The sequence below is a fragment of the Chelmon rostratus genome, chromosome 6, assembly GCF_017976325.1.
Source record: "Chelmon rostratus isolate fCheRos1 chromosome 6, fCheRos1.pri, whole genome shotgun sequence".
NCBI lineage: Eukaryota > Metazoa > Chordata > Actinopteri > Chaetodontiformes > Chaetodontidae > Chelmon > Chelmon rostratus.
In genome coordinates this window covers 23,610,454-23,736,916 of record NC_055663.1, presented here as the reverse complement: position 1 = coordinate 23,736,916, position 126,463 = coordinate 23,610,454, and the positions used below count along the sequence as shown (strand labels likewise).

General features: G+C 42.7%; 1 protein-coding gene across 1 annotated transcript; it reads right to left on the bottom strand.

Moving 5' to 3' along the window:
- Positions 1 to 8,772: 8,772 nt before the first annotated feature.
- cspg4 (chondroitin sulfate proteoglycan 4) lies at positions 8,773 to 76,514 on the bottom strand. The gene is made up of 11 exons (XM_041939860.1): positions 76,383 to 76,514; positions 41,021 to 41,184; positions 35,508 to 39,062; positions 33,882 to 34,070; positions 33,438 to 33,713; positions 29,364 to 29,540; positions 19,779 to 19,977; positions 19,211 to 19,342; positions 16,899 to 17,059; positions 13,619 to 13,802; positions 8,773 to 13,021 (listed from the first exon to the last, which is right to left on the bottom strand). The coding sequence occupies exons 1-11, from the start codon at positions 76,456 to 76,458 to the stop codon at positions 11,154 to 11,156; spliced, it is 6,981 nt and encodes a 2,326-aa protein (XP_041795794.1). The 5' UTR covers positions 76,459 to 76,514; the 3' UTR covers positions 8,773 to 11,153.
- Positions 76,515 to 126,463: the final 49,949 nt, after the last annotated feature.

Sequence of the window (126,463 nt, the reverse complement as noted above, 5' to 3'; positions counted from 1 at the left end):
TGCCAACAGTTTCGGCTCTGTGATTTCGTTCTTCCCCACATTCCCTCTGTCTGTGGGTTTGAGCGTTCCTGGATGGCTGGAGACTAAACTGTGAAGAGATATTGCCAGCAATTAGGCAGATCCCAGTGAGGGAGAGTGTGGCTCAGGAGGTAGACAGGGTCATCTGCTGATCACAGGGTTGGTGGTTCCATTTCCATCTACTCAAGGCACTGAACCCAAAGGTATGCACAAGCCTGATAAATGGGAAGGGTTACATCAGGAAGGGCATCCGGCATAAAAATCAGATATCATGCCCGGTTGAGCGGGGCCTGGTTTGCCAGCGAGATGGAAACAGATGATCTGCTGTGGCGACCCCTAATGGGGAAGAAGAAGAAGAAGAAGAAGAAGAAGAAGAAGAAGAAGAAGAAGAAGAGGCCAGATCCCAGTGAATCTGAAGTGCAGAGAGAGAAAACATCCACCCACTTTGTAAACAAGTCACATTCCTGGTGGTTGTCATGTGCTCTTACACTGATGTTAATAGACATTCTCATTAATATCTGAAGACCCAACGTTTCCTTGGAAACCCTAATGTGGCAAAACAGTTGATGACATCATGTTAGGCTTGAACATGGCAGTTAAAACATGCTGAAGTTACTGCATAGTCTGAAGAACATATGAAGAACATGTGACAACACTCTGCTAGAGGCCTTAATGCAATCTATCAACTAATGCAACACAATTCTCATTAATTTGCTAAAAACTCTGGTTACACTTCATTAATTTGTCATAAGCATCACATGTCGTCCACTCATTGTTTACATCCGTTTTCAATTAACATTCTCAGTAACATTTTTCTTTTTTCTTCTTCTCCTTCTGATTTTCTTTATTTATTTAACAGCTGTTTTCCAGTCAGATATGTTCTTGACCTTTTCCTAAATAACATCGTCCCCTTGCTATATCATTCAAAATGGATATTTTTTTTAATCTTTTCTCTTATACAGTGTTACAGAGCACATATAACACTGTGCACCTTTAAACACAATAGTGCCAGTGTTAATTAATTGGTCAAATCAGGACATATAATGCACAAATCTACAGGAATGATCACCTGACTCTGCAGTTCCCCTCACATCGACAGACATTTTTAGTGTTTTTCAGCATTTATTTGGTGTTATGGTCTGCAGATTGTATGTTTTGTTTCAGGTTTTCATTAAAAAAAGCTCTGATGAACCAAGTGGACACTACCTGCCCAGCAGCAAACGGCAGAAAAGCTAGGAGCTAGCTGCTGAACATAGTGCTAGCTGTGAAGCCAGCTCTATCCCATAAAAGTTGGTGGAGACCAAATCAGAGCTAAATTGAGCGTGAATAATAAACTTACATTTGTCGGTTTGCCAGACACACAACTCCCTGTCTGCTGCGTCTGTGTTGTTTTTTACAGCTTGTCTTGAAAAATCAGTTACGGCTACTTTAAAATACATCACGTTAAAGGAACGTACGAAATTATACTGATTATAGCCGCTTTGAAGTGCATTCTGTTGAGCAACTTGACATGCTGCACACATTGCAAAGTGCCTTTGAATATTATTGAAGCGCTCAGTTCTTTTCCATCCACTGCACGACTTCAAATTGTTATGCGGTGGCCTGTGTAACAACGTCGGTGATGAAAAGCAGCGGAGGCAGACAGCTCTGAGTGAATTTCCAGAAGGGCTCTTCCTTAAAATAACTTCCCAGTCAGGTCCTGCATACCAGGTCTCTGTGTGTGCCGAACCCCGGCCCACCCCGATCTGACCACCACCTCACCCTGCACGTACACCTTCAGGACCACCTCAGGACCACACTTCCTCTGGTCATATTACAGTTTGGTGCCTTCATTCTCCAGGATCAACAGGGAGAACTTGCACAACTTAATCACAAAGCCGCCTTCGAAAAAATAACAAGGACTGAAACTTTGGCAAATTGTAAAAACAACCGCCTGCCAACATGCAGAACATCATCACTGTGTGGAGTGCTTGTCAAATTCTCCAGTGAGGAAAAGAAACCAAAACCTGGTTTGCATTTTTCATGCATGTGTGCATTCAAAGTAATACAATTTGTTTCCCTGCTTCGTGTAGTGACACAATAAACCCTGGAGGGAGAGCTCCACCCTATCAGCTGGACGGAGCCACGACACAAACCAGATCTGAAGCCATGACCCCCCCAGCTTGCAGAGAGGGGTGACAGGGGGTCCACCCTAGCGATTTCCTGCCCAGCCCAGACTCTTTGCCTTTCCTCATGGTTTTGGAGGGCATGAGGACAGATGAGGGGATGGCAGGGATGGAGGGTGGATTGTGAAGGAGGCGAGAAAGATGAGGTGCAATGGAGGGAGGGATGAAAGGAGGGCGGGGGGTTATATTAAACCAGCGCTGTGTTGTTCTTGGCTCAGGCTGTAGTCTGTCCCACCCCACTGCAGGGTACTACACACACACACACACACACACACACAAGCAAAACATGAGAGATTTCCATGACAATGGGTGACCACAGTGCCTTTCTCACAGAGGAGGAGAGGTGAAAGTCTCACTCAGCGCCGGACCCAAGGAATCATCTGCTCCGCCGGTCAGGCCGCAAAGCCAAATAAACTGCGCCACGACTTCAGAGGCAAGCTGGCATCTAGGCTGCCCGCTGGGGAGGTGGCTGGCTGGTGGGGGTCTGTGGCGAGCTGGGGAATGAATTGTGCCGCGTTAATTAACTTTCAGTGAGTAGAAATCAGTTGCTGTGTTGTTGGGTCTTAATGGGAAAAGGCTGATAAACTGTTCTGTAGTTACATAATTTTGCTCTAAATCAACTCATCACCAAGAAGGCGACTGGAGCAAACAAGGGTAAAGAGGATTTAAAATAGGATTAACAGTCTGGGTGTATTTAATCTCATATTGGGAACCCTTAAAGAATAATTCCAGTTTATTACAACTCTTCTTTATGGTGATTCGTCTTAACCAGAGTAATTTACAATACTCACCAGGTTATTTGCTAAAATCTTTCTTGGTGGAGAAAATGAAAACAAGTGGTAAAATAATCACTGAAATGTCCATCGAAAACATCCGTCATAGTTTAGAGAAACCCTCAACTGAGGAGCTCATTAGCAACATGCTTCCCGCGAATCCTTGTCATCAGACTCCAGGAGGTCACTGCACCCAGCCAAGAAATAGTTCCCACACACCCTAAAACCACGACTTTTTTATTCCTGTTTGGACACCACTTAAACAAATGATAGGCCTTATGTGTGAACTTTTGAGTTTTAGAGGTGCTGTTATAGGCAGATCTTATTGGAACCACAATCACTGTTGGAACAAAACACTGATATATTGCCGCCTTTTAAATACGTAGGATGAACTCAAAAGCAAAAAGTCAGATATTTGATCTAATTCATTTACCTCTTTAGCTGCTAAATGCTACTCTATGGTCACCAGCTAGTTGCTTACTTTGTGTGCCATTTGGCGCTGAGCAGGTAATAGCAGGAGCAGCAGCAGGTCCAGTCTACACATTTTTTTTACTGGGACCAGATGCCTGGGGTGGCTGCAAATGACATCAAGGTGGTGAGAGCGGTCAGAGAGAAGCAAAACAGAGAAGTTGCAGGCTGATAAACCAAAACAAGGAACTAAAAGACACTGTAAAACTCTTGATCTGACCTGCAAAGATATGCAGGATTACAAACCAGTTCAATCAGTTTTTCCTCCACCAGGTCTTTACATTAAGTGGACAAATGTTCTCAGGCCAGGATTCTTTGTTTCCTCCTGTTTCCAGTCTGTGCTAAGCTAAGCTAATTGCATGCTCTTGCTTCATATTTAGTCTTGCTCTCAACTGACTGTCTAATCTAACCCTTCCCAAAACGTTTAACTTCCTTTTAAGAATCGAAAATGAATCATCTCTGAATCTGAGAGAAATTATCTGTTGTTTTGCCACGAAACATTTATGTTGTATGCCAGGTTTATGTGTAAGAGCCTTCCTTCAAAGAGTTAATGTAATTCTAATTACATGGCATAAGTCGCCTACTGCGAATGGAATGTAGCTCGGAGACACAGTTAATGAGGGGAGACATACAAGCTGCAGTGTGCAGGGTTTTCACACAACGCAACATAACCGAAATCCTGTAAGAACCCATTAACTTTCCCATATAGGCCGAACGTCATCATCCTCCCTCTCCTTCCTTCTTTCTCTTCTTTCTGTGTTACTTTGCAAAATTGACATTTCCTTAAAAGATAATAATTCTGCAGATAACAGAGAGCAGAGAAAATATCAGTGGGATTTTTTGAGAGGCTGTAAAATTAGGTGACAGATTCACCTGTAATGAATTCTGAAGGGTGGGACATCATCGACATTTGTTAATCAACATGCTAATATCCAGGCTTAGGCAACGATTCAGCAGAATTAGTCAGCCTTCAGGATAATTACCTAGATTACTAGTAATCCTGCTTCCTGAAATGTTCAACAGGCTGCAGCGGCATGATGTAGATCTTCAAATTTCACACCGAACACAAAAATATACGTTTTGAGTATGTTACTCCCTGCAGGTTTAACAGCTGAGACATTTGTAGTTTTGCAGCTGTGGCCTTTCAGCATTATGTCAGGCCTGTGGTGAAGTTTTCACAGTGCAAAAAAGAAACTCTCACATGACTCCTGCAGTGTATATTACTAATCTGCTGCCCTCTCCTACGATTAATATGTGAGGACAGGCTCATAGGCTGCAAATAACAGAGGACACAAAAATGCTTCAAATGTTTACATTAATTATATTTTTGCAAAACATTCACTCCAAAAGGAAAAAAAAAAGAGATGGGAAGTGGAGATCAGTCACACAGGTGTGGTGTAAGAGTGGTCACACCCAGCCCACAGGTGGTTGTAGCAGGCTGTAGACACATCACCAACACTGATGCCAAAGTGTGCTGACACACCCTGGAGGACGTTTTTCACATCATTGCAGGGAGTTGAGTTGAGTATTGTGACCTTTAATATTGCTAATTCTTCATTGTTTTTATGATTTTGCAAAATTGTGGTTAATGGAACTGTAATTATGATTTTTGGGACACACTTTGTGTAATTGCTCTCTTGGCCAGGACACTCTTGGAGAAATGATTCCTAATCTTAGTGATTCAAAACAAGGCGAAGGTGAGTCATTGTTTTCTTATGAACATGAACATTTATAAGGAAAAGCCCACACACACACACACACACACACACACACACACACACACACACTGTACAGCAGGCAACAGGCTGTTCACACGGCAACAAGAAACCCGCCATTTATCCCTGGTCCAGCTGTCTGTGTGTGTCCCTCTGACTGAAAGGCCTTTCTTTCTGCAGGACCGACCGCAGCAGCAGGGCTGTGTTTGACTCTCACCCTGGCCCCAGCCCAGCACATTACACTGCTCTCCTGACCCCAGCATATGGCCGCGGGGACCCACCTCCAGCCCTCTCTGACAGCTGCATGTGTGTGACTGTTACACGTGTTCAACACGAATCTCAGAGGATACTGTCACAGAACATGCACAAAAATATCATTTTTTTAAACCTTGTTACAGGACTAATCTGTTTTTAATTTGATGCGTTTTGCATAATCTTTGGGTTTATTGCAATCATCACAATAAATCCAAGAAAGAGCAGCCAGTAAAATGTCTCCGTCTGTTGTAACTGTTGCATGCAGTCGTTTCACTCCTCTGATTTAGTGGCATTTGCTCAAACTCAAAACTGTATTTAAGTGCAGAACTTGAGTACATCTACTTAGTTACCATCCGCCACTGGGTTAAAAGCTGTATAACCAGATCAGTCAGGCTGATTGAACCTTTACATTTGCAGCTCTGCTTGTGCTTTCCTGGAAAAACTCTTCAGCAGAAAACAGCGGTTTCATGGGATGAATAGATGGATGCAGCCCACAGAAATTCATCAACTGAAATTCTAAATAATAAGACATCAGTGCCGCCCACACTGTTTGATTGACGCTTGATCCCTGAGAACTGCAGTGCAGCAGCTCCACAGCTTAACGCCCGTTGCGTTGCCAAAATAAGAACAAACAGGAACTTGCGGTGAGCCACATCAATTAGAGAGAATTTGAGTCAGCGGAGGATTCAATGTGACAGCCGTGGCGCACCAATCAGGCGGAGAAGTCTCAGGTCGTGACTTCGTCTCTGATGTGGAAGGTGGGAGCAGCATCCAGGTTTGGAGGTGGTCCAGGATTGGTTGTCCCGTCGCAGGCCACTCACTGCATGTAGAGGGCTGATGGAGTCTGTAGATACCGTAGCAAAGTAAAGGCCAAAGCAAACAGGCATGTCTCTTCTACTGAGGCTGACTTTAAGAGCTCAAGCCAATGTCAACACAACCCAGCTCAGACTTATATTGAAGGTTAACAAGCAAACTGATGTCCTGAAACTCAGAGAGGCCGGACATAATGCTCACTTAATTGCTCGATGCTCTGCTTTGTGACGGACGAGGTCAAACATCTGTCGGAGCTGGGATGGTTTTAGCAGTTTGATTGGCAAACAGTGAAGATATTTTGTGATTCTGGCACATCTTTTATTACAAATACATAATCCTCGAACACAACTGGACAGCAATATTTTCTTCGTTTATGTTGAGCAACCTTTGAGCAACCTTTAAAAGCAGTTCAGTGCAAGCCAAAAGGAATCAGATGTGACACTTTGTCTAGTCCTCGATTTTCACAGTTAAACGCTTCAAGCATTTATCTTCACGGCATCTCAAAAATGCTTCCTCCTCCCCGTCTGGTGTGTTTTCATTCCTGTCGGTCTTTTGGGAGAAAGGAGGAGTCAATTTGCTCCAAACTAATGCTGGATTACATCCGCCAATCAGCTGCTCATTCTATCTGACCAGGCCGAGCGCATAAAAGAGGTGCCCTGCGTTAAGACAAAACACATTTCGCTCCAGCGAGAGGCCTGTGGCTGCAAAGAAACACCCAACTCTGATGCACGAGCACATCAGTGGGAGTGGGCTCTGGGTGGTGTCCAGTCAGTTTCAGCAGAAGGAACAAACACGTCTCTGCACGGTTTGCGTGTTTGGTAGCAGGGTTTAGATTTACACTTATTTAACATCAGAGCATGAAGTCCAGCTCTTAATACATGCTTATAAAGGCATGACAACAAAGCTGTTATTAAGAATTATTTCCAATATATCATGTTTGATCTTCAGATTAGGTATTCACATCACACAGTAACTCCCCTATAAGAACTGTGCTGCATAAACATCCTCCAGGGTTGCTATAGTTTTATCATTACTATCAGTTTCAGTTGCTTTAATTACTGGAACTTCACTTTTCAATGAATGTTTGCTAGTTGTAGTTTAGTTTTGACTTGATAAATGTTCAGCTTTAGTTTAAATTTGGCTTTAGGATGCAATATGCACAGTAGGCATCAGTGGCAAGTGAGGCAATCAGCACTGTTGTGAGTGAGAGTCTGTCTTGTCACATTTTTTTCATTAGGATTAGTGTTAGCAATCATTTTAAAGCACTGTGAAGTACACTGTCCTTATTGTATTCGTTTGAGAAAGCAGTCAGCTTGAGACTTGACAGCCACAGCGCAGTGACATAAGCGGACACATGTGGAGGAACAGCTGTGCCAGGCAGCTTACGAAACCTGCAGGATGAGCGGCGGCAGAGCAGCAGCAGGCCAGCGACACCGGCAGAGGACAGGAGAGCAGGAAAATGGAAGAAGCTGAGAGAAACGCTCAGAGTAAAGGCCATTCACTGGAAAGAATGACGGATGGAGAGAACCTTGTTAAATGTTGACGAATGGCTGCAGGAACAGTTCTGGTTCCTTCAAGGGCCTGTTTGCACCTTAACGCCACCTGGTGGTCAAACGCACTTATAGCAGCCATAAAAGGCAGACAACAAAAGGTTGACAAAAAGATGTTTCCCTGGGAAAGATGCAGCACCTTCTTTAGTATTAATAAGTAAAACACAGACAATGCTGTGTCTTTCTCTTGGAAATTGTGTTCTAGTACATATCTTTTAATAAATAAAACAGATTCTTGCCTCTAATTTCCTCTCTTCACCTCAGGCCACCACTGTAAATAACTGTTTTTGTAAGGCTTTTGCCAACCAAATTAAAGCTAATAAATCAATTTACAATCTTAATATTTATTTTTCAAATCCATGAGTCTGGTTTATGCATACATACAATTGCATTACATTTCAACACAACATGCACATATCATAGAGTCAAATAATATACAAATATATAATAACTCAGCAGCACATATAGTGTCGTTATGTTGTGCTGAAAGGTAACAGGGTTGTGTGTTGAAACCAACATGCTAACAGCTAGTGCTGGGCTAGAATACAGTAAGTGTCCTCGGACTAGTTTTGAAAGCAAGTGAAATATATAGCGCAAATCTAAACATGCTATAAAATCCATCACTGCATGGACAGAAAGCGCTGAAGCAAAAACAGCCTCAGATTAAAAGGAATAAAATGAAAAGGCCTGAGCTAATGTTAGCATTTCTGGGCTAAAATTATGTACAATAAGTTAGTAATATAGCACTTTTCAAAACAAAAGTGAGAAAGCATTAATCAAATCTGAAGCAGACAAGTGTGACAAAACAGAATTAAAACAAAAAGCCCAAAAAAAGCCAGTTAAGCCATGTTTAATTGTTGAATTTCCTCAGAGTGTGATAAATAAAGCCTTATCTTAAAGAATTTAAAGAACTTTGTAATGGTAGAATATATCATGTAAGTGGAAGTCAACTGCAGAAGAACAACAAAGTCACTGATAAAACATTTAACACGTTTTGTTGCATGAACATTTTTATTTCTATTAGTGCTGAGAACAAGCTCAGAGGCATACTGCAGCATTAGACATTTCTCTCGTTCCAGAATCTAAACATTGCTTTGTATTGCCATTACTTTTAAAGGCACCCGCGATTTACACATTACAGCTTCGCCTCCGACAAGGCACATAGCTTGTATGTATGAGTTGATGTATGGGGAGTGACAGACATAATAAATAATGAAAAATGAGGGGGCGGTGATGAAACTCTGCAATGAACTCAGTCTTCAGTAAGCATGAAACGGCCAAGTGACAGAGTGGAGTGATGGGCACCTGCACAAACACACATTCACACACAGAGAGACGCACACACACACACACACACACACACACACGCACACACATTCAGGCATACTTTGCAGCTGATCAGTCTAATTAAATGTGGTTACATGTACCTATATCTTTGATGCAAAACATGATATATATATATGTCGACATTAATCAAGCCAAAAAATCTTACTTAAAAACAGAACATTTACACATAAACTGGTAAGATGTGTGTGGATGTGACATCCCGAAGGAGGAAATAATATTTCTATTTCAGCTGTCTGTAAGAGATAACATGTCCTGAAACACATCACCACCTGAGCTCTGTGCTATCTGAAAAATCTCTGCCTACGTCTCCTGCTCTCGCAACACTACAAAAATAAAAGATGAATACTGTGAAGAAATTATGGTATATTCAGTATATGAACAACGAAGAATAAGGTGTCATCGGTATACAGTATGAGAAGAGAAATGTACAGCAAATAGTCAAACAGTTTTCAGGAAAAATAAGTCCTTCTTTTCTTTAGTGGATCAAAAAAGTTATCTGATTCTCGCATTGTACACTTTCTACTTCACCTTAAGCACTTACTCAACATTCATCAGCCAGCTAACCATCACAGGTCAGAGTCACAACAAAGAGGAACAAGAGGAGTCGGCTTTACAGTAACGCTCTTCTTAGTTTCAACATACAAAACAGGTCTAAAGAATCAGAAAAATGTCATGATTTCAATATATGAAATCTGTATATCTGTATATTCAGCTTACATACGGAATGCTTAAAATCAAAAATAGCTTTGACAACTTAAAAACAAACTCTGTCGATGTCTTCATTTGAAATCGTTGCAATATAACCAGTGGAGCATTTAATTCATTTTCCCCACCCCGGCACAACCAGCTTTTATGAATTCTTAATTGCAGACTTGGAAACTGGAAATATCCAAGTTTGAGATGACCTCACCTCTGCCTGTCAGCCAGTACGGATGTGTTCAGGACCAGTACTACCGAAATAACGTCCTGCCTGTGGTCTACAAACCGTGGGCTGCGTAGTTCTGCGGTCAGTGCTGTGCCAGTCCAGTGGATATTTACAAGCACTTTGGAAGCATGCAGAAATAATAACATATAACAGATGATGACATGACTCTGAGCTAAATTCAATCAAACCTGTGCAAGTTGCCGCAACAAGTTTTTCATTTGAAATTGTTTTTAGTCTTAAACTTTCTTCTGTCCACACAAAAGTCAAACTACTGAAATGTTATTGTGTGATGAAAAAGTAATAGTTCGACATTTTGAGAACTAGGCTTATTTGCTCTCTTACAGAGTTAGTTGAGAGATCAATACCACTCTCTTTCTGTTCAACATGCAGCCACAGCCAGGAGACTGTTAGCTTAGCATAGCATAAAGGCTATAGATTCATATTTAACGTACAGATATGAGAGTGGTATCAGTCTTCCTATCTAACTCTTGGAAAAAGAGTGAATTGGCTTATTTTCCAAAATGCTGTGCTATTCCTTTAAACTGAATTTAGCCCTGAGAAACATAATACAACGGTACCTTAAAAACATAATACAGAGAAAACACAAAGAGGCAGTTTTTCATCTTCTCAATGATACAGCATATATATATACCTCATCATCTATATACAAGGCGTATCAACTTTCCTGAAGAACCAAAAACTAGAGTTGATCTATCACAAAGACTTTAAATTACCTATCCACTCAAATGAATAATAATGGCCTATGATATCCTATGGAATACAATGACAGAGCACACCCAAAATACTTTTTGCAAACACATGGCATGTTTATGTCTTCATTTGTGCCCTTTGACAAAGAGGAATGATAAAACTAAAATAAATAGACATGGCATGAGCCTTCTTAGATAAGAAACTGCCTCTTTCTTTGCCAATAAGTATTCAGTGTTTCATTGCCTGAGAATTTATCCACAGTTATGTTGAGATAAGTAGATAACCAATGGTGTGAAAAAAATTATTTTCTTTTAAACTGGTGTGGCAAGGTCTTTAATACTGAGAGGAATGATTTGAGGAGGCTTCCAAACACTTGAGGATCCACCTCCCTCTGTGTCCTATCTCAAAGTGTCTCAGACCCAGTACTGGTTCTTTTTCAAGGCCGGGTTTGTTGTCCGACAGTGCTGCAACAACTCTGGATCTGCGTCTTTGGAGTCCATGTTGGACATGGGGATGTTGTTGGCTGGGTCAGTTTTGCGAAAGGTTTCCGTGCCTGCCACCTCTCCGTTTTTGGGCTTGGTTGCTGCCGTCTGGACGTCATGCTTGCCTGTCTTGTTTTTACGGATCAGGTAGAAGGCCAAGATGGCTGCCAGCAGCAAGAGGAGGAGGATTACCAGGATTGGGATGAGAATAGACCAGAAGTTGCTGCGCCGGGAAACATGTGGTTTCCCATGGCCAGAGCCAGAAGATGTTGTAGTGGGGGCATCTCCGTGAGGCCAGTTTGTGTCGCCCCTCCAGCGGGGGCTAGCTGGAGTGACATGATGGGGACCACCCAGACCAGGGAGGTCATTACTGTCCTTTGACGGGTCTTCTGAGGGACTGTTCAAGAGAGTGACAGGGTATACCCCAGAGGCATTGTAGGGGCCCGTCTGGAAGGAGAGCACACATTCTGCAGGGGGAACCCCGTGGGCTTTGAGAAGGAAGCGGGCCTCATCTTGAGTGACACTACCTCTTGATCCAGGAGAGCTATTTAGGATTTCCATAGCTACACGACCCTCATCCAGGTCCTTCTGGCTGAATATGTCCACTGGCTGGCCTGCATCAGGACTTCCAGACCTCACAAAACGAGCTCCCCTTGGTTGTTGGATGACAGTGAATGTGGGGGAGGTTCTGGTCTTATTTGCCAGGGGAGTTGCATCCAGAAGCTTTCTGTCCAGTTGGACAAGAGCACCTTGGGGTAAAAGAGGATCCTGAGCAATGTTGGCCAGAGGCTGGACTGTGATGTTGAGGACAGAGGAGACATTAGCAGCCCGACTGCGGGCTACAAATGCAACACTGTCTCGAGGTGAAGTGGACTTGACAAAGCGGACACTGACTCTGCCTTCTTTAATCTGTTTCTGGGTAAAGGCCGATGTAGGCTGACGGTCTACCATGACAGCTGCATATTTAGGAACACTTGTGATCTTGTAAAGGATGTCCTCCTCAAGAGGGCCTCCGGTAGTGGCCCTCAACATCTCCTCAGTCACCAGGGTCTCATCATCGCCTTGCTTCACCTTGATCTCAGGGGCTTTGTCAAGAAGCAGGGTGCGAGCTAGGACGCCAATATGGAGTGTGTGCGGCTCTGTTTGGTGTCCTCCATCTGACACAATGAATTCCACAAAGCCGTCTGCAAGGCTGCCATCGCTGTAGAAGCCCACCTGCCCACGATTGACCATCTCTTGTGTGAACTCAGAAATGGGGTCCATTGTGAGTGAGTCAACCAGTCGACCGTTGCTTGGGGCTTTGGTCACTTTGAAGTGCACCTCATCTGGCGGACTGTCCTCATCTTGAGTGTTAAGATGCCTCTGGGTCAAGATGGTCATGGAACCTTGAAGAACCTCCAAAAGCATGTCTGTAGTGACTAGTTCGGGGGGGTCAGAGCCACGCCGTTTGACTGAGATGTTAAAGACCTCTTCCAGGACCACAGATTCGGCAGGTGAAGCCACACCTTGACCCTCAGACTTTAGACGTGCTCTAAAAGAGAAGCTGTCAAAGGAGGCCCCTGAGTCATCATGGAGATACTCCACGTCTCCTTGATTTACATCTTCCTGCATGAAGGATGGGGCATTACGTGGCAGGTCCTGACCACCCAGAGTGATACGACCATGGACAGGGAAACGCTTAATCTCAAAAACCACATCCGCATCGCCTCGTTGAACTTCAGGTAGGCTAGCCAGAAGGTTGGAGGCATCCAGAATTGTATCGTCAATGACTTTCCTCTGGCCTTGCACAATTTCCAGACCTAAGCAGAAACAGTAAAAACAAACAGATTTTTAAATGACATCAAATTCAGTTCCCAAAGATACTTTCTATGCAGTTTTGGCCGTCTCCTGATGATGTTTAATTAAGCAGTGCAGAACATTTAGGCTGCTGGCACATTAGGAGGGACAGATGGAGCAGGGCACTTCTTGTTTTGGCAGCAAGAGTAGCCGGGGCAGTGAAAATGACAGTAAAAACAAAAGCTAAAATGAAGAATAAGATGCAATTTTGCACCATAACTGTGCAAAAATCAGAAATGCAAATTAAGGTGAATTTGACCAGAATGGAAATGTTTTATTCTGGCATGATTTTCAGATATTTTAAGATTCAATAGCTGTGACTGCTGGGTGAATTAAGGTGTTCTGTTCAATCCGCAAACAAGTTTCATCCAAAACTATCTTAAAAGGGTTCAACTCAAGCACTGACGGCAGACATCCTTGAACCCTTTTAAGACAATTCTCACGCATAATGTCACTCCAAAACATTGCAAAAATATCAGCACTTACATAAGAATGTGTGACATTCTTTGTTTTTTCAATTTACTCAAACGAAAATTACGAATACAAATTTGGTCTCCTACCTTTGTTCTTCCACAGCTGTGAGGAGATGTTGCTGTGAGCAGCGTAGTATGAGATGGTGATGGGCAGGATGTGACGGACGTCTGGGGCCGGCTGGGACGACAGAGTCAGCTCTATGGAGTCCCTCGCCACCCAAAAAGGCTCCTCAGGTACCTGGTGCTCATAGTAGACTGCTCCTGACTCCAGCTGTGCAAGAGGGGAAACAAAGTCAGGAGATGGTCAGTTGTTCAAAACTCTTAATATTTACAAGGTTTACATACTGGAGTGGATAAAACAGTGATTAAATAGGATGGGACTATTAAAGACAGCCAAGTTAACTTCATTAGGTCTTGGCACATGAGTTTGTTTGGGAAAAAAATCATTCAGTATGAGCATTTATGTTAAAACACCTAAAGGGACACATAATATAAGTATTCTTGACACACATTTATGGCACCCTTTACTATAGAACTTCATCTGTCAGCATCTTGTCAGTATGAGCTTACGACACCCTGTTTGCAGTCACTTGATACTAACTTAGTTTTTACTTGAATGATTTTGAAGACATTTTTGCTTGCTAAAACATTTTATTGCTCTCTTTCCCTCTGACGTTTGTAAGCACCACAGTAAAATGGGAGCTCAAATGGCTGCAGCAGTGGTTTGGCTCAGCTGGACTGGGATCCGGGTTTGAGAACTGGAATGTGACGGCCTGTGTTCGCTCTCTGAGGTTGCTGTGTCCTAAACTCAACTCTTCTCTCTCCCCATCTCTCTCATACGTACACACACACACACACACACACACACACACACACACACAAGCAAGCAAGCGAGTATATTCATGCATGCATGCAGAAACACACACTGCTGAATGACTCAAATAATCTTTTCAGCTCAATGTAGTGTTAGATTTACTGTCACACTCTAAACAGAGCAGTTTGCAGGGAATTTGTCCTCATGCACATCCAAGCACGGACGGATGTCAGGAATGGAGATCAAGAAACAGTCTTGAATTAGATGGAGACGAGAGTGTGAAGTGTGTTTCGATATAAATATTTTTTCGTTTGGTAATGTAATCTGAGTAAAGTGAGAAAAACTTCTTTGTTTTACAGGCAGTAAGTAAACACTCTGTATTACTCTGCACTCAACGAACAAAGGAGGTCTTTGAAAAGAAGGACCACACCCTGATGAAGAGTTTTGTTCAAACATTAGGTGTCAGCCATCTAAAACCAAAAGCATTTTATCATCCTCAGAATTTTCTCTCCTTTTTAAATATAATCTGAATATTTCCTGTTTTGTGAGCTTGCTGTAAGAAATGCTGTAATAAATTCCATGAAGTCTCTTTTTTCTTTTGGTATTATTCTTGTCTGCAGCCTTGGTGTACATTTAAATCCTCTTCAAGCCTGTCCGTTAAATACAGTGGCTTTGACAGGGAGATAGATCATCTTATTAGCATGAATTCTCATGCTAATGGTGAACCTATTCATAACAATGGCACAATGTCATGTTCAATGAGGCCCCCTGCTGGTGAAGAAGAGAGACACATTGATGCCTCATATGCTGTGAGGTTGAAAGACAACTGAAACTTTGCACCCATTTAGAAAACAGACTACAGTTATAAATGATCTGTGGATGTTTGGTACAGAACTGAATTTAGGAACATATTGTCTCAGGAAAAACAATTACAGTTTATGTGAAGCGGAGCTCTGTGTGCACATTTGTTTAATGTCTCTCAAAAGAGAAAACACTTTATGTGATTTAAATGAGACTGAAGTGAGAGTGTATGATAATTTAAGGTCGACATCTGGGATGATTAGAAAAACTTGAGTTGTGAAGTCCTTTGCTTGCATTGTAATGATGCATCTCAGAGTTGTTGTTCTTGTCTGACGAAGATTTCAGCAATGCTGCAGTATATTTGGTGCCTTAAATCTTGCATGAGAATGTCACAATAACATAACATAATGGCTATAGTACAGTAAGACCATAATACTTCATTTGAACTGTTAAGAATTACCGCAACAGGTCTGTTAGTAGTTTCAGGAGATTTTGAGTTATTGATAGTAATCGGCTCAGATTGGGTTTGTATAAGGTCATGGTTAGAGTTGAACTGTCTTTAGAGATGCAGTGAATGGGCAAGTGTATTTTTTGTCAACTGATAGTCAGAGCCCATTCACAAATTGTCTATAAAAATCAATATTTTAGCCCATGTTACAAATATGTCCCTCTGTGAATATTTTAAATATTAGCCATTTGAACCACTTTGAAGCTCATATCTAAATGACATGACACACATGAATGTTCCAAAGATGTTTAATATCAGTGTTTTTTTTTAACTCCCACCTCTATTTTTAAGGTGTTTTGTGAAGTTTAGGTATCTAAAGCTGTTTGGCTTAGGAAATATAAAAACCATGCTGACTGTTGCGTAGATGAGATGCCAGCTGAGATTTGCAGTGTCATTGTCAGACACTGAAGATCTCAGCAACCATAAGAGATCAGTTGTTAGGAGTGTAACACACAGTGCAGTGCTGTTGTTTTTCTGGTGAGGACATTCTTTATAGCTATCATTCTTTGTCTCCAAGTAATGGCTGTAGTCTAGATGGAGTGAGCTTTCCTACCGAGTTCATTGCACTGACTTCTGCAATATAAATAAACGTCAGTGCTGAGTAAAATATGTGCAATAACAATATCATTCTGAGCAGACCTTTAAAAGTATTCATATGAGTCAAGAGCTGCAACTGCAAGCATCTTAATGCCTTTTTCCAGCTCGCGAAGAGTGGTGAGCACTGCCGCAGCAGTCTGCGCTAAAAGAAGGATTAGCTGCGTTTATATGCATTAAAGTGTCATTATGTCCTCTTATATGTCTTTGTGATGGTCTATGCAGCAGATGACTGGAGTGCCTTTAACAGCTTTGACTGCTGAATAACACAAACCTGCTATTAATGGGAGTGTTAAACCTGAAAGTTGAGAGGATTTATTTGACAAGAAGGAAATGAATAATAGCTGAACTTCCAGTGCCCCCGGAATGCAACTGATTATTGAAGGAAGTTTTCATCAAAAGACACTTTTTCCTGTGTTTTTTCTGCCAATGTTTATCCACAGTGTTTGGCTTTAATCCAATTTACTGCTTTACTGTTTACTTTTTACTGTTACTAATAATTTATCATTACCATTAAAAGTTAATGTAGAGCATTAATTCTAAGAAGTGAGGACAGGAAATGAGTAAAACGCCTCCTAAAAGAAATACGTCCAAGAAACACACATTCAGCGTCTCACACACACACACACACACACAGGAAAAGTAATTACCTGTGTTTGTGAGAAGCGGCTTATTTCCTCAAACTGGTTCCTGTCATTGGCCAGGATGAGCCTTCCCAAACGAGGTGGGCGGATCAATGAGTAGCTTATCTCATTTCCATCCTCATTGGTTACAGCCCCCAGATTGGCACTTGTGATAGGCTGCCTTTTTCCTGTGAACACACACACACACACACACACACACAGACACACACACACACAGACGGTCCTCTGAGTGCTGTGATGATTCTGTGGAAAATGGCCTCTTGGAAGTGAAGCTGAGCTTGTGAAATTAAGCAGAGTCTGGAATTGCCCCAAACTTCAGCGGTTACAGTAATTCATGCACATTACTGCTCAGAAGAGTTTCCTGATGGCGAGAGCTTCATTCCAAAATTTTATCCAAGCTTTCAAACTCATCTCCTGTGTCATGCTTAAAAGTTCAGTTTTAATAGGGCTGAGCTTATTTCCTCTGCTGACGCTTGTGCGCGTGGATTACTTTCACTTCTCGAAATTTTGGGATGTTTTTGAACCACTAAAAACAAAATGACATTTTATTTCCAAAGTAAAGAAATGAGACAGCTTCCCTGTGGTGCACTTGGACATTTTAAGTCAAGAACCCACTGTAAAAGGAGGAGAAAGCTTTGAGCAAGACTACGTAATGTTTGCAACACATAAAAACACTGTCTTCTTCTTGTCAATAGAAAGCTGAATTTATAAGGAATACAATGCACCTTTATTGAGTTCAATGCACTCAGGCTTTTTGCAGCTTAGTCTGGCATTAGCAGTAGCTTGTAGTGGCTAATTTTAGCATTGATACCGCATAACTGACATTAATCAGAGAGTTTTCTGGCTTTTTGTTTTTCTCTTCTTGTGTTCCTGTTCCACAGCATTTTAGCATGTTTCAGATAAATATAATACATGTCTTTAAAACAGCTGACTTAAGAGAATTAAAGAAAATCCACTGTGCCATCATCTTGTAATTACCTCTTCTGACCATAGTGGCCGCTGTTCAGCAATAGTTACATTCCTTCAATTAAATTCCTACCCATCTTCCCATCTTCAGTATGACTAACAGCTAAAAATACCAAACTCTCTGCCACATTTAATCAAACAGAAAAACACTACATCCAAGTCTGCAGAATTTTATGTCATTTATAATATAATAGAGAAAAACAAAAATGGGTTGGTTCTGTTTGTTAACTTTGTTAATGTAGTGAATGAGATTGAGTTTGTAATGAGATTGAGTTTGTAAGTTTTACATAAGATCAGAGCAAACATCCCAGACCATCTGCATGAAATGTAAGAAGGAGAGGGGAAAATACATCAAATATTTCATTCTTCATGGAAGCTGTTATAAACGTTATTATGATTTGATTATGATCTTTCTTTATCTCCTAAATGTGTGAAGTTGGTGTATTTCCCACTGTAGATACCTTAAAGAGTGAGAGGAAAAGGCTGGTATATTTTTGTTATCTGCATGCAATAAACGCATTTCTCAGCCAGTGGTTGAAAGGATTTTCAAGTTTGCTATCATTTGAAAAGTTAACATATGCAAAAAAGGGAAAATCCAAGGACTTGCTCTTACACAGTAACGACTTAAGTAAGGTTTACACAAACTGCTTTGACCATGTCTGACAAAACAGAACGGTTAACTGTTTGTACCGCTACCATCAGGAAAGCGATACAGGAACATCCGCACCACCACTAACAGACTGAGGGACAGCTTCTTCCCCAGAGCTGTTAGAGCTATCACCCCCAGCAGCCCCTCACTGCAGTGAGAGACTGTGAGAACTGTGAACCACTGCACACCGCACTTTACACCTCCACCTCCACCTGCACCTTCTGTGTACTCAACTTTTAGGTCCACACGTATACTTAACTAATTATATACATTTTAGTATATTGGCACATTTCATTTTCATTGGCATATTTTATTGTCCACTGGTATATTTCATTATGTCGGTACATTTTACTGTGTATATTTTATTCTGCTTGTATATTTTATTCTGTTGCACATTTCACTTCCATATTTTATTGTTTATTGTTTAGTATATTTTATTGCCTTAGTATATTTTCATTCTGTTATATTTTTAATTGCTTTCCGAATATTTTTATTGCATGTTGGTTTATTTTATTTTATTGTAGTTATCTTAATTTTATTCTTTCTAGTCTTCTTATCTTTCTTACTATCTGTTCCTAACATGGGGGTTGCAATGAAAATTTCATTGACATGCTCAATGACAATAAAGACTCTTGAATCTTGAATGTTGAATCTATTTTTATGTTGCTGTAATGACTGGGTCTGAAGGACATTGGCATCTTACCTGGAAATACCATGAGCTCCTCCTGTGTTACCATGGTGATGGTGAGAGGCCTGGCCGTGACAACAAATCGGTAGAGAGGAGACGTGTGCTCGCCGTCTGTCACGGTGAAACTGAAACCACCAGACTCCTCACCTGGAGGAACGGAGGAGTTGAGACGTGACTTTCTGCTCATTCGATTCAATTCGTTCGGTCTTTCCTCTTCTACTTTAATTTAGATTACACGAATTTACATCCACCACTAAATATTTGTTATATCACTAATTATAAAAGCAGAATGTGATTTGAAGGTTGCCTTACCTGTGCTGCCCTGATGAAAATTACTCTCATACTTTGAAATAAAGGGATTACTCTCAAGTGCTATTTTTACTGTCTCATGAGACAAAATGGCCACAATATATCTGCAGGGGTTGCTGATCAATACCAGCAACTTACTGAGAACTACAAGCTCAGACACTTGTAGAAGGTGATACGTTTAAGCAAAATAGGTGTAATACCAGAAGTCTAAGAAGGTCATAGATTCATATATGATTTCAAATAGAGGCATTATATGGCTGAGCAGTGGCCTCACCCTCGTGAATGAAGATGACCTCCCCTCTGTTTATGTGAGACTGCGTGAAATTCAGGATGCCCTCATCGGGCGCCTCTTTCAGCGCCACCATCCCGTTGGTTGGCACCTCGACGTGGTAAACCAGCGCCTCTGCAGGGGTATCAGCGTCGTCAGTGTTCAGCATGCTGGAGGTGATATCGGCTTCCTCTCCGGCAAGAACCTGTGAAATATCAAAGACAGTGGGAGAGAGAGATGAAAAGAAAGCACAGATTACCGAGTCTGAGTTATGTTTAGAGGAGTGTAACTCAAGCCAGGGGTCTGAAGTTCATTATTAGAGGCTGCTTCGTGTATACGAGACAATGTGATGCTGTCTGAAGTTCGTCAGAGCAGATAGAAAGATAGAAACAAAAAGAAACCAATCAAGAGGAACGAAAAGAAATAAACTAATCCCACAAACATCCACCGCCAAAGTAACAATTTAAAAGGTTAATTATTTCTCAGTGGCAGTCGAGACGCTCCCGTTATCAGAAGACGGAGCATGGCAGCACAGGCTGAATGACTCTCCCTGGGTGGAGGGGCTTTAATGGACTGCTAATGGTTGGCTGGCTGAAAGGAGCATTAATTGAAAGAAATGGGGCAGATCCCCAGAAAGACATTCTTAAATAGCTGGAATCAGCTGGGAGAGTGAGCCGAGGGTGCCCTGCGGTAAGAGGTACATATTGATCTGGAAAGCCATTCGCCCTCTGATACCTCCCTCGCCCCCCACTCTCTCCAGACTCAGGCAGGAGGAGGAGGAGGAGGAGGAGGAGGAGGAGAAGGCTCAGTTGTGGGTATTAAACCTTCAGGTGTCAATCACTGAGAGGCAGTTATAATTGGAAGTTTATTCACGCCACGGCTGCACAAGCACATGTATAAGACATGTCAGGAGGTACGCTCTGATGAAACACTAGAAGTGCTGGAAATATACTTTCTTTGGCGAACACAGTTTTTCTCCGCCTGCCTAATCATCCACTGTTCCAGCCACTAATTCAATCAGCTAACTGTAATGACTTCAGTGACCTCAGGGCGTGAGCGTGAACTTGTTGCATTCATGTGTTAGTAACAAGAGAAATAAGTCAGACAAGAGTGAAAGGAGTTGAGAAACAGCAGGTCAAAACTCGTCTGATTGGACGCTGTCCACGGAGAAAAAAAAGAGATATCTCCGTCTTCCATGACGGATTTCTCCGCAGATTAAAAAGCTGATGCAAGAATTCAGCTGCTTTTAAAAAAACACTGGTGTTTATTGATGATATCTAAAGTGCAGATAATTGCTCTTATCTGTGCTTTGAAAACATTCGTGCGATGTCACATTGTGCGCGCGGCATACGTGCTCATGTTTTCATGGGAATTTGAAAATGCACCAAATAACGCAAGCAAGCCAGAAAGACACGGCACATTAACAACAGCTGCTTTCCACAGCGGCTGAGCGCTTTAGGCTGGACTTTTTTTCCCCAAGTTTACTGTAATAGCAGCTTAAATACCTAATTTATTTAAGTTTATACTGTAGGCTGTGCAATCCAAACACAGATGTAGACAGTGCAGTTTAGTTGAAAACAATACAGCAGCAAGGCAGAAAGTGCTGAGACGCTCAAATATAAACCATTAATTAAAACACGACTGCTGCGGCCATGCCAGTGGCTCTGCCAGGCTGCAGTTGTCACAGTGCTGCTTTTAGCTAAACGCTAATGTCGGGCTAACAATGAAAGCGCTAACACGCTGGTGTTTGGCCACCAGTTTAGTGTGGTTACATGCTACTGGTTGTATATTAGCACTAAAAAGGGAATGTTTGCATAAAATTTTGCAGCAAAGCAGCAAATATTTGCAGAGATATCTGCTAAATGTTCCAGTGGAGCTTGTGGAGAAGTCAGGGGGTCGTTGTTCAGGTGTTTCAGCCTTGATCAAAGTGGTGGACTGAAGGACCAGCTGTTAAATCCTCTTTATTCCTCATGTCGTGGAACATAAAGACAAGACAGCAACATCGCTGCCTCTTTCTGTCCTCTGTGGTACCTCTGGCATCTCAGACCTATTTAGACTGGCTCAATATAACATGTGTTGTGAAGTGTGTAATTTAGTTGCCTTACAGTCCACTACTCATAACATCCCATTCAGTTTGACACTCTGTCAGCGCTCTATCAACATGACTCACGGCATCAACAGTTCAAAGCCGTAATCTATCATTGCACTCTGTGATTGTGTCTTTTTCCCTCTCAAACGTTAACTTTCAGAGCTGGTGACGACTTCGCAGATGAGTCGAGTTTGAGCTGAAGTGAAATCAACAGTGCTGCTCGTGTTTATAGCACCGTTCCTGCTGCTACACAGTGCAGTTAACTGCGAGGACGTTTGTCTTTGACCTTTTATGAAGACTCAAAGACTCTGAACTGCATGTGTGTGCTGAGTTTACATGCAAAAGAAACACAAGAGAGACAAAAACCAGCAATACGCAAAGCAGTTAAAATGTTTGGAAAACATTTCACATGTCAGGCAATGTTACATCATTAAAAATAACTGAGAAGACTTTGTTTTGCACTTTGTGGCCGCAGTAAATCTGCTGTTTTGCTTTCCAGCAGAAATCAGATGAGGATCTTCTAATGAGACAATCATGGACTCCATTGTTGAGACAGGAAGAGCACTGATTCGATGATTTGCACATCAAAACGGTGTCTGGATGTCTAAAATAGGATAATATAAGATAAAATAAGCCTCTATTGATCCCCCCGAGGGGAAATTTGGTTGTTGTGACAACACGGACAGAAATGAGTGCAGACGAATGGAGAAAAGAAAATAAATACTTGGAAGTAGATGGAAAAACAGAAGTAAAAATAGGAATTACAAGAACAATTTAAGTCAAAATTATGGGACGAAGTGACAGTGGTATGATTAATAGCAGAGGAGTATGTAAGTCTAGGTTAAAACCAGACTAAATCTGGTTGAAAGGTTGGCATTTTTACAGTCAAAGTTGCAAACAACTATTGTTTTATCAGCATTTGAATGACTACATTCAAATGTGTATTTAGCTCTGCCTGCCCTGAAAACAGTCATTTCAGTGTTTAAAGGGCAGCCTCGGGTGCCAGGGTGCTGATGTTTGGATGTAAGCAGGTGGCTAAATTTGGAGCTTGGAGGCGATACCAGAAGCTGGAAGCTCATCCCGTCAGGGGTGTAGCACAAGATTCTGGACCCTAATTCTCTATAGGGCCCATCCCTAAACCCACAGCTATTCATTCTAGTATCTTTAGTGGGCCCTGCTCCCATGAGGCCCGTCTTCTTTATACCCGCCGAGTCCGACACTCCTGCACCCTGTGGTTCCACCACGACTGCTGCACGAGATCCCTGCAGAGACTGTTTACCAGACTGCGACTGGGTCTGGTGGCCATGAGGGACTATCAGAGAATCTTGTCCAACGGATCAAAACCCCTTCATGTGTCAGATACCTCTGTGACAGAATGGGGCTGATCCGCCTGGATGAGCTCGGTAGGTGGCGCGTCACCTTCAGAGGAAGAATGTCACGTCATCCTACTGGAAGCGATTGTTCTGCCTCACTTCAAGCCGCCGATAGGTTCCAAGCACATTTCAGCTTGAACTGACAACTGCATCACGTGAGCGTGCGTCAACAAACAGCATTTTATCCACCCTGCTGTTGAAGCCTGCAGAGGAGCTGTGATATCAGGCTTTGGAGAATGTCTACCTCCTCTGGGCATTTTTACATCTCAGGCCTGCAGAGAGCACAGCCGGGTAGTTTGTCCGGGGGCACGCCCCTGGTGTGGGAGTGGAGGCTGAACCCAAAAAAGTCTGAGCTGAATCTGGACTCCGTAGGAAAGGTGGAAGTGGATTTGTTTGCCTTAAGGCAGAACACCCACTATCCGCCATGCACCATGGATGAGACAGATGCTCTATGCTTTCCCTTCCCTCTGCTGTATCCCTCCCCCCCTATTGAGAGAGACATAAGAGGCTGATAGCACTTCTGGTAGCTCTGGACATGATATGCAGAGATGACTTAGCTGATAATAGCACCACCCACAACGCCAATTTCTCAGCATTAAGGAGCATTTTTGCAGGTAAAAACGAGTGTTACAATACCCCACCGTTATTCTTCCATAACTACTAACAGAGCTAATGCCCTCGCTGGTTTATTTTTAGAGGAGGGTGGGAACAATGTCCTGAAAATATAGAAATATGGCCTGAATTTTGTTTCCATCTCGACCATGGTGTCATCTGTTTATAGTAACCTCATCATAGGGCATCACCATTAAATGCAACTCAGATTCCTGAGACGAAGCCCAACTGCAATCAGGCTTTAAAGAGTAACTTCACATGGGGCTGAAAGGCAATTTTTTTGCTGTCGTCTCCAGTTGAAAGTTCCAAGCCTGTTTCACCTTTGACCACAATGCAGCATCCCTGATTGGTGTGGTCAGAAGTGTGCTTTGTAGCACCTGCTACCACTTCCACTGATATCATGCAGTCCTGGAGTACTTCTGTACATCACTGCAGGAAGATGAGAAGTTAAACCACAGGAGGTCGACAAAGGGATTTGCTGGAGGTGTCAAATCACTTTCTGAACTTCGGGGTATGCTGAAATTTGTTCTAGATGGAGAGCCGAAATCAAAAAGGAGTATTTTCCAGTTCAGTGTTCAACCTGAAGCACCAAAAAGTCTGAACACATATGCACAAGAGAAATGCTCTGTTGGAAAGGTGCAATAATTTGGATTATTTTAAGTACAAGTTAAAGGTTAAAAAATACACCAAATTACAACTTAACTGCCTCTTAGGTAGACAAACGGTTTGATCTGTGGGACAGACACATTGAAGTGACAATAAAAGACCTCTGACTGTTTTGTTTTTGTTTTGTCTTGTTTCCAGTGTTTCCAAACCAATCGTGCAGTTTTTAACAGGAAATGTGAACTGAGCCTTCGGCAATGAATCTCACTGAGCAGCTGAGGTGAGTCAGTGCTTCGCTTTTGACACAAAAGACTATACTGGCTTCTGACGTCCATGATGAAGACGATAATAATCACCATGCATGCAACACCGATGAGCTATTGTGCTGAAATGCAACTCTGCACAGCACTTTCACTGGAGGAAATATCAAATAGTCCCCAGACAGGAAGCAGAATTTAAATACTGAATATAAAAAAGTGGAAATATTTAAAATGAGATCACATCACTGGATTCAAAATATCATCAGTACTCGTTCTGATTTTTTTACAGTGTAAACCCCACTCCCTGACACTAGATGGCGACATCGACCCACTCCACATCCCAGCAATGCACCAGGCAATGTAGGGCAGGTAATCTGAAAATGGCCTTGCAAATGACTGGTTTATATAACAATCAATGCATTTAGCACCTAAGAGGACTGGCTGCAAATTTAATTTGATCAGACACAATGGCTGATACAGGCCACAGGCAAACAACTCAGTTTGCTGATGACTCAACAGGATACCACCCTCTCCTAAACGTTTGAGACTCTGAGGGGCGCCAGACATCTGAAGCTGAATCCCTCACTGCTTAGCCATCTGAAATCTTGGCTGGTTTAAGTATAGAGGACAACAGGGCGTGTTTATAAGTCTAGATTGGGGAGCGGGGAAGTAAAGGTGAAACAACAACAACAACAAAAAAGATGATTGCCAAAGCCAAAGCTGTAGTCTGTGGCCATGAAGAAAAGAGAGGTGGTGTTCCATTTTGATTTCAGTTCCCCGTCTGCAGCTATGGCATTTCTCCGCGAGGAACAGATTAACCACCCAAATACCTATCAGGTGTAACGCTTCTCCTGCTCTGGGTTTTGATGAGAGATAAAACGCAAATACCGTACTTCATCTGTCACTCACTCCTCATGTTTGCAAATAGCGAAGGGGATAAGGCTGGCATTCAATGCAAAAGTGTTCCACTGGTTATGCAGTCCTGCAAAAATGTGACAGAGAGAGGGCGATGGCAGAAATACAGATACGAAGAGAAGGATAGATCCCACAGATGGGACGCTGTTTAAAATGTAAATAAACTCAATGCAACAGAATCCAATCATTTGCAAATGAGCTGTGTTTACTGACTACGGTTTTGTGACGTGTTCCTGAGCCCATGCAGTAATCTCCTTTATACAATCATGTGTTCACAAAGTGGTGAAGCTCACTCCATCCTCGCTTGTGAGCGACTGAGCCTTTCCAGGATGCTCCTTTCATACCCAATCATGATACTATCACCTGTTACCAATCAACCTAATTACCTGTGGAATGTTCCAAACAGGTGTTTTTGGAGCGCTCCACAACGTTCCCAGTCTTTTGTTGCTCATGTCCCAACTTATTTTAAAGATATTGCTGCATCAAATTCAGAATAAGCAGATATTTACAAAAATCAATGACGCTGATGAGGTCAAACATTAAATATATTGTCTTTGTTCTGTTTTCAGTTGGGTAGATGTCACAAATTGCCCCAGTGTTCCAACTTTTTTGGAATCGGATTGGTAGAAAGATAGATAGAAGAATAAGAAGCTAGAAAGTTTAAGTCAGACTGACCCAGAGGGAAAACTATCCAGAGCAAAGTCGAGCAGAACCAGACAGTGACAGCGTAAACCCTAATCGAGACCAGCTGTATCCTATAGACCGGGCCAAATGGGATCAATGGTGAGCTTGAACAGACTAGGATCACGGCCATGTTAGCCATCGTGTCAGATCATCTGCTGCAGAGGTCACTGCACGCACACACACACGCACACACACACACACACACACACTTCCTGCTTCGAATCAATCCGAGTGCCGCTGGGTCAGCCCCGACTCTGCGTGGAGAGACGTCCACATATCATTGTGTTAGATTCTGCAGCCGCAGCAGAGGAGGCACAGGCATTGGATGCCGCCCTCACTCTGCCACAAAGCCGTGGTCTCGTCGACCATCTTGGTTTTCCAAAAATACGGGTTGCCAGGGAGACGCGTAGCCGCAGGCAGAGCAGGGAGGGCTGAATGACACACTTGGTTTCCAGTTCTGTGAGCTGATTATTGCTGGCTTTTTCCAACTGCCTGCCTACTCTTACAGTAGAATCCACTTCATTGATGCCTCCAAACTTTTCTTTCATGAGTTCTGTAAATCAGTTTGAAAGTGTGTCACAAACACACGCTGCTACTGCCTACCGGAGATTCAATTAAATAAAGATGCTGTGGAGTAAACATCTTTCTTTTTACAGGAAACAGTAATTATTGTGACTGGATGATTGCATCAGTAGTTAAAAAGAAATATAAGCGAGATTTATCTGCTATGTGGGAAATGTAATAGCACAGTCTAACACTAGAAGGAGTGTTAAGCACATGACATGGAGATATTTACTTCTTGATCAAAACATGGATGTATCTTAATGTGTGTTAGGAAATAGAGTTTTCTAGTAGTTTTACTAGTTTGGGATTGATAGCTTGAATATATTATTTTGATTCATTGTGCACTTACTAAATTGCCACCACACCTTTCACTGTAGAGCCTGCCGGTGCATGTATGAGCGTGTTATCCGACTGGGACTGAAACGCTGTCTATTTGACTTAATAACGTGGTTTGCAGTCTGTCATTTTTTACATTAAACCATTGAAAACTTCTAATTTTAATTTTCACTTGACCTTCATTGCGGAATGCAAACACATAAATAATTAAAAGCTGAGTTTAAATGAAATAACATGACTGTGTTAATCAGGGATGGCAAATAAGGAAAAGCCATTAACTATCTTTTAATATAGTTGCATTGTGATAAATTATACTGGTGGTTCTGCACATTTGCGCCTGCATTAAAATGCACACTTACACTGTACAGTCGAAATTCTGCTTGCTCTGCATTGAGTGCATACAGTAGTGAATCACTGCCCTTGTATACTTATGTGGCTTACATGATTCACTTGCCACATTTTGGAGCAGTCAAGCTGCGAATATGCTAATTCACTTCTATTTTATGGCTCTTTATAAAAACAAATATGCTGTGGAGGCCACTGCTGTACTGACGCAGCACGCCTCATCCTCTGCGAGGCCGGCATCCTTCTGCGTCGAAGTGAAAATTCTCTGCATTTATTAAACCTGCTGCATGAAGTGAATTTAATTCTCAGTTCATACAGGATTCATGACACCGGACTGCAACTGCTGGAGCAGTCCAGTATAGATGTGAGAAAGAGCAGGCATTACTACAGAGTTCACTCCGAGTTCAGAATCCATTAATTCTTAAAACTTTGATTTTATATCAACTTTAACCTCCGATGTGAAGTATCCCTCACAGCACAGGACCTTTTGTGTGTTTGCATCTCTTCGAACTTTAAATTAGTGAGTAAACACTATTACATGCTCATGCTGTGAAAATAAGTCCTGCATTCAAAGCCTGACTGAAGTAAAAGTATGCAAGTCTCATCAGCAAAATTTACTCAAAGAAGTAAACTTGCTCATTGTAGAGTAAAATGGTCCCTGTCAGTGTTTTATCATTATATATGAGGATTAATATTGCTGCTGCATTCACACGTATTTTGCATTTTACTGCTGTAGATGTTTAAGGTTGCGCTAAATTCATCATGTCAGTCAGCTTAATCTACAGCAATGCATCATATTCTATAAGATCATCAAATGTTTGTACTGTTGCTGTCCGGTGAGCACTCTCGAAAACCAGTGTTTGGTTTGTCCATTCAAGGCTCCTGTAGAAATGGAAGTAGACCCACACCCTCTATAGATATAACAAGCTCATTTAAACATTTAAAACACAGCAGTTCTTAATTCGAGGTAATTATACACTACTGAAAACATAATTATGAATATTATTTTCCATTTCTGCTAATAAATCTTCTTAACTCCTTGACACTGGACCTTTAAATACTTGATTTAGCTGAAAAAGTTGAATTTTCTCGGCACCCAATCCTCCAGTTTATCACAAACATCAAATTCAGAATCACCAAGTTGGGAAATACATAGTTTTCACTGGGGAGGATGATTATGAACATTATTAATCTGAGAAGTAACTAGTAACTAAAGCTGTTAGACAAATGTAGTGAAGTAAAAAGTACAATGTTCGCCATCATCCCACTACCGAGAAAAAGGAAGCAGTTTTTAGAAAATGACCCCTTTTCAAACATGTCAGAATCTCATCAACAACCATTATAAAGCCACTTATCTGTTGTGGCTGTGGGCAGCAGACTGATCATGCAAAGTGTGGAACAGCTGGGACTGCCCACAACCTGTCAATCACATTCACAAGCTGGACTAGTTCTTACTTCCATATTACAGGAAAGAAGGCAAAGCTATCCACAAAGGCAACATGAACTCAGCTGAACACTGGATCTGACATAAAGCTGCAGGGAAGCCACTTATTTTCTCCATAGTTTCATCTTCTTACTATAAAATGCTCATTCCCTTGTTTTGCAATAACAAGGCTGTTCTTTCCTGCCTCACACAAAGTGACGGTTAAAGTCAGCTTGAATTCTCATCAGCTGAAACACGCTAAAGGAAAAAAGTATCCAACGAGCTAAAAGTTTATATATATATATATTTCCATCCAGTTCACCGTCGAGTATGTTGGAGGAAAGCCCAAAGTGAGAGCAAATGCTCGTTCAAAGAGCAAAACGTTACCTCCAGTCCTGTGTTACGCGTCAGTCTCGGCGGCTCGTCGTTGACTGGGATGACAGTCACTGAGATGGTGACAGGGAGGCTCCGGCGGTCAATCTCATAAGCCGAGGCGGAGAGTGTGAAGCTGTCCTCTGTGCTCTCGGTGCTGTCATGCATGTAGTAGATGTGTCCAAGTTTCACCTGGAGAAGACAGAAAAGGATCCAGTTGTCACTCTGTTCTGAATCAGACCTGAATGGCAGGAAACATCATAAAATAGGAAGAGGCTCTGGGGGGGCCTAAAAGGTGGATTACATTTTTAGAATGTGGCTGTAACTCACATATCCAAAGGACACTGAGGCCGCATGAGGCCACGATATCATGTTAAACTGGATTAACTCAGATTAGAACGAAAGAAACACAGGTTTTCTCTCAGATAGCTGCCCTTCCTCCGATACCCTGATAACTTTTCTTCATTTTCTGATGCTTTAGAGCTCTACTCAGCCTGTGAAAACAGTTGCATGATGTCTTCTGTGGCTCTGGAGGACCTGATTATCTCAGCATTGGCTTGAAGACTACAAACAGAAAGCCTGAGTTAAGAAGCGGGGTCTGAAACATGTGGCCGTTTACTGGAGAGGGAGCACCTAACAAAAACATGCTGTCAGTTGCATCATGGGAAAGGTAGGATCCAGGGTTTGAACCTTGACTCACACTAGAGACTAACAGCCAGAAAATCTAGGCTTCATCTGCCTCTTGTGAGTCCCCCAACTTTATAGAAAGCAGTAAATCTCTTGAGTATCCATTTTCCATGTACCCCTTCCCATCCCATATATATATTTCTGGCTGTTTCAGCTTGTTTCCAGTCTTTATGCTAAGCTAACTGCCTCCTGACTGTAGCCTCATATTTAACAGACAGATACGAGAGTGATATTGATGATGATCTTGATCTTCCAAAATTATCAAACTTTTCCATTAGGGTCTCTGTTTAAGGGCTTATATCTCTGTCGAATACACACCATATCTTTTGTCGTCCAAAGCAGATCATATACAGCATGTTCTCAAAGTTGTGAGATAAAAGCTATAATCAGGTCTTAAAGTCTGGGAGCAGCACAGGAACAAGGAAAATGTCCCTTGTGGGATGAAACCTTGAGGGAAAACAGATGCACAAAGGAATCAGTCATCCAGTGTCAAGTGAGCCAGATAGAAAACAGCACCTGCGGCCGGGGCCAAGCCAGCTCTGTTGACTTTCTGTATACAGACGAGGACTCTCAGCGCCCAGCATCCTGTGTTTGTCACGCGATCAAACAAACTAATGTTTGATGCTTTTTGACAAATTTGCAGAGATCCAGGGTTCCCCCTCTGCAAAGAGGACAGTCGGAACTTTGACTCGACGAAAGCCAGCAAGCTGCCGCGATGCGAGGACCTGCTTCAGAGAGCAGGAAGTGCCAAATGGATCCCATATGACTGGCATCCCTCTGGAATAACAACCCCCATCATCATTACTGATCGGGGAAAGTCGGCGAGACAATCAGTCTGCTCTGGGACAATAAACAGTGGGTGGCTGTTGGACACGAGGCCTTCAGATTTGCTCTGAGGAAGACTGATGCGGGTGTCAATATTTCATACTCGCTGCATAATTTATTTTAGTTTCAGGTTTGATTGATGTAAAATCTCAGGCTCTGTGTGCCTACTGTTTTTTGGAAAATTAGTAATATAAACCGTAGAGGCTTGCTCACTTTGTTCAGAAAACACTGTGTACTTTGTTCAAAATAAAGATGCCTGTGTGGACCATAATAGCTTTCCACAGACCTAATTGGGACCCGATGGAGAGCTGAACCTGATTAAAGCAAAGGTGTATTAGGGCCTCAGATTTCCTTTATTTCCTATATTTCCCCAAGTTGGACTCTACTCAACATTGCATATGTTGTGTACTTCCTTAATTGTTCAAAGCCAGAGTAAATCATAGTCACTGCCGAGGTTAGCCGTACATCGTCTCACTCAGATGTGACACATCTGGGCCACATGGCACTTTGCATTCTTGCGGCTGGTTTTCCGATAGATCTTCCGCATTAGAGGCTTTCAGTTTTTCTCACTGTTCACCCCCCATGTTACTGTACGCTTACATAACCTCAGTGAACCACCACAATTGATGACTTACTACGCACACTAGTAAGTCCAGTGCCCATTCCCAGGGATGGGGGGGACTTGCCCAGTAGAGCGTGAAACAGCATTAAACTTAAAAAAAAGAAACTCAAGACAGAAAAAGCACAAAACACATCCGACTTTCATTTTGAAACAATTACAGTCTGGTTTAAATGATGAGCAGACTGAGGCTTGGATATTTATTCGTCAATGTGGTACTGATTTTGGAGAACTGACTTTGTTTCTTTCTCTGGGTATAGTACAGTAAAAGAAAGCAGAAAACGAGTACACACAGTGCACACATAAAAAAGTCTCCAAGAAGCAGTATAAAAAGACGTTTTTTTTTGGTCTCTTTGACATTTCCATAGTGGCAGACGATGATATCTATGTTCATTTTTGCCTCTCTGCTACCAAAGTAATCACTGCTTTGCACTAGACCTATTCAAGCTGCACACTGGGATCTTTGAGAGACAGTACGAGTGAGTCTGGCAGTAGCAAAGCGCGGGAGTTTTGTGTGCACTCACACATTATTATAGGAACATACCGGGCCAGTTTATTTTGGCTTCAGGCGGTCCAAAGGCATCGTCAGTTTTTCCACAATGGTTCAGCAAAATAGAGGGGAGCAGAGGCAGACCAGGGCGAGATGTAGGAGCTATAAGATATGGGTCTAACTAGCTCCACTAAACTATGTGGTCCTCAGAATGTATGAGGTTTTTCCACTGGTAACAAGTCATGCATTTTTAATATTTTCCTAAAGCTGGGGCCCTCTGAACCACATGGAGGGAGACCAGATAACTGTGCTGCAGCAGCTCCCAGATTCCCCCTCCTCTCTCTATCTGGTACAACACAACAAATCCAAAACAGCTCTGAGTAGTAACTGGGGAAAGTTCCATGGTGACGCTTTGCTGTGGTAATCCTCTTGAACAACCACCATGATCTAGTCTTATACTCCCTGGAGTTATTAAGACCGGATAAAATATGGATTATTGGGTTTTTCAGTCTTCTGGGAAGTTTTGGGTACCACACTGACAAAAATATAAGAATCTTTTGGCTGAATGAAATCTAGGTGCTTTGTATGGACACTCTTCCTTTAAAATTACCCTTAAAATGTTAGGGGATCACATGTCAGATAGTGGTACACATGTTAACAATTTGGGAAATAAAAGTCTTAAGTTTCATTTTATAAGGCCTCCTTCTGTCAATAAGCAGGACAAAAAAATCTTAGAATTTAGAGTGAAACTTTGGAAACAGTGAGGGAAACCAAAGGAAAAAACACAATTCTTAAGGATTTAGGATGATGATCATGTTTCTGCAGATACTCCTGCTAGTTTCTGATGGTGCTGGTGCAGCAAATATTTCCGAAATGCATGTGAAATGAATGGAATTACAGAAACTGGGACAGAAAATAATGCACTTCAAAATAAGGCATATAGAGGACAAGAGCTGGATCATTCGGCAAAGGCAAGAAGCCAATTGCCTCTCTTAGCAGCTAATAAGACACTCGCATAGAATGGTCCCAAATTAGCAAGCAATGAAACTCACTTGATTTTGATTCTTATTTGGCTGTTCATATTGTTTTTTTTAAATGTGGCCAATATCAGATTCCAGTGTGAACTGGTCACTGTCCTGAACTGACCCGCATGCACAAAGCAACAATAGCAAGGTCATACAACATCACATTCGCAGTGCATACTTACAGGTTACACAGTTTCAGTCACGAATTTGATGCATGAATTTGTGAGCAGATGATAACGAGGATGAAAAAAAGAGAGGCACATTTTTAATTATGTTGGGGCAATGGCTGCTACTTCTATGAAGGAAGAGATCATACTAAAGTTTGAAGTTTAAATGAAGTATTATTTGAGCGAGGAGGCAGGGAGGTATGATTTAGAGCTCTGTGTTTGTTGGAATATCTGACTTTCTAATTTCTAGACTTCTGTCGTCATACCACTACGTACCTCTTCCCATGTAAAGTAAGTAAGTTCGTCTCCATCCAGGTAGCGGATGTCCCCGTGCTGCGGTGACTCCTCCACAATAAAGTCGATGTTTGCTGAGCTGTAGAAGGGATGTGAGATGTTGACGATCTCTGCGTTGATTGCCCTGCTGATGCCTTCCTTCACTGTAAAGTTGAAGGTCTGGATGGGGATGAGCCGGGGCACGACGTTCACAGAAACGTGCAGGTCCTCCACTGTTGTAAAGCCATTACTGACATCGACTGTGAAGGCATCATTTCCCTGAAAGAAATGGATAAGTTATTGATATATTAAAGATAAGCCTTGCACCTTGGACACATCAGAGGCTGAGGCTGTCTTTCGTCTCGTTTTACTCTCAGTGTGAATATGAAAGGGAACGAGACGCCTCATATGATTTATTACGACAGAATAAATTAAACGACAGTAAACCTGGATGGATGCAGACACATAGAGAATGCGCCCCTGATCAATGTCCTCTTGGGTGAAGGAGTGAATGTAGTCGAGGACAGGTGAGGCGGTGCTGTCTGAGCTGTTCGTCATCTTGACCACATGGCCGAGACGAGGAGGCTCTTTAATGGTGAACACCATTTCTGTGGGCAGAATATCAGCTTGATCCACCTAAAAGGTAAAGGTACATGGTTAATATATCGTCACTTTTGTGTTTTGAAACAACTAAGCTTTCTCACTAATCACATACACGTTGAAATGCAGCAGACATACTCAAATTGCTTGACTTTTGGAGTATGGTGAAGGTAGAGACTGTTTTCTTCCAATGTAATACAACATGGAAACAGAGGAACTACTCCCAGCTGACAAAAATAGCAGACTGTTGCGTAACTGTTCCAGTGACATTTGGTAAAACAAATCAAATAAAACTGAAAAAGAGTTTTCACTTAAAATTGGCAGCAGCGTTTCAAAGTTTGGAGTCATATTGGACATCTGGATTTTGGACACCTTTTATCATTTCCTTTTAGTACAAGGACTATATTGTAAGTTAATGTGAATATGCTACATTATTTTGTTGTATACTAAATACCCAAACAGATCACAGTCAACTTCAGTGCAGTTTAAACCTAATGGTATGAGCATGGCATACATCATCTAATTGGGACACTGAGAATGTGTGTGAATGCTGACTTAAAAAACACATTTGTGATTTCTGGCAGGATTTAAAGTCATGCTGCAGATTTACACACAGGCAGATTTATGGTCATCCCACTTTGAAAAGATTTAATAAACTCTGGAGCCTAAGTGTTGAGCAATCATGCTTGCATTTGACAGTATTTCAGAAGATCATGCTACTTTCCATTTCATAGTAAGGACACGCATTGGAAAAGCTCCCAGAAGCAAAAAGTCAATATTTTACCTCTTGTAAAGGCCATTCTGTCAAAGCTTTGTTCAATACATATTTCAGTAGTATGTGTACTGGGTGTCTATGTTATTCTCTGGTTGATAGTGCTGATTTAAAATGTGTGCACTATGGTGAAATTAAAGGTTAAAAGAAAGAACATTTTACCTTCAGAAATCTCTCATCATTTTAAAAATCAAGCCGTACAGTATATACAGAGAATATGTTATGGATGGGCCGACAATTTAAACCTCATTAATTACACTGAAGATGAAGTGCAGGCAAGCTCATCTTATAAACTACAGTGGGCTTCAGGAAGCTCCTCAGGGGATACTTAGTGCTCTGTTTTCCACACTTAATAGACTGTAATTTAGTACATAAACTAGATTAAAAGCAGTAACTTTACAGTCGTATTTTGCCCTGCTTTCATGTGGTTATATTGTAGATTAGAGACAGAGTTACAAAACAGGGCAGTATGCTTGAATGAGTCATGTGAAAGATTGTCTTCACAAAGAGAAAATAAACTGGAAAAAGAGAAACACATAATCAGTGCCAAACTGTCTAAATATGCTGTCTCGTTGGATAAGCAAATGCGTGCTTTATGGATTAAATGTCAGCAAAAGAAATGCAAAGTCAAAGTCTTCCAGTTAGTCAAAAAACGCCACTTAAGCTCGACATGCTGTAATTACAGAGTCAGTAAAGCTTACCTTGAGATTACCCTGGTTGATTATGGTGTGCTCTCCCTCATAGGAAATGATGACCTCATTGGTTATCACCTCAGGCTCAGAGAGGTAACCTTGCTTGAATATTTTAATCCTGAATGTGCCCTCTTCAGAATGTCCTCTTGCTTGGACGGTGAAGCTGAAGGAGTCCTTGGACCTCAAACTCTCATAATTATGCTCATATGACACAACGCCTTTTTTCAGGTCCTCCTGGGTGAACACTGAAGCCTCAATCCCGCTCACGATAATCCTGCCGTCGCTGGCTGGTGATGTGACCTGGAACTTGATCTCGCTGTCGTCTCTGATGTCCATATTGGAGTCAGCGCTCAACAGGGTGGTGTTAAGGGTCTTGGTGCTTCCATGGTCGATGACAATGATTGTGTTGTTTACTACTCGCAGGTAGGGCTCACCTGCCTGGATCTGAAGCAGCGTGGTGGTCTTGTGGAAACCATCTGACACCTGCAGTGAGAAGCGTTCCCGGTCGGCCCCATGGTGAATGAAGAGGATCTTTTTATCTCGCAGGTCCGCTTGTGTGAAACGGAAAAGGGGCTGTGTGGGATTAGACGTGGAGACGATATTGCCTGAGAGGATTCCCTCACGGGCGTAGACGATTTGGGTGTCATTGAAACCTGAGTCGTCATCCTTAAACTGGATGACATCAGTTGTTAGCAGACGCTGACCGTGGCGGACTACGTTGAAGACTTTATCCACAACCCTCACAGGAGCATGCTCGTTCTTGGATTGGATCGAAATTCTGAAAACACCATTCACAACTTCATGATTGTCTGAACTATCTGCTGCTTGATCAAATGTAGAAAAAAGGAATTCATCACTGCTCGTCTTGGATCCATCATGCTTGTAAATAAGCCTGTCAAGCTGGAGGTCTTCATTGCTGAATACTCTTATTGCCCCATCAAATCTAGGCTGTCCAGGTGGGGAGTCCCTTATCAGTCTGCCATGCTTTGGCTCTCGCGTGACCTGGTACACAAAATCTGTCGAACCTGAAGAATGCATCCAAAGATAGTTTTTGTTGAGAGTATTTTCACCACCCTGCAAGACAACCAGCCGCTCATTGGTCAAAACAGGAGCATCTGCATTGGCAAGGATGTTAATGGGGAAGGTGTATAGAGGGGAGTACTGATTATCAGCAAGGACTTTGAACTGGAACTGGTCTCTGCTATCCACAGCTCTTTGCACACGCACCCTGTAGCTAACAGTACTGTCCAGAATGTCCTTCTGTGTGAAGATGTCTCCCTCAGTCAACTCTCTGTCTAACAGCTGGAGACTACCGAGTGTTGGAGGCTTGACAAGGATGTATTTTATAGTTTGTGGATCTGGGTTTTTCCCGTTCACTTCCACTTGAAGCTCCGTGAGTGAGATTGTTTGCTCTTCTCCGGCCTGCATCTCAAGTGCAACCAGGTTCGAAACTTTCACTTGTGCAGGGGTGATCTTGACTAAGAAGGTGTTGTTCCAGAGGGTGAACTGTCCCAAGTGGACATTGAACTGAATCCGGTCGACCACAACATCCTCCTGGTCACTAGAGTCTGTGCTGACATATCTAAGGTGGCCCTGATCCAGATCGGATTGATGGAAAGTTGTAACCTGCTTGTACATTCCATCACTTGTCATTATCTGTAGTTCACCAAATATCAGAGGCTGTGTGATGTTATACATCACATCCCCATTACGAGGATGAGCGAGGACAGCCAGATTTTGAACACCTATAGACGCATTGCTTCCTTGAGACAAGAGAAGTCCAGTGTTGGTGACAACAGTCATATGCGGCTGTGTCACAGAAAACTTAAAAGTACTTGAATGACTTACTGACTGTCCATCAGACACCTCCAAGGTGATTCCAGCAGCACTGCCCCCTCTGTGTACAAAATAGATATTTCCATCTTTCAACTCCTTGCAAGTGAACTCTGAGATGCGTCTTCCTGGCCGCAGACCATTTTCTAAGTAACCAACCTCCATGGAAGGCTCTGAGGTTACAGTTACTACTAATTCATCACAGCGGGTGTCAGAATCTGTGATTTTAATAAGGCTGGGACTCAAACGAGTCCTGCCATTTTCTGTAATGGTGATTTCTCCTCCACCGAGTTGTGGTATATCATTGACTGGAAGAATTTCAACCGGGACGACATACTCGTGAGGAGTTTTTAAACATTCTGGAAGGTAGCTGTTGCTATGAGCAACCACCTGTAGCTGGATTTGATCTGCATGCCTCTCATTTCCATCGTGCATATACTTGATTTTCTTATTGACAACATCGAGAAGAGTGAACTTTTGCGTGCGTCTTGTGTTAGTGTTCACATCAACCAAGCCATACCAGGGATCATTCTGGAGCGTAAAGATGATCTCTGACTGACGCATCCCCGCAGCACTGAGGTCAAATGTAGGGTTTAGGTTGCCGATCTCAAGTACAGCTTCTCCTCCTTCAGGCACAAGCAATGGGGAGACATCAAGAAGTTTTCTTACATTTTTGAATATCTCTGGGGTGTCCTCTGTTGGGTAACAGTGCTGTTCGTTGAAGTCCATATCCACAAATCGGATGCGGACAGGTGGAGAAGTTGTGGTTGAGTCTATGTCATAGTAACTTGAATAGTCATAGTCCTCTCCTTCACATTTAACGTGAACATCTTTGGTCACTAAAGCATCCTGCAGGCTTCTATCCTTCTGATTTACTTTGATTTCCCCCAAGCAACCAATGAAGGATTCTGCTGTTATTTCCTCCTCTGCACGATTTAAGGACCCGCTTTCACGAAAGACATCCTTCATTTTCCCCTGGATGCCTCCTAAATACAAGTTTCCAACCAAGTCCAATTTTTGTGACGAGTCAAGAGAGAGGGAGGAAGACTGGCTGTCTATATTAATGACGAAAGACTCCTGACTGATCTGAACCTTAACTCTATGCCACTGATCATCATCCAGCTGCACCTGGGTATTGTCCAGTACCATGATGCCACTACCGAGGTCCAGCAGACCTTTGAGATAGCCTTTCACAACACCAATAGCAACGAAGTCTGAATCTCGACCAGGGTGGAAAACAAGTAACGCATCCTCAATGGTGGTTTTCATCAGGAGCTCTAAGACCCTTGGAGCACCACTAGCCCCGCTCCAGGTGGGGAAGGACACAAAGGAATCAGGAGTGCTGAAACTAATTGCCTCCCCATCACCTGCCTCAAACTCACTGCTGCAGGATTCCTTCGTGTCGTGGCATTGTTTAAATGCCGTGCTGAGGATGTCAAACTGATGGGACTCAAACTTGACCTGAGTCATGCAGCCACGGAATGGGGGAATGGCATTGCTGAGGTAGGGAGCATCCAGGTCTCCTGTTCCTCCAAGCCAAATGCCCAGGTCAATATTGAGCTGTTCTCCGTCGTCATTCACAGGAACATATGTTGGGAAGAGCTCGTCAATTGTCATGGTGAATTTGCCATCTTGCAGTGTGAGTGAGATTTTGTGGTCCAGCAGGTTGTTCAGCTGTACTCCTTGGGAAGAGGACAGGGTCACCTCGCCAGCTCCCATATTCATCCGTGCCTGTGGGAGCATAGAAACATTTAATTTGAAATCTTAGAGAACATTTTGTAAATATATGAGGTTTATACATGCTTATTTGATAGGCTAGCACATGGATAGGGTTGAGGGCTTATGATTAAAGGGAACCCCAAATTTAGTGAGCAAGAACTGTACAGTAATGTCAATATTAATGAAGAAGAAACTCTCTTAAATGAACAAATACCAACCCAAACGCTCTTATCTATGCTCATGACCATTTCTGGATGCTCTTACTGACCATTTATGGGGGCTAATAATCATCAAACACTTGAGTTTAAGCTTCTTTTTATTCTAATATTAATATTTATGATCTAGGCAGTGTATCTGCAACCCCAGACAATTCCTCACACTGCTCACAGTGTTGACAAAGCTTTTTTTTCTAAATTAACTAGTTTCAGGAAGTTTCACTGATAACATCAGGGATCTGTGTTTTGCGTGTTCTGTGTTCTCACACCTGCATGACAGATAAGGCAATTGGATTTTTGTAAAGCCTTAAGTCTGTTTGCTCAGTGCATCTCATATCACTGGGAGGAACAGATTGAGGAAAACAGGTAAAGGAAACATATTCTTTTATTACACATAGCCTGAAAATTCCCCCTATTGAAAATGCAGAGATATTGTCCTTTCTGGGAAAAATCTGTATGAATCTCCGTGATAGCACACCTGATGCTAATTCTGCTGCTTTTCGAAGCTGTCAAGCAATTACTTATAGAGGTAAAATGCCATGGTTCTCCTTCCAGTCTGACGACTAGGGAAGACGCCAGAGAAATTTAATCAATGTAGGTTGTTTGCAGAGCGGCACCTATTAAATGTGTCATACGTACACTTCTCGAAGCTGAGTGGTTGTCAGAACAACATTTTAAGTAACACTCTGTGATGTCTTGGGGATTAAAGAAAAGAATGAAGCAACATGTTATTATCCAACTGAAATAATAAGAGTGATGTCATTGTTTTTGTATAAAGCATTCTCACTGCTTTTTATTATTTTTTACCAAAACAACAGAGAAGAACACCTCGTGCATTAACAAGTGAGCTCATAATAATGGAGACAGTTAGCCTTGACATTGAATTTACATACATATTTAGCACTCTAATTATTTTTTGAAGTGTTTTTCTCACACTTGCTTCTCCTGTGGGGGAAAATAAGCAGCAATATTGTCTCATTTTCTTTCAAAATTAGCACTGAATCTGCTTGTGTATGTCAGGCCATTCTCTCCGGCTGTCTTAGCACAAAAGACAGGCATTATTGTCTTATCGCGTCTAATGAGTGAATTTTGTGATCATATTGTAGTGTGCATTTTATTTTTATTAAAGTAATTTTTAATTCCTGTTCTGTCTTTAGTCACGTTTCCACCACAGGAACTTTCCCCAGGTAAGAAGAATCTCTGCAGGAACCAAACAAGGGCAAGAGTACTTTTTTCATTTCAACCACCATTTTTAAAAAGCTGCAGATGCAAACCAGTTTGTTTTTTGTTCACCGTGCTTCAACAGATCGGCATGGAGCTAAAGACGAATGAATTGAAAGATGGAACAAAGATGAAGTCCAGGTCATTGTTGTTGTATAGACATGTGCAAAAAGCAGCCACTGCTTTTACACGCTTCAGAAGACTAATTTGCCTCATCTTCATGGGTCTAAAGGCTTCCTTGAAAAATAGTTCCTGGGGCTAAATATTCCAGGTACTTTTGGTGGAAATGCGGCTTTTTGAGTTGACTTTCGGTATCATCACTAGTTTCTCTTAAAAACAGTGCTGAAGTGCTAAAATAGCTGTTTTCCGGCATAGCAAACCTCTGTTGTATGAAGTAGATCTGAAGATGATGCAACAATGCTCTAACAGTCTTAAATTTAAAGATTAATTTCTTTTTATATTAATGTTTGACCTACGTTATCTTACAGTGTCTAAGAATATTTCAGCCTCCTCCACAGTTTGTTGACCACTCACCTGTATTTTCCCGTTTTGGAGCTCGAGGAACAGGTAGTCTTCCATTCCTGCAGCCAATAACAGCAGCCCACTCCGCCGACTCGTCTTGATCTGTAGCGACAGGTGGAAGCTGGAGACATCTTGGAAGGCTTGTAAACTGCAGAAGCTGTCCCCAAAGTAGGATTCTGAGAGGAGTGAGATATGAAATATAAAGGTAAGAAAGAGGCATCATGTTAGCCTATAAATCAAAGACATGCTATGTAACTGCAGCAGTCAGTGATTTCACTCTACGTCATCAAACATTTCCTTTGACTGGGCATTTTTGAATAAAGACGAAAATGCCACTTTTGAGTTTTTGGTCATTTAGACAGAAATTCACCAAAGTCTGGCAGCAAAAAATGAAACAGCCTGATTTTGCAATTTGCATTTCACATTTTCTACATTGTGTCAAATAACATGGCTCACTACATTGGGAGAATGCAAAAAAAGACAGCCGCATACATTGCTATAAACTCATCCCACAACTGGCGACTCCGTGAATTCTAATGTGAAAGTTTGGAGAAACCAGTTAGACGAGTCTCACGTTACAGTGCAGCTTGCTCTGCACTGATTTCTATATTATCAGGTGTCCTCCAGCTGCTCCTGGCTGAAGAGGAGCTCCTCTGGCCTCAAAGGGGTTCTCTCACTGAGACATCACTCATTACCCCTGCGGAGGTTTTCTGGGCATATAGAGTCTTGGGGTGCAGGATTTCCCAGGCTTGAGCTGTCTCGTTTCCAATGATATGCAAATTCAGCCACCTGCCTCGGACTGTGCTCTGCGGGGCCATCGACAAAATGTAAACCATGGAGGAAGTCAATTATTTCCCTGTGCACATGCTCTGAAATTAAACTGGACCACCTCCAAGACCCTGTTTCCTCAGCATGGGTTTTCCATGGCCTTAGTCAAGAGATATAGAAAGGGGGCTTTCCGTTAGCTACCCACTTGCCCACACAGGGGTGATAGTTCAAGACACAGAAACTCATTGGAACTCAGTGTAGAAGGCAGTCCTCTGACAACACAATGCTAATGCTTTGCACTATTTGGAAACGTCAAGCAGAGAGAGACATTGCTGTGTCAAAGTTAGAACATTCCTACGAGATCATGAGACCAAAATAATCCCTCAAAATCAACAGTAGCATCCAGTAGCCTCACAGGACGGTGGGCCTGATGCCACAAAACAAAACTCTCATAAAATAACTTCTCAGACACGACGGAGTCAGAAAATTGAGGAGAAAAATACAATACTTAATGTTCACATTCATAGCTATACATGGGAAAAAGCACTGTTGTCTGTTTGAAGCTGTCCATGTGACAGAAAATGTGTGTGTGTGTCTGTGTGTTCCTGTAAAGGGCAGGTTGTGTCTGTGTTGCATCTACATTAATTCCATGCTGTCAGTTTCGAAGGTGAAGGGTACGTTTGTCCGCCATCCCAGATTCCAGATCTGTAACTAACGCTGGAAATGTGAACAAAGACAATCATTTTGATGTCAGCAAGGACCAAAGCAAAGCTCTTTTTCTTCCCATGCTTTTGTGATTTCACAGAGACATTTGCTTTTGGTTCCAAGGCTGCTCGGACGTCAACAAAGTCAGTGATGAACGGTCTCAGTGCACGACCAAGAGCACAGAGACGATCGATTATACGCGACTGCACGGACAAAGAAACGCCGTGGCGGCAGCTCTCAGAAATAAATATCACATGGAACTATTTTTGACATCAACACATGTTGAACTTTGTAATCCGTATTTTGTGAATAGGAACAAATGAACTGACGGAAATTAGAAAAAAACTAAAGCTGCAAGATCCCTTCCAGTAATTCAAAACAAGAATGGAGCTGAACATGCAAATGTCATTTGTATTCCTGAAGTGAATGGAATTATCACAGTTACACATCATTCATTTTCAAAATGTCACTTTTCAGAGGCTATTGTCGTTAGCTGTTACTGACTGCGCCGGAGGCTATTATGGTACAGTTCAGAGAGTTTCTGGTAAGGCTAAGGTATTCCAAATGAAAGAATAGTGCTAATTGCACAGGAGCCTTCAGGCTGAAACTGAAAAAAAAAATGGGGGAACAGAATCTTTTCTTACAGGCAATTGCATTAACAAAGAAAATCGCAATGAGCTCCATGCTTCTTAAACCCGAGCTTTTGTTGGATTGTTCACTGAGCATGGGGATAAAAAGCTGAAGGAGAGAGCGATGCCAAGACAATTCTGCCTGGGGATTTTCTGGTTCAAATTCAGCTTGCTGCTGTTGCCTTCAGGAAAAGGAGCACATTTTCTAATGATACACACAATAGCTTCACCCTCTGCAGTGTACCTGGACCTGGAATTCATTAGTTCCCCAGCTAAGCTGTGCAAAGCTCAGGCAGAGAATAGGCTTCATGTAGGAAAAGCACATTTTCAATATGCTATCTGTTCAAATGCCTCGCTCCGTGACACTACTTTTGTCTCTGTGCCCTTGCTTGTGTCTAACAGGTATGCAAAAAGGGAATCTCACCTACAGGATGAGAGAAAAACATAATCACGAAGGGCTTTTGAGAATGACAATGTGCATCATAAGTCTCCCGGTCTCTACTGCAACATAACGCTCAGCTGCAGAGACTTGGGCTGTAGATGGGATCTCATAGAGGTGATTTCGCTGACAAGGCAAGGCATCATTATCTGCAAACGATCATCCCTGCTTCTTAAGAGTGTGAGCTGGAGCTGTGAAGCTGCTCCCACACTTGGTGTCAGCCCGTGTGTGGAGGTTTAACCACCTAAGAGGACAGTCTCTGATCCCCTTTAGCTGCCACACCCCTCCTCACACTACTTTATTGTGCGTCGAGCAGAATCCTGGTCTCAGGCCAATGCAGATGGCTATAATTTGATGACTGACTGCGCTTGTATTTATAATGCTCCGAGGAAACTGAGTCTTCCTCTCTTTCACAGGCGGCTGAATGAATTACCCTGTTGTCTTTTCTTTCCCTTTCCTCCTCCTCCTCCTCCTCTTCGCCGTCCTCTTTTGGTCTCAATCTAGCGACACATGTCCGGAAAAGCTATGGGGAAGAGAGGCACGCTGACCACAAGTGCAGGAAGATTGGAGACATTCAGACGACTTTGTGTCCTGTGACTTGTCTGTGCCGATGAATCAGAGGCAGTTCGGTCAGATTTTATGTGCGTGCGAAGATGCACAGGCAAGATTTGGGCCTTTGGGATTCCTGATTTTTGCTGCCCCTATTCTATTGATCTGCACAGAAAATACTGAAATCACATGCACAATATCCTGAAGCTGACATTCTTGCAGAGGTGTCTAATCCATATTAGTTTGACTAATGTTGCTGTTAACTGAAACAGAGGAACACACAGTGCTATTACACAGAAGCAAGGATACCCCGTGTTCCTCTAAAACAACATTGCCATGGTAACAGTGCCTGCTAGCCAAACAAACCACCTCCTTGCGTAACCCATGGTTAAACCACGGTTAGCTTCGCTTTAAATAGCGGTTGCTGGCCATTTGTTTCCTTTGCTGGGCTGTGCCTACTACAACAGTGCATAATGGCTCCTGGATATAATTATATGAAGGATAGGGTGTTGCTAACCATAGATAGAATTGGAGAGATTTTTTTTTAGGGTGTAGTGGCGTTTACCATATGGCAACACGGCTATTACCATAATGAGCAATTACATCTCTCACAAGGGTCAATAGCACTTGTGCTTGTGATAAGCATTAGTTTTCTGGTTATGCCTGCAGATAGAAACCCACTGGACTATCAGAACAAGGATTATACATCAGAAACCTGGTGCTGGATAAATAAGATGATTGTCAGTTGTCACGTAAAAATATTTGCTACTTTCAGCTTCTCAATTTTAAGCTTCTCTCTATCAACTATAATTGTGACTCAAACACCTTTAAGGTTCTGGGCAAGCAACCTGACAATCATAAAAACTGATTTACCAAAAATATGCAATGATTAGATATCTTATGTGTTGCAAACTGTGCACTACACATTCATTCAGTCCATGCAGTTTGTCAGTGTTGGGACTTTGTGCTGCAGAATCAGAGCCTTAGAGTGAAATAATGTCTGCTTTTATATATATACTGATAATTTACCATAGCAAATACATCTTGAGAGAAATGCAGTGCCACCTGAAGTACATTTTTTGTCAACATGATAAACTGCCTCATGTTTCTACTGAACAAAACACCCATTAACAATGTGATTCTTTTGTTTTCCCTACATCCATTCTAGCAATGCATAAAACTTGAAGCAGAAGGAGTGTGATAAACGTCTTTTATGGTTATATTTAGGCGCTCGATGCACTTGGTTTTCATAAGCAAAGATCATGATCCTGGTTAAAATTCACTAGTGAATTGATTCATGAGACAGGACGAGTTCACTGCGTCAACATTAAATGAAAAGCCGCAGTCTTTTCTCAAATTTAGCCAAAGTACTTTTAGTAGCCTAAATCATGTGGGACTGCGCTTTATATGCCCACCATCCAACCCGGCCACCCTCCATCTGACTGAAAAACCTGCAAGAAATGCTGCCACTAAACATAATGCATGCACAAACTATGGCAATTAGCAAAAAAAATTAATCGTATATGCAGTATAACTAGTAGTTAACAGAGTCACATCCCTGTGGCCGGGTCCCATACTGTAGGTGAATGTGTCAATCAAACATTAATGATAATGACTGGAAATGCATTAAGTGGTAAACGCTTTCCACTTCCGTTTTTGTTTCATAATCAGATGTGTGTTAATTAAGATGAAAGCCTATTACAGTGCACTTACTATGAACACAATATTTTTCAACAGATTATATCCCTACACAAATCACAGCACGCTAGCTGCTCCTAAAAGGAAGTAATCATGTTGGTGCAACATGTTTACAGACCTGACTCTGAATGCAGCAGTCTGTATAGGAAAATACTGCTAACTCCAGCATTGTTAAACAGCGGAGAGCAGAGCCACAACTCTACATACCTTGACAGTGCCGCTTTATAAGGACCCCCTCCCTCCCCACTGACTTTTCAGAAGTCACCAGGGACACACTTTTACAGGCTTTATAGAGCCATTTCTCAGACCCGACTATGTCAGCGTGAAAGAAAACACATCGTCATTTTAGTCCCCTTTCAAATCCCCATCTACCTCTGCATCCCTCTGAGACACTCCTATGCTAGCCGGAGTGAAGAGGTACAATACATTAAAAAAAACAGGCTCGCGGAGGCTCAGCGGGTGGCCTCCTCCCTGGCAATAATTAAAACTTTTCAGGCTCTCGCTCTGTAAAACTCGCACTTACACATCAGACAAGGGGCGGCGGCAGCAACGAAAAATTATGACCTTTCGCTGTGAAAGGAGAATGGCAGTGTAATGTAATTTCAGCTCAGGAAAATGGACCTGTGAGAAAAGGGAGGGAAAGCGTGGAAAGGATGTGAAAGACTCACTGTTGTCTGGGTTTGTGCTGCTAATGCGAGAGGGGTCTGAAAGGCTGGGTCGCTAAAAAAATAAAAAAAATGAATAGGAAATACCCGCTTTCTTTGGAGGGATGGAGAAAAGAGGAAGGGTATTTTTCTTTATGGCAGACTTGTTTTGTTGAGGACGGCACATTTTGTAAAAAACAAAACTGACTGATGTGTTTGAATCTGCTGCCATTCTCGTCCTCCTTCCATCACTTTGTTGAGATGAGATTGAGAACAGGAAATCAGGAGGCGGTGAAAGACATAGAGGGTTAGCTTAACCACACGACATCCAATCAAATCATTGGAAATGATTGTTTTACACTTCAGGAGCTCGCCATGAAATCGTCTCTGTGGTCTGTACACTCCTGCACGGCTGCCAGTGAAAATATTCCCATCAAATGTTGGCTGCATTTCAGTTTCATGTTAGCTTTGCTATACTGTATTTGAAGGCAACAGGGAACAAAGACATATTGTGCTACTTCAGAAGTTCACAATGGGACATTCTCCAAATTTCAAGCCTTCAGCTACAAGGTAAACATCTTAACTCAAACTCGATTTTCCGGCCAAATAAGGTGTGTGCCGAACTCGCAGTTTGTTGGCTCATCGCGCTCAACTGAAAAGACTCGTTGGTCATAATGACTTGGGACAGATGATCTCACTCAGCTCGCAACATTGTAAGACAAACACAGCCGTGAACAGAAGCATTGTAGTGACTCAGGGCTCTGCTGTAGTTTATGACTGGCTAACACAAAGCGTGCCTCTGTCGGCCCAGCCGGGCTACGGAAGCCATCAACCGCCACGCTCCCAGTGGGTGGGTCCTGTTAAAATAATCCCCCCATGACATCAGAAGATCCCCCCCCCGACCAAACGCCACGCTATTTCAACCTATATCCCCCCTCACACCAACTGACCCCCTCTGCGCCCATTCACACACACTTTCTCTTGCCGAAAACTCGTGTACTGCAAGGACCGTTCTAACAAGTGATTGTTTATACGTATTCTGTGGCTGTGACTTTCTCTGTTTTCCCTCAGCTGAAGCAGGACTGTTTATAGAGTGAGCTGAGGGACATTTTAACACACCGGTAATGAATTCCTGTGTGAAATCTCACAATGTGAAAAGTGAGTAGAACGGCATGTCAAGGGAGAGGACAGGAAGGAAGCAAGTAGTACCAAATAGCAAAGGAAATCACATATAGACTATTATCACACATAAGACTTTTACAAGGATACATTTCTCATCTTGCAGAGATGAAAGTGTCCCGTGCTTTTGCACCTTTAAACCTGACTTATCTCCATAAATCGAACTAAAGGCCAATAAAGGATTTTCATTATCCTGCAGTGCTTTATTTAAGAAAAAAAAAAAAAGAGCTGAAAGGTGAAAGCACAAACTGAGAGCACTAATGCATGTCCGGCTCGACTGGTCCGGCTTTGTTCCACAGCACCGACGGTTCAAGGTAATAGCAGGAGGAAATTAGACAGCAGTTGAGTGCTGTACAGCCACTTGAGTTTCTGATATTTAGAATGTCAACACAAAAGGAGAGGATAAAGAGGTCCTGTTATTTTAATGTTGGTTGTTTTAGGCCACCAGTTTCCTATAATGCAGCTTGCTTTCAGGGCTTTTCCCATTTTTCATGGCCTGGACACTCTCTGTCCTCCTTGAGATGTAAACTGCATCAGTTTCCAGAATGCCTGCATGCCATTGGTTTCTTAACAGTGCTGTGCGCATCTTAGCTAATGATTAAAGGAGTATCAAATTCCACCTGCAGGTTTGAAAGGTGGCTCTAAAAAGTTCGTGGCTCGCGCCTTTGCTCATAGCAACACGTGTTTGTTCCTCCAAAACATAGTCAGATCCACTGCTTCCTCGTGCTGCACTGTGACCTCCTCATAAGGCTCCACCACAGGCAGCAGATTTAGCATTTACTGGCAAAGCAATGTATGATTGGAATAAAATGACATGAGTGAGCATCAGTGGTGAAGAAGTCCAAGACATATAGAACTTAATTAATCTTTGTCATGTTGTAGAAATGTGTGACCCGGAGTCCTCTCTCTCACTGTGTCAAATAAACTAAAGGAAAAACAACAGCTGCCGTCTGCCATGTGGGCAAGTTACAGTACTCTTAATGGAATTGTTCTGGGAAATATGTTCATCCATGTATCATCTACCACACTCATGCTCTGTTTAAAAGTTCAGAAATGCATCTACCAACACCTCTAAAGCTCAGTATTAACATGTGGTATTTAGTTTGTTTCATCATTACACAACAGAACTGTAAATAAAAGTGTTTAAACACTGAATAAGCTAAACTATTCGCCTTCAGGCTGCAGCTCCATATTTAGTGAGAGTGCCACTGATCCTCTCGTGTAACTTGGAAAGAAAGCCTCAGCCCTAAATGTCAAACTCGTCTGTTGAGAGCATTGAAGAGAGCAGAAATATTTGATAGTGAATAGCTTTTCAGTGGAGCGTTCCTTTCGTACTGGGTTTGGGGTTTTCCAGCTTTGACGTAAGCGGCCACACATTCTTGATGTAGCCAGCTTGTGTCCCTGTGTCGTGACTCGAACGCCCCTCTACTATTCCTGGTGTTTCATTTACTGTCAGCGCACGGCGCTCTTGAGGTTGTTGCCCTCAGTGATTTCTGTGGGCTTTAATGTTTCCATCATACGCTACGCCGTTGCACGCTGTTCACAGCGTCACATCATCCAGACTGTCACGATTTTCAGTATGAACAAGCAGCAAGCACTTGACGGCTCTGTGCTTTGGTCTCACAATTTTCCACCATCATACTTTTTTTTAATGCATGTTGAAAAGGTATGTCTGCATGTTTGCTCTCAGTCTGATTCTTTCAACGTTCACAGTCATTTCTGACATATCAATAGCTCCATTCAGCCGTCGCTCAGAGTGCCCTTATAGCCGCAGTTATGAGCACGAGTGCCGGCATCAGTCACTCCACCACTAATTATCAGCATGACATTGGCTTTTCAGTGGGCTGGAAAACACTTTGCTGAGTAGCAGCTCGCTGTCATAAATCACTCCACTTAAACATCAGCACAGGGGAAGAGATTTAGGACCTGGACCATGAGGAACCTCACTCAGCGAGGGTCCTGTGCAAGGGAGGAACTCTTGATGGAGATGGGATTTAAGTTGGACTTGTCCTTAGAAGGAGCTCCAAATATTTCCCAGACAGATCCCATAAATTAACTAACTTTCTCTTTCTTTTTCCTCTCTTTCTTTGTCCATTTTTGTCTTTTGTTTGTTATTTGAACGTTTCTGGTACTTCAGCAATACTATTTTGTATAATATTCTCCAACTCTTTGTTACGTAGGGCGGCTGTGGCCCAGGAGGTAAAGCGGATTGTCGATTAATTCTCAAATTGGTGGCCTGGCTTCTTGTATCCATTTATGAAAGTGTCCTTGAGTAAGACCCAAATCCTTCCAAGTTCCTCCCAGTGGCCAGGCCAGCGCCTTGCATGGCAGCCTGGTGTGTGCGTGAATAGGTGAATGAGAAGCAATTTGTGAAGCACTTTGCCTGCCAAGGTAGCAAAGCACCATATAAATGTAGTCTAATAAAAAAAGCTCCCAAAAATTGACTTAGTAAAGAATAAAACCAGGAATTTGATGCCAGGTTTTGGTACTTGACAGTTTTTTATACTCAGTGCTTCTGACATATTTCAGGCAATTTCAAAAAAGTGCGATACATCTGGAGACCCCCATCAGTTTAATAGCTACACACTTTTCCATGACCAAATTTGATAGTGAGCCCTTTCTATAAATGAGGCCCCCCAGTCTCGCTCTGCTCCAAGGAGGGAAACTGTGATACAGAAGCTGCAGTGAAGGGGCCTCCCGAAACCCATATCCGGCTTTAACCTGGCTCTGCAAAGTCAGTGTGTGTTTGAGATCACAGCGTCACATTAGCCCCATAATGAGAACCAGCTGAAGGCACACACCACCAGTCTGACCCTCTCCATCTCCAGACTGACCCCCTCCCTCACCCCTTCCCCCAAAACCCTGGAGACTCTCTCTCGCTCAGCTCGGCTGAATTTAGGCCCAGATAAATGCCTTGTCCAGATGCTCGCTCTCAAACCCTTCCATCAACCGGCGCTACACTAAACCATTCCAGTGCACACGCCCAAAGACAGAAGTACATGGTGCAAACATAAACACCCACACTCACCCATTCACATATTAGTGGCCTGAACACACACACACACACACACATACACACACACACACACACACACACACTCTCACTCTCACTCTCTCCATCACGAGTTAGACGTCTCACAACCTAACAGTCATTCGTCGGCGGCCTGCCGGCTGAGTCAGCCCACCGTCTCCCGCCATTCACGCAACTGTTTTCCACCAGGCTACCGTGGAGGAGGCCCGCCCTGCTCCACCCAGCCACTTTTCTCCCTACAGCAGCTCCGCTCTCATTCAGGGGACGCACTCTCCCACCGCCCCCGCCTCTCCTTTACGGCCCCTCCGTCCGACTCTCACTCTTCCTCTACCCGCCACTTTGAACCCAAAATAAACAGGCAATAACATGGAAAGCCCGGGAATGCTGCAGCTCTCCAATGTTCCAGCCCCATCTTATACATCCATTTCATTTTCCCACAATTTGTTTCATAGCTGAAGTGCCGTCTTGAAGATTGATAGCGCTGGTTTCAGCGGAAAGTAATGGTAGCTGGTACATACGCCTTCCTCTCTCTTCTTCACCGCAAACAAATGTATCTCTGAGCTGATAAAAGAAGACTTGAATAAGTGAGTTTCACATTAGTTTATTTTTGGTAAGTGTGACTCAAATGAGAACGGTCAAAACAGCAACGATTGTTTGAAAAGGCACTCAGTGGCACAAGCGGGATGTGGTCCAATGTGCAAATTTGTACTTTGCTTATTTAGCCTTTTTTGAAAAAAAAAAAAAACAAAAACAAAGATTCACTGAGCGTGAACGCTTTTTTCCAGGAACGCCCTGCTCCACACAGTCACACACACACACACACACACACCTGGAAACTAACAATGCAATGGGAGGTAAGTTCCTTGTCCAAGAGCTCCTTCGCAGTGGTAATGAGGAAGGAACAGGCACTTCTCTTTGCTCAGATTCGTCCGGATCAAACCGGCAAACTTCTGGTCACATGCCAGCTTCTTTTTCACATCTCAGCTTTCTCAATCCAAAAAAAAACCGAATTGTGCCATCTGCCTCGCTAAGCCATCCTTGCCGACACATGGCATGCGAGGCCTCGACGTAGAACACACACTTAACGTAAACACGGGTCTTGTTGGGCCGAAACGCTCGTGCCACATCTGCGGTAATGGTTTAAATATGTGGTGGCGAAATTGCCCCACGGGACACAAAATGCATCCCAGCCAAATCATTCACTGACAGCGGCCACTCTGCAACACCGCAGCGGGCCTGGAGGGACGTCGTGGCAACACGCGTCCTCTAACACAAGCCGCTGTTTAGTGTACATAACTCACACCCTGTGGCAGCTGTGCCGTGTGCAGATGTAGCAACAGTAGAAGTCCAACTGTGTAATCTATGATGGCTGCACCAACCTTCACCTCACTGATGAAAAAAAAACCAAAACTCTTTTTCTTTACAGCCATCTGTCACAGTTTTCAAAACAAAAGGCTTTGCAGTTGCTAACAAATTCACCAGATATTTGTTGCCCTCCAAAGACCACACAAAAGCATTTCTATCAGCTGCTCACAGCCACTTTTACTCAAGGTAGAAATACCTCCAGTATGGCTGGCAGCCAATACTTCACCTGGAAGCACTTAATTCACTTTTAGTTTGCAGCATTTGAGACAGAATTATCCATCTTGCAGGACAAAAACAGGGTGGGAAAGTTGCGCTCTGGCTGCTGCTGCATCCTCCCCAAAATCCAAACATGTTATTTGAGACAGGAAGGTGCAGATACTGAGTAACAAGGACCTGATTCCTACACAGGTTCTGATTTAGACAACACAATGTGTTGTCAGATGAAGAGGGAGCGAAAAGTAGGACAGTCGCCTGTATGGGCGGAGTTTGGTTGCATTTAGGCAGCTCAAATTTTTTAATTTGAGAAAAAGTTCTTCGATGTTACCCCCTCCACTCAAAAATGTGTTTTTTCTTCTTCACTGTGCGGAATGACGCATGCGCAGAGTTTGACACTTGAAGGCTGTTTTCACATTCGCCTGCTGACAGTGTGATGTTTCACTGAAAATCCAGTTTTGCAGGGGCGGGGCAGCGATTTGTGACATCACAAATCACCTGGAAACCAATCCTGGTCCAGCATTCCATTTACATAAGTGTGCTGTGTGATGCACAGACACTGAGAATGGACGTTTGAGTGAAGTAGGGGGCATCTCCTGTGAATTAATTTAGCTCTTTCGAAATTCTACATATTTGCATTGTCATAGATTCAGGATTTCTTTAAATGAGGGAATATTAATTAATTAATGAAGTACTAGAAGTAGTAATTTCAAGGATTTTAACAAGCTAATAGAGCCTTTTGGTGGAAAAACCATATCAGAAACATTATTAGTGAAAGTGTTTTACAGTTCATCTTAAAATGTGGCTGAATGGGCTCTTTCAAGCTGGTTTGTGTGACACCTCAACCTCGTCATTATTTTTTTATGAACGCAAAAGGTCACTTATCAGGAAAACGTGAACACAGATCGTCCTGAGCTTTTGAATGAACAACCAGCGCTGTGTTTTCTTTGGTGGAGACAGTCTCCTTGGTTTTATATGTGAAAGTCCTGGGAGGGTAACTTGTGACAAGGGTCATGAGTCAGATTTGAAGCCACGTTGCCACGAGTTCATGTGCATCACAGCTTGCTGAACCTCGGGGATGCCCCGAAGACAGAAAGCACAAAAAAACTTCACAAAAATTTAGAAAGAAAAAAAATGTTCAGAGAGAAAGAAATATGATGAAAAGGACGTAGAGAGACTTGGAAGCACGCTTGTGGGATGCTGAAAAAAAATCCTCAGAAATACAAAGAGTGAGAGCATGAAGACTGAGAGCCTGCATCAGACATCCTTTTTCTTTTCGCTGTTCGTGTAAGTTGGCACAGAACTTCAGCAGATCGACAGACAAGGTCCTTATTACAACCAATTTGCATTTAGATGATAACAAGAGCAGGGAGTTTGAATGTGCTGTTGTTCCAGCAACTTCTCTGTGTCTCCAACAGATGTAATTACAAGTAATGCACCTCATTGCCTCTGACTGATTACAGTGTTATTTCTTCATTTCATCGGAGAGAAGCTGCTCATAATCTTCCTTTGTGTAACCCCCAAATGAGCGTGGCTGATTCAGCTAAATGCTCATCACTGTGTTTGAAGCAGCCATATGTATTGCAGACAAGTCAAACTCCTTCCCGTACTTGTACCACCCACATCGAGGATGACAGCACAGCCACCGTTGGAGGTTGACTGCTTCTCAACTGCGGGACCGATCCGTGGAGTCCTGAAAGTGAAACTGTCGCACGGCAGTCGAGCACTCGAGGACTAATTTTCTGTAACAGCCTCCAGGTATTCACAGAAGCAATCGAGTGTTATGCATGATCTTGCTGCGTTGGTTACAATACACGGAAGAAGTTGCATTGCAGCATGCGGGTCATGCGAGCTTGCCCCTGCATCGTCTGGGTTGGTCTGCTGACTGTGAATCACAGGCAAACAAACAAACAAGCAAACGGGAGCATGCTACAGGATTGTGGAAATCCGTCTGATATAAAAACTGTGAACAGAAGCTAACTAGGATCTTTAGCTCTCGACGTCTGCTGTCAGTGGACATGATTTGCCAATCTGCACAATCCATTTCTCGGCTGTCTCTGGGCTTTTGTGTCTCAAGGCTGCTTCATCAATAAACTATCAAAGCATCCATTAAGATTTACCTGATCTGTGTTTCAGAGCACATATTTTTCAAGCTTTTGCGCACGCCGCGCTGGGATCTGCTGCATCTTGTGAGCCTTTCATCCATCACCAGGTAGGCAAATGTTTAATCACGCCACGGCGCAATTACATGTACTGATGAAAGTGCCACACATGGGTGAGTAATTTGATGGCATGAGACATGCCACGGGCACAGATGGCGTGCGCAGATTTGGTGCATAATTCCCACATCGCGACACATATTTTTACATACAATGCCGACAGCTCCTCGGCTATATTTAGATTTATGAACACATTTGTTCATCTCGTTGAGGAGCGAGATGACTTTTTGCCCACTTTGCATGGTGGATATTGACAAGGCTGTCTGGCTCTGATGAATCCAGAGGTTTAGAGGAGCGCGGTGCTGAAACACAGCATCAGCGAGGGGGAGACCATCAACAGGGCCCGGTGACTGAGCACTGGCAAGAGGGGAAGTGAGGAATGTGTTTTTTGTTCACTGCTGGAGGCGAAAGCTGAGTTGAGACGGAGTCGCTGTCTCCACTGAAGTCGACTGATATCAAGGCTTGCCCTCACAAAACCCTACAGCCGAAAACAGAACAGACCCTGACAGAGGCGGCCATTGTAAACTTGTGGTGGGGAAGAAAAAACAAAAACGAAACCCCTTAGGGTTTAAAAGTTTATCCAGACAGCTGATAACTTGAAGTATTGATTGTGTGAAAGATTTCACTTGTTTACACTGTCAGTAGACAGCCTGTTCTCACTCCCAGAGCAAATGAAATGACGCAGCAAGTTAATGGACGCAAGCAACGTAGCTAACGTGCTAATTAGCTCACGTTAGCTGTGCGCTGGCTACACTTGTTTTAAAATGAGGCCTGCAACGAGGTCTGAGAGGTGGGTTACAAAGTGAAGCGATTTCCATGTATTAATCACCTGCCAGCGTGCTCTGCTTACTGCACAGAAGCAATAAGCGAGTGCAATTTAAGCTTGCTGTTAGATTTCATTACCAATTCAGTCTGTTACGTGCACATAAAGTTAGAAAATACAGCATATTAGCATCCAGCATACTAAAAACAAATTGTGTACCTTGTTTAAAATATGTAAATGAATTCATTAAAAAGTCTACTTCTCTGCTCCTGCTCCCTGTGGATGAGTGAAAGTGTGTCATGATGGCGCTATTACAGATAATAGTCCTTTCTGGAGCAAATGTTCTGTCCTTCACCTTCTTTTCCCTCCATTTCCCTTCTAATGTTTTACGAACATGTGCTCAACATCCTGTCATTTGGCAGATACCGGCACGCTGACCACATGTCTTGTTTAACAGTCTCGCAGGTCAATTATCCAGCGCTGTGTACACGGCAGATCACCTTTCAGTGGCGTAGAAAGTAGACTTTCACTTTCTGATGTGACATACCTAAAGCTGTACAGACTCTGGATGTTGACTGGCAGCTACTAATGGCAGCAAAGGGTGCTTTTAACTTTTAACTTTGGTAGGCGGAGATCAGTAAGCTGCACACTGTCTTTACCAACTAGTCTGTGAGAACTTTATATCAGGGCTTCCTAAAGTTGGGCCTGCAGGAAAGATTAATTAAAAAAGCTGCAATATAGATGATGATTTGTGCCGTTTTGGTTCTTGTGAGGTAAAAATGCTTGTTTAATATGCATAAAAATTTTGGTTATTCATTATTGTATGCGCTTTACACAGGAGTCAATTAAGAGAATCTGACATCCAACTACCATTAACAATACAATACAATGCAGCAGGTGTTTGCTTTTGGTCTGTGGTCCAACATTAAGTTTCAGTTTGCCCAAAGGAAACCTTTGGGCACAACATGTTTTATACGGAAGGATGCCAAAAATGGTAAATCAGGCAAAGGATTTAATGCTGTTCAATTAAACCTCTTCCAGCCTGACTTCTCAGCACTGTTCACAAAGACTGTTTGCATTTTCGTCTAAAGATTCAATCAAGTAAAAACCACCACGGCTGATTCTCCAAGCGTCTCATGCAGAAAATTGATGAGGACTCTTCTTTAGAAATACAGTCGATGCATGTTTTTCCACGAGAACTGATGGCCCCAGGTGCTAATTTCATGCCGTCTTGTGTGGATCAAGATGTCAGCTTGACAATTGCTGTTTCATTAAGATGATATCAAGATGTGCGGAGGGTGTGCTCGTGGAAGTTATGACCTGTTCTGAAAAAAGCTTAAGCTCCACCACGGTTGCTTCGTTGTGTCCTAAATTGGAGTCTTATGGCTAGGAAATGCATAAAATTGTGGTGAGCGGTAAACAGCTCCGAACTTTAAAACGTCCCTTCAGATAATTACAGACCCCACATGAGTGATCCATGATGAGTCATATGTGCATTTGCTGATATTCCTCTCTGCTACAGACCCTCTTCAGACACGTTAGTCCAAAAAGAGACGGCTATTTAAACATACAGTAACAACATTCCTGATGCAGCTTTCATCGATACGCAGATTTCATCATCTTAACTTCCTCAGCTCATTCACAATCACGATGTGTGTATTAAGGACTATCACAGAATAAATGAGTGTTAACATAAGCTCAAGTGCCTTTAAATTTCTTCTCCATGGAGACACAGAGGAGCACTTCAATCTGTGTAAAAAAAGAAAAAAAAAGAAAGCCTTGATCGCGGAGCCAAACATCCAAAAGTCAGGAAAATGGTAATAATCCCTCTTTAAGGTTAGATTTCTCGGGCTTACAAGGCTTCAAGCAGGCTTTCTGTGTTACACTCGCTCTTCTCTTGACCTCCTGCAGAAATCCCCCTTGCACACCTGTACTTGGGACATTCATTGCGATTCATTAGTTGTCTCTCGAAATGCTGGCCACATAAAACTACTTGAACTTTTTCCAGAAAGGGGATTAACAGGCGCTATCTTCCATCTGGCTCGTTTGGGAGGAGGAAGAGTTTGCGAAGATTAAACTTTTCCGTCCTCTTTTTGATTATATACTTTTACCTGTAAAACATGGGGAAAAAACGGGACAGGAGGCCTCCTCCAGTGCAAACCCAAACCATCTGCAGATGTGTTCACTGGTGCTTACCCGCTGTGTAAGCAAACCTCGTGGAATGTCAATATGTGCGAGTAGCGATGTGCCGCATGGTCTTAACATGCATATATTAAATCTCATACCTCACAGGGAGATCAGATTCCATGCCAGTGGATATGATAATCATAAATCTGAGGATTAGCTTTTTGTGTATTTCACAGATCTGGATGATCTGTCAAGCTGGCAGCACGCTTCCTATGAGAAGTCTCTCACAGAGGGGGCCAAACATCAGACATACAAATGATGAAAACCCAGCAACTTCATCGTATGAGACACATCATCACAACATTTCAAACCTTTGATGAACGGAGAAATTAGATGTGTTTTTTTTTTTTTTTTGTATATTAGATTCTTCTTTTTATAAATTCAATGAGTAAAAAAAATTAAAATGTTTCGCTCGTTTCTCAAAGACGCATCTGTCAGACCCGGGCTTGAAAAACAGAAGCCTACAGTGAAGCGCTCCAATCAATCAACCGGCCAGTCAATCAGCCGATCGTTAGCAGCGGCAGCCGTTCGGAGGGCTTGAATCTGGGAGCGCTGAAATGTGAAGCAGACGTCAGTCGTTGTGGAATCACTTATTTCTGAGGACTGAAAGTCGCTGACATCACCTGCGAGGTTGTTATCTACTTGTTTACCCCTGTCTGAGTTTGCAGATGAAATGAAAGCAGCTTACGAAACCATTAATTTACCATCCAAACAGCACAAGCTAACCCAGTTGAAAGCTATCTGAGAGTAATTAAAATTCCTCTGGATTTAAATACATTCTCGAGTGTGTATGCTAACGGCCCTTTTGGGAGCTTCTTGGACTAATCGGAGAGACTGAGAAGTGTGTTCCTTTTCGCTAATGGGTGAACACATGATTTCACAGCTCCCAATGCGATTATACTCTTATTAGGGTCAGACATTCATAAAGACTCATTAGCAGTTTTTCCCATCATGTGTGTGGGTGATATCGTTTCTATCTCTTTTGGTGTGTGCAGCCTTCTCGCTTTGATTCCACTTACTCGCTCCCTTTGAACCAATTTGTAAGCCGCTGAGAGTGCTTGCACCCAAACTTAACCCAGACTTAATGACAAGCAAAACTCTAACCAAAAAGACAAAAAGGCTAAGAGCCTCTCTTGGCTGGTTTGATGTCGCAAATGTTCAGATGGTTCAGTTTTTAAAAGACTTTGAGGGATCATGGGATAGTTAATTTCCTGACAAATTAAAAACCACCAATTTTGGACACACGTACACACTTCTGTTTTCGGCAAGCAACATACATCGCTGATGCTGAGGAGGTAGGAAAAGGAAGCCACCAGCCTGAAAAAACCTCATCATATAAAATTATTATTATTATTTGTGACGACGTCTCTAATTTTCAGTTCACCGCTGCTTTGTTCTCCCCTTTTCTGCTCAAAATAGAGAGGCGCACTTTTCCGATTATTGTCAGCCCACCTGCTGAGATAGTTTACATTCGAGTTAATTGAATAATGTGCAGGCACTCACCGATGGCAGCGTAATTAACGGTTAACAAGCCATCGCTGAAAATAGTTGACTGTGTATGTCTTTTGCAGACGGTATTTTAGGCACATTTACTGCAGTTTGGTCAGCAGTTCTACTAAAAGCTTCATGACATTTTATTTCCTTTATCTGAGTCATGCAAAGGGTGTGGCACTGGACCGGGCACAGATACTTCTCACTAAGTTCCCTAATTGACTCTGTTTGTTAATGCTGCATGAAGTTACTGCTCTGTTTTCTAACTTTTTCTAACTTTTTGCTGTACTTTTGTGAAAACATCACCTGATATATTGATAGAATGTTTTTCTGAGGCTGTATATATGAAGATGGACCAAACTTGGTCAAAATACATCCTGGCTGTTGTTATTCAGAGAAATCTACATTAAATGCAGTTTTACACCAGGTTTGTCAAAAAGTTTTTCACACAGCAACAAAGGACATAAATATGGATAAAAATAAAACAACGGAAGTGAACGTATTGGCAGCAACAAGAGTGGAAAGCTTAAAATTTATGACTCATCCATCTGTCTTCATGCTTCAGATGGCCACACATGAACTCTCTCTCTCTCTCACACACATAAAACACACACATCCCCACTTCCTGCTCTCACAGAATCCTGCCGATGAGCCACAGACACGCTCAGTTCAATCCACTCAGGCAACAGCAGGCACAAACACGCAGCCTTCGATGCAGATAAAGGGCCTCCTGATTAAGCGAAAACATATGCATGTGCTGGTGGCATGAAGGTTATAGAGGAGGGTTTATGGCCGCGGGGCTGTCAGTTTGAATCCCAGCTGAGCTGGGGGTTGAGTGATGTCGTTTCCTCCCACTGAAAATGAGGAGCCTTTGAGCAAGACACATAAGCCGCAGTTAACACTGGCGGCTCCCCAGTGTGACGGGGCCTAATGGCATGAAAGCGAAGCCGTGCGCTGAAAAGTTCCTTATCTCTGAAGTGCTCACCTACCATATGGACAGTATATGAACATTCATGCTCGTGCCACATGAAAAACAAACATGCGGGGTGTGGTGAGCAAACACAAACTGTGCGACTTGCAGCGAGCTGACAGAACTTTGGAGAACGGAGCTGCACACATCGGTTTACTTCACAAACACACAACCTTGCAGGCACAAGCGCCGCTGTTCTGTGCAGCTGATGACATGGAATGTGTTTGCTACGTTTTACTGCGTTTGTCCTTTAACTCTGCCAAGCTTTGAGGTGGGTTTGGACCGAGGAGAAGAAGGCTCTTTTTTAAAACATTTATAAGCTGCGGGGCGACTCCGCTGCGAAAAGGGAGGAGCCATCCAATCCAGGCTGCGGAGGAAACCGCCTCCCCCCTCAGAAAAAGCAAACCAAACAAATGGCACAAAAACTTATTTTTCAGATGGCTACTGTAAAAGGGAGTCTTTGTGTTCTCAGAAATCTGCTCCAACTGACACTTGACTAAGTGCAGCGAAGGAAAGGACAAATGGAAAGAAAGACTCAAAGAGAAAGTACGCAATGTACCCAGTGGGAGGGGGGGATTTTCTGGTGAGCAGCAAAAGATGTATTTTGGGGAAAAGCGCTCCTTCTGGAGGCTTCTGATCCGCTGTTTCACCAGAAGGCCTTGGCGCTGTGTCAGGGCGTTGGTCTTGTTTCCAACAGCGTCACTTTCTGTGTGACAGCGGATTCATAAGACCTTAATAATGTGTTTTATTTTTAACTGCTTCGGTCGTCTGATGTGGCAGTGCGAACCGCAACAGTCACGTTCGATGAGAAGCTGTAGTTAAACTACAAGTGTGGATTTATTTTGACAGCTCAATGGAGACATGTGTTTGTCCGTGAGGAGGAAGCCTGTGTACGCCGAGCACTTCTAATGGACACCGATGCTCTCGGCTGTTGCCATGCGACTACAGAAAAGCCATTTGAAGCATTTCAGCCATTTATAAGAAGATGATGTTATAATTATAGAAACAGTTTGGTTCTCTGAGCACTTAACAGCAGGAACGTACAGTAAGCGTCCTTCCAGCTGAACATAGTGAGCCAGAGATGCTCGCTGCGAAGGGAGGCTCCTTGTGAGCACATGCAGACCTGCTAAACGCATCCATTTGAGAATGAACATCACTCACTTTATAACAGAGTTCACTCAGAGTTCTTCTTCCCATGCTTGTGAAATCAAAACTTACCTAAGTTAAGCCTTTTTTACCGCCTCTGCTTGATGTGTTTGTGTGTTTGGATATAACGGGTTTGAAACATATATGTAACACAGCGTATGCCACTTTTCAAAATTCATAACACTGGTCCTGTGAATCTAATGTAAATGAGTTCTGGCCTGTAGTTATGAATATATTCACAGTTGTTTATTAGAATTTAAATGAGGCTGAGGAATTGAATTCCACAGGCCAAATGAAGTCTGTATATTTCTGACTGCTAATGAATGCTGTTCCGAAATGCACTGATTCTCGATAATCCTGCCAAAGGCGTCCAATACCATCCAGCTGGCATTCAGATGTTCTACAGATGCTCTCTGCTCACTGAGAATAAGGCCCATGGAAAATGACTGCATCCAGAACGCTGCAGTGCAAAGTACGGAATGCGTGAACGATGCATTTTCGTGTTCAACTGCGTGACTTCCAAGCCAACAGTAACACTGCGGAGACACAGCAGGCCATTTGTCGCTGAGTGCCTCGGTGTTGCGGTTCATGCTTAAAGTCAAATGAGGTGACCGATGATTTGACACGTGACATCCGCATTTGTTTGTTATTGTTGCTCCACAGGCGGAAATAAGGGAAAAGCACATCTGAACACCTACGTGCATAATGTCATGTAACGTCTAACATGCATATACATGCTCTCTGACAATCGGATGTGCTGCTGATGTACACTGAATTAACTGTACACTGAGAAATGTAAATTCGGATTATGCAAACATTTCTGGGACATAGGCAGAGATAATTGTCAGTGGGTTTAGCTGAATATCATTGGATGAGGCCACAGAACCCAAGAATCTGGGCTAAGTAAGACGTACTGGAAGTGTGGTGAAAATGTCAAGAGAGGAGCGAGGAGGGAGCTATTACTGCGAAGTCGGCCTCGATGAACTGAAAGACTGCAATCCAGCCATGATGAGCTATCGAAGCTGCCGCTTATCTGATTTTAATTTCATCATATGTGTCGCAGTTATTAACATATATGAAAAAACACTCATTGCACTTTGCTGGTGTGTGAGGAAGAGATGGAGGAGAGCTGACAGAGGAGGGCGAGGCAGGGTGGAGCTGGGCAGCGCAGGGCCGCTCCTGTCGGATTTGGCAACGGTGCGTCCAGCTCTGCACCACCACAGCATCCTCCTCACACAGTGTGTGTTTCACGTCCTCACAGCCACTCTCTAAAGTCGTACCATATGAGAGCCCGGTTCGCCTGAGGTTCAGCGGTTTAACGTTATCTATATGTCTCAGAACAAAGCCAAAGAGCTTCTCTTTTAAACTATATATCTCTGTAGCACAAGACCGACAGGAAGGAAGTCTGTTATATCCGGAACACAAGAACACCTGCTCACAGTTAAAGCTTCATTCATAAATCCAGTACAACAGCATGTTACAGTACATATTATCCGACTCCAATATTTCTCCGCAGACAGACTGTTTCAGGGCCACTAACTTGGTTTCCAAATGACCTCACTCTGAAGTGATGTGACTCAGGAGTCAGCAGCGAGTTCACACGGAGACCACCGTCAAGAGTTTATGACTTGTGTTTAAAAGAGGCCGGAGAAGGTCTTTTCTGGTCAAGGCAAAACCATTATCGTCTGCTGAAGAACCATATATCTGATAGTCAGAGTTCACGTAACCCACCACGCGGGACAGAAACCACATGCGTTGGAAAAAAAAGCTGCCTGATAATCGCAGTGTCATTCGAGCAGCGCGTGAGGAGGTCAAATGGAAGATTTGGCAAGCTGTCGGAGCCGGAGTCACTCCCTTAGGTGGCGTTAAAAGTAAAAAGACTAAAAATCTTCATCCCTGCTAGAGGCCCGTCAGCAGTGTTCATTAAACCTCACAAGATGAAGGTACTTAAAAACAATAAGACACGGGAGATCCTTTGGGACGCCCTGACCTTTTCCTCTCTCAAAATCCACAAAACGGATTGGCACAAATCTTGACATTCAGGGTCTCCAGAGACGACTTGATCCCCTGACTAGGAGATCTGCAGCCTCCCCACCTTTTCCCTTTTATGCTCCTGTGTTTTTCCCCTCCTCTTGTCTCTCGTCTGTCCAGATGAGTGGCATCACTGCAGGGCGTGGCCAACAGGTCGGGCCAGCCTTCTCTCTGGCTGAGCACAGGTGAGCTCAATGAAGCACTCAAGACCCACCTGACTGCACAGTATATAAGCCCCAGGAAATCATCCAGTGTTTGAAATTTTTCATTTCTCTAACACCAAATAAACCAAAAAAAAATTAGTTTTTGTTTAGTGCTACTCATCAGATGTTAGCTAATGCTAATGCACTTAACTAAAATGAACATGCTAAACATTAAACCAGGCTTAGCATCAGCATGACAGCATTTTTTTTTCTAAATCCTAGCATGTTGGCATGATGATGCTAGGATTTAGCTCAAAGTACCGCTGTGTCTAAGGCTGACAGAGCAGGGCCGACTCTGAGTCTTGTTTCCATATCAGTAGTCTCGTGCACATTTTGACCTGAAGCAGAACTCAACAAAAGGTCAGACCTGTTCTCTTGAATGTACATCCAAAGTGTCATGGTAATCTAATCAGCAGTTGTGGAGATGTCTTGCTCTGGATCAAAGTTCTGGACAAGCAGACCTCGCCATCCGGTCGTATTTTGGGCCCCTCAAGTGGGGCTTCAGCTGAACCGGACCGTGGGTTGAGTCCCTGTTTCCTCCAGTATGGACAGGAAGAAAAATTACAGCGATCAGCGAGTTTTTCAATGTATTTATGGGTACGAAAGAACTGTTTTGCAGTTAGACAGATGTGAAAAAATTACATTTATGCTTTGTTTGTGTTTTGGGTATCAGTAACAGCAATTTAGGTGTAGCGTGCATCAAAAACTCCTCAGCCAGACCCGAATGCTAACTTCTATGCAGCTGTTTTACATTTTATTTTCCACTTGAAGTTAACTCCCAGTATCAGCTCCCAAACGGTATCCGCTCAGTCCAACAACGGGCTCAGGAATGCTGACCTGCATACACCGAGGCAGATGTCAGGTAACGGCTCAACATTCCCTGGCAGTAATACGCTACTTCAAATTTCCAGAGACCACCGAGTCGTGTTTTCATTAGAATGCGGCCCTTTCAGGGCAGCACTATAGGTGTCATGTCGAAAACAGCCTCGTCTGCCGTGCTATCTGGAGGCCAGCGCTCCCAGTAAAGCGCTGTGCAGACATTCTTGGCGAGGCAGAGTTGGCGGCTCAGCAGAGTGTGTTGAAAAAGTCGGTCAATTCTGAGAGGTACTGAAGGTTTCGCATTAGAGGAGAAGGGGAGGTTAAAGCGATGCCAACATGTCTAACGAGCACATACTGTAATTTGTTATAGGCCGGAGCTGAAGTGGTAGCCTGAAGTGGGCCTGTTGTGCAGCCTCATATAAGGATATTCATGATTAAACCTAATCAGCGGTCCATTATTCTGGCCTATTCTTGATTGTGTGCAATTGTAATCATTGTTATTAAACTGATTCACTGCATGAGATATTTACATTATTGTCATGTGCATGCATTGGCAGAGCGGAAACACTACACATACAGGCTTTAAGATGAACATGACTTCTTTGACAACCGTGTTCAATTATGTCTCAAAAAGAAATCCACAATTTGGCAAGGCAGTGAATCCAGTTTATTCCACTTTCAGTTGCCAGGAAAATATTTGTACTCACAAGTAGCTGCATGTTGGATGACACCACGATGTCTCCGCAACAGCAGCTGCTGAGTGAGTTAGTGTCGAGACTTCCACCAAAATACACAACATGACAAATGACCGAAGGCAAATCTGTACTTCTGCAGAAAGAGGGAAACGTCTCAGTGTGGGTTTTTTTTTTTTTTTTTTTTGGAGCTTTTCATATTTGTCTCACTCTGATTGATTTTATCGAACTCTATTACTGTCCTGTCAGTTCTCTGAACCCATCAACCCTCAATAAACTGATCTGCTGCTATCTGGTTTGATAATGTCTAGTCGCAAAGTGGAAAACATGAATTTTGTTTAGAGAAAGTTTGTCTGGGGCTGTAAAACTGTTTTTTTTAGATGAGAATGAAATCTAATCACAGGACAATAGTCCCATTTTAAAGTTTGGGCCACACTTTCCAGAGATCAGATATTTCTATTTTCAGCTGCTGACCTCTCTTTCACTGTCTGCTAAAGTAGAGTAGAAGCGTGTGTGTGTAACACTTCAGACCCACCCTGCTTAAACTTGCTTCTCCATCCATGATGTCTCATTTGACTCATAACTTAAACCAGACAGAGGTCAGGCTAATTAGTTGACTCAATAAAGGGTCGTAGCTTTCAGCTTGATTCACCTGCTGATGTGGAAAGCGCAGATGGTCCTGATATCATGAGTAAAACAGCGAGTTACAAGTGTTGAACACCTCATGGATATAAACCATTTTAAAGCATTGAGGATTTCCAGGAAAAGCCACACGCAGGCTATGTTTTTACTTGACCATTTTTCCTTATCTGCAACATTTGTTTATGCATTTAATTGCAGGAGGGCAAATAAACACCGGGAGCTTGCTCATTTTTCTAATGAATTAATGTGCATTAGAGAATCAGACAGCCAGAAAGAGCAGGTTCAGTTTCCTCCCCTTAGGCTGGCCTTAAGCTAATTGCCATCCAGTGGTTCTTGGTACCCTTTATGTGTAGCAAAATGCTCCCTCACACTGCAAATTAGTTATACAGCCTCTGGAGGTTATTAAACAGGGATTGGACCATATTGCTGTTAGATTGGAACACCTTAACAGGTCATGTGTATCATTAGTTTGCTTTAAAGGAAGAAATGGAAGCTTTCTTGTTGCGGCAGCGTCTCCACGGTGTTTAAATCTGCCGTACCTTTCTATTCGGTGCTCCATAAATACCAAATGAACCTGAGAGCATTGCAATTAAGCTTGCCAAATCCAAACTGAACTCTGCAATGTTTAAAACATCTGAAGTGTCTCCTCTGTGGTCACTTATACAATAGAGGTTTGTCTGGAAGAGGAGCTCGGGAATGCGTTATTGGCTGTAAAGTGACAGGATGCTCCGGGGTCACACATGGTCAACTTTCCTATTCTGTATCTCCTCATCCTCCAGAGACCTCTTCCCATGACCCAGTCTGGCACAATCTAGCACATCAGATTGCGAAGTTGGCCACAAAAATACTGGTTGTTCTCGGCGTGAACCCGTCTCTCCTGTCATCTGCGCTTCTTCTGGTTTGGCCCATCGTTTGTTGACTTCAGCGTGCTCAGCTGCTGCTGTCAGTCGCTCAAAGATTCTGATTATTTTTCTCGTTCCTCACAACCTTTGCTCTCTTCCACAAGATAGAGATGCTTTAAGAAATGTGTTTGCTTTCTCTGTTTGTTTAATCGTGCGTGTAATCATTTTCGAGCTCCGTCTCCCCCAAATTTTGTGAAACACGAATAATGTCGGGAAATGCAAATATGTGCTCGGAGGCGAGGCGCGAAAAGTGAGAGACATGTTTTTTGTTTGCTCTTTTTTCAGCAAAGAAGATGTTTGAAGGAGACTCAACTCGCCACCCTGACATGTTCAGGTAGAAGTTTGATGATGATGTTTCGATGAGAGTAGTGATGAAAGCAGCACTTCATTTTATTTTGATTTCTGTGGATCGCAGTTTGAGCACATCTTGGCTCCTTCAGGATAAAAATCAGTAATGATCATTTAAGGTCATTTAAAGCCAAGAAAGGCCAAAAACACCAATATTCCCACTTCCAAAAACCAGCAACACACTGCCTCAGAGTTACGGGTGCAGCATTGATAGGACTCTCATGTCTGTGCAGTAAATATAAAGCTCCAACCAGAAGCCACGTAGCTAATAGCAGCTCAACACAAACACTGGAAACAGGAGGAGAGAGCTGGTCTAACTCAACATTTCATTTTTCTAATGCATTAAACAAATGAGATATAGTGAACTTTAGAGGTGCAGGTAGGCAAATTCTGTTGCATTCGCATGGAGCTGCACTGCGTCCCCCTGTTTCCAGCCTTTGTGCTAAGCTGTGCTAACTGGCTGCTTCATACTGCCTCACGCCTATGCTTGACTGTATTTTGACTTTATTATTTTATTCTGTGGTTTTATTTTCCATCCCATGTTATGCATTGTCTTTATTTTCAACTTACTTTTACTATCAATATTAAGAGGATTTTATTCTCCATTTTATCTAGCATTAATTTTTTATCCCTGCTTTTATGTCCAGTCTTGGTGCATGTGATTTCGTTGTTGTAAAGCACTTTGAGCTGCAGTTCCTGTATGAAAGGTGCTATACAAATAAACTTTATTAATACTATTATAATCATTAGTATAATGTCTTCTTGTGAACAAGCACCTCACTAGAATATGCATGTTCTCCTTCAGTTCTTTGCTGCTTACGTTCTGTTTGCATTCAGCTCATTCTGACCTGTGAAGAAATCACCCATGATGTGTAAAGTCCGACCGTTTAACCAACCTTAATTAAGGTTAAAGCCTAAAATGTTGCCATTCTTCATGCCTGAATAGGTTCATGAACTCCACTTTCTATATGACGGACGGCAGAATTTAATTAGCGAAGGAAGAGTTTGATTTTCATATGATCGACACCCGCAACACATAATCCGGTTTCTTCTCACCTCACAATGTTCTGTGAAAGGACGCTGAACTTTCTCGCATCTGCTTTGACACAACTGTGTGAAAGATTCAACACATGGTTGCACAAGAAGCTCGGTTGTCTGGCTCGGCAAACCAGTGACGTGAGCTCCAGCTCCTCCGTGCAGCTGTTCTCTGCTTCGTGCTGCTGCAGCAGGCGGCCGTACAGTCAGTCAAAGCGAGCTTCATGAGACGCATCGTTTCCTCCGGTTATTTTAAGCCTTCATAACCAGCGCGATGACGGCATTCGCTCCAGCCCCCTAACACTGAGATCTGTGTGAACCACAGCACATACAGAATACACGCCCTCGCGCACACACAAGATCCCCACCCTGGATCCCCTTTCCTCCCCGGCCGAGCTTTCGTCAACCTCATGTGAAGCAACGCGCTCTTTTGTTGGTCCTCCGGTCTGGCTATATTTATCTGGTGCGAGCTATTCCAGTCTGTCATCTGCCCGATCTCAGGCCTGGTGCTATCCCCAGCCCCCTTGATTCTGTCTGAACCCAGCCTGTAATGAGGCCGTCTGGCGTCAAATTACTCAGAACACTTCATGGTCCCTTGGCGGTGCTGATGAAGATTTTCAACAGGATGGGAGCTGGCGCTGATTTGCCTTCATGTCAGCATGCTGTGAAAAGTGGCCCTCATAACGGCAGCCTCCCGCTGCCATGTTGTGGGAATGACAGAGCGGGAGACGAGCAATTTGGATGAAACAGGGGATGTTCGTATTTATTTTACGTAACTCAAAATCATCCTCGCGGAAAATAAAGACAATTAAGTCACATTCTTGGTGAAGCTACCCACCAGGTGTCAGGTGTTTGGAAGAATCTGTGAGAATCTGTGAGACCGAAAGCACCAAGTGGAAATATTATATGACACATCAGAGCATCTTGCAGCAAAAGCTCAGTCCCTGCGTCTTGGAGCAAAGGCTAATAATGTCTCAGAGTCGGGAACTAATTAGAAGTACAAAAAACTATTAGTTTGGAGTCTGATGCCTCATGATTAACCACTGTGGCCTTGTGCTTATGAGTCACGCACCCTCTGGGCTGGAGGGAGTCCCTGCACTCACAGCGGATTTCTCTATATTTAAAATAGTGAGTCACACTCACGTGCAAGATACCGTCCCTGCTGGACTTGTGAAAACAACAGACTTGGGTCTCTAAGGAATTGTGCTATGTGGAAGGAACCTTAACGCATGTGAAATGTGTTTTGCAATTTGTTTGAATCGCTACTGTGTGTCTCCTAATGTGCAAGTTCGCAGGAGCTAGAGGGTATAATGCATCTGATAACAAACTGGTCCCTCGGTCCCTATTTGAAGAACTACTCCAGATCTAACACTGAGCATTCTTCAAAACTTGGCTAATTGCGGCGCACCAGCATTCTTCCACCACAGTTGTTTTGTCTATATTAGGTAAGAGAAGCGGAGGGACAGTTTGATTAAAGCCTCTGGCTGAGGCTTGCTGCTAACTGACCAAGCCGACTCCAGATGTTGGAGTGGAAACCTCAGGCTTTTCCTAACACGATGAATCAGCCGAACGCTGGAAACTTTTCCCATGATTCACGCTGCTTTTCCAGCGCCACAGCAGCCTTTTGTTACCCCACTGGCCACATCAGTCCGATTCCACCGATCAGGGCATGTGAGCTACATGCGATGCGGAGTGTTCAACAGAGCAAGCATTGTTCCTAAATCTGATTAAGTCATTAATTTATGTCGTATGACGGTGTAAGATAACAACATCTAGCGATGCTGCCAGCTGATAACATTCACGATAAACAAGGAGGAGAGATCTCGAGAGCTGATCATTGGAGGTAAACTGGCTGAGTAATTGCATAAAAGCCCTTTGGGGTGAGAAGACATTTTGCTATTCCTTGTCCCGTTTATTCTCAATGGATAAGAGAAACAATGGCAGCCAGAGTAGAACTGATATCTCTTCATTCAAACAGACTATTCTCTAAAAAAAAAATAGAAAAAAAAGAAAAATGGAAAGGACCCATAGAGGCCACTCGTATCGAGACATCTGGTCATGCATAATTCCTGCTTATTGAAAACTTGGCAGTTCTGTGATGATGAGAATTTTCTCTGGAGTTTTCATTTTTGGGCACTAAACTCCCCAACAGCTCTTATCAAAAATAAACATGCAGAGTTCAGCTGCTGCAGTGGGGGAAGAATATAAGTCTGTCTGTCTCTGGGTCATAAAGCAAACATTGATTTTTCCACTTCAGGTCTTGGCCCCATTGTGGTCTCACGAGTGACCTAATGTGCATGATATGATCAGCTTAGTACATATATGTAGGCTGTCTTTTTGATTTTATGCAGCACTGTTGGTTTGTTTTATTCTTACTTTTCTTCTGCTTTACAGCGCTTACTTTTTATCATGTTAAACCATCAAAAATAATCTGATTATTACTCATATCCTGTTGCCTGCTGCTTCAAAGACCCACTATCCTCAAAAAGCCATGAATCAGATCTAATCTACTATTCCAGATTTCTGAGTATGTCCAGATTTTGACCAGGGACAGAAATTAACGAGGACATTGTCCCACGCCCTGCTGAGTCCACTGTTGGATTTGTCTATGACTGGTAGCATGACTTTGGTTAAGAAGGTTATTTGTCCATAAGCCTGTAAAACTGGTGCCACTCCCATCAGCCTCAGCTGTGCTTTGTGTTTGCTGCTCATTTGCGAATTTTAGCATGCTAATGCATCAAGCTAAGATTTGGTAAACATTACACATGCTAAACATATGCATGTCAGTATTGTCACTGTAAACATGGTAAAGTTAGCCTTTAGCTAAAAAGCAGTGCTGCGCTTATGAACTGCTACTAGCACGGCTGCAGACTCGTTGTCTTACTGTCACCGTAAGCTGTAAATGAGTACAAAGTTAATCAGCTATCTTACTAAGAAGTCTGATGAGCATAAATATTTCTGAAACTCTCAGTAAACCACTGTGAGTGCCCTTCAGCAAGGCATTTAACTCTGGAGGAAATGCTGACTGTGTTCCTCCTTCGCTCATTCTTCACTCTAGCTGCTGCTGTTGCTGCTGTAGGTTCGACTTTGCCCTTAGAACTGCCTTAAATTGCATGGCGACAAGGTAATCACAGTTTAACAACAATCTGAAATCCCAAATTGCTGCTTGCAGACCTGAAATCTGGGTGTAGACCATCCGTCACTAATCTGCTGCAAAAAACCCCTCCACTGACTTATCTGATTGACGTGGAAAGGGTTAAAACAACACGGGAGCACATCATGAGGTGGCCTTTAACCTTGCACCTAGGGACAGAATCTGGGCCTGTGTTTATGTACAGAAACTCTTTTGTGTACACACCCAGGGCTAAATAAGGTCTGTGTGTGGGCTGTCTGCCCGCTCTAAGCAGATCACGGCCCTAAAATATAATCCGAGCAGCCTGCCGTTGACAGCCAGCAACCTCAAAGAGAGCAATGTGGGAAAGATCATCTGCCAGGGGAGTATAGAGACCTCAAGGCGAGGGACATGTCTTTTTCTTCAGTGTTCTTGCATCACAATGAGAATAAACTGAGCTGTGATATGTGCTTTTGAAGTCCCTGAGTCCTCTGCTTTAAGTGTGGCAACTCAGCTAGTTATACATTCAGAAGGAAGAGAAGTATTGCTCTCTTGTTTTGGGAGGGTTGTGCATCTGGCACATCTGTAGCCCTGTGAGGGACAACTTGATAGCTTCATCACATGCGTCCCCTGCTTTGAAGGATCGTTCTGATTTATTGCAACTTTAGTCTTATTTTTGAAGTTATGGCCGTCGTTCCTGTCATTAATTACACAGTTGTACTCATCAAGTTAATTGCTTGAAATCTGTTACACTGCTAAAAATAAGTCAGATGGTGGAAGAAGCATGTGTCTTTATCTTCATCATCTGTCTTGCTTTTACTATTATTATCAAGTGAGTTTTATTCTCCATTTTGTTTTACGTACATTTTTTATCCCTGTTTCTTTGCCCATTCTATGTCTTTTCTTCGCGGAACACTTGGTGAATGTGATTTCTAACCCCAGCCTATTTATTTAGAAGAGAAACAAGAGATGAAGATAAAATTATTACGCAAACTGTTGGTTGTGAACATCCATCACTGTTCACAGACCGACTTAATGACCGACCATACCGGCTGTAATCATGTGCAGTTTGTTAATTTTTAGTTTAGTCGAAGCGGTTTAGATAATCTGGCTAAAATATTGTCTTATCTGGTTGTTCTTACCCTTTTGGACGTTCTTGTATTGACGTCACTGTGCGTCCACATCTCAGCAGTTACTTAAAACTGAAATAAATGATAAGGGCAAAAACTGTGATAATAAAACCCAAGTTGTAATTAATTGGACTCCTTTCAAGAGCTGCAGTTTGGTGAAATAAATGATAAAACTGTCATCAATCTCGTTTTTTCTAAAACACTGTTTGCATTTTCCATTTCTGGCTTTCAGCTTCTGATCCGAACGCAGCGGCTCTGTGTGAATGAGCTGCAGCGGCTCAGTGTCTTGCTCAAGGACACCCTGACAGGAGTCGAGCCTCTAACGTGTCCTTTATGGGAGCGACACCGTATTCACTGGGCAGACATGCTGCCCACTGTGCTGCTGCAGGTGAGATATGGAGCTCTACCTGCAGGAACAAGCTGAAGTTAAAGGAGGTAACTTTGGATTCGCCTCGGGCCAGAATCCCAAAAACCCGGTTAATAAACCATGAGTCACTGAAACTTTCTCTGTGAAGTGCCGGATAAAACACCGGGCAGGCAGAAGTGAGTGAGGGTATATCATATTAGAAACGTTATCAATACTGATTGTCTCTCATGCTCAGAGATGTTATGAGGGTCTCATCAAGCCTTCCAAAGTACAAGAAAACATGCACTGCAGCAGAGAAACCGCCATAATTTATTGTGTATTCATCAAAAACTACATATGTTATGATTGTGTGTATTTTGTGCATGTTTGTTCAAATGATTATTACTGTTCATGTAAGATTTTTCTTCTTCCCGCTCCTTGTCAACCATGAAATGTGTAGCACTCTATTGTGGTGCAGATTACATCTTAAATTTTGCATTGGAAGTGTTCGCTCAGGTGTAACTCTCCTCAGACATTTCGAAGTTGAAGTGAAGATTCATTCTTTCGGACAGTCGGCCCATGCGGAGGGATTTCCACGGAGGGAAAGCAGGCGAGGGTCTGCACATTCTGCTCTGCATTTATAAACACTCCGATTCTCTTGGATTTACTCCAAATGCCCCATTTCTATTCTGTCCTAACACTGCATTGTGTTTAAACTAAGAGGTGATGGGAGGGTCCAACACAAAGCGGCAGAACACTAATCTCATCAATTTCCCAATGCAAATATTGGACTTATTAATCTTCTGTGCAGACACTTGTAGTCACACCATTCTCTGCGCCAACTCTCAAAGAACACATGGAGGCCTTGAACACAGACACTTCACAAAGCCCAGGCAAATTTCATGTTTATTTTTTTCTTGTTACCATAGAGACATTATACTCTAGGGGAGATAGCAGGCTCATATGCAGGCTTGGGATGCAAATCCCCTTGTTAAGCTTCGCAATTGAAAATGCAAACACATTCAGGAGCAAGACGTCGCGAAAACACTCAAAAATGTGCAGACGGTGTTTGCAGCACATGTTGTCTTATTATATGTTATCTGAGGTGTTTAAGACAAGCGTCTGCAGCAATTCAATCAATGCTCTTTTAATGTTACCTAGTTGTACACATACAGTATTGGTAGCATTTTACACAGAGAGTCAGTTCAGTTCTGCTGTCAGCGTTTTGTTTTCTCTCTATTTCGCCTGTTTGTCTGTCGCCGCATCTGTCAGGTCATGATCGCAGTTTAGAGAACGCCGATATTTTCTAAATGGATTTTCAAATAACAACACAGGGCAAAGCGAAAGACGACACACAGAATGCTTTGTTGAAGGGTTGGTAATGGGGCAAGAAAGGAGCCATTAACTTTTCGCACTGTTTGGCCAACAGAGGGGCGTGGCGGCGGAGTTGGCTTCCTCAGGAGCGCATAACTGCCGAACAGATTTACATAAAAGCGCTCAACTCTGTGCGCTTACTGTACCAGCAGGCAGAAAAAACAAGCAATAAACAAACAAACAAACAATGAACTCTGTTACCAGGCCAACTGAACAACATGTAAGCACTAGAGAGTAATTTATGGTTTGGAAATAACCACCCTGGCAATTTTTCCAAACCTTGGTGAAGTAGTGATTAAAGAGCAGCCTTCCTGGCCACCGAAGAGATACGGAGCTGCAGGCTGTTTTAAAGACTCTTAACAGGAACGTGTCATGTCCAATTTCAGATTGAGACACGATAAAGTGAGCATCCCTTGATTTGAGGGGAAAAAAAGGGCCGCCGCATGGCCCCCGAAAACATAGTCCTGCTGGTCGTCCACTCCCAGAGACAAAAAAGACTCTTAAATTCTGTGGTGAAATGATATTCACTGATACACAGCACAGGGTCTAAAGGGCTCGGCAGTCGGTCAAACACCAGAAGGCTAAACAGGCAGGTCTTCGAGCGCGAATGCTAAAATATATGTTGATTGTGAAACACTTGAAGTCATATTTTAGCGCGCTTACATTTTCTTCAAATATCCTATGTGAGGGGAAGATTACAGAATTGATTTGGTGAGCTCCCGCTTATGCTCAATCTGCATCATAATTGTTCCTGAGGCTGCTATGTGGGCAGAAGAAGCATGATGGCGTAAGAGTATGAGAAAGTGGTGGGTTGCACCACGGTGCAAAAACTCATGGAAAAGATTATTAAAGGGGAAGACTCACTGCGCTGCGTTTGTGATTTGACTCAATGCACGCCTGCTACTGAGCGAGATGCTCCAGTAGATAGAGACACATGGTCAGAGTGGGTGCAGGTAGACCACTCGGGGGTTGCACGGTGCTTCTGTGGAGACAGGCGGCAATGACTTGGAGGCTTCTGGACGTCATGTGGCGCATGGCCTGTGACATCCGAAGCTGTAAACACATGGAAGAAATGAAACCTTCTGGATGCCTTCTAGGTAGCTGGTGGAAGAGTCCCCGGGACAGCTTGTGGCAGGCATTTTGCGGAGCGAAGGGGGGCCAAAATCTAATCAGTGACTCGGTACATCTGGTCAACATTAGCATTTAGTTCTCCGGGGTCAGTGGGTGAGTACTGTTCACACTGAGGCAGCAAGGATTCTGCCAGCAGATAATTAGATGAGGAGAAATTGTCCCCTTCATACAGTTTAGCTGTTTTATTCCCGCCATCAATTTGATTTTGGAAAATTACATTGATTGCACCATTTAACCAGTCAGCACTATCTATAATGCTAGCAAACTAATGTATGCATATCTGCAGTAAGATCTTGGCAAAAGGTTTCTGTAAATGTTCACCAAACTCACACAGCAGTCACCGCTTGCTCAGTGTACAGCTAATTCTTTAGCGGAGGTGTCGCTGTCACACCAGTCGGCGGGGTTTATCTATAAATGAGCAAACAGAAGGGCAAATGACTCTCTTCATGCGTGTGGTGAGCAGATCACAGTGCAGGAGAACTGACTCCAGCTCTCCAGCTGAGCTTTGATTCTGTGCCACAGAAACAAAGCGGTACTCCTCCGTTCAGATCAAGAGCCACTTTTTCACTCTAGCTGCAAATGCTCGTGGAGAGGTTTGCCCGGACTTAATTGGAGTGGAATTTGCTCGGAGAGTTTGAAGATCTGACAGCCGGCAGAAGACAATGGGCCTAACAGCTGTTCGAAGTCCAAGGCTGATCCTGCCAGCTCGCCATATGCACGGTTTTGCGCTGAGGTGAGCTGGTTCAGCTGTCTGATGAAACTTCCACATACCAGATTTGCCTCATCCAAACACTCCACATCCCACTTTGACTGTACTCAGACTCACGGCTGCATCATATCACACTAGCATGTATCTGTAGCTGACTTTACTCATGCACTGTGAGGCCATTGTATGGGCCTTGGCCTTCCAGCATCCCCCTCCCTAACACACACACACAAACACCCTCTCTCACTCCTTTACTAGCCCCTCTCACACTTTCATCTCTCCTCTCTGGGTGGATAAGAAGCAGCTCTGCCTGCCGCTGTGCACTCCTCTCTGAAAGAACCATTCATTGCTGCTGGCAGAGGGACCTCAGCTCACCTCCTAACCACAGAGGGCTCCAGCGTCACTACCTCCTGCCGTTTGGCAACATGCTTTCAATGCAAACATTCTCAAGGTAAATGCTCTCACACATTCAGCCGGGCGCAGACTGAAAGGCACAGAGAAAGAAGAAAACTGCGTTAGATGAGAAATCGACAGATGTCGTCTCAGTCCTTGGACCTCAGACAGACCCTTGGCACATCTTTCCCCTCATATATTGAGTTTCATCCGAGAAAAAGGACGGTTTCACTGGAGAGCAATGAATGGCACGAGGACTGTGAGAGTGGATCAAAAAAAAGTAAAAGAAAGAAAAAAATCTGGAGTTTGCTTCTAAATACTTTGCTCAGTGAGTTATTGGTGCAGGCAAAAGTTGCTTTAGCTTAGGTTTGCACCAGCTTGTCATGCTTTTAATTTATGCATTGGGGAAGCCTCTGACAGGGACAGTGATCTGATCTCCTCCTGTGCATCTCTGACAGAAGGGAGCAGAAGGAGGGAACAGGACACTAAAAGAGTGATTGGCAGTGGCACTTACCTCCATGACCGGGGCTGGGGAGGCAGAGCAGCAGGGTCAGGAAGGCGCCGACCAGGACCGAATGTAGGGCTCTCATATTTTCGTGCTGAAAGTTAAGTCCTCCACTCTCACGTTAAAGACGCTCCATTCAGAAGGGACTGAATGAGTTTCCAGTTTTGGGACCTGCTACAGGATACTCCTCTATGTGAAGGGGCAGGGCTGGGGAGGGACCATGAGAAGGACGCCCTCTCTCAACCCCCACCCCCCTCCAGCACGCTTACACACACACACACACACACACACAAGCACACTCAAAGACTGGAAAATCATATCCTGTTTCCTGCCTCTCCCTCCTGCCCCTGCACTCATTCACAAGTTCAAGATCTGCAGAGTGCAAAAAAAAAAAAAACAAAACAAAACCAATTAAACAATTACTCACCTTTCTGTGAACAAGTTACTTGTGGTGATGCAAGTTGGGGAGGGCGTCTCCAGCTGTGCATAGCTGTCCTCCATACAATCATTTCGAGGAATCTTCCCCGAACTGTTGCTCCAATCAGAAAACCAGACGCTGTCCAGTGTTGCTTCCATGGCGGTAATGAAATACTCAAATGCAACATCTGTTTTTGTCTCTAGCTCCTGAGAATTCTTTATTGCTTGCAAGTGGGAGTCACTCAATAATGGATAAACTAACTAAAAGAGCAGTTACATCACATACTGTCGAACAAACAAATCCCTAATTCGGCTTTTCTTACCTATTTTCTACCTTAAAAAGCACAAAACATAGTTATTCCGTGAAGAAATGACTTCCAGGTCCATCTCGGACAAGGTGTCGATACATGATTTTATATATTTTTTCTACATATTTTTTCTTTTATATAGTAAAATTTCATTATATATATATATGTATATATATATGTAGTCTACTTTTTATTTTGTATATATATATTTTTTCGAATGTTCTCTATCTGTGCCGCTATTTTCTTCCCACAGCTATCACATGCTGCTGTAATCCCCAAATTTAATAATAAAGTTTTATCTTATCTTTTCTTATCAAAGCACGTAACACACCTGTTGGTCCACTGTGTCAGCGTCGCGTTTTGCGTTGCCCAGCCATGACAACAACGCCTGCTCATTCTGCAGTCAAGTGAGCAATAATAAATACATCCGGTTAGACTTTCAAAATAAAGCTTGCCGAGAAACATCTCACATGACGGCCGCAGTTTGGTCAAGTTTAGGCACCAAAAGGTAAGTTTAGGTTTGGCTTAAAATAGCAACCTGCTACACTGGATCCACCTACTCTACCCTGGACCTCCATCCCTAGGCGGATGTTGTCACCCTTTATGCTACTTCCACTCCACCTCCCACTGCTGCTGGTACTGCACCTTCACACACGCAGGTACACAACCGTGACACTGACACACATCTACCTCTGTCTTCGCACACATTCTGCATTCGACTGACACATGGTTAGTGCGATATCTCTTAACTGTGTTCACCATCAAGGTCAGCGTCGAACAGGAAGTCTGCGTTCTCTACTTATAGTTCAGTAAGTTCTGACAGAAGTGATGCAAGTTAGAGGGGGTGGCACTCACCTCCAGCCCTTACACGCTGTCTAGACTTAACAACAGTTATCATGCCGTAACAGCAGTCCAGAACAACACACACACTCACCACATCAGTTCACAAACATGCTTCCTGTACCACACCACAAATCAAACACCCCCACGGCAGCACTACCTCCCTGCCTGGATTCGTAGAACTCCCTCTTTTGTCTCACTCAGTAATTGAAGTGGCCTTTGGAGACCGGAGGCCGCCGTCTGCAAGGATAACCCTTTTACTTTTAATTAAAGACAAATCAGGTTGCCCAACTCTCTTTGCGTTTATCTCCCTAGCCTTTCCCTTGATCAATGTCTCGTTCTTTAGGTTTTTGTTCAACAAACCTGCTCCCGAAGCTAATTAAGCTCACACTTTAGCGTGGAATAGAGGTGGGTTGTGTTGGATTTGCATTCACTGTCTCTCCTCTATTGATAGGGCAGGGACAATGGAAAAGTTTCACTGCTCAAGTTATCAGAGAGGCACTCAGAGAGAGACTTTCATCGCGGTGAGTGCCGTCACTGATTGTTCTCCACTTGGCTTTTACTTTCATTTCCCCCCCCCCTTAATGAACATGCACACACTCCTCCCTAGGATTAGTATTTTCTGGTTGGATGCTAAGATTAAACCTCAAGTTCACTCTCAAAGCCTGAACGTTCAATTTCACCTGTCTCACAGTCAACTGGTTGGCAAATTATGCCTCGTTCTCTCTGACAGCTGAAATGGGAATACAATTAGAATTTTCTAAACACTTCCTCTCAGGTGTGGAATAACTTTACAACCGTAATTCACTGTTGAGTGCAGCCCATACAGTTCAATTAGTTTTTCTTTTCAACTGAGCAAACAATTCCTCAGAAATTCTCTCCAAATTAACTGGCATATAAACAGTGATAAAGCGTTCCAAAACACAAGGATGAGAGGAGCGTTTTGCATAAAAAGTTTTTTTTTCTTGTAAACTTGTGCGTGAATTCACATTATATCAGAAACACATCAGAAATATTGCTTTTAAAATATTTTTTTCTCCATTATAACTGAATCTGATATCCACACTGGAATATGGCTTTCATCTGATTCTTCTGATCTGTGCAGAAAAGAACAAATTCTCCTTCAAAAACAACCTTAATATGTCTTTTCTTTGGATGAACAGCACCTCCATTGACAGTTAACACAGCACTGAGGTGGCATTCATTTGGTGGGAAAGCAGCAAACACAGCGGAGATGAAGTGGACCTCTCATCTCTTTACGCTGCACAAGGATGCGAGTGGTTGTAGCTGTAAGGGAACCTGTAAAATAACACATGGCACCTGTAACACGACACTGTTTATTGCAGGCAACCTTTCCTGACATCGCAGACTCCCTGATTATTTCAGCATGACAGCTGAAGCTGCGATTAAAAGGCTCCCTCTGAGCCTCGGCCAACCGTTTGCAGCGATGACATACTCTCGCCTCCCTAGGGAGGCATAATTTGACCTGGAGGGATGTCACCCACTGCTATGAGTGGGCTGATGCAGTATGTGAGGGCGCAGGCAGTCTTATGTAATGCACAACACAGTGGCCCCTTTAGCATAAGCACTTCAGCTGATGCAAGTAAATGTGTGTGAACCCACCTTTATCAGAGTGAGTTGATGCAAGTCTTGACTTTTTTATTTATTTTTTTTTTTGCTTTAATAATGCATGGACAGGCGATGATTAAAGATGTCCTGTGGAGCCTTTCTTGTGAACAAACAGGGTTTGTTTACTCTCAGCTATTCTCACCATCATCCATTATAAGTATCCTTAAGGCCTAAAAACATGTTGAATGTATTTTCCACCTCTTAAAACATGTGCAAACCCCTTTTTAATCTTCTCAAAGCTGTATTGTTTACACTGGCGTGTGCTCTTCTTCTTCTTTTCCTCTTTTATAGCTGCATTGCTATGTTTTATTGCGAAATTTGTATCACGTTAACCTCCTGCTTGTGTTGTGCGTGTGCATCCCTGTGGTGGTGGTAGAACACGAGATAAAAACAATATGAAGACCTACTTACGGAAACGTTATGCAGAGAAAATCAGAAGTCAAAAAGCTCCATAAAGTTCTTTAAAGCTGCATTAATATGTTTTTTTGGCTACTTTGGGGCAGCAGAAAACGAAAACGAAAACACAACATGTGACGTTTAAAGTTGCTACAAGCCGGTTAGAGAACATTCTCCCATGAACTCATCCAGCAGACATGGAGCAACACTTTCATTTTGAGTTGTGTCTCTGTCCGCCTGAACAATTTAAGTCCTGCATTCACTCTCCTTCCAGCTCTGTTTTCATCTCCACCAACTCCTGAGGGAAATATCTGCCTCTTAAGCTGCTAAATGCTCCACTGTGCTTTGTCTCTCTACCCTTTGATGCAGGGCAGGTAGCGTATAGCGAGTTTATCAGAACTTTATTTGTTGCTGCTGTGTCTGGATATCTGGATGTAGGGTTGGCGAGCTGCAGGCCAGAAAACTAAAACAACGAGATAAAAGAGGCTAAAAGGCTTCATGGAGCTGCATTCATAAAAACATATGATTATTCTCTGTTGGGTCACTTGATCGTTTTATTCACTGCAGCTCATGAAGACAGGTTCAAGTCGATCTTAATACATCACACATGCCCGTATGTACATTAATGGTTACTGCAATCATTCCTCCTCTGCATGCTGGCGGTGAAGTTACCCCTTCCCAGCACAAGTCTAGTGTAAGAGAACAAAATCCACAGTCCTGTTGCAAAAATAGCTTCCAGAATTAAGCCGAAGCTAACGCAAGACTTCAGCAGCGAGACTTAGACAAATCAAAACGGTATCTTCCAAAATAAAGGTTTTTTTTAGCATGAAATTCCCTCCCTCCTCTCTTCGCTTCTGCCCCTCCCTCGCAGCTCAGCAAGGAAAGACTGTCCGGGTGAAAAGACTGTAACTTAAGATCCTCACATGATCTGACGAACTCCGACTGATAAAGCCTTCAGATGCATGTTAGAGTGCAGTTTTTTTTACCATCTCTCACACTCCTTCACAAAAGTCAAGCTCCCTTAAATAGAAATATGTGTCAGTACAGTATTTGATTCTGCCTTCTCACCATATGTTATATCTCTGTAACTTCCCTGAGCTTGGATGCAGTTCAGACACTCTTATCAGATCTCATTTCCCTCCCACTTGATGCAATCCTCACACAGAGCAGTAACTTGGGACATTTTGCCGTAATATCACCTCTCAAGTCACTTGGGGCAGAGCGAAGAAGCTCGGCTTTCACCGCACGGGCTCAAATATCATCTTCGTGTGTTGCTGCAGCCGTCTGGCCAGACCACCGCTATGCTCTCAAAGCTCCAGACTTGATTAAACCACAGCAAGTATGTCAATGTTATTCTAGACCTTTTCTTTTCTTTTCTTTTTTTTTTTTTCCACTGTCAGGATAAGAACTTGAGCCAAATGCCGTATAATCACAGTGGTCTGTTTTGATCAGCATGATTTACTGCTTTTAAAATACACTGTAATAATCAAGTGGCCTCTGAACAAAGAGCTTTAGGGGCACTGGCAGCAGCAAGGACCCTGCTGTGGGAATAAAAGATTCAGTTTGACCAGGAGATAAGACTTTTCTATGCCTTTTAGCTGATTTCAGCCCACTCACTTTTTGTCTCTTTCGTACTGGCCCATTTTTCCTCAGCTCAATTATCGGACTACGTTCATAATATTAACCCACGAGTCTGCGAGTATTTTTTTTTCCCCCCTTTCCATGTCAGCCTAAATTGAGAATAAACTGAAACCACCTGCGTAACATCAGCGCTCCCCATGCGGTGGACGCCTTGAGCGTGGTTGCCGGACAGGATTTTACGAGTGGAAAGGTTTTCTTGAGGAGGTTGCGGGTTGCGAGCCCCTGTCATTTAACAGCACAGGTAAACACTTTGATGTGTGGCTGTGAGAGAAAGCAGCACAGCGAGAGGCAAAGTTCATGGTGACGTTAATTCTGCGCCGGGCAAGAAGGTTATGTTCAAAGTGTAATCTGTTATAGATCAGTGATGCTGTAGAACAACCTCAAAGATGAAACAGTGAAAGGGGAAAGAATTACACAATTAAACATTGAGCTTTTCATTGCTCTGCTACATCTCAAATATGATTAGTTCATCAAGAAGTTACTAATTTCTGAGTATTTTGATAATTGATTAATTATCTGGTTCATTTATCAAGGAAACTGCTAAAATCATGAAAACATTTTTGACTATTTTCCGACGCTTCATTGACTATTAAATGAATTAACTGAGAAAACCATCAGACTAATCGATAATGAAAACAATCGTTAGTTGCAGCTCTATTACAAATTGTGCCAGATGTTAATAGTTATTATAAGGAATCATCTCTGAATCTGAATCTGTATACTAGCATGGTACTCTTCCCACTTGTGGCTTGATGCATGGCAGAGATTGGATGAATTTTAAGTGTTTCTGTCCAGGAACGAGCTCTGGAGTCCAGAGAGGAATTTGTCACATACAGCATTAAGATAAGATTAGGATTCCAGCGTCTGTATATGATTCTGTATGCAGGCTCGCTGCCAAAGAGCTAAATACGTCCTGCACTGGAGATGTTAACAGGCTTATATGGATACATTTTGGGTGGACTGTTAATTCAAATAAATCTATCTTAAGATGTGAGAATCAATGTCGGCCCATCTCTCAGAGGCAGAGGTGTTACAGTGTGATTAACAAGCCTAACATTGCCAGAGAGGTGTTGATTTAGCTTAGATTTTGAGGATGAAGCCTGAGGTTTGTATCACACAGGCAAAATGAAGCTCTAATAATTCATGGGATTAATAGAATTTAATAACCAATAGACGACCAGGGCTGCATGTTCTCTCCTGACTGACAGTAACTGAACACTCAGTGGCCTATTCTCAACTTTCAAAAGGACTCCAAACGACCAACAGAACATTTTCAGATCATAAAAAGGCATGACGAATATAATTTTTCAGACTTCTATATTGTGCTGCATCACGAGCAGACGCTAGTTGTCAGGGTTACTTTCTTCCGACTGTAAGCCTCTTACAGTCCTTTTTTGGCGATCCATCTGCAGTGTCAACTTAATTTGCCTTTCTCACCTCCGCTAATGCATGACACCGCTGGAAATGGTTGAGTCATTTGCAGCGCATGCAGTGTTTCTCCCATGTTCATTAATGGTGGAAATTCCTACGACAATACTTGCATCCCCTTCAGATTTTTCTTCAAGTTCAGTAATCACTTGTTTAGACATGTTTGCTGAAGGAGAGGAGAGCATTAAGCTTGCCAATCAAATAATTCCACAGCCTTTAAAATGGCAGAACTTGATAATAAATTGTGTTTTTGGCATTTTCGGGGTCTTAATCTCTATTAGCATGTAGTTTTCAAAGGCGCAGGGCTCCCTGGCTAAATCCTCACCACATCCAGTTTGTTTATCTTTTCCCTGACAGCTTTGTGACTTTGAATCTCCGTCCCTAATGCGATGCTCTGGGGCGCATTGTCTGCAGATAGATGGGGCTCCTCAGGTATTAAATGATGCTTTTGGAGAAAGGAAACATATAAATAAATTAAACACAAAGATGCATGGAAAATGGAGGATGAATAACTAAGCAGAAGTGTTAATGAAAACAGACTTAGAGCTGTTAAAGATAAAGATAGCACCTGGCAAAAACAGTGACAGTAACCACAGAAAACATTTTATTTTTCCTCTTTTTCAGTGGAATAATAGCTGATGAGCCTCATTTACAAGCAGTCTCTTCACTACAAGGTTACCACTTGAATCGGTTAGAATTTCAAGGTTAAATTCTAACAAATATGCTTGCTTTAACACAGGAAAAACTTTTATAATCTCGTTTCTTGACACACGCATAACACTGTGAGGCATAACATCACAGCTGATCGTCTAAAACTGGATTTTCCCTCCATCAAAGCCAACAGATCATCAGTGTGACAGCGGGACAGAAATCTTTCGAACAATCAGCTGTGTGCCAGAGTCAGCATGTACACAAAACTAAATTCAGAATTTCACGCGCGGCTTCACTTGATAAAGAGGGGAATGTCAGCCGTTCAGCTGCTCGCATATGAACTCGCTAAATGGAAGGAGAGATGGGAGGGTGGCAAACATCGTTACTGTAACACTGAGTCCCCCTGCTGTGCTCTGGATATCATGGTGCTTTAAAGCAGCAAATATGCAGCATGAAGTTGCATGTGAAGGCGCCGGTACCAAGCAGTGAAAAGAACAGTCAAGGCACGTGTGACTGTGAGGCTTTTTTTTTTTTTTTTACTTGAAATAACATCCTTTGATTCTCACCTGAAATCAATAAGTAATGTATTGCAGCATACAGCTCGTTCCTGGAACAGCACAAACAGGAGAGAGACCGCAAGCTGTGCATGAAACTCTTGTTTCTACTGTACAAAACTGAATCCAAACAACATGTAAGATGCTAAAACTAATCTACAAATCTATCTCACAAGGTGACTGCCTTGCAAGGCCTTTGTCTGCTGGGTAAATCTAAAGCTACAGGCAGCAGCTGGTTAGCTTAGCTTAGCACAAAGACTGAAAACAAGGGGAAACGGCTAGCCTGCTGTCAAAAGGTAATAAAATATGCCTACCAGCACCTCAATAGCTCACTTATTAACCCATTACATCTTGTTTTTTTAATCCAAAATCTGAAATTGCTCTACTGCCGGACTCTTGATCAGGCGTAGGGACTGGCGATTCCATGTAGTCTTGAGCTTTTGAGATGCTGGAAGGCATATTTTATTACCTACCTAACAGTCTTGCTACAAAGCTAAGCTAACACGGTGGCTGGCTGTTGCTTTATAAATACCTTACAGACATCCTCTTTATGTCTCCCATTCTCTTAAGTGGAAAGTTAGTGACACACGATTGTGCCATCATCGCAAAAACATATCTGAAGTATACTGAAGCATTGGTGCAGTGCAGCAGCAGTGACTATGACAAACAAGGGAGAAAAGTCTTGGTACTGGTAAGATAATTCATGTTGCCTGGTCGGACAGATGTTGAAGAAAAGCTCTTTTTGGGTGCACATGTTTACTCCCTAGTGGAATCCACGATCATGTACCCCATGTCCTTTTAGTCACTATATATCCTCAGTGTTATCTTTGCAAAACACATGTCTCTCACTTTGCACACATGCATAATTGAGCGAGATGGCATCCTCGCTTTAAAGAGTACAGAGAGACTTCATTCGTTCCTGAATTGGAAGCATATATTTATATCACGTAATGTGATGGCGTAGTTTGAATGCCAAGAAGTGGGCGGTGAGACGCTCGTCTTTACAGAGGTCAGTGCACAGCCTTGGCCGAACCAGTGAATGCACAGGCTAAAAAAGAAAAAAAAGACTTGGCTTACAGTTGTGATATTCAAAAGAAAGTCTTGATAAATGTGTTGTTTTTAAGTAATACAAAATGCGAAAGTACAACGAACAATGTTTTCTTGAAAGAGGGCCAAAGGCTACAGAGATCTGATATTCTAAAATAGTAACACTTCATAGGAGATGAGGAAGCCTTGTCATTGGTCCAGGTTTTCCTGTCAGGAGCAGAAATTAGCTTCATGGTGCACACAGGAGACTTACAATTAACTTCTACACTGCAGCCTTGATTGAGGAGGCCATGTTGAGACCCGGTATCATTCATTTTTTCAACATTTAAAGAAACCTGCGGGGAGCCTAAAGTCATGTTTTTATTGCCTTTTGTGTTTGCGCCGGACTTGTTCAGTCACGAAAGACACAGTGAGATACAAAGCTTAACACAGAGCGACAAGGCGATGATTAAAAAAGGCTCGGTTTCAACGCTCTCCCTGATTTTGTGCATCCTCTGTTCTTGTATTCTTTTTTGAGAGGTGCTGGCACAGATCCAAAGCACCTCCCATCACGCATTGAGAAACAGGAACGAGGGTTTATACCATGTGGAGTCAAGGCAAGAAAAGATTCATCCCACATTGTCTGAAAGTTAAAGCTCTGCAATGCCTACCAAGTAGCACTGTACGTTGCGGGAATACAGAAAATACCATCAATCTATTGGACGGTGATAACATCTGCAGTAATTAGTGACTGTTTTTTTTTTTTTACTTCATATCATCATGCAAAGTGTTCTGTGAGTGCTGATGACAAATAAACACAGCTCTGAGGTGAAGCAGTCGGTGGGATGGGACGCAGCCGCTGCACCACCAGAGAGTCCACCAGAGCTCTGAGGTCAAGAGACCATTTAGCACTGCCCCCTGGTGGAGGATCAAATGTGCTTTGATGTCCACCCATCAGGCCTCTTCGCCTGCACACACTTGAATGCGTAAGTGTAAGACTATGATGAATAGATTGTTGCAATCTACTGTTTTCCAGTAAAATGATGCAGCAGAATATGTTCCATGGGAAAAAAATCTCATGCGAAATGCTTTTGGTTCACAGAGTACTTTTATTGTTGTCGAGTGACATCAAGCCTCTGGAATGAATTAACCGCGTCAACAAACACTGTGGTGGATAAACAGCCATTTCCCGTGTGCTGCCGGATTCACATGCAGGTCAGACTGAGACGGTCAGAATTGCAAGGTCAGTCTCTGGATCCCTGGGAACAAGAAAACCCAGGATGCTTGTAAAAATTAATTCATTCATGTGAATGTAATTTCATTAGTTAACTGCGGTCAAAGGTTGTCATCGCTAAATGGCAACTGAATGAATCAGAGAAAATGATCTTGTCTCACATGAGCAGTGCAACTGCTGTGTGTGAAAATGTGTGTTCCCATGTTAAATGTGATTTTTTTTTTGATTGTACACTATTTGTGAAGGACAGCAGGTTCCATCCTTAAAATCCTGCTCCTTTATTAATAAAAGCCCAGCTCATAATTTCAGTGACATTTAACAGCGGATTGTATCTTCATGCCAGCAATCAGTCTGCAAAAGGTTCCTATTTTTCAAAAGCTGCCTTTCTTATTTTATGAGCTGTGTAAAACCATGTGGCAGTCCATTCACATTTCAACAATGCAACAATCCAGAGTGATAGAGGAGGCTCTGGTAAGTACCATAGCAAGATTATGCAAAGTGCAGCATGCATGGTTTCTAAATCACTGTTTTAAAATGAACAAGATGGCCTCCACTGTGCTTCTGTTGGACCTTCGCTCCTTGAATCATATTGACGGTGATGTTTGAAAGGCGGTTTTGTTCACAAAAATGGTCCCCTGTGCAAAGACTTTCATCCCGACACAAATGCACCGGCATGACAGAGACACACATATGTGACGTGTATCAGTGAGTGTAGGTGTTGTGAGAAATCGACACCCACTCCTGTGTCCCGCCAGCCTTGTAATGCAGCTCTATGAATACACCAATGTTGAGCCAATTCTTTATGTGTTTGTGAGTTATGGTGTTTTTTCCCAGCAGACCTTGGCTGTCTCTCTCTCTCAATCGCCACATCTCTTGTCTTTTCTCTCCCTCTCTGTCCGTCTCCTCCTCTCACTCCCTCTCCCTGTCTCTTCCTTGCCTTCTCCTCAGTGCACCGGGGCCATTGTAAAACACTGGCCCAAGTCCCAAGCCCTCAGGAGGCTCAGGGGCTCAGGGTTGACTGATCGCTGGATTTCACCACAGGCTCCAAGAACGGGGATTGTTCAAGAAGCTTTTCCTTCCCACTGAGACCCCTGTGGATTAAGGATTCCTGGCTTCTGTTGCAATAATAAGGCCTCACACACTGCCAAAAGAAAATACTGCAGCAAAGCTCTGCACTGCTTCAACTGTAGATGCTGTGCATTGCCACCTATTTTTTAATGTATGTATTTGTTTATTTATTTATAGTCAGCAGCATTCGGGTACACAAACTGAAAATGAATGTCAGTGTTTGCAGTCGGGAACAATCGTGTTATATGTTCATTATTTACGTTGGAAGGCTATCTGTGCCATGAAATGGGTGATATTATCAGCACAATACAAATAGCATGGATTTGATGCTCAATAAGTGCTTAACTGTGTTGAAAATTCCAAAGCGAATTCCCTTTAATTAGTTGAGCAGGAGACACACAAAGCCTGATCTGTTTGCTTTATGAATATTATGGAAGCTGCCTTTTGATTTTACAGTTTGCACCTGGACAGAAAGCAAAACAAAACAGGAAAAATGACACTGTTTCTATCTTGAGTTGTATTTCCAGTAAAAGGCGATACACCTTGAGGAAGAAGATGCAGACTGTAAAGGTTGTAGCTCAGATTCCCGCCCACATACTGACACCAGTGCACATGCATACATTAGCACATCCATGCCTGTGTACATTATGTTCGCAGACGCCTGTAGCTTTAACAGCAGCTAAACTGCTCCAGAAAAGATGCATATGTTCCCCACGTCCCTTTTCTTATGCTTTATTACTCACTTAGCACTCAGCTGAATGCCAATAGGTGGAATCAGAAGGCAAGAGTGAGCCAAATGCAATAAAAACGACACAAATGCTGAAGCCAATAAAGATGTAGTAAGATGGAGGGAACGAGGCAAGATCTGAGGAAGGAAGGAAAAATCTATTAGGAAAATTAAAATTATAATGATTCATTTTCTATTTAAGAGGTGCAGTATGAAGGTCTGAGGAATGGAAACCTCAGTGTTTGTAAGCATCTGGCCGGTTGAAGTTCACCTTGAGCAGGTAGGAAGCTAAGAAGACGCTTCCTATCTGCTCTAGGGCTGCTCCAGTGTGTGCTGTGACTATTTTAAATCAATATCTCATTATTATTACCAGTATCCTGCAGAATTTAAAACCCTTGAGAGGTATAAAATAAAAAGTTAGCAAATTTAATGAAAATTTATTTAGAATATTGGACAAGAGAGAGAAAAAGGATAGCATGATGCGAAAATCCATAATAATATTGAAGTTTTGCGCAACTCTATCAAGTACAGCAGTAAAAAAGTCCAACCATGCAGTCAAAAATCATGTCAAAATGATCTTCATGTATATTGTTAATATTTTTATGGAGATACATCATAAAGCTAATTTACACTTCAAGCTTCTGAGTTGGTATGGCTGCACATTTGATTGACAGCTGAGTTACTTTAAACAAAGCTCTGCTGACAGCTAGCCTACAAGCTAAGGAGCCTAATGATAGCAGCCGTAGAAGAAGAACCACGGCATTTAGTGAGATTTAGTTTAGATGTGGACATTTTCAGGCACGTTTTCAAGCTGTTCGGTGTGCTGCGGCTGAAGAGCTAATTAGCAATCTAGCTCACAAACACATTAGCAGTGGTTGTTTCCTCAGCGTATGTTTGCTAATGTGGTGCAGCAGGTCAAGGTGCAACACAAGACATGTCTCCATGTCTTACCACAAGTGTCAGCAAGTGATTAAATTTATTTAATTGGCTGTTGGCAAAGAATATCTGGACAGTATGGACAGAAAAAGAAGGTATTTTGCACTTTTGCATTTTTGTGGGTGTTTAGGTTAGTATGTTAACGCAGACAAAAAAACCCCAACAACTATAAAGATATGACAGAGATGGAGCAACCAAGACTGAGACTGGGACTAGGACATTGCCAGCCGCCTCCACCCTGTGGGCCTTTTATGTAATGTTGATTGGCTTAGGTACAGTGACAGCACTTATTGCTAATGGCATATGCAGGCGGCTGCCATTGGGCTGCAGTTCCAGATGGCTCTCTGCTGTGTTTTTGACGCAGCAGCCTTCTCCATGCAAATTAGAGGCAAAGGCTGACCAACATTATCTCTTTATGGAAGTCAGATTCCATTAAACGCCATTGATCACATTATTGCAGAGTGCCTCAAACAGCCATTGCCCCCTTATCATCATGCTGTCCTTCAAGCCCAACAATAAAGCAGCAGAAATGATCGGCGTCTTGGGCGCAGTTGTGAATGCTTTCCGGAGCCAGCATTTCAAGTCTGAAATAACCAGTTAATACAAAGAGAGGTAATTTAATGTAGAGGAAGAATTAACTCAGTCGGACTTGTAGTAGTTCAGTAGCACTACCGACATGACCAGATGCTAAACCCTCCAGACCCTCGGGAACTGACATACTGCCAGTTAATTAAATGCAACCCTTGATGGCTAAATAACGCCAATACAGCGGCCGAGATTCTCAATGCCGAGGCTTTCCAAATGGATTGATTTTTGCTGGCCTCCATCAACATGAGCAGTGAATTCTAATGTAAGCTGGTGTGAATATAACGAGACGCCACATCCATCGCACAATAGCAAGGATTACAGAAGCCTACTTTCCTGATCTCCCTTAGGTCAGGGGAAAAGTAATTGCTGGACTTTTGCACTTGATAAAACCAAACCAGAGACAAATGGACGGCCTCCATGGTTTCGCCTCAAAGTAAAACTAGTCAATAATTCCTCTGTTAATCCTTTCTCCTTGCTTTGAGATCTCTAAAGAAGGACTTGAAAGACAATTAAGAGGAGGTGGAGAGGGAAAGAGGTGGATCTTTATTTTTCTCCTGAGAACAGACAGACGGAAAATACACTCAAGACTTGCTTTGTGTTTTTCTTCGACTTGGATTGTGATTTATTAGGCATTTCTGCTTTCCACTGTTGACATGTCAAACATCACACAGCCTGAAAACAGGTCTACGTTTTCAACGGCTATTCAGAGGCAGAGCCACCGTGGAGAACTTTCTTTCTTTCTTTACTTTCTAATGACTGCAAAGTAGTATTGATTGCTTGGTTTTTCTTTAAGTACCGCCATATTGCCGAGACTTATTTAACCATCCCTCAAAAGCAGATCTTGTTTGCAGATGGAGACAAAATAGCTGCAGGTGTGAGTATCTGGTGTGTCTGTGCAGTCGCATATGCACTAATACACACTGAGGCAGCCATCAAAGTGGTCTGAATGCCAGTGGGTGCACATGAATAAAAAGAAAAATAACTATGTTATGGTTAGGTTTGTCACTCATGTCCTCTCACTCCGCCCAGACTGTTGCACAGTGTGTCCAGACACATTAAATTCAAAGTCACATTAGCTCAGTGTGCTCACAGGCTCCTTAATAGCTTTGAAAGTGATTGCAGCTCCATTCTTGTCAGTTTGCAAAATACATTTTGCTGTAGTGGAAACACAGTTTGCGACAGAAAACAGTGAGTCCCTTCACATGTTCATCAGAACATGCAAGGGAGGCCAGATGCTCTGCTTTCTGATGGTTTCTATGGTATTACGCTTTCATGTCACACAGAAGGGCTACATCTACAGCAGATAATCAAAGAGTAGAGATTTACTCACTACATAAACACAGATGACCACAACACACAGTGTATATTCCTTCAAACTCTCAGCTTCATTAAACTTGAACCCAAATTTTGATAAAAATAAAAAATATATCTTAAATTGTAACCTTGGTGTTTTGCAATAATCTGAAAAGTCAAGGTTATCATTGTTATAGTCTGGTACTGATTCTCAAAAAGGCATTCGACTGACAAAATGTCTCAGGCACACTGGTGGATCAAAAAGGGCGTCTTTTGTTGACAGACTTGGATTTGTCTTTGCGACTGGTGTCCAACAAGCCTTAACAGCATTTATTTTATTTTACCTCAAAACTGACCCTAAAAATAAAGTGGCATTTTTGCCAGCTACACCTGCGATATTTCTGGTATGAGGTGACAAACCGGACAAAAAACGAACACAAATTGTAAGAGGAGACAAAAGTAAGCTAGAGGAGAGTCAAGCTAATTTTAAGTGAAGTTTTGGAATGAAAATGCAAATTCGGTGCATTTTCATGAACTTGTTTGCAGTGAATTAACTAGGCTATGCAAAGGTTAGCTTTGTCAGAAGTTGGCGATATAAGCTATGCTATGGCTATAATTATCATTTTAGAAGGAGAAGAATGTTGGAATTCTTTGCCACCTGAGAGAAAAATTGAGAAAGGTCTGCAGGAATTTGTTTCATTTAATAAAGTTGATCTTAATTGTTCTTGCCGTTGCTCTTATATCCGTTAGCTTTAGCCATGTTTTCACGTACCTGTTGTTACTACCTGCCATGCTCTCGCGTGTGAATATTCAGGAAGACAATGGCGGTGGAAACAGCTTCTTCCTCTTCTTCGGGTTTTGTAGCAGAAACAGCTGATCTGTGGTGTCAATGATGTTCTTTTCCCACTGAGTTTATTAACACTATTTCGAAAGAGGCAAATACCTCCTCAAGCGAACATAAAAATGTTCTTTTTTTTGAGGAAGTTTTTTCAAATGTTGCTGTTGCCATCAAGCCTTTCAATGCGATATTTCAAAATGCGCATAAAAACACCTTGATGGAAACACGACGAGTGAGTTAATTTGGCTCTTGTCTGGCCTGGCGTCTCATATTCGAGTGTCGGCAGAGTTCACTGTTTAGGATTTGCTATCTTGTTTTGCTATTTATTTCTAATCAACCAAAAAAAAAAAACAAAAAAAAAAAAAAAAAAAAAAAAAAAAACCCTCAAAACCTTCCAGACTGTCCCCTGGAATCATCTGTTAACAACTGAATTGAATAATCAACATGGGACCATTGAAATTTGCTCATATCAAGTGTTTTGTTTGTCTTGGGAACCTCAATTCGACCCGTGCTGCTTCTCGCTTTCCACAAACCAAACACACCTCACCTCCTCCAAATCAAACACACTCAAACTGAAAAAAAAACAAAGCAAGAAAAAAGAAAAGAATATGCTCTTTCTAGGTCAACTCATCAAACATCTAAGAGTGAAACAGGAGTGGGAAGCGAAGGCCCGAGTTCAACTTGTCAAAGGCTCTCCTGAACGAGGGCGGTGCGCTGGGTGACAGGTTCAGCGTTGACCGTGGCCGTGAGCTTTCACCTGCAACATGGACGCACAAACAGGGCACTGAGGACTCACCAGGATCTACACATATGAAGTAAACTAGCAGCTGGCAAATGACTGCATCATCAGAACAGTGTGGGAAAGTAAACGATTAGAAGACAGATAATGTGGCACCGTCCACTGGGCTTTGAAGACAACAATTTGTCAAGCATGGCGACATAGACTGGTTCTATTTCCTGTTTTCCAGTGGTGGAAAGTCAATATTTACTCATGCACTGAATCTACAATTCAAGGTACTTGTACATTACATGATTATGTTGTTATATTTCTTTTCTATTTTATTCTGCTGCAGGAAAATTATGCTTTTTAAGATACATTTGTTTAACAGCTATTATTAGTAAATCTGCAGATTGAGATTTTATATACAAAACATATGAATATATAAAATGACTGAATGAATGACATTTTTATCACTGTGTCATGCATCTAAATATGCCCAGCATGCATGGGCTTAATACAAGCCAGCACACACATTTTCAAACAGCAGGATCCAGAAATAAAAAGCAGCAAAAGCATCTTCAGACAACTAAACAAAACTCATAAATCTCTGACAGACACATTTACTGTGCAGAACTGGAAAAATCAGAATCAACACTAATTAAACGATCTATCCTGCTTTCTTTTCCAGGCATTCGAGACAAATTTGGCAAACTTGAACACATCCAAATTAAGCAGCCATTGCAGTTGTTGCTCATCTGTACACCAGAGTATTTCAGGGTTTTGTCGAGGCATTTCATGGAACATTATCTCACTTAAATCATCGTCATTTGTACAGTACAAAAGAAAACAGGACTCACTTTCAACTTCACCCGAATCACACAGCTCACACAACTGGCTCTCCTGAATGTTTCTGAATCAACCATATAACCATAGCACCATAAAATATGATGCTACTGAACTGTAAGTTATAGTAGTAATAACAGCATTAGAATTAGCTCCACATGCGATCAGCTAGAACATTAAAATTCTGCATAATTGGTAACTGGAATACAGTATTATTGTACTAATTTTAATTACTGCAATATACAATAATTAAGATTTCAGTGCTGGAGGATTTTCAAACTCCCACTGACAGCAATTTCTGTTTGGTAACACTAGAAATCAAGTTTTGTTTAAAATTGTACATGCATCGACCACTGGGGGCAGCAAACACTCCTTATGGAAGAAGAGCAGCTTGTGCACATGTCTACAGTGAAGCCGAACAAACAGTGGACTGCGGGAATAACGGGTCACCCCTCACGAAAGAAGGCAACAGCAATATTGTCGAACACCAGCTTTTGTCTTCTGCTTCAAATTCATACATGCAACATCACTTCCTGTAAATCTCTTGTGCTTCGGTGCTGTGTGGGAAAGGCGCGATTCTACCGATGCAGCACAGTAAGAAACCCTGCACTGGCAAATGCAGACACATTAAATGGCTAAAGGCCTTTTCCACGGTGGACGCTTTGACTTGTCATAACAGAAAAATCCAGTGAGCCAGCATCACAATAGCAGCACCTTGGAACACCTGCTCTTTTTCTGCTATGCCAAAACGTCTGCTGTCAGAAAGAAACTGCTGACCATAAATCAAAAATAGGCTTTAATATGATTAATACTTGGCTTTACAGGAAGACATTTTTACTCATGCTACTTCTGTAATTCGCTTGAGTGATTTTTCATATTCAGGATTTTTTACTTGTCATTATTCTTACTTTGTTTTATTGCTACTTTTACCAGATAAAAGGATGTGAGTACTGTCTCCACTGCTTCCACGCAGGCACACGCAAACCCACAAATCACCATCATCTTTACCTCCACCCCACCCGTGCCCTCGGGGTTCTCATGCCCTTGTGGTACGAGCCCTCCGCAGTGCATCGCCTCCACCGACGACAGCAGCAGCTGAGCCGACCTGCAGGTGTAACATCAGCAGCTTGTTATTTATGCAAGAGGTGAAAGTGAGGGTACATCTTTCATAGGTAACGTACTTAGAGAATAGTGAGATATGACCCATTTTTGTGGTGGCCCAGGAGCGAATAAATACCAATCCCCCCATAAGGAGACCCTGATGCTTTGAACAAGATTCTGAGAATCAGGGTCAAGTTGTCTACATTTCAGTCTCGCATGAAAAGCAACAGAGCAAACTCACTTTGGGACAATTATGTGAGAGAGGTGTTCAGAGAGTCACAAAACATTCTCCATTTCAAACCAGAGAGAGAGAGAGAGAGAGAAAGAAAGAAAGGAAGAGAGACACAAAGAGACAGAGGGTATGAGAGGACATATGAGGCCAGGCAGAGCTGGCAGACGAAGCATAACAAGTATCTCAGGAGGAGCGGCTCATGTCTGAACTGCTCTGATATTAGGAGCTGAAACGCTGGTTTGATAATTACAGCTGCTGGGATAAAAAATCCATTTGGGTCTTTCTTGACTCATTAAGGATGAAAACAATGAGACATTTGTGAGTACAAAATGTTAAATGTACTATATTTTTATGTATAGTCTAAAATACACAAAATGCAGTGTACTGCACTTGGCCAAACTTTATCTTACATTATGGTTTTACTGTATCTTTTTAATATTAGCATAATACAGATAGTTTCCATATAATCCATATACTGGACTCCATCACACACACATCTAAATACTGGACTCCATCACACACACATCCATATGATGGACTCAAACCGACTATTGCACACTGCTACTTTGCACAACTGCACTACTGCACACATATTTAACTGCTCGAATGTGTAGTTCAGATGTTTATCCTGTATAGCTTAGTTCTTTATTTTTTACTTCACTATTTTTTCTTATATTGGTATCTTGTATTTTGTATTGGATTTTGCCTCTTACTTGAAAGTTGTGCCTTACTTGAAGATTGATCTGTATTTGAAAGTTGTTCATCACACGTCATTTACACTGACATATGTCAAATTGTTTATTATTTATGGTTGATTTATATTGTAGTATAGTGCACATATTAATACATATTCTCTGAAATATTTCTTATTTCCTATTTTTATTTTATTCGCTTAATTCTGATGCTTCAGTGTTACAGTGCTTCTATTTGCTATTTTACACGCTTACATATGAAAGTAGAAACATACACTGACAAGATATGAAAACATGATCCAATTTACAAGCATTATAACATTTAATTTAAATGCATCAGAACTTTAAATTATGTGTGCATGTGTATATTCTCAGCGGAGAAACTTAAACAGCACAAGCAAGTGAGTCTTATCAAAAGGAAAAAAAATAAAAACTAAAACTAAAGCTAAAGCTTTAGTTTTAGTTTTTATTTTTACTTTCTTCCACAGAGCCGTCTGAGAGGTCGTCCTTGGAAACTGTTTGGAAAAGAGCAGGCGCTTTAAAAAAAAAAATACTTGGCGTGTGATTGGATGAACCATCTGTCCATCACCATCTATCCCAGGCTAACTGAACTCAATCAGATGAACAAAGCGTATGGCTGAAATTGTGTTTTCCATGGAGAAAAGCCTTCATGCTGTTCTTTGCTCTTCTTTCAATGAAGAATATAACTGACGCTATAGCAGCATCTACGCTAACCTCTTCGCTGCAACACATGAACCACGCCAGTAGCTGCCAGTAGTTCTTCATCAGATGCTGACTGGTCCAAATGATTGTGGTTTGTCCACAATTGCATTATTGAATCCTGAGACTGATTCTCTGCTCCATCAAACTTGATTCTCAGGGAATTTAGCTCTGAAGGCAAAAATCTAGATTTCTTAGTTTGGGTTCGATCAACACACGCAAAACACACATGACTTCTAAAGAGCCCATGAATCTGAACAGAGCTACAGCAAAGAAAAAGGCTGCAGACTCAGAGTGTGCTCCCAGACTCAGCCTCACATCTGTCTCACCCAGTGTGGTCAGTATGAAGATGTATGCGTTCAGATCTCCACGGCTGTCTGCTCCTGTTTCAGGACGGCGAGAGGAAAGCGGAGACAGTCCAAATTCCCCCTCAGGGCAGATCTGGACGGTGGAGTTCAATAGACGCAACACTAATTGGCCATACTTCCTCCTACATTCTTTGTGACACAAAGCTCGGAGCTGACCGTGCTCTAAAGGGGGAGCTGTTGCTTAAAGTTCAACATCTGCCGACCCTGTGATCGGCAGATCACCAGGCAGCACTGAAGGCCAGTGTTAGCCTGGTGAGAGACAGCTTGTCACACCGCAGCTCATGGGAGCTCGCAGACCTCATTTGCAATCAGACTGTCAGAAGTTTAAGCACTTAACCTGATGGAGATGGTTCAACAGCTCGCCTTTGGCTCCCCTCCCCCCTCCCCGCTTTCCTAACCTCTTTTTCTGTCACCTCTTCAAAGCTGCAGGCTTGCCAATTTCATTTGTTGCTGTCTCTCACAATAATAGTAATTGTTTAAATCTCCAGGGCTCCCTGTTTCCACTAGTTATCATCATTTGCATAATAATAAAACAGACAGCCATTCTGCCCCATCATTCCAATTTTTTTCTGAAATGATTTTTTAGTATTATGAAAAGGTTGGGCAGTGTCATTATAATGGAGTCTATATACAGTGCAGGATCCACGCCCTCATCCAGGACCTCATGGCATTTCAGAGTCTCCACACAAAGCCTTGTCGCATTCAGGAATGGCTAAACTACTCCTTTGACAACTGTGGCATTTTCTAAACTTTCAGAGAAATATGTATCTCATTGTGTGAAAGACAATTAATCTGCTGATGTAGGGCCAGCACCCAAGAGGAGCCTTTTAGCATAGTGGCCACAGATGGAACGGCAACTTTGTGCATACAGGATCATTGCAAAGAAAAGAAAAAAACAGAAGAAGACCTCTGAAAGACTTACTGACTTACAGCCCCAACACAGTATCAGCTTAGTAAGTAAAAGGCTAATACGTTAGCAAGTTTCATGCTATAAATAGTCAGTTGATTCAGTGTAAATATGTAAAATATTAATTACTGCAGCTCTAAAATGGCACTTTTAGCTTCATTTCACCGTATAGTTGTGGCAAAGTGTGCACACATTATAGTAATATTATGGGCTCTAATGTGATAAACATTTGCATACTGGAGTTATTTCTTTAAGGTTATATTAATAAAAATAATATTGGAACAACAGACACACTTGCAGGAATTCTGACACTGTTTCAGGGTTTAGCCTTTGGTGGCTGCAAAAGACCAAAACATTTCCATTAGGAGAAACGTGGTGCAGCTTCAGAGACGATGGCAATTAAAAAATACATAGCATGCTGCAAATGAACAAACTTTTGCCCTTGTCAGCCTCCGTAGAAGCCTGAGCGACAGCAAGCATCTGTTCTGCTGAAGGGCCCTCGAGGAAGAAACTGAATCCAGAGCAGCTCCCCAGGCGCCGTTCTGTGGCCTGGCCTAGTTTGACCTCTGACCTCCATGTAAAAGTTAGGACAACATTTCTAAAGGGGGTAAATACTGTGAATGAGGGGACGGATGAAAGCACAGCAAACAAATAAACAGGTTAAACAAGTCAACATGGCTGCCGCAGTGAGTTTTGCGAAGGTCTTTTTCCAACAGGCAGTGACTTTCACATTGAACAATGTATGCAGAGACACTGCAGCTGAGCAAACTCACACTGAAACAGATCTACTGTGACATGCAAATGAATATGTAAATGACAAATTTTCGAGCCTCACATCCACTCGGCTGAATTAAATATCTGGTCCAAAAGCGCGATGAGTGACTTTTCCCACATGGACCTGAGTCTTCCTCTGAGGAAATGCGACAGTAAGAACAGCTGTTACCCTCAATTACAATATCTATTGTTTTTATCCCCTTTCTTAAGGTGGAATAAATCAAACCTGGTCATTGTTCCAGCCTTTTTTTTTGGTTCAGGAAGTGTATTCAGTTTAATAGTAGTAGTTGGAATTATTTTCTAAAGCCCTATTTGCATGTGACTAACATTACCCGGAGACTAAATCGTGTGATTCAGATATCACCCCCACATGTCTGTGTTTTGTGCAACACATTCACACCATTGGAAAAGGGTTAGGGGGTTAGGGTTAGACCCCAAATCAGTGAGATCGCATCGGCAGACTAATATTATAGCATGACCTGTGTTTGGTGAGATGGTGAGCTTTTTACTGTACGAACTACAGACATGGCAGATTTGCGGGGATTAAAATCACAGACGACCTCTGCAATTATTACAAATTACCAGAGGTCCAAAGGTAATACTAACCCCGTGCGAATAGGGCTAATGACTCACACTGTTGTAAGGTGTCAGCATGGAGTGTTTGAGCAGGAGGCTGTCAGAATGCAGGGAATTGATTTTTAACACAAATTCATATCAGGGTTTCTTATGCGCAAGGGAATGAAGCCACAGGTTTGCCATTTCTCTGACATGACAGGTGGTTTCACAAGCAATTATTTGGCCATAAGGCATCTCATTCCTGCAGCTCATGTAAACATTGTTGAGCTGTTTCATGGCGAGGATAGCTGAGCATTTCATTGCTGTCTTTATCTACTGTAAAAGACAAAGAGTCACAAAACAGACCTGGGCTGACTCAGAAGTGTTTCTGTTTCCAGTTGAAAGATGCCACAAGACATTTTGGAGAAAGGGCCGCTGTAAAAATGGAGGTAAGGCACCACCGGCACTTCAGTGTTGGCGTTTTGCTGTGAGTCAGCCAGTAATCACTGAAACAGATTGCACTTTTCTTTCACAACTCAAAGAGACAAAAAAAAAAAAAAAATCGGAGCTGCCGTGTTTGGGTCTCAAGGAGATTGTCTCTCTGAGTCAAAGCCTGAATCTGTTCAGAAAACAACTGCGTGAACAACAATAACATGGTGCATCTCCATATTCAGCTCTGCAGAAAACAGGTAAACAATTTGAGACACATTTCCATCATAACACTTGTTCAGGATATGACTCTTTAGGAGTAAATGAATTAATGGATGAAAGTGCAATAACAATTAAGATTTTAATGTCAGAGTGAGAAAGTGACGATTACATTTGATGGGAGGTTTGATGGGATTCTGGCTTTCAAAACTCTTTCATCAAACTATAATTAGACATGTGACAAACACCTAACTTAACAGCAATTTATGCTGTGATATTCAATATAACCCCAACAGATGACTATGTTAAATTTCTGCATCAATAATATCATTGAATCATAATTTTCTTTATCATATTTTATCATAATTAATGTCAATTGTCACCAGAAGGTTGGAGAATTTCACACCAACAGAGATTGTCTAAATCAGGATTACTTAAGCCTGCAACAACTCATTATTATGGCCACCTATGGTGCATGTGGGACATATCATCACTTTTTAAGCTAATAATGCAAACTTGCTAGCAAATAGTCTCTTATTTATACATCCCTCAGTTAGGAGTCGTGGCAAACTTATGTCCAAAATTCACTCTCTTTTAGCTCTGTTTTTGGTCTCCACCGACTCTTTAGTGAGGTATCTGGCTCATTAGCTGCTAAACGTTCCACCGTGGTCACCAGCTACTGGCGCACTGTGTCTGCCTGCTGTTTGGTGCTAAGGAAGGAAGTGTCATGTGGGTTTTTAGAGCATGAAGCTCCATAAAGCCAAGGGGAGCTGCAGATTCAGATGATATATAGGCAGATGACGCCTTGTTTTAACACTGTCATTAGAAACAACTTTAAAGAACAATTCTGATAACTGACAACTTTCGTATAATATTTGTAGTTTTTGTCCATAATTTCTTTCAGTTATGATAAAATTGTTCCAAACATCTGAATTATTAATGTGGCATTACCACCACAAAGTCCAAAGAAGCACAAGATAATCCAACATAATCCAACTGTTTTAATGTAGTTAATACGCCATCTTTAGCTGGATTAATTACTTTACTCATAGACTTTATTATGTATTAAAGCATAATGTTTGCACATCATTCTTTGCTAACTGTTGTGTGTAGTGCAGCACTGCAGGTAAGAGTTGAATAATTTTACTGTTCCTCATTACTTCTTCCAAATAAACCAGATTTATCCTTTCATGCCACTTTTTAATCTAAAGATGGAGCAGCTGGGAAGGAGAGTGTGATTAACTTTTTCACTGAATGTGATTTAATAGGATGAAGAACAGAGCGATTAGTTTTAAATGTATCATATCTTACTAATATTTGTGGGATATGAAACAAAGGCCAAACACTTGATTATCAGTAGACGTCAGCGTTAACGCCAGTAAGAGATCCTCTCACACACAGAGCTGAGCAGCTTGTGACTTAATTGGCCATAATGTGAATGCGATCCTGGGTAATCCCATTTCATATGCAGGGTTTCAATAGAAGATGCGTTTCAGCTGTTAAAGAATACACAGGTTCATGACAGCAGTGCCGGAAATCTCGCCTTTATATACGCAGGCTTCCACTGAAGTGTCCTTACACAGGGGAAAATCCAGCTGTATGAATTGTTTTGCTGCATGTCTGTATTTATTGTGTGATGCAGATTACAACCCCCCACTCATCTTGCATCTTTTTGGAGATCTAGTGTGGCGATCTCTTCCATTCCGTTATGGGCTGTTTCTTGGCGTGTGTTTGTAAAACAGCAAGCTCTTAAGCCCGACCAACAGCTCCTAACAGTCTCTAATGTTGATTACACACTACAATAGGAAAGCAATAATCAAAATGAACAACACTGATCCTTTTTGCTATTCTTAAAGGAATTGTGCTGCAAAAATGTTAAGTTTGCATGAGAAGAAAAACTTGAAGGTTGAGGTCACTGATTATTATTATTTTTTTTTGGGACCATGCATATCCAAACATCTGCACATTTAATGGAAATCTAGCCATTAGTTTGTGATATGATAAAGGTATAATTATTCACCAATACAGCAAAAGATGGCAAATTCATGACAATGTGGGCCAGAGCAAAATAGAAACCTACAGATAAAATTGTGACTGCAGTGACATCCTGAAGAGCAGCTGCTGGCATGCTAAAAAATTGATCAACAATCAGTGTTTAAGGTAGCAAACCTCATCAGACATCCCTGCATTTTTCACTGCTATGCATCCGTATGAGGCTCAGGATGTGTGGCTCCATGCAAATGTGCAAAGCTGGTCATGCTGGAGACTGTTCAGCTCAAGCCTAAACACTCTTTACCCTCCAGTTTTCATTGACTCTGCCTGGTGAAACAGCGCCCCTCTGGATTCCACTGTGTTTTAAATGTCAGTCAGTTTGTGTGGTGAACAATGGTATTGCGGTGCTGCTGAAGGAGTCATGTCAAGCCTAGAGAGGGGAGGCCAGGTGAAGTTGATTACCATTAATTAGTGACTTCATGATACTGGATGTTCAAGAAAACTGTGAAGGGAGCCCAAGTAGATTAATTTAAATGACTAAACTAATCAAAAACTGGACGAGACTGGATGGAAAACATGTCTGGAGTTGGAACAATTGTTCACAGGAGGAAATAGAGCTCTTTCCACCGTGACGCACAGTAGACTCCAGATCGGCGATGGGTGAGTCAAAAACATCCCATTCGTTCTCTCCTTCTCCCTCTGTGCTTGCTGTTGTGGTTGTATTTCTTGAAATGGGTAAAATAGAATATGCCACATGTGCATGGGTGTTGCTGATTGTGTTGGGTCCAATGTTGCTCAAGTTTATCATTGTGTGCAAGCCACATGCGGACACCATGGGCAGGGCCCGCTGAGGCTTTGAACCGATTTAAACTGTGGTGGTGGTTGTGTAGGTCTGATTGGCTGTGTGTCGTCGGTGATTGTTGTCTGTGCAGAGGTCTGGTGCTTACGAATTTATTGTATGATGTGTGATATGACGTAGGTGTGCTTGGTATCCAATAATTCCTCTGACGTTTCCTTTATCCTACTTTATCTTCACTTTGCATACATGCTAATATCAAGTTTTCTTATGAGGAAAAAATGGTTATTCCTGTGGGATATGAATTGCCTCTGGATATACCTAATTGTTTTTCCGCTAGGCGACTATAAAGAATTCCCATTTGTGTTCACTGCCATCGCTCACAACCTCACTTCAGTGAAATATATAAAGACACTGTACTCACAAGAAAAATACATCAAACTTCAGGAAGTGATACATTTTTCATCTTACAATAGAACATGTTCAAATGCATACCCACGAAAAACGACAGTGGCAAGGTAGAATAATTGGTGTGTTCAAAAAATTAGAGCATTTGCAAATTTTGATCATTTATTCTGCAGGCTTGTTCAGTATGTTAGTGTTTTAGTTGGTTTCTACCATATATTTTAATACACATTAATCCGCACAGTTTCAACTCTTTCTTTTCATTGGATCCTAATATTATTATTCATGCAAGTCCTTTCTGAGAGGCTGCTGCTGCCCCTCCTCTCCCTGTTGTCTGCATATTTTCACGTGGACGGGTCAGAGCTTGTTATTCTCCGTTTGCTGCCATTCGTTCTTGTACAGTATGAACAGTAAACAACTTCTACCGGAGTGAAATAATCCACCGCAGCAAACACCGAGCCTAAATTTGGGTTTGTCACTGCTTGCGTGTGTGTGTGTTGTTCTATTGTGCTCGAGTGTTTTTACATCGGTGCACACAATATGTTACGCTCCACTTCCTGTCAATCACCTGATACCCACAGGAAGAAATGGAAGTCTCTGTCAGCATGTGGACTTAGCAGACTTTATTAACGCATTCATGTTTTCTTATCTGGGACACGGTCGTTAACTGGGGGAGCAGTTCATTTTAAACTTTGGTGGTTTGGAGTTCACACAAATGAGGAAATGTTAAAAATAAAGAGAGCCACGCTATAGGTCTAAGTAACAATTATTGGATGTTGCTTAGTTCACTGGACTTTTTCAGCAAATATTTACTTTCCTGTATTAGTATGTTAAATATTTATATTACTTCTGGCCTTTGGAGTGTCGGACTGACAAAACAACACATTTGAAGATGTCACTCTGGGCAGCTGTGATGGACTTTCAACTGCTCTTTTATTTTTATTATTAGAAAAGATTAACCAATATTTTAGGTAGTTTGCTGGAATTCTAAATTTTTGAGTGTATGAGTGCACTGTAATAAATTTCACTGTAAACTTACAGTAAATTATTGGTTAATAATTGCATTACTTTCACAGCAATTAGCTGTAAATATTTTCACAACAATTTACCGTAATTAATTCACAGTATTTTACTGTAATTATTCCACAGTAATTTACAATAAAACAGCAACACTTTACCGTAAATTCAAGGTTGCCATGCCCAAGGAATTACTGTGATATAGCAGTAATTAGCTGTAGACTTACTGTAAATTAATGTTAAATAAGTACAATAAATTGCTGTGAAAATATTTACGTTGAATTACTGTAAAAGTAATGCAATTATTAACCAGTAATTTACTGTAAATTTACAATTTAACAGCCTAATTGTAAAATCAATTTCTTAATTGTAATTTTTCTGCACCCTCTCACTTTATGCTCAAAAAAGATGACAAAACAAAATAATGATTTTTTTCTTTCACTTTTTAATCAAGCTTGGGATAAGTGCAATATTACATTTAACAGAAAATTTTCCTGGGCAAACATGCTGCCAACATATTCAGAACAAGCATACAAGCACCTTTACAAAATGTATAAAATGTGCAACAGCAAAAATGTGCAACAGTAAACCACTCACAGGAAATACAGATTTTTTTGGCTCTTACATAAAATCAAAATGGCTGCATGACAAAAGGGACACCCTTTACAAGCAGCTTTGAAAAATTAACGATTTAAAATGTGCAACAGCAAAACTGTACAACAGTATAACCACTAAAATTCAGGCATGTTTTAAAGGAACAGTTCAACATTTTGGCAAACTGGCCCATTGCCATAACCCCTATAGTCATAGTCAGTAGGTCCATTATCTTTGTCAGTACAAGCTATTTTTTTTAGATAAGGACACTCACAAGTTTTTTAAAAAACAAAACAAAACATTCTACCTTGTACAACCATCTACATTGCCTGCCACTCAAAATCTTTCAGTGCAGTTCAATCCAGTTTGCGCATTAGAGTGCTTACATGTGCGTTGATCCCTCCACGCTTCCTTTCAATTTTTCAATATTTCAAATGCAAAGGCTGATTTTCTATATAATAAATGATCTGGGGGGAGGGATATTTTATCTGGTATCCGAGTCTTGGATAAGTCAAAGATTTGTAAAGAAACAAAAAACAAAAACTGATTTTGATGCCTAACTGTTCCATCAGTAGATGGCGCTATTTACGTTCTTTTGTGTGTGTGTGTGCATTACGATTTTCATTTTTGAGTAAAAAAGGGTGTCAACTAAGGATCCAATACAAACAAGGACAACCGATGCAAATCAAACTATGAACTAGAGCATATGCAGCAGGTCAATGATTTAGCTACAATATGAACTTTTTATTCCATCATTTGATGGCTGTAAAAAAAATAAAAATAAAGTTGTTAAGGCCTAAAAGACAAACACCCTGGTTACAAGCCGTTGATTAATCAAGAAATGCTTGGAAAAATGAATTTTAAAAAAGGACTAGTGTTATATTAGCCTACGTGCTGCTCTACTGAGAATTTCACATGCAAGATGAAAGAGAAACGTAAGCTAACGTTAGCGTGGGTGTTTTGCACCTTATCAAACCAACTATCTAACCTGCTAACGTTACCACAGCCTCAAATCAAAATGTGGAGCAAACAGCGACACAAAACGTCCCTTTAGCTCAGACAAATAGTTAAACAAACCAACTAACCGTGTTAATCCTCCGGACGATTGTCCCTCGCAGCCTTTGACCGTGTAGAAATAAACGCGTCAGAGAATAAAGAGTAATTAATACGACTAACGTCACACTCGTTTAAAATGTCAATACAGTAAATGCAAAGGTGGAAAATGAGGCTAAATTACCTTCTCTTGTTCTCCGGGCGGGTGGTACCAAGTCCATGCACTGACAGTTAATAATATTTGAAAAAATCCCGACAGGTCCCACAATTCAGTGCGGTTCATGTGTTTTTGCGTGGAGAGTCTTAATACAGTATTTTGCACTGAAATAACACAATAAAATGCTGTGAAATCCCAGTAATAATTAAAGATGCACTATAATTATCAGCCCGATAGTTATCGGGCAGATAACAGGAAATTATGACGTCATTCCGATAAGTCCGATATCATGACGAACAGCCCCGATAACATATGTGTTTTTGTCAGCACGGCAATGCCTCGCTCCCACTATGAGACCCGAATGGCCTGCAGTGAATGCTGCGTTCAAGTGACGTTAGCATAATCAGAAAAACTCTTTCTCACTGGGAAAAATCAAGAATACCCCCTCATGCCAGAAAACAACTCGTTAACTCGGTCATAATTTTGCTAGTTGCTGACTTGAACTAACATTCGCAGTATTTCTTCACATGTTACACACAAAAAATAGAAACATGAACTTAAATAGGCCGAAAGAACGACTGGCAAACGAGGGAACGGGGGAATGTACGTTACACCTTGAATGCAGCATGCGGTACAGCGTGCTTATGAAAACAGAGTTCAGACTTCTTCAAAGTTTCCGAAGGAGACAGTTCGCTGGTTATTCGTAACAAATGTTCCAAGCGAGTTCTACTAGGAGTGAGAAATGGCACATGTTGGAAAAGAAGCACTTCATTTGTTACTTTGATTACATGGAGGCAGAGTTACAGAAACAGAAATTGAGCTGTTAGATCAAATGTAAAGAAGCTACAACCACTTCCTGTCAGTTTTCACTTCTGATAAACTGGAAATATTTCATGTTAAACCCTGTTACCGGGGTTACTCAGTGTGATCTGTGATGTCACAGTGTTGTCTGTGATGTCAGTGTGTGATGTCACCGTGAGATGTCAGTGTGATGTCACCGTGTGATGTCAGTGTGTGATGTCACCGTGTGATGTGTGATGTGATGTCACCGTGTGATGTCAGTGTGTGATGTCAGTGTGATGTCACGTGTGATGTCAGTGTGATGTCACTGTGTGATGTCACCGTGTGATGTCACCGTGTGATGTGTGATGTGATGTCAGTGTGTGATGTCAGTGTGTGATGTCACCGTGTGATGTCACTGTGTGATGTCACCGTGTGATGTGTGATGTGATGTCACCGTGTGATGTCAGTGTGTGATGTCAGTGTGTGATGTCACCGTGTGATGTGTGATGTGATGTCACCGTGTGATGTCAGTGTGTGATGTCAGTGTGTGATGTCAGTGTGATGTCACGTGTGATGTCAGTGTGATGTCACGTGTGATGTCAGTGTGATGTCACTGTGTGATGTCACCATGTGATGTCACCGTGTGATGTCACCGTGTGATGTGTGATGTGATGTCACCGTGTGATGTCAGTGTGTGATGTGTGATGTGATGTCAGTGTGTGATGTCACCGTGTGATGTCAGTGTGTGATGTGATGTCAGTGTGTCATGTCAGTGTGTGATCAGACCTGATCAGTCACCTGAAACATAACCACCGCTTTGACGGAGTTTGGAAAGCGTATGAGGACGCCCGGCCGCTAACGTTAGCAAGGCAGCCGCAAAGAAGCCACCGGGACTTACGCGACGGAGAGGCTTTCGAAAAGTCCAAGAAATTTGCCATAGATGACCCACGGGCTAAGGTTATTGAAGATTTAATCATGGACGTGATCGTGCTTGACTTACTATGGACTGCCCTTCTTCAGTTTGTTTACATAGATAAGTCTAAGTAAGGGATCATGTATCTTCCTTCAGGATGACATAGAAGCCCGACGCAACGCTTCTCCGTAGGAAACTGCTCACTATACGTTATCCCACTTAGGACACGGCTTACTACTAAAGCATTCAATAGTGTGACACAAAATACTGAGTAAAACATATTTTATTGATTTAAAATGAGCCTACTCTCGCCTGTCACCGCTCTCACTGCGCAGCGGCTCTGAAAGTAAACAGGTACGTTGCCTAGCAACCGCCCCTCACTGCGCGCAGGCCGGCAGGCAGGAAAACTTATTTCTTTACAGCTATTCAGCGAAATCATGTAAAATATCCCAGACCCGACAGAGACGTAGCTGGAGACAGTGTTTGGTTTACCACTATTTTTTTGGACTGATGGATAAAAGTCCTGCATCAGCTGATTTCTGCTTTCAGCGTCAGACATTAAAAAATCTGTCTCCAGTTTTGTCTCCACTCAGCAGTCTTTTAGCAGACCGATCGTCCATGCTGTGTTTCTCTTGGTGTTTTTTTCGTGTCTGTCGGCTTCAATCTGGTCAATCTCTGCGTCCTCAAGTCTTTTGAGTCTTAATATCGCTCCTGCTGTCGGTCCAGTGTTGTTCTTTACTTTTCTCGTCTTTTTTGCTGGGGACATCATTCTCCAGCCGAGTGTTTGGTCCTCTCCAAACAAATTAAAAATAATGTACGGAAAATGCTCCATATTTTGCCTCTCAAATCAGTTGACGATTTGTAATTGAGCTTGGTACATTAAGGGATTGCCCCTTTAGTCTGTGACTGTTAGGAACACCGCTGAATTTTCGCGATTGACCAATCAGAATTGAGTATTTAAGAGTGCCGTCTTCTAACTTCTGTCAGTACGATATGCACTGTGCATTATTTTTGTTGTCATTGAGGAATGCACTTTTTCAGTTTGTTTAAATAGAAATGTTGGAATCTAACTTGTGCCAGTGCATTAATTTTCTATGTATATTTATTTTTTGCAAACTTCTGGAATGCACTTTTTCAGTTTGTAATCCTGATGCACGTATTTGCATCATTTCAAGGGGCCTTTATTTTTTATATCAGTAAGTAATGCACCTTATTTAAATTGATGTGAGATATCAAATAGGTTTGTTTGATAGCTTTAAGAACATGTTTGAAAGGCTTACCAATAGTTTTTCATTGGAAAAATAAATATCTCTTCATTTAAAGAGTCAAAACTGATTTTGGTTTTGTTCGTGGTATTGATGTCATGATGTATGTTAGGTATATGTGTGTGTTATCGGTATCGGCCTTTGGGAGCTGAAAGTTATCGGTTATCGGTATCGGTTTTAAAAAACAGTTATCGTGCATCCCTAGTAATAATTAAAACAACAAATAATACAGTAGTTTACTGTGATGGCACTCTTTTTATAGGAAACTTCTAAATTACAGTGTCATACCGTGAACATTACAGTTAAATCCTGTAAAGTGATAATACTGCAATTTAGAGTGAAATTTTACAGTTGACTATTGTGAAATCCTGGTAATTATTTACAGTGATAATTTATGTATTTCAACACAGTAAATCTGGAGCATGCAGACGCACAATAAGGGGAACCTGTGTGATGAGAACACAATCACAGCACATTGGCTTGCAAATGCATATAATGGAGGGAAAACAACGCAATATGTGAAGCCCTGAGGGTGAAACCAGCTGCGGAAATGCTGAAGCTCATATGAGGAGAGATGGAAGTGATAGCTGAGAAATGTATGTTAACATTTACAATGTACCGCAGGTTATTACGACTCTTAGCCTGCTGTAGTTATTTCTGCAAAGCCTGCAGCTGCTACTGACAATGAAGGGCAGACCGACTTCTAGGACACACAGAGGGTTTATTTGAGGTTTTTTACACTTGAATGAGCTTTATTTCCTTTTCCACACCCTATGCTATGCTGCCTCAGTACACACCGTGGCGGCATAGGGGTGTCTACTGTCCATTGTAAGTCAGATATTGTCCTCCTGAACCACACGTGAGGCCCTGGTGGCCTTGTACGATGTGCCTGTACACGTGTACCCATGTTACAAACCCAGCCATACATACTATAACTTTTTTCATATTTATATGTAAAATATGACTGTCTCATTTTCTGAGGGAATGCAAAGCCATATACATGTACATATACTGCATTTGGCCAATGAAATCAATTGTGATTGACGTATTTCCTTTGAATAAAATGTATCCAGGAAATAAAAGAAGGTGTTACCTTTTCTACCAATACAGAGGTGAACAGGAGCAGAAACTAGATAGATAGATAGATACTTTATTCATCTCCAAAGAGAAATTTGCAGTTCCAGCAGCTCAAAAGGTGGACACACAAGGGAATGCAAAATAAAAACAAGAACTACTTTCAAGTAATGGCAAGAACCAGATGTGTGAAGGGTTCATTTGCAAAAACATTTATCTCTGTTTTTATTTTCCTAAATCCTGATTTTTAATTGTGCAGTCAAAGGAATATTAACTGAACTGGTGCTGGTTTATTCATTTTAAGAATGGCTTTTATCCGTTTTTGCAAATTAACTCCTCAGTTATACTTTGTGTGCATTTAATTCATGTTCTTGCTGATGGGGGAACAGAGTCAAACTGAGAGCACACTAAAACGCAGAACCTCTCTTTCTTTGGCGTTGGTGGTAGGCTTCCACCTTCAAGTCCCCACAGGTTGGGAAGCTGTGCAAAAACATAAATAAAAAGGGAACGCAATCATTTGCAAATGAACTGTTTACTGACAACAGTGCCATGCAGTAATCGCCTTTATCCAATCATGTGTTCACAAAGTGGTGAACCTCACTCCATCCTCCCTTGTGAACCACTGAGCCTTTCCAGGATGCTCCTTTCATACCCAATCATGATACTATCACCTGTTACCAATCAACCTGTTTACCTGTGGGATGTTCCAAACAGGTGTTTTTGGAGCGTTCCTCAACTTTCCCAGACTTTCGTTGCTTGTTGTCTTTTTAGTGTTTTCACATAAGTAGATGTCAAATAGGATCAGCAAATGATCACATTCTGTTTTATTATTGTATATGTATATGAGTTCTAATACAGTCGACACAGGACTTATCAGGGCATCCACTGAGGTGAAACCGGCTGTCAAAATAAAATATGTCCTTGAAAGGGTTGGTTAATGCTGGTCTGTGGTCAAAAGTGGCTGAACGAGGACTGATCAATGTAAGTGGTACCTGACTCCACTTTAATCACAGTCATTGCTGAGGGAGGGCAAGCCAGCAACATATAAAGCCGAGCCGGAGAGTACTGTAAGGGAGAGATGTGCCGCCGCCTCGGGGAGGGAGACAGAGAGATGGTCAGAACGTTTGGGAGAGATTGAGGAAGCAGAGTAGACACGGAGCCAGAGGAAACCAATTAGGACAGTGATGGGCACTTAAATCAGGCTGTTATTCAATACTGCACAGCCTGTGTGGGAGTATTACAATTCCCTGAAGCTTGATGGAGTATTTCTTGTCTCTCGTTGACAGTGGCTTAAAAGGAGGATAATGCTGATTTTTAGCTTTGTGTGTTGCTCTTACAATCCAAAAAAACTGTCTGTATTAGAGAACATTTTCTGCATCCTCTTACAGTCAGAAACAAGAACAAAGCGTGTCCTGCCTTCTAAGCAGTGATGTGACACCTTCGGTATGTATCTGCGCTGTACAACACGTTTTTTAGAAGATTAGCACTACAATAAAACATTTTGAATTGTAAACTGCGTCTGTTTAGCACTATTTAGTCATAAAATACAATAATGGTGGTCATATTGTCAGCACTTGAGCACAAAATGTTCTGATGCTGTATTTATCCCAACAAGCATTTTGAGCAAGCCCTCCAGTACTCAAAGCTGCATTAATTCATTTTTTAGCCTCTTGGCAGTGACAGAAGCTGAAAATATAACATCTGACATAGTATCATAGAATTACTAAGTAAGCATATCCAAGGCATAGCTGTCTATTTCCATATCTGGCAGACACAAATCAATGGAGTGGGCCTGAAAACCAAAACAACAAGCTAAAAGTGGCTGAAAGGCTCTGCAGAGGTGATGGAAACTGCAGACTTTGAGAATAACTATACATTGAAAATATTTCACATGCACACAGTCAGTTGCTCTGTTAGAAAATCTTAGTTAGTGTGGCTGTGAAATAGGTGGTTCAGTTTTCATCCAAACTGTAATACTTTCACAAACTGAACCAAAACGTTAAGCTTTCTCTGAGTTGCTGCACTGCACTGAAAAAAACGCTCACACTGGATGCAAACGAGCAACATCAGCATTCATTTGAGGTCATATTTCTGCCCACCTGATGAATCCAAATCCGATTTTCACTCACTTTTTTCCTCTGTTTTGGTCTCCACCGACTCTTTCACCAGCTAGTTGCAAGCTCTGTAGTTCAGCGCTGGGTAGGTAGTGTACAGTCCATTTATCAGATTATTTCACTGAAAACAGAACTGTTATGCCGTTGGAAATGAGTTAAATTATTGGTAGAGCTAAGGGGGGGCTGCAGAATCAAATGATCTCACAACAAACAATCCCATTCATATAACATGTTTTTATGTGACCAATTGTTAATAGAAAAATATTGAATATTGGAGCTATGAATTAACACATAATCATGTGAGCTGGTGAGTGTGGGTCTTTGAAAAAGGACCCTCAACATCCACAGTCAATCTGAATTTTAAGCCATTATGACACAAATACATGAGCAACACATTCAATAGCTGGCTGCAATAACAGTTAGATATTTCTGATAAGAATACCTGTTGTTATTATGATATAGTAAAGTCTCTTTTCATTTGGATTCAGACATAATGAATTCACTCAGATTTGATAATGAGACGCAATAACATTTACTTTATTGTTCCCTGCAGGACAATTTCCTTGTCATACAAAATAAAAGCACCCACACACAGCAGGAGCAAAACACAACAAATATGATCTACTAAAGAGCGAACAAATGAACTGCCTGCGCTTGTTATCCATTTATTATATGAAGGATGTCAGTGGAGGAGTTTTAGTCTGTGAGCTCTGCAACATGATACGAGACTGCAGCCTTTTCTGTTTGAAGGAAAGTGTTTGTTCATGCTCACAAAGACTGTCAGTTCAAACAACTTGGATTCATTTAGGAGCAGAGGTGTACCGGGGCGCCCTGGTAGCTCACCTTGTAGAGTCATGTGGGTTCAGTTCCAGTCTGGTCCCTTTGCTGCAGGTCACTCCCTGTCTCTCCCTTCCCGCTCTCTCCACCTATCACCATCTAATAAAAGCAGAAATGTGAATAAAGGGGCTTTTCCCTCTTGTTAATAGCTATACTTGGAATACTATTTGAACACTGTAACGGAGACAAAGACAAACAATGAAACGCCAGAAATGAACTGCCAGCGCCGCTATCCTCACAGCTAACAGAATAAAGTCTGTGATATGTTGCACTTGTAATTACCTCGAACACTGATTTTTCCCATTGATTAGCGCGCTGCACCCTCTCGTGATAATGCGTCTAATCCAAATTCAAACTGATATCCGCTTTAATATTTACTGCCATTAAAGCTGATGCACCTAATTAAACATGCGCGGCATTCGTCTTTGTTTGTTCTGCTGGCACTTAAATCCCTTCACACAAACACGCAGGCACCCCCCTCTCCTGCCGCCTCTAGAGATCTAGTTGAATTACTGAGTGTAAATAACAAGGTATAAAGCGGGAAGGCTTTATGTCCGGTCACCGAAGATCTGTGAGGGAGGGTGCTGTGAAATGGACAAAACTCAGGGGTGGAACACAGCCAGCATCACTTTTTATGCTTAAGTGACTTGTGTTTGTGGACCTGCCTCGCACACGACCCCGTCAAATTGATCCGTTAGGGGAGCCAAAACAGGAAGAGGCAAAGGCCCATTGCCCTATTTCAAAAAGACATCTTCATTTGTATTGATTTGACTGGAGAGTCTGCCAAGAGCTCTCTGTATCCCCTGTCATGCATTCTTAGTCTTGTCCTCACCAGACCTGTATTTGGGCACTGGGCACTTTTATTGCATGCTAAGCGTGCACTTCTCAGTGATCAGCAGTTGGGAAACGGCAGAAACGGATGCAGAATTTCATCCGTCTTGCCACTCAGATGCACAGTAGTTGCTTTGGTAGCAGATGGCTCCACCCAGACACACACACACACACACAGACACACACACACACAAATCATCAGCTTCAGTTTCCATAATCCAAGTCAAAAATAGCCTGTCATTGGCTGAACAAGTAGCATGAGCTCAAAAACCACAAAGACATTCAGCATACAGCGAAGGGCTTTAGCTAAATGCAAATAACAGCTAGTGCCGTTTCCTTTATTTACACTGCAGCCATTTTTAATTGATCATACCTGCTGTGGAGGGAAGAATCGGCCAAAATTGTTATTCGGTGATGAGCAGACCAGAGGCTGAATTGGCTATGATAGCTCAAATCAAAAGCTACAGCAATTCACCCGAAGGCAGCGGCAATGTTAGCATAATCACCAGTGCCCTCAGGTGAATGAAATCAGTCCTGCTAACTGGCTGACATTAGATTGATTAGCAACACCGGCGCCGACTTGGGCTAAACATCGGGAGCACAAAAAATGTGAATAAAGTTTGAAGTCATGAAGAGACTTTTTGTTATCTTGTTTTTCAAATTCATCTGCATTCACGTGCAGGTATCTGTTAATAGAGATAAGGCAGAATGTGGAGTTGTTGTTGTTTTGATGGAAACTGCACAGCGAGATCATAGAGGGGCTCCGACTGACATGAACTGGTGGACACCGACCCGGCTAATTCTTGCCAGAGATGAAAACGCCACATTTGCTAACCTCGCAAACTGGCGCTGCCGTCACATGGAGATGAAAGAAGAAGATAACTGTGATGTGAAACTACATCAACAAAATCATCCACTTTGCCACTGCCTCATCATGCAGAAAGAGACTCTAATCATGTGGTGGATGAATTAAACTTAAAAAAAATACAGTAAGAAACATTTTGTAATATAAACATAGCAGCATTACTGTGTGACTATCTTTTAAAAGACACCATTCACACAATGTATCTTCCCCGACGCTATTCCCAGACAACATCTTTGTTTTAACTTCTGCTTTTAATGGTGACTCACTCCCACCACTTTTCCACTTTTGCATGCACAGTTTTCTGGTCAGTTTCCGCTCAAACTTTGATACCGTTATAATTGATTTACACGATACGCGGAAAAGAAAGAACAAAAGATTAGCCTTTTAATGAACAGTGATCACAGTAAATGAATGAAATATTTTCCTCAGGTGCAAACGTAGATAACAGGCTAAGCTCTGACCTACCGAACGTTCAACATAAAGGAAGACTGTGCATAGACAGAAAACCCTTGTCTGCATACAGAGTGCGGAGTGTGTAGCTGGGTTAGGAAGGGAAATTGAATTAAAAAAAAAATTCTGGTGGAATTTATAAGGCTATAGCAATTATAGCTCTGCATTATTGTTTTTCCTGCTTTCCATCAGGATTGGGAGCATTGAATCAATTTAAAATTCATATTAATTTGCAGCAAAACAGTTAACTATACTGTAAGCAATTTTTTTTTTCTTTTTTTGGCTAGTTTAATGATAGCACTTGGGTAATACTGCAACATTACAATAACCAGCAGTAAGCTGCTAATGCAAACAATCTTTTTGGATTAATTCGGTGCAAAGTTCCATTTATGTTTGTTATTTTCAGACAAATCCTGTAAGAGTAGGTTTTAAAAAAGAGGTAGCCCTTGTTTAACTATTGTGATATTAATGATATAGCGTAAAGACAATAAATGTGGCTTCCATTCGCATAAAGGAACTTGTCACTACGAAAGGAAATACTGCAGTGTATGAGGCAGTAATGTGCATTCAGACATTCCTCCGAACCTTGTGTTAGCATGGTTAGCTAAATATCATCCTCTGTAAGCTATGTTTACGAGGCCATCAGTCTCAGGTTGTGGTGGGGTTATCATCGCTGTAATAGGGTTTATGATTCTAGCCACTGGTGGCTCCAGTGCAGACAGATCAGACATGGTAATCCCGCAGGGTAAAGCCATCATTATTTCCATTTTAATAGCCATTATTGTCATTGTCAAGGTTACAGCTGCAGCTATGCTTGCTGACATTTTGTGTTTGTGAGGTGTAGATGATGCACATTCTGTTATGGTCTAAGTTTTGTTTTGCTTCTGTGTGTTTGGAGGGTGTCTGCACCCTAGGCCTCTGTTTCTTTCTACAGCACTGCAGGCTATGACTGGGGGGCGTGGCTGACCTACTTTCTGGCTGTGTGCAGCTGGGCACACCTGATGGCACTCTGTAGCCAATTCACCTCTCCATAAAGACCGGCTCTTCCTCCACCACTCTGCCAGATAATTCCGTCTCATTCGGTAGTGCCAGGTTCAGGTGGCTTTGTCAGAATCCTCTGAAAATTCTTCCTGTTCTGATCATTTTGCCTGTGTGTTTCTTCGATAGGTGCCATGCCGACGCACCCCTTCTAAGATCTTCAGCCAGCCTCCAGCAGCGGCAGCCTGCAAAGTTTTTCCTTTGTTGTTTGAATTTGGTGCACCCTTTTTCTGTGTCTCTGGTGAGACAATAAAGACATTGACTAACTGCCTTAACGTCTCCTGCCTTTTTGGGTCCAGCTTAGCATCCGGGCCTTAACAGAATTATCTGGCCAAGACTATGGACCCAGCGGAGACGGATCGTTTGAAGCAGGCAATATCAAGCCAAGGAGCCATGTTAGGTGAACATGGCACGACACTTAAGTTCATGATGGACAATATCCAGCAACTAGCCACCAGCATGACTCAACTAGGAGGGAGGATGGACGCCATTGCTACCCAACTCTCCACACTCACTCCGCCTGCGGATCCTCCACCCCCAGCAGCAGCCCCTGCCATGACACCGCCAGCCATGCCTCGAGAGCCCTACATCCCCACACCTGCTAGGTACTCAGGTAATTTAGGGACATGTGCTCAGTTTCTACACCAGTGCTCTCTTGTTTTTAGTCAGCAGCCACTCACTTATGCCACAGATCAAGCTAAAACTGCATTTGTAATGAGTTTACTCACCGATCAAGCCTCAGCCTGGGCGCTAGCTATTTCCACTCACACCCCAGACCTATGTTCAGATTACATTCAGTTCACTCAAGAAATGAAGAAGGTATTTGATCATCCGGTTAAAGGGAGAGAAGCCTCCAGCCAATTACTGCTGATAAAACAAGGGTCTCAGCCCGTTGCTCAATTTGCAGTACAATTCCGGATATTAGCAGCAGAAAGTGGCTGGAATGATTCTGCTCTCCAGGCAGTTTTTTTGAAAGGACTATCCGACGAAATAAAGGACGAGTTGGCCGCACGGGATGAGACAGGAAGCCTAGCAGAGGTAATTAGCCTAGCAATAAGACTAGACAATAGGCTGAGGGAAAGGCGCCGGGAAAAAACCCTGGCATTTAGGACTCGTCCCATCAGCTCTTCTGCAGCCAGCCCCATGATCTCCAGTGCCATGCCCGTGACACCACACTCCGGTGACACCAGAGCGGACTTCGCTCCCTCCGCCTCGGCTGTCCCCGATGAGCCCATGCAGCTCGGCCGGGCCAAGCTGACCCCTGAGGAGAGACAGCGACGACTACAGAGCCACCTTTGCCTCTACTGCGCCGAGAAGGGCCATTTCCGCTCTCAATGCCCAGCCGTGCCAAAAGGCCGGGCTCACCAGCAGGCAGGGGGGCGCTGGTGAGCCGAACCTCCTCAACCTCTCCTCCAACCCACCGTATACAAACCAAAGGTATGTTGCACTGCTCTCAACAGACACTGCCTATGCAGGTATTAATTGACTCAGGAGCAGATGACAATTTCATTGACTCAGAGCTCGTTAAACTTCACAATCTCCCAGTGTATGACCTTGTTACACCTAAAAAAGTGCTGGCCATAGATGGGAAACTAATCGAACATGTTACGCACAAAACTCACCCTGTGAAACTCACTCTATCTGGCAATCACCATGAACATATAGAACTTTTTGTCATATCATCCCCGCTCACTCCCATCGTGCTTGGGTTACCTTGGCTAAAGACTCATAACCCACACATAGACTGGCCTACATGCACTATTCGAAACTGGAGTGACCACTGCCATCAACATTGCCTACTGTCTGCTGTCCCAACACCATCTTCCTTGACTCCTGTGCCACCTGAAAACATTGATCTGAGTAAGGTGCCCAGCGAATACCATGACGTACAGGATGCATTCAGTAAGGATAAAGCTCTTTCACTCCCACCACACCGACCTTACGACTGCTCCATAGATTTGCTACCTGGCTCACCACTTCCCACCAGAAGACTTTATAACCTTTCCAAACCTGAGAAAGAGGCTATGGAGACCTACATCAATGACTCCTTAGCTGCAGGTATTATCCGACCCTCCTCCTCTCCTTTAGGAGCAGGATTCTTCTTTGTGGAAAAGAAGGATAAGACACTGAGACCTTGTATAGATTACACTGGACTTAATGACATCACCATCAAAAACAAATACCCTCTCCCTCTCATCGACTCTGCCTTCACCCCTCTCCATGACGCCACCATATTCTCTAAACTGGACTTAAGAAATGCATACCATTTAGTCAGGATCCGAGAAGGTGACGAATGGAAAACTGCATTCAACACACACCTGGGACATTTTGAGTATCTTGTAATGCCTTTTGGTTTGACTAACGCTCCTGCTGTGTTCCAAGCATTGGTAAATGATGTTCTTCGAGACATGTTGAACAGATTTGTATTTGTGTATTTGGATGACATTCTAATTTTTTCCAAGGGTCATGAAGACCATGTAAAACATGTAAGGTTAGTCTTGCAAAGACTCCTAGAGAACAAGTTGTATGTGAAGGCTGAAAAGTGTGAATTTCATGTGTCAACAGTCTCATTTCTAGGCTATGTGGTCGAGAGGGGGCAGCTGAAGCCTGACCCAGAGAAGGTCAAGGCAGTAGCCGAGTGGCCGGTTCCGGCTACGAGGAAGCAGCTACAAAGGTTTCTTGGGTTTGCCAACTTCTATAGAAGGTTCATTCGTGACTATAGCCGCACAGCTGCTCCTCTCACCCAGTTAACCTCAGTTAAAAGCTGTTTTGAATGGTCCCCTGCAGCTCAGGCAGCGTTTGATAAGCTTAAAACAAAGTTTGTTAATGCACCTGTTTTGGTCCACCCAGATGCTGCCCAGCAGTTCATTGTGGAGGTTGATGCGTCCGATTCAGGAGTCGGGGCCGTCCTCTCCCAGCGCTCCCCTGCAGACCAGAAACTCCACCCCTGCGCCTTCTTCTCACGCCGTCTGACCCCTGCTGAAAGAAACTATGATGTGGGGAACCGAGAGCTGCTGGCAGTGGTCTTGGCACTCCAAGAATGGCGGCACTGGTTAGAAGGAGCCTCCTACCCCTTCATCATTTGGACCGACCATAAGAATCTGTCCTACCTCCGCTCAGCCCGGAGACTGAACTCACGTCAGGCCCGGTGGTCCCTTTTCCTGGGCAGATTCAACTTCACCCTCACCTACCGTCCAGGCTCCCGGAACGTTAAACCAGACGCTCTCTCCCGGCAGTTTTCACCTGAAGGAGTGGAAACAGTTACCGAAAACATCCTACCTTCCGCCTGTGTGATCGGGGCAACCAGGTGGGAAGTGGAACAGCTTGTCCAGGAAGCTCAGCAGGGAGACCCAGAACCAGAAGGATGCCCCCGCGGTCGATTATATGTACCACCACCTGTTAGATCTCCAGTGCTCAAATGGGGACACTCCTCCAAAGTGGCGTGCCATCCTGGGGTCCACCGAACTCTCTTCCTGCTGCAACAGCGCTTCTGGTGGCCCACTATGGCTACTGACACCAGAGAATTCGTCGCAGCCTGCTCCATCTGTGCCCGAAACAAGTCCTCACACCGCGCACCAGCTGGCCTCCTTCAGCCCTTGCCCATTCCTCACCGCCCCTGGTCACACATAGCAGTAGACTTTGTCACCGGACTCCCTCCCTCCGAAGGAAACACCACCATCTTAACCATTGTGGATCGGTTCTCCAAGGCTGTCCATTATGTCCCCCTACCCAAGCTCCCTTCAGCTATGGAGACAGCTGATCTGCTGGTTCACCATGTGTTTCGCCTTCATGGGATCCCCCAGGATGTCGTTTCAGACAGAGGCCCTCAGTTCACATCACAGGTATGGAAGGCTTTTTGTGAGACCCTTGGAGTCACTTCCAGCTTAACCTCTGGCTACCACCCCCAGTCAAACGGCCAGACGGAACGAGCTAACCAGAGTCTGGAATCCTCCCTACGTTGTGTGGCTGCACGTCTCCCGGCCTCCTGGGCTACGCATCTTCCCTGGGTCGAGTACTGCCATAACTCCCTGGCCTCCTCTGCCACCGGTATGTCTCCCTTTATGGTGGTCAATGGATTCCAACCCCCTCTTTTCCCTAGCCAGGAGACTGAAGTGGCTGTACCATCAGTCCAGGCTCACTTCCGCAGAGCACGCCGGGTTTGGCGGGAAGCTCGCGCTGCTCTTGAAAGAACAGCTGCCCGAAACCGGCGGATCGCTGATCGCCACCGGACGCCTGCTCCGGACTACAAGGTTGGCCAACAAGTCTGGCTCTCCTCCCGAGACCTTCCTCTTCAAACCGACTCCAGGAAAATGGCCCCTAAGTACATCGGTCCTTACCCCATTGACCGCATTGTGAATCCCAGTGCCGTCCGACTGAAACTCCCTGCCTCACTCAAGGTTCACCCAGTTTTCCATGTTTCCCTCATTAAGCCGGTGGTGGACAGCCATCTTCATCCCCCCACGGATCCCCCGCCTCCACCCCCCCGCCTTATCGACGGCCACCCAGCATTCACAGTCAACCGGATTCTCGATGTCCGCAGGCGGGGCAGGGGTTACCAATACCTGGTCGACTGGGAGGGGTACGGTCCCGAGGAGCGCTCCTGGATCTCTCGCTCCCTTATTCTAGACCCTGGTCTGTTGACTGATTTTTATAACAGGTTCCCAGACAAGCCTGGGCGGACGCCGGGTGGCGTCCATTGAGGGGGGGGTACTGTTATGGTCTAAGTTTTGTTTTGCTTCTGTGTGTTTGGAGGGTGTCTGCACCCTAGGCCTCTGTTTCTTTCTACAGCACTGCAGGCTATGACTGGGGGGCGTGGCTGACCTACTTTCTGGCTGTGTGCAGCTGGGCACACCTGATGGCACTCTGTAGCCAATTCACCTCTCCATAAAGACCGGCTCTTCCTCCACCACTCTGCCAGATAATTCCGTCTCATTCGGTAGTGCCAGGTTCAGGTGGCTTTGTCAGAATCCTCTGAAAATTCTTCCTGTTCTGATCATTTTGCCTGTGTGTTTCTTCGATAGGTGCCATGCCGACGCACCCCTTCTAAGATCTTCAGCCAGCCTCCAGCAGCGGCAGCCTGCAAAGTTTTTCCTTTGTTGTTTGAATTTGGTGCACCCTTTTTCTGTGTCTCTGGTGAGACAATAAAGACATTGACTAACTGCCTTAACGTCTCCTGCCTTTTTGGGTCCAGCTTAGCATCCGGGCCTTAACACATTCTCCCTTCACTGCACATGGTTATTGGATTCCCCGACCATATTTATGATTTTAATCCCCTGCGACAAAAGTCACCAGAGGGAACATGCACATAACCAGCCATATCTGCTGCTAACAACCGAGTCCGGTGAGAATCTGCACTATTTTACCCTCAGATACAGTATACGGAGCATCACGGCCGCAGGCCTCGAGATAAATAGCTGTAACGGTTTGTTTTGACTTTCTGAAAAGTAGATATACTCTCAGTTAATTCCAAATAGCCCTGAGTCTTGCTGCTTCACATCACAGGAAATGAAACTATCACTGCTTTTAACTGTTAACAGCGCCGCACCTGAACTGACAAAACTTAAGAAGATTTTGAGTCATCGCTCATCTTGAAATTGAAAGCCTTTAATTCTTCTCCCGGCGTCTTCACTTGTTCCTTACCTGTGAAGCTTTGCCTCTCTTGATGTGCTGATAATCACTTTTGACCTCAAGACTCTGAATGTGACACTAGAGCTGATGAGGCGTTCATAACTTGCTTCAGGAAACACATCAATGCAGTTTATGACTGGTATTAGTTTTATTCATAAATCTGAAGCTGCACCAGGCAAACTCTAACTTCAAGTAGTGAAATAACTTTCCAGCAACAGGCAGCTTTTCTTTTTTTCTACTTCCTGTGCAAGAAATTGATTTCTTGCCAGTGTCCATGGAATTAAATTTGGAAATAAAAGAGTCAGTCTACTTAGTCAGAATCAGTTGAGGGGTAAAAATGCTGTTCTCTGTTGCATTGTTTCTTTTTGACTTGTGCTAATAAGATGGGCCTATTTTTTCATACAAGTATCTTAAGTTTAGTAAGTGTTTATTTAAGGTTGGTGCTCGAGTAAAGCAGGTAAAATTGATTAACAAATGCAAATACACCACACGGTGTGTAGTTCCTCTGCAACTATCATCCATTTGAACCCCATAATAGTTCTCAAATGAAAGTATGGGTATTTTGATCTACCCAAAAAGACGAGCCTTGCAACTTTATATCATGTTAGGTTTGCTTTATGTCATGTGAACATATAAAAGTCTGCATAATAGAACTTGCCTGCACATAGTTGGAAGGTCAGAGTTATTGATAGACTGGTAGATTAATCATTATGCAGTCTGGCACTGTAGCAGTCTGTTAGGATGGAATATATGGAGATATTTTATGGATAATCATCAATCATCAATTTCATGAATCATCAAGTTCATTGAAGCGTTACTGTTACGAGCAACAACACTTCTGAGTGACACCGCTCTGATAGCTTCATATTGCATATGTTCGTGTTATGCTCTAAGAAAGGCTCCTGTAGAAAGTCTCGGTGTTTCTGTTGCATTCAGGTGTTTCTTCTTGCGTACAGTTAGATGCTGAGCTTTTAATAGTGTAACTGTGGCGCTCAGCCAATGGGCAGCTGGCAGCCAAAGGAGTTGTGTGTCTGATGAGGTCGATGTGGGTACAAAACAGATGGTAAACCGAGCGCCATGACTCATACCTGCAAAATTTTAAAGGTGTGTGATAAAGATTGTTATTAGAAAGCGCATATGTCATTTCCTACTGGGAATGCAAATGCTGAGAAAATGAATATTTTTTTTTCAAGAAGTACATAAAATGCAGAATAAGCACAGACCTCCTGAGTCATATAAATGTACAAAATCTACCCTCATTTAACACCCGAACAGATGTTTTTCTTTTTTTGTTTGTGTTTACATCCATGCTAGGATCGATTTCACTAGCCTCAGGTGCCTGATTAAAGACGCACTGCAGTGCACATGCAATCTAGACGACAATTTTGTGTCTTGACATGCAGCCAAAATTGGTGTCTACATCTTTCTGCAATTCCCTCCTGCATGTGCGAGCTCATATGTTTCAGCGGGCACCTGTTTTAACTCCACCAGCAAAGAAAGCATAACTGCCGCGCACTGCTGCATCCTGCTCCCCGGCGCTGCTCGCAAAATGAAAGTAAAGCTGCTTGCTTTGATGTAGATGTCGAGGCCTGTGATCTCGCTTAGACTAATTAATTAATGACATTCAAAGCCTTTCAGTCGTCATCCTGAAGCTTTACTTACAGCCAAAGCGCGTTTGGTGTGTAATGATCAGCAGCTCTGGTTTTTCACTTGACGTTGCTTGTCTGACTTTCCCCTCGTTTCCTTTCAGTCTCACTCTCTCTCCTTCAGTTCCAGCAGCTAAAACGCAATTCATCCTGTGAGGTCCTCGCTTCTCCTTACAGTCTGCTGGCTGTTGAGGCATCTCTGAATGTCCAAATGTCGCACTTGTCCCAGAAAACTGATCACACTTCAATCAGAATATAGCCACATCATTCTCGCGGAGCCTGGTTTTCAGGCACCGGGGCTTTGAAGGGAAAGACAGGGCAGCTGTTGTTGATTGGGTGGATGAGACCTAGATTCGATGTGGCTTTACTCTGTCAAACCTGCCAGGAGAGGGAGATGGACTCTTGCCGAGGCAGAAGTTGCAACCGGCGGGGGTGACGAGGTGGAGCGGATGGCAGACTGACAGCTGTCATCAATCACTTGCCCCACCAGCCAGATGCAAGTTGACAGGAAGGGGCACGCTGGCTAGAATGGCGATTCGTACACAGTTTACCGGAGATGTCTTTTTGCCAGCCGGTCTCTGGTGGAATGCTGTCTGTCATTAATCCATCCGACCATCTATCAATCAATTCCTTTTCCAGGGTCAAGCCTGTATGTGACATGCTCCATTTAACAGGGACGTTACGGAGCTGTGGCCCTGCTTCATTGATATTTTCCGAGCCAACAGGCTGTGTTTGCACGACGGCGAAAAAGCACAAAAGTCCGACGCACATCACATCAGAGTTTGCAACCAAAAACCAAACCGTAATCACGACGTGTCTTTCTTTATGCTTAAAGATGAAGAAAAAACTGTGAGAAACTCTTGAAACTTTTGAAACACACCTCGTGAATTTAGAGACAAGACAGCAGAAATGTGAAAAGAATGGATTACAAAAGGCAAGTGAAGAGTTGAGAGAGGATAGACTGAGACGACCAGCAGCTAAATAATGCCAGTCTGGGGCAGTTGGACAGACAGGAGAGAGATACTGCTTTGTCTCTGTGGAGTTTCCATTGGTTGAGGCTCACTGATGCCGAACACTCCAGACAGCTCGAGCTAACTCTCAGCAAATCTCGTTTTCGCAGCCTCCACTGTATAGGTAATTCTCCCATTTCCCCAGACGAAGTGTGTTCATGTTTACAGTCTGGCACACAGAGCAATGAAATAAATGCATCCAGGGCATGAGAATATAACATGTGAAGGCCTACAGAGTGCAGCAGAACGCAAAGCTGCCCATGAAACATTCATAGCCGAGCAATTTAATATTAGAACATCCAGAAAACACCATATACTTCATAATTAATCATATAGTTTAGACCTACTTAACTTCAATGCATAGCGCATCAAAGCTTCATTCCCTCGTGCATCGAGTCTGCACACTTGTTTGTTTTAACCCACACAATAAACAAGTTGTTTTCTTAAGCTGGTCATGCTAACCGGGTCGGTCATGGGATGAGTTTTAGAGAAGGGTGGGGTTTCATGTTTCTGATCTTTGTTGGAGGGCCACCATATTTCCCTCTGTAGCAACAACATCCTGAGCATGTGTGTTAAACTGTGAACAATCCCGGCTCTTTTGCTTGGATTGCGTTGGTTCTGCATGCTCGCACCAACCCTACTGCCAGAATTGTACATTTCTGCAAACCGCAGATATGTTGAAAAGTATCTTTATGTTCAAACTTCAGTTTCATTGTTGTGACAGTGCTGTGGTTAAAGTCTGGTTAGGTTAAGGCACAAAAAACACTTTAATTGGGTTCAGAAAATGTCATGCTTTGACTATAAATACCCCCAAACATGGCTGAAAAAAGTCCTCCTTCTGGTGCCAAAGTCATCTCATATACATATACCAGTAGTCTCATACCTACTGTAGAAATATGCTACATATGAAACATCTGTGACACAGTGGCAACGTTTATTCTGGCGATTGGATTGATTATTTGGCCTTCCATGCTTGTAAAGTCATTAAACCCACCTGTGCTGCCTACCTGCAAGCCCTTACCAAACTTGAATTTGCCACATCAGGCCAGGTTTGTTCCAAGCTTTCTTTACTGGGTTAGTGGAACAACGCATTGGCATTAACGAGCTCTTCATGGTGGCAGAGTGAAACATCTCATTCAGAGGTCACTGGAGCCTGCAGTTTACCTGAGGAGAAGGTCAACTTCCATTTAACAAGTTGGGGGTGTATATATTGGGTTTAAGTGTCACAAAACACTGAGGTGACAAGCTCTTTGGGATGTGATCAAGCGCAAATATGATTGGAGTGCAGTGGAGCAGTGACGGCGCTGCCTCTGGGATGGGCTTTGATTATGCCAGGAGCTGGCTGCTAAATCAATAGACCCTGACGCTATCGCTGTCTGCACAACAAACACCCGAGCTTTCATGTACCTGTCTTGTCTGGAGGCAGCAGACAATCTGTCCAAACTGACTCACAGCTCTCTGAAATGAAATGTCTATTTATTTGTGCCGTCGCATTTCCTCATTTCCGTGAGTTTGGATGCAGCTTGGACGTGTTGGCACGAGCAGCTGGTGACCAGGTCGTTTTCATCTTAAAACGTCACATCTACTGAAATGGAGGCTGCACAAATGAAGGAAGCAGACTTTAAATGTGCTGTGATTCTGCACGGGCGTTCAGCCATGACCAGGTTCATTAGCTGCCCCGGTGTGTTTGAGCAACATTTTAATAACGCTGTCTGTTCGCTGCTGAACGACGACTTTGGGGGCCCCTCGGGCAAAGCGGCGCACAACACAAAATAACAGCATGGCACACATCTTTATTACTTTGTCCTGAGGGCAATTAGGAATATTTACTGTCTTTGTCATTTACTCAGCTCAAATTGTGCTTTTTGGCAGAAAAAGACAAGACAACCTCATGTTGGCTCGAAGAAAAACTGCAGCACTGTTCTGCAGACACATCTAAACCGGCCCCTCTGTGGTATATGGAGCAGAAAATTCAGTGTTTAAAATCAGGCCCTTATTTTATCCATCATTGTCAGTTATTATGAGATTTTACTCACCGAGCTAACTGCTGAAATCTGGCAGTGCTGTGGCGTTGATGCAATAATGTAGGACTCGGGTGCAGCTGCGTCACCACGTCCCCAGACATCAAGTTCAAGAAAATCATCTTTGACTTCCTGTTAGGACCCTGCCAAGTCTTTTTGGTCCTGCTCCCGATCCGAAATTCCATGCTTATAGTTACCTAAATGTTGTTTAAATATGCATCTGACACACCTGATTTTCACCAGCAACTAGATCCAAATGCTGAAGGTCCTGGTTCAAAATTATTGACACAGTCTGCAGGAGACGACGAGTATTTTGAGTCCACTCATGTTTATACTGTGGTGTCACACTGTGGAGGTTCTTCCCTCACAAAAAAATCTTTGTCTGAGGACAGACGGAAGCTTAACCAGACAGCAGCAGGGTTTAATTTTGGCCTGCCATCAAGTCGTTCTCAGAACTGCCGTTAAT

What these genes read in the sequence shown, in the direction of transcription:
- cspg4 (XM_041939860.1), bottom strand. Translation starts at nt 76,458, where the DNA reads ATGAGAGCCCTACATTCGGTCCTGGTCGGCGCCTTCCTGACCCTGCTG. An exon ending in TCAACCAGGGTAATCTCAAG is followed by an intron (nt 34,071 to 35,507) that starts GTAAGCTTTACT and finishes TTTACCTTTTAG; the next exon opens with GTGGATCAAGCTGATATTCT. An exon ending in ATGTGTCTGCATCCATCCAG is followed by an intron (nt 33,714 to 33,881) that starts GTTTACTGTCGT and finishes CATTTCTTTCAG; the next exon opens with GGAAATGATGCCTTCACAGT.